The following is a 144,179-nucleotide window of genomic DNA, read 5'->3' on the forward strand; positions in this document are numbered from 1 at the left end:
CTCACTGTGCTAATCCTCCTGAAGACCCTGCATGGAATGTGCTTCTAGAACCCTTTAAGAGACTGCTTCATTGTCTCCGTTTGCAGATGAAGAAGCTGAGACCAAGAGGAGTCATCCCCTAAAGTCACAAGAAGACAAAGAGCAGAGCTGGGATTCTTTCATTTCATCTGTGTTTTCTATCCAACCTGATTTTCACCGTTGCTTCTCTCTTTGCTTTCTTTTTGACTCATTTTCTTCTGTCCATAGTGTTGATCAGATATCCTTCATTACCTTCCTGCTTCTATTGCTTTTGAAGCACCCTTCTCCTCTCCATATATTCGCTGACTTAAAATGAAAGAGGTGTTCTCATCTAGACTTAACACAGCCTAAAACTACTCAGCACCTCTCCCTCCCTCAGAACGACACCGAGTCCTTTGACTGCTTCAATTCATCTTGAGGTTGGTTTCATCCAGTGCCAATTCCATTGTCTTTTTCTACCTCCCCCAACTTAGTTCTTAGTATTGCTGTTGTTGGTTCTGCTCTCACTTCATATAGTCAGTGAGCAACTAGACTGACCCCCAACACAGATATCACTGCATTCTTTTCCTGCCTTCCTGCTAAGCCTTTGTAACCCCCAGGTTCAACATCCTCCTCTCTGACGTGACCCATTATTCATTCTCTTAGCGAGATCTGGTGAGTGGGAAACCCTCTCAATTTTTATCTAAAGATATCTTTTTTCTCTCCCTCAATTTTGAGTGATGGTATAGCTAGAACTAGAATTCTACTTTAGCAGTTATTCCTCTTGGCACCAAAAATATTGTTCCAGTGTTTTCTGGTCTCAATTGTTGCTGTGGAGTAGTCTGCTGTCAATCTGTCTTTCTTTAGCTGATCCGACCTTTCCCTGGTTGCCTTTTATTTTTTCTAATGTGAGCTATTTTTAATGTATATTCAGAAGTCCTTCCTGCTCCCTTTCATTCACTACCACGCCACCAGTTCTAACCAACGCTAACACTATGGATTAGTTTTGCCTGTTTTAGAACTTTTTATAAATAGAATTATATAGTATGTTCTCATCTGTGTCTATTTTTTTTCTTCTCAATATTATGTTTGGAGTTGTAGTTCATCAATTCCCATTGATACAGATACAGGTATAGATAATCCAAAAGTAAATCTAGGTCTCTATATACATATAGATTTTTAAAAAGCCTTCTTAGGATTCAGAGGACTTCCTGAATCTGAAAATCATCTTTCACAAATTCTCAGAAATGCTGGGTCCTTATCAGTTTGATCATTTCCTCTTTCATTCCTTCTTTTCTTATATTCTAGAACCCCTATTTCATGTATGGTGGACCATCTTATTCTAATCTAATGTCTCTTAATTTCATTTTCATATTTTCCTCCAGGTTGCTTTTTTGATCTGTATTCTAGAAGGTTTCCTTTTGTCTACATTCCTATTCACTTATTTTCTTCCTAGCTTTGCCTAATCTGCTATTTTATTCATTTCCTGAGTTTTTATTTCAAAAAATTATATACTTCATTTAAAAATAATTTATTTCCCAATATTGCCTGCTTTTGCTTTTTTTTTTTTTTTTTTACAATATCTGGTCCTGTTATGATGATTTTTTAAAAGGACTTCATTTTTTAGAGAAATTTTAAGTTCACAGCAAAATTAAGAGGAAGGTGAAGATACTTCCTATATCTGCCCCCTCCCACAAGCATAGCTTCTCCCATTAACAACACCACTCACCAGAAAGGTAAATTTGTGGTGCACCTGGGTGGCTCAGTTGGTTAAGTGTTTGCCTTCAGCTCAGGTCATGATCCCAGAGTCCTGGGATTAAGCCCTGCCTTGGGCTCCCTTCTCCCTTGCCCTCTGCCACTCCCCCTGCTTTTGCACTTGATCTCTCTCAAATAAATAAATAAAATCTTAAAAAAAGAAAAGAAAGTTACATTTGTAATAACTGATGAAACTACGTTGACAAATAACAATCACCCGAAGTCCATAGTCTACATTAAGATTCAGTCTGTTGTTGTACATTCTATGGGTTTGGACAAATGTATAATGACACGTATCTACGATTATGACCACATACCAATATTTTCACTGCCCTAAAAACCCTCTGTGTTCCACCTACTCATTCCTCCCCCACAATTCTTATGATTTAGATGATCTCTCTCATGTCTTTATTTTAAGCATGCTTGTATTAGATTTCCCCTAGAATCATTCTATTACTTGAGGTTCTTTGAATTATCTTCCTATTCCTGTTTGTCTGCCACCTCTCATAATATATCCATTCATTTCTTTTGGAATTTTGGTTTTCAAGCTCCTCTTCATTGGGGCCTTCTCTGTGGGAATCTTGTACAGCCTGAGTGGAGGATGTGGTCCTAGTGAATTATTCTGGATTGGATTCTTCAGATGTTCCAGAAGTACCAACAGCCTGGGTCCAATTATGGATTAGTTCCTTGGTGTCTCTGTTCAGAAATCAAATTCATGAGGTAAATTAAAACTATAAACCCAAGGAAGGTACTGGCCTGTGTTTACAAATTCCAAAGATAACTCTTTGTTGTTCTAGCTCTACCCAGAGTCCAGAGACGGACAAGATTCCCTGTAATCTCCTACTTCTTCCCAATAGAATATATGTTTCTAATACACTCTTTCACTGAAGACGTAACCACTTCAAAAACCCCAGCTCTGTGTGGGGACCAAATACCCAAGTTTTGGGCTCCCCTGAGCACAAGACCTCATTTGTTCCTGAGAGTGTTAAGCCCAAGCCCTAGAGTCACCGAAATTCATAATCTCCCTCCCACCCCCAGTGTGGTACTTGCCACCCAGATTGTCATTTCTTCTCCACTCCCTGGGGATGTCCCTGTCCTTTTCTCTAGAGTTTGCAGGGAAAACGTTTTCAGAAGCAGGAGTCAGAACCCAGTTTCTAAGTTGGATCTGTTTCCTGCCCCACCCACCCCAGACCCATCTGGGCTCACTGAGCCTGAGGATCCCATGAAGTATCCAGGGGCAAGGGTCCAGGAGGCAGCTGGATATATGGCTCAGGGCTCAGCACATGGGACTGGGATGTGGACACAGACGTGGGGTTCAGTGGATGTGCTCACTAGCACCTCTGGGAGCATGCAAGTGTCCACACGGGTGTGTTTGAGTTGTTTGTTCCTATATCCACATATGCCTGGGCTTGTGGCCAAGCTGTGAACTTTTGTGCTCAGGGCCAAGATCAAAGACAAATGTAAGTGCGAACTCATGGGCACCATACCCTGCTGCTTTTAGGGGAAGAACGATCTGGATGCATATCGTCCAAAAATGGAAAGGAGGCAGCCTGGGGCTGTATTGGTGGCCCAGGATTTAGGGTTGGCCAGACATGGGTCTCCACCTGGGCGCTGCCACTTTCTAGATGTGTAACTTTGAACAAGTCAATTCTCCTCCCTGAGCCTTAGCTGGAAAATAGAGACAATAGAGCCCACCTTGAGGGTTTTGTGAAGACATCACACAGGTCAGTGTGATAAGCAGGGCACATGGTACTGCCTTAGGAGATGAATCCAGAGCCTCTGCCCTGTGCTCAGTCAGGGCAGACAGAGCTGGGCTCAAGGTGGGCCTCGGAACATCAAATTTCCCCAGGTGGGAAATGGAGGGCAGGGGAGCCAGTATATGCAAAAGTCAGAGGTGCAAAACGGTATGGAATGTTCTGGGAGTGGTTCTGTGTAGCTGGTGTGATGGGGAAGCCTAGAAGCAGTATAAATTCTGAGGGATAGCAAGGAAGACCTAGAGGATAGAAATAGGGATGAAAATGTCCCAACAGGTCATGCTCTGGCACAGCCAAGGAAGGTCAGCGAAGTGGGGCTTTATGACGGCAACCGGCAGAAAACGAGCATGTCTGTCCTCGGAGGACTTGGACCTTCAAGACCCAGGAAGCAACTCCTCCCCTACACTCAGCATCACAGTTCCTCTCAGTTTGCCTCATAAATGGATGCTGGGGGTCTGGACAGAGTCCCGCAGGGATACAAAGACCATGAAAGGGGCAGAGCCAATGGCCTGTGGTTGGAGGCAAGAAGCTAGCCTAGTATATCCCAACGCAGCTGATGTTATGCTTAATATTAATTATTTATATAATAATGGACTGATAATAATCAGCAGTATTTTGTTGATGTGATTTCATATGACAATTAACAATAATCAATACACATTATAGGTAACACATGTTAAGGGCCAGGCAATATTCTAAGAGCTGTGTGTATATATACATCATATATATCAGCTTATTTCCTCCTCACACGACCTCCTAAGGAGAGTGCTAGGATTACCCTCAACTTACAGATGAGGAAATGAAAGCACAGAATGGTTGGGGTTCACTAGAGAAAAGGAGTCGGGGACAGGGTGGGGGCGGCACGGACTCAGGAGTCAGGCAGCTCAGAGTTCACATCTGGCCACTCACCAACTGTGTGGCCTTGAGCAAGTGACTCCACCTCTCTAAGCCTCAGTTTCCTCTCTGTCAAATGGAGGATGGGCCGGGTGCTCTGCAGGACTGAGATATGGCAGGGGCTACAGAGACAGGGGGGCCCCTTCCCTCCCTGAAGCTGTGGTCCAGGCACATTTGGGGCTAGGTCTCCTAGTGAGAGAGGAGCTGGCTGACCCATCTTCTGGAATTTTCCCGGGAATCTGTGGGGTCCAGCAAGCCCAGGGTCTGAGATATCAATGTCACGTTGGGGGTACAGGTCCCACCTGGCAGGGAGCGGGGACCCTCCAGGCCAGCTCCGCAGCTCTGGGCAGAGGGGCTGAGCTCTGTGCAGGAGACCGGACTCACCACACACGGCTGTCTTTGATTACCTTTTAATGAAAAACATGCTGAAATTATATTGTCAGTGGTTAATTATCACTTGTTAAACCAGTGTGTGCCCAGATTGCAGGTTTTATTTCCATAAAGGTTTGCAAAAACTTCCTTTCTGTTATTTATGAGGGCTCTCCGAGACACACGCATTGTTAGAAATGAGTTTTTTTTTTTTCTAAATGCAGATTTTAAAAAATAAACAGGTTTCCTTGGCATTGAGTCAGGGTTCCTTGTAAATAACGAGAAAACTGTCCATCCAGTTTAAGCAAAGACTAATGGGGGAAGGGACAAGCTCCAGGGGGTCCTCCTGACCGTAGGGAACTTGGATCTGACCCAGGGCCAAGAGCGGGGACCTGGCAGCCCTGTCCATCCCTCCCTTTTTCGAGGTTCATCTTGGCTTCTCTGCTTTTCTGTGTCATGCTTCCTTCTGCAGCCAGATTTCTTAGCTTCTCTACTCACCTTGCACATATAGCCCTCCTGCCTTTCTTGAAATCACACATCCCTGTTTCTAAGGCTAGCAAAGGTGATGGGCCAGACCTGGGTTCGCATCCTGGGTCAGCCATGGGCTTGCTGGTGCCGCGGGCAAATCCTGAGCCTTGAGGATCCTTACCTTCACCCAGGACTGAGTCTTGCTTCGCAAGCTTACTATGTGTTAAAAGTCATCACAGGGGCAGATGCACAGTGCCTGTCACACGGCGGGCAATACTACTGTCCCCTGAGCAGAGTGAGAGCCCCACATGGGGGGACAGAGATGGATGAGAGTTGTCACTGTCTGATAGACCCTCACTGTGTGACCATGAGACCCAAAGCAGTTGCTGTGTGACCTCAGCCTGAACCATGAGCCCTGCTTTCTTGACTGTAAGAAGGGATAGTTGTAGGGATAAACTGAGATAATGGTGACTCAGTAAATACCAGGTTGCTTTCTGCCACAGCGTCTTGGCTACGGTAAGGTTCGGTAAATGTCCGACAAATAGAAGAAAGAAGGAGAATACATGAATGATCTTCAGGGTGAGTTAAAAAGGCACTAAGAATTTAAAGTTCTCAGCATCTAGAACTTGCTATGTTCTCAGTGGACATGACATTATGATTATCAACTTTCTAAGGCTCAGTGTGAGGCACAGTGTCAGGTCAGGGACGGGGCCTGCAGAATGCGAGGCCAGCGAGAATGGGTGAAGGAGATAGCTGGGGAGAGGCGAGGCGAGTCCCCTCTCTGGGCCTCTCCCCGCCCCAGGCCCCCTTCCTCCATCCCCAGCTGTAATGACATTAATGGTGTTCTAGTTTCTACTCAGGTTTTGTAATTTGCAACATGGTTTCTTTGGTTCCTGTGAATGAAGCCACGGCTGTCAGCCCTGTTAGGTTTCTCCCTCCGTTTCCCTGGAAATCTTCATGAAGATGATGTTGCACTAACTGCTGTCTCCTAGTTAAGCAAAAAGAAGAATAAGAAAGAGGAAAAGCAGCAGCGTGAAGGGTGTAAAACTGGAGAGGAGAGATGTGCATGAGGGTGAGTACAGGGAGATGAGGTGCAGGTCATTTAGCCAAATTATTTTTTAGTTAACAGTTCCATTTACTTCCCAATGGACCATTTTCATTATCTCTCTGATGAGAGGTTTTTCTTATTATTTTACCATCCAGCCTTGGGGCCCGAGGCCCTTACTAAGACTCCTATCTGGGAAAAAGGAGCCAGTACCAGCAAAAACTCAGAGACCATTTAGTGGAAAACCAGAGATGCTCAATGGAACCTTCCACCGGGGTTTTAGCAGAGATGCAAGTCTTGGCCATGCTGGGGGTGGAACCAGATTTGTCCCAAATGCTCTGGGGAGGGGAAGGAGACTGAGGTCAGAGTGACCCCCACCTTAGCCAACAGAGCACTTGTGAGGGACGTTCCTGGTGTTCTGGTGGCCCTGAAGGTTAGGAGGGCTTATGACTTGATTATTCACAATTGCACACACCGGACCAGCAGAGGTCTGGGGCTTCTGGCTCCATCCTGATGGTCCAGGCAGCTGTGAGCAGAGCAGGGAGCCCTGTTCGCATCTCTCAGCACACGCGGTCCCATGTCCCCGGTCCTCGTCCTTCCTGTCCTTGGCCCACAGGCTCCTCCTCCCTCCCAGGGCCCTGGACAGGCTGGGTCCCCAGGAAGGTGAAGCACCCGCCGTGTACCAAGCCCAGAGCTAGATCCCGGAGTGTGCCGTGACTAAGGCAGATGCAGTCTGTACCCTGCGGGGTTTCCAGGCGTAAGACAGGCTGACGTGAACACAATAACTGTCATCAGCTGCAAGGTGATGAGGGCCACGGGGCCCCACCTTGTGGAGGGAGCTTCCCAGAGGAAGTGACACTTCTTGCAGAGTCAGCCGGGTCAGCTGGCCTGGACAGAGGGAACAACATGTGCAAAGACTCAGAGGTCCAGGTGTGACTGGACCACCTTGAATGCGGGGAAGGTGGCAGGTGCTGAGGCTGCAGAGGTGGGTGGAGCCAGACCTTCCTGGGCTTTAAGGCCACAGGACGCCACCGGAGGCAAGGACACAGCCCTGAGTTATGCTTTTAGAGCTCCCTCTCGCGGCCGTGTGGAGAACGGGCGGCCGACGGGGAGAGCGTGGAAGAGGCGGGCCAGCAAGGAGGCACCGCGAGGTGCAGGGGAGCAGGATGGGGCCTGGCCGGGATGTGGCAGACAAGCACTGGGTAGGGCAGAAATGCTGACATGACGTTCGTCCCAGTGATATCAGTGATATTTGGGAGGTAGAAGGGTTGGGAGACCAAACGCTTACCAGTGGCAGCCCTTGCCCCACCAGCCCAGGACCAGACGCCTTCTAGTAACTGCACCAGCAGGGGGCGCCCTCCGGGTCCTCCCCAGACGCACCTGCTAGCTCCGCCCCGACAGCAGCACCTCCCCCGCCCCCGCGCAGCAGCCAGACACTTCTTAGCCCCCCACCCCCTTTCGTGGGTGCAGGGGCTGCACCCCGGGGTAAGCACACAGGCCCGGGGGTCCCTGGTGGGTGGTGAAGAGGAAGCTGCGGGGTCGAAGAGCTGACCTGGAGGGGAGGACTAGCCCCGGGCTGTCACAGGGTGTCCTGGTCTCCCCGTCTGTGCAGCGCCAGGGTGGACCCGCTCGGAGCGCAGAGTCAGCAGAGGGGTGCAGATAACGGGAGATTCCATCTCCCCAGCAAATGAGCAAGAGTGTCCTCGCGGCCGTGGCTCCTCCACAGTCGCGGTCCTGGAACACTCCAGAACAGCATTCCACCCGCATGCCAGCCCAGCGCTGGACTCTGGTGGCGCCCGAGCCCCGACCAGACCCCTGGGCCGCCTGAAGCCCCGCCAGTTACCGAGCCAGGCCACGTGTGGAGACCGGTGCTTCCTCCCTGAAGAACAGCCGTGTCACCAGCAGCCGCTTCCCAGGCTGGGAGAGAAGCGGGGACAGCATCTCAGGCAGGACAGCCCCGCATGCGGGGCATGGTCACCGTCCCAGCGTCCACGTCCACGGGAGCCCACTGTGGGCAGCACGGCCCTCCGCATCAGGGAGAGGCCTGAGTCTAGAAAGAGGAGCCTCGAGCATGAAAGGCGAGCTGCAGAGTGTGAAAGCAGGGGCAAGAGCTGGAGGAAAAGCAGGTGGGGGAGGGTGCTAGAGGGTGTTGGGGAGGGAGGGGGGAGGTCACAGTTGTAAAGGGGGCTCAGGGAAGGCCAGTCAGAGCAGGTGACACTGGAGCAGAGACCTGAAGCAGGGGAGGCAGGGAGCGGGGCAGAAGGGGGCAGGAGGCTCCAGCTGGAGGGAAGGGCAAGGCGAGCCTGGAGGCTGAAGGTGCAGAGGGCTCCAGGGCCAGGAAGGAGCCTGAGGGTCTGCGGGGAAGGGGAGGGGCTGGGGGTCAGAGCCTGCAGAGCTGGAGAAGGTTCCAGATCTGGGGTCATATGAAAGCCAAGCAAACGGGACTTGAAATTTATTTACTCCATGAATACTCACTCAGTATTATTAGGTTTTTAAACTCCATACTATTTTGCTGAGCATCTCCTTATAGGAGGGAGGTTCAAGGGTGAAATCTGTAGCAATGTTATTTACGAGAGTTGATTCAAATGATCCAGATTTTTAAAAAGGAGTTTAGTTAAATAAATTATGGAACATTAATTAAATGGACTATTTCCAAGAATATAATAATCAACAGAACTAAAAGACAACCTACTTAATGAGAGAAGATATTTGCAAATGACATAACTGATAAAGGCTTAGTGTCCAACATATATAAAGAACTGATACAACTCAACACCCAAAAAACAAATAATCCAATTTAAAATGGGCAGAAGACATGAACAGACATTTCTCCAAAAAAGATATACAGATGGCCAACAGACACATGAAAAGATGCTCAACATGACTCATCAGAGAAATGCAAATCAAAACCACAATGAGATATCACCTCACCCCTGTCAGAATGGCTAAAATCAACAACACAAGAAACAACAGGTGTTGGTGAAGATGTGGAAAAAAAGGAACCCTTGTGCATTGTTGGTGCAGCCACTGCAGAAAACAGTATGGAGTTTCCTCAAAAATTAAAAATAGAACTACTCTATGATCCAGTAATTCCACTACTGAGCATTTACCCAAAAAATACAAAAACACTACATCGAAAGGATACATGCACCCCATTGTTTATGATAACATTATCTATAATAGTGAAATTATGGAAACAACCCAAGTATCCATCCATGGACGAGTGGATAAAGAAGACTTGGTATATATACACAATGGAATACTACTCAGCCACAAAAAAAGAATGAAATCTTGCCATTCGCAACGATGTGGATGGAGCTAGAGAGTATAATGCTGAGCAAACTAAGTCAGTCAGAGAAAGACAAATACTATATGATTTCGTTCATATGTGGGAGTTAAGAAACAAAACCAGTCAGCAAAGGAAAAAAAGAGAAGACAGACTCTTAACTAAAAAGAACAAACAGATGGTTATCAGAGGGGAGAGAGTGGTAGGGATGGGTTAAATAGGTGATGGGGATTAAGGAGGGCACTTATCATGATGAAAAAATTAAATTTTTTTCACGTGCGGGTGCAGCGTGCAGGACGTGGCTGGAGTTCGCTGAGACCCAGCTGTCGTTCTGGGCACCCCGGCGAGAGAACCGCACGTCCCCATCGCCTGCTAGTCAGGGTGCCCATGAGACCTCCTTTGGCTGAGAAATGTGAATAGAGGTGTGGAGTAAACCTCCCTGGAGGGAGCATCTAAGGGTCAGAGAGCTCAGTTCTCCCAGCCATTCTTCCCTGTCCCCGTGACTGAGAATCATGGGGACATACTGACCTGCTAGGACGGTGGCACCCCATCAGCCTGGTCGCCGGGTGTCTGAGGTGAGCGGAGCCCTCCCCGCTGACCCCAGCGGACCTGTAACAGGAGTGAGAAATGACTTTTGTTGGGGCGCCTGAGTGGCTCAGTCAGTTGAGCGGCCGGCTCTTGATTTCAGCTCAGGGCATGATCTTGGGGTGATGAGATCAAGCCCCGCTCCAGGCTCCACGCTCAACGGGGAGTCTGCTTGAGATTCTCTCCTTCTCTCTGCCCCTTCCCCCCTAAAATAAATAAATAAGTCTTAAAAGAAATGAAATGACTTTTGTTGTTTTAGGAGAGGAAGGAAGTTATCACATCACCAGCTCATCCTGACAATCTGTATGGTGAGCCCTAAAATTTCATATGAGGTTCAGTGCTATCAACTGAACCTCATAGGACCTCAAAGGCTGGACAGAGTTCCCCTGCTCCTGCCAGATGTGCCCCTCACCCAGTTACTTCCCTTGTCCACCAGGCCCTTACCTAAGGGGTTCCAGGTATCTGCCAGGAGGAATTATTCACACAAACAAATTACATCCTCCTACAGGAACCAGGGGGCACATCACCCTCTTATTCTTGCAAAATCTGCCTCCACAACCCCCGCTGGTCCCCTGTGCCCCTGGGTGCAAGCCTCCTGTGACCCTGCATGGCAGGCAGCATCCTCCTCCCCCAGGCTGTGAGTCTATGTGACAGTAAACCGGGTCAGTTGCCATCTGTCCAGGGACAGGTGTTATGGGTTTAGCACTTTCATTCTGTCTAGGACGGGAGGCCTCTCCCTCACCTGTGATGTGAGTGGTAAGTGATCAGAACACAGTCCCACCAATGGGAAATCAATTAGAAAAATATGCCCTTGTATATAAGTTAAAAATGAAGAAAGGCATCAGCTACTATCTTTGTTGGTGAGAGACACCAGTGTTTTATATATGTTTTGCACATTCCAAGGGTTTTACGATAAGTCTACATTACTTATATTAAAAGAAAACTCATTGTCATTAAGGAGGACACAGCGGAGGCCAGCCCTGCCCCGGGCAGCGGGCGCCTCTCCCTCACCTCTGGCTCCTACGCACGGAGCCTCTGTCCCGCCCAGTGGGCCCCTTATTATAGAGCCTCTCGTTCTCTAATTGTCCGCCCTGCATAATTTAGCACAGCCGTAGACGGTCTCATTCCCAAACGTTTAATCTAATGTCTCCAGGCCTGGGTCTCTCAGCTGTCAGCGCAGCGGTCTCGGGAAGGGAGATCTTCAGGGGCCGCTGAGCGCCCACACTCCCTCGGGGCCTGGAATGCTGAGAGCTAACACTGTGTACCAGGCACTCTGCTGAGCGCTTTATGTGCATTAATCCACTTAATTACTTCAACAGTCCTACAAAGGAGACACTGTTGCTATCGCCCATTTTACAGATGAAGATAGGGAAGCTCAGAGAGGTTTAGAAACTCATCCAAAGTCACACAGCTCAGAAGTGGCGGAGCTGAGCCTTGAATGTGGACTGTCAGCTCCCAAGTCCCTGTTCTTCCTGCTCATTGAGTGTCAATCTTTACTATGCCCGGGCCCTGTGCCAGGGGCTTTGTGCCCAAAGAGCACGGAGGCGTTTGCCTACCAGCTGAATAATGCTGATGATAATTGTGGTAACAATGCCAATTAATGTGCACAGACATTTAGTGCACGTTAAGGCATGGGGTCCCCACAGCATCCTGCATGCCGGGCTGTCATAGTCCCTGTGTTACAGATGAAGATCCGAAGCATGGAGAGCCCCTGGGTTCTCCCAGAGTGCCCCTAAATGCTGCCTGCAGGTGTCATGTGAGCCTAGGCATCTGCCTCCAGCTACTTTGTCAAATTCTTACAACAACCAGATATAATCAGTGTAACTGTGCCCATTTTACAGAGGGGAAAATGAAGGAAGGCTCAGAGAGGTTAAGTAACTTGCCTTCCATCTCACAGTGAGGTAGTGGCAGAGCCCAGAGCTGGTTAACCGGTGGGCCACACTGCCCCCCTCCACCCGTGCCTGGGGCTCAGGACCATTAACAGAGACTGAGCCTCCACTGTTGGGGTTTGGAATCTGAATGCGAGAGGCCCCAGAGACCATTACTGAGAGCAGGGAGGGGAGAGAGCAGGAGGCTGAGAGAAGGAAAGGGAGGGGGAGCCTGGAACCCAAACAGCCAGCAAACCCCAGCTCTGGGGTGGGGGGTGCTCCCTGCAGGGGACCCCGTGACACAGGGCAGCACTGCTCCAGGGGGACAGCGTCACTGTCACTGTGGAGGCCGTCAGGTGGATGGAGGCCACCCAGGCTCAAGAAACTCACTGTCAGTCCTAAATCCAGAGCTAGTTTATGGCCCGGCCTAATTGTTCTAATTGCCATTATCATGGCTAATAACATCTTGTGACAGCCATAAACTCAGAGCGTCTGAAGTGGGCCCTGGAGAAAGGAGCAGCTGAAGATGGTTTGGTTGTGAATCAAAGGGAAGCGGGAGGGGTCAGGTTCGGGGACTGGCCGTGCAGCCTGGGGACGGTGTCTTTTCACAGATTCGCTGAAAGCTGCACTCACAGCAGTCAGAATCAGAGCCTGTTAAGCAAAATTAGGTAATGAAATGTTAAAAACCTTGGAGATTATCAACGCAGAGCTTGAGATCATTGTCCCAGTCATAAGGGTTACAGAACAAGGCAGCCAGACGTCAGGATGGGACATGCCCGGTTCCTGGCACCTGGGGAGCCACGTGGCAGCATCTCAGGCCCTGAGAGCTGGAAGTGGTGAGAGACGGGGCACAGGGTAGAGGCCTGGACTTAGTCTTACTTTGCAGTTCGTCAGCTCTGGGATCACTCACTGACTTCATCTAAAAGTCGGGAGACTGGAGGCTTCCATCGTGGAGTAGGTGGGTCCTAAATATGACGAGTGAGCAGCACAGAGCATGATGCCACAATGTACCTGAGAGATGTGGATGCAGATAGAGATGGATAGGTGGGGGAGGGGGCTGACAGACAGACAGACAGGCAGACAGACAAAATGTCAGGCCAGAAGGAATCCTCTAAAATCTCCAGGCCTCTCTGTCTGCCTGTGGGAATCACCAAGGGCTTTGGAGTGACCCCCTTGGCGGGCCCCATGCCAGCAAGGAAGGTCTGTCCCCGCTGCTGCCTCAACACCCAGAGCTGGGCTGGGCTCGGAGTCAAGGCACAGTTAACACTGCTGAATGCATGAGCAGATGCATGAGCTATGAAGCTCGGGGCAGAGACAGAACAGCTGAAATCCTCACCCTGGGACCCCTGTGCCCCCGGTTCAATAGCCGTGACAGGGGTGGGGCCAGGGTGCTGCCAACCTCAGGGAGGACGGTGAATGTTGGGCCGGCCGGCACAGGCCTGGAGCGGAGTGGCTCTGAAGGGAACCTTCTGTTTCATCTCCACCGGTCCCTGCTCCATTGCGCCCAGGCAGGGGTGGCCTCAGGGAGTGGAGGAGATGGTGGGGTGAGTGGAGTTGGGGAGTTGAGGCCGGTCTGGGCCCCGCAGCAGCTGCATAGCTGTCAGGACTTGGGGTCCCCCCAGCAGGCTGCAGGGAGCCCTTGGGCATCTCTGAGCAGGATGGGCCTAGAGACCTGAGCCTGCTTCCAGACCTGAGCAAGCTGCAGCCCCTCGGGCAGGCGTGTTAGAGGTGCAGCTGGGGGACCTACCCCGGCCCGAGCTGGCCCAGGAAGGGAGCTCCCGGATGATTCTGGTGGAGACTGCCTGGGGCCAGTGTGCCAGAATTCTCTCCAGTGAAATGGAGCCACACCCCGCCCTGCTCCTCACTCCTACCTCCTTGGACCCCAGCACCCCAAAACAGTGCTCTCTGCGCAGAGATGGGAGCCGCCCCTCACTCCTCCCTAAAGCAGCTTATCTTTCCTGTCCTCATTCCCTGCCCGCATCTCTGTCCTCACTCAGCTAGTCTCAGGTGCTCCCTGTCACCAGCCCTCCTGCATCCTGCCTCTGGAGCAGTCAGAGCCCCGGACACTTACACAAGCACAGGTAGGAGTCCTGGGGAGGGGGCGCAGGGCAGGAATCGGGAGTCCCCTAGAGCCCCACTAAAGGGCTCATTTTGGGGCAGATAATGGGCCTTTGAACCTAAAGCCCTGGGTTCCAATTCTGATCTTGACCCGGCTGGATATGGGGCATTCCCTAAATCCGTGTCCCTCCCTGAGCTGTCCTTTCTTCATCCCTAAATAGAGCCACGGATTCCGCCCTACCTTCTTCAGGGCTCAAGGTGAAAGTTAAGAAAGCCAGCCCTGGGATGTGCCTCCCAAAGGACAGGGTGTCACCCAGTGTCCCAAAGCACTACCCACTTGCCCCCCGGCGGGCACACCCTTCGCCCATCTCTTGCCAGTCCAGCCCCTACCGTTAACCTCAGGACTCCATCTCTGTGGCTCCATCTCTGGGACCACGTGCCCCGCCCACCAGGCCTCCTAGCTGCGCCGCTTGCTCGCTGGATGGTTTGGTTGTGAATCAAAGGGAAGCGGGAGGGCTCCGGTGACAGTCAACAAGCTCTTACTAAGCCAACAAGCTCTTACTGAGCACCCGGCGCTCGCGGGGCCTTCAGCACGGGCCCTACGACCCACTCCCCGCTCCGGCACTAACAGACCGCCGTGACCTGGGGTGGGTACCACCTCCCTCTGCTTCCGTTTCCTCCTCGATGAAAGAGCAGAAGGACGACAGTGCCCGTGGTCTGCTGGGCTCAGACGGTGAAACACCGCCACCCGTGTCTGCAAGCAAGCAGGTGCCATGAATGGCTGCCGCTAAGACTCTGCGCCCATTTATTCACCGGGAATATTCTCTTCATCTATTTTGGCTGCAAAGGACGGAAGCTCGGAGGTAAGCAGGAGCCAGAATTTGTTGGTGCAGCTACCTGCGCAATGCAGGGGTGGCCGGGACCATCGGGCCTCCCTCCCTTCCCAGCTCTGATTCCAGGATTCTGCCCATGAGTCCACCTCCTTCTTCTAAAGAGCAGTGAGACTGGGTGCGTGCAAGGGGAGGACGACCCAGGCTTTTGGCGCCTCTGTTTTTTGCCACAGGAGGAAGGGAAAGCAGCCTTCTGTCTGTGCCTGAGCATCCAATCCCAGGAGGAAATCCAGCGGGGCCTGGACACCCAAGGTGCCCTCTCCAATCCGAGTCCCCCCGGGGGGGGGGGCACTACAATGAGTGACCCCGGGAGTCACAGTTCCTAAAAAGAAGGGGCTTCAGAGTAGGGAGGAACAGGAGACGCCCACCATGTGTGGCCCTTGCTGCTCATGGTCCATTGAGGGAGTCCACACTGCTGTGGGAAAGACATTAGGAACACCCTCACCCACCCATTGTATAGATGAGGAAACTGAGGCTGGGGAGCTAAAGAAGGAAGTGTCAGCGCCAGGACCGAACCCAGGCCAGCCGGGGTCCACCCTGCACTGCCTCTGCGTCTCTCGGCTCCTGGGACTCCCCCCCTTCGGTGCCCTGACCACCCCTGAAGAGGCCCTGGAGAGGGACCCTCCCTTGCTTTTCTGTGCTCCCCTCACCCTCAACATGGTACCCCGCACGGGACCATAAACGTTGGCTGAACCCAAGAGTGGGCACAAGGACGTCCTCCCTGGGCAGGCTCGGTCCCCCACCCCACAAGCCTCTGCACACATATCCCGGGGTGCCTGGCTCTGGCTCACCTCCTTCAGCGCTTCCCTCGATGTCACCTGCTTCCCGGACCCTCATATCCCCCTCCTGTCACACTCTCCCCCACCCACGTGAGGTCTCCTCATGGTGTTCATCACCCCCAGGCATTGTCCTCTGTGCCCCCCCCGGTGCTCATCCCCCCCGGCATTGTCCTCTGTGCCCCCCCACACACACAGCAGCTGAATCCCCTGCACCTAGAACAGAGCCTGGGGCCTGTTAGGCACCCTGCACACTGTTGGGTGGGACAATGACTAAGTGAATGGGCCTCAGTTTCCCCATCTGGAAAAGGGGGCAGTCACTCTCAGTGATCCTCAGGGTCTCTCCCAGGCCCATCCCCCACAGACTCTGTCTCTCTGGGAAGCTGGGAGGACCAGGAAGGCTGGAAGGGCGGCGATGGGTGCAGGCCTGAGTGGGGGCCAGCAGTGGGGACAGCGAGGCCCCCCAGCAGGGCTGGGCTGCATGTTTCGTCCCACACAAGGTGCCCCAGCTTACGCTGCGATGCCGGCCAAGAGCCTTCTGTGCGGTTATTAAATCGTGATGTGCCTGTAGGTGTGATTGTCAGAAGGGGTTTTACATATTTTGGTAAATCTATAAATATGGAGTATAATTACCCATCATTAGCATATGCTTATGTTCTGCATAAGTGCATATTGTTCCCCAAGAATGCAAGTTGCCAACTCGTGACCAAGATGTGGTGACACCAGCTTGATGATCATGTGTCCCCATCACCAATGACACAGAACTGTCCGTTCATTATCATGGGGAGAAGGGCAGCAAGATGGTGGGCAAATCTCCCCCTGGCAGGTTCTGGGGCCCTGAGCTCCCGAGGGACAGAGATTGGGGTAAGAAGATGGATCAGGTACAGCCACCAGCCTGGGATCAGGTGACGGACAGCAGGACCTGGAGGGGTCACCTGCGCGCCTGCCTGTGCCGGCCCCCACCAGGCCCTGCAGTGGCTCAGAGCACCGTGGCTGGCATCTGTTTGCCCGCACTTGACCTGGGGTCACCGTCCTGCGCCCCAGCTGTAAAATGGGGACGGGGCGGCTCGTCACCGGGTGGCTGGGAGGAGTCAGTGAGCGAGCACAAGTGAGGGGCGCCCAGCACACGGAGGAAGCGCTCACGCGTGGGAACGCCTCTTCTGCTCTGTCACCCCCAGGACGGTCACAGAGGAGGCACCACGGGCCCACTTCTCAGACGGGGCTCGTCGCGGCCACAGCTAACAGCCGTTAACACCCCCTCCCACCAGGTGCCCCCACATACGACCTTGGCCCCTGCACGACCCCCCCTCAGCAGGTGCTGTCGTGGTCCCCACTCCTCAGGGGAGGAGGCTGTGCCGTGGACCTGATCCCACGGCCCGTGGAGGACTGAGGCTCAGTGCAGGGCTTTCGGCCCCCAGGGCTGGGCTTGGCCACCAGCCCCGACCCCACCCCGCCCGGGACCCTCCGTCCCAGCGCTGAGGAGCAGGTGGTGGACACGGGCGGCCGCCCACCCCGCAGCCCGCCGCTCCTTCCTTCCCTCGCAGAGCCCTGGGGTCCTTCTGCAGCAACAGACCCTGTGGGCCTCCTCAGCCCAGGGGTGAAGCCATGCCCGGCACACCGACCCCCTAAAATCCAGACATGGCTTTAGGAGTGGGACTGTGACCCAGATCCGGTCATTGAGGTGTGAGGGAAAATCTGCTGGTGGAGGGAGAGCTCCTGGGAAATATTTTCCTGCCTCACTCTACTCCCCTCCTCTAGACTTGAATGCTGGCCTGTGAGATGATGTATGGAGCTGTGGCAGCCGTCTTGCTACCATGAGGCAAGAAGCTCAGGAAAAAGGCCAACATAGCTGAGGATGATAAACAGGAAGGAGGAAAAGACCCTGATTTGTTGACATCACTGAGCATGTGACCAACCCTGGAACTGCCTCTCTCCAGACAACTTTTTGCTCATGATCATTACATGTCTGAGTTGCTTGAACCATTGTTGTTGGATTTTCTATTACTTGATACCCAACACTTCCTATTGATGGAAGCTCCTACTATGTGCCCAGCTCATGTCTCTCCACAACCCACCCCCCACACTCAGAGTCACAGCTATTTGTCTATACTTCTGTCCCCCATATCAGACCCTGGATTTCTGAAGGTAAATGTTGTATCTTGTTGCATCTGAACCCGAGAGCTGTTCGTGGATCACAGCCCATAGTGAGTTCCAGTCGCCATGAGCTGAACACCATGAATGAATGAGGAAAGGAGTAAATTCAGTAATTTACTAAATGCATGTAAAGGATTTAAAAGTGCTTTGCAAACACAAAATAAGATTCTGGCAGTTACATGGAGACAGGGAATGGAAGACGGGCAGGGTGGAGAGCGGGGAGTAGAGGAAAAGCAGCAGTGTCCGGCTCCAGCAGGGGTGGGGCACGGCCATCCTCCCGGACGCCCCCTGCCTCTCCGCCCTGCTGCACAGACCACAGCCGCCAGGTCCGTGAATCCCCCCGCCGACCCCGCGCACAGGCCTCCCCTGGGCTGCTGACCTCTGACGGCGCGCGCCTCTCTCCCCAGGCAGACGCCGAGAGGCAGGCTTCGTGCTCTGTCATTGTCCCCCTAAACCTGTCCTGAGAAACCCATGGTTACCATGACGCCAGCCGCGCTTCTCTGCTGCGTTATTCTGTAAGAGGCCGAGGCCGAGGCACCGGAAGAGCAGGCCGCGGGAAAACGAGGAACCAACTTGCGGGGTGAACAGGCTTGAAAATTTCAGCTCCAGGTTTTGCAGGGAGACTGGATTAAAGAATCAAATCGAATGAATTTTGCCATCAGAGTAAGAGATATGTCTCCCCCCAAATGCTTTACTTTAACACTTGGCTTTAGGAGATTTGACAGAATTCATTTTTCTAGCACATAAATCAAGGTATGAAATAAGACTCGTTCTATCATGAGAATTCTGTTAACCGCTTGACATAATTGTGGGTTATCCAGGGAAGGTTTTTTTTTTTTTTCTTTTGCCAAAACTGATGAATCTTCTGTTGTTGTTCTTTTTCCTCCTGCTGCCTTGTATTTCTGGGGCCTGGGAAAGGTCCTATGGGGGAGGACTCAGCAGAACGTGGTGGGCGCAGGTGCAGAGGCCGGAGCCCCAGCCCAGCACAGCCCCCGTGCTCCTGCCTGCCTCGCAGTCACAGGGAGCGCTGGGAGGTCGAGGGGAAAGACATCTATCCTCCTTTGAGCCTATCTTTCAAGAGATTATCAGAGTAGACCAATATAAGAGTCAGCATTAGCCAATTACCTCCACTTCCTTATCTGTAGAAACAATGGACTTGCGGTCGACATTTGCCTGTGGTGGGAGCTGCAGGTGCCGTGAGCCCCACGCATGAGCCCGCGGGGCACAGCCTGGCATGCGGTAGGATCTCCAGAAGGCACCGTTTCCTCCCTACCTGCCTCACCCCACAGACCCCTGGGAGAGGGTCCGGGGCCCACACCTGATCCACAGTTTGCAGAAATGCCCCTGGGGCATTCCTCAGTGTTGGCTACCAGCCCCAAACCCAAACCCATACACTGTCATTTCTCTAGGTCTTCAGGAGTGACAAGATGACACATAGTGGCTCCATCTCTAAAACCAGCATGTTTGCAAATGCCTGATCGCCTGCCTCCCCACCACAGACGTGCGTGGGCACACGTGCGTGGCACACGTATATGAGTGTGCACGGCCCCATGGGGAAGGGCCAAACCCCCACATTCTTCAAGGTCCCCAATGTGACCTTCTGATGCTGCTCTAAAAGAAGCTCCGCAGAGCCACAGGGACACGGGGACAGATGCACAGAAGACGAGAGCTTCACTCATAGCCTCCAACGTGTGTCCCGGTCCCCGTCTGCTCAGCCTCACGGGTGGAAGGAATGTGTTTTTCATCAATCCTGTGATTATCTGGTGCATGACACGACTGTAGTGCACCATGTATTTGTTGTTCCCAAACCTACCTGTCTCCTCACCACCCCCCAACCTGCCCGACTCCTGCCTGGGCACCTCCCGGCAGCCAGCTCACCTCCGACCTACCCACCTACCTCCTACCTGTCCACTCACCCCCCACCAGCCCGCATAGCCCCTCCGGTGTCTGGCTATAGGCCTTCTGTGGGTTAAATGAGATACAGCAGAAGAAGAGCCTCGCTCAGAGCCTGGCACAATGTAAGTGTTCAATTCAGAGCAGCCTGTGTTCTTGGAAACAAATGGGGCCTTCAGGAAAGAGTCAGAAGGACCTGAGTTCGAATTCAACTTCACTGCCCACTTGCCTAGCCTCCCTGAGCCTCAGTTTCCTCATCAGTGAAATGGGGAAAACACAGCCTCACTTTGGCATGGGACTAGGGGAAGAAATGGACCTGGAGGGGATGAATCAGGCCCCACAGTGCCAAGCCCAGGCCTGCCCTGCCCTGGGGTCACCGCAAACTGCGGTTCCCTTCCCCTCTGCCTCTCGCCCTTCTCCCACCACTCCCTCTTTTCTCTCCACTTTGGACTCCTCGGGGTGGGCTGAAGGGCGGGTGGGGAGGGGCACAGAGCTGAGTCCTGGTCACGACCCCAGTCCCACGCTCCAAGCCTTGGTTCCCGCAAAGCGTTGCCCAGGTTCTGGGGACCTCTAGGGACGGGGAGCTCACCCCTGCCCCAACTGGAGGGCGAGTCCCAAGGCTGACTGCAGAGGGCGAGGCAAGGAGCCCCACGCTGCCGCAGCTCCCGGCACCAGCCCTGCAGGGCAGCCCGGGGACACCTCCGGACAGGTGCCCTCAGCCCTGCGGGAACGGTTTTCACGGAACCTCTGGCCGCCACAGGACACAGGGAATCTGTGTGTCAGAGAGACAGCCATAAAAGATGAATAAAAGTAATAAAGAAAAAGGCAATCTAAAATCTCCCAGGAAAGAACAGGATCCATTTATCAACTTCTTTTTGAACCATTTGAAAAACCAACTCCTTAAACACAGTGTGTCTTCAGCTATTCATTCAGGGGGTGATGGAGCCGTGGGCCGTGGCCTGCAGGGCAGAGTCTGGAGAGCGGGGACCTCGTCCGTGGCTGCGATGTCTGGGGTGCAGCGGGTGACAATGTGGAGGGAAGGACCCGCTCCGGGAGCTGCCTCCAGTTCTGCCCAAGCTCGCTGTGTGGCCTTGGGAAATCACACTCCCACACTCCCTCTCTGGTCCTCTCTCTTAGGGGTATATCCCTTAGGGGTTATCCCTTAGGGGCACATCCCTTAGGGGCAGGGGAGGGGTAGAGAAGACACTGGAAGAAAAGGCAAGAAGAAACCTCTTACATCTGAAAGGACAGAGGGAAAGACCACAGAGACATGACCTTAGTGGTCACGACCTTCTCCCCAAATCTGGCTCCCAGGTCATGACTGACTGCACTGGAGGCTTCACCTCTACCAGGAACCCTGAGGTCATCCTCAACCCCTCTCACCCCCTCCAGCTTCTTCCGCTCCCCTCAGTGTCCACCCAGCTTCAGGGACCACCGTTCAAGCCCTGAATGCACCACCACCCTCCCTCCCACCACAGGACCTTTGCACGTGCTGTCCCCACGGCCTGGAGCCCACCTCCTCCTCATCTCCCCAGAGCTTCCGCTCCTCATCCCTCAGATCTCAGTGCAGGTGTCCCCTCCTCAGGGAAGCCCTCCTTCACCTTCCTGACAAGGTGGAGACCTGGGAAGCTCGTCCTCAGCACACTGGTCACAGGGCAGCTTGCCGGGTGTTTGGTGAACCTCTGTGCCCCCCACGGGCTGTGAGCTCCGGGCCAGGGAGTGTCATCTGTGGGGTTCAAGGCTGGAGCCCCCAGAACAGCGCCTGGTCCCCAACCCACCACACACTTCCGGCTCTGCTGCCTGTGCCGTGCTGTCCCCTCTCCTCCCCTCCCCTGAAACTCAAGCCCCCTTCAAGGCTCAGCTCAAGGGTCACCTCCTCCAGGAGGCCCTCTCTGGTTCCCTTTGGTGCCCGCTCTCTCCGTCCCTCCTCCATCCCCGGAAAACCCAGCTTCTGTCCCCTGACAGGGGTTGTTTCAGTGTCACCGCCAGACCCTGAGCCACTGGAAGTGACTGGAGGTTTTCTTCTCTCCCCAATGCCTGGCATGCAGCCTGGCACACAGCAGCTCGCAAAGTGGGCTGGAAGGATGAGGGAGGGAGGGAAGGAAGTGGGGAGGGAGGGATGACCAGTATGAGCCCCCATTTATTCGGGGCCCACCGTGTGCCAGGCACTGTGCTGACCACTCCAGCATTGCTTCAGTAAATCCTCCTGCCACCTTGTCCAGTACAGTGACATGCACCCATATTCTAGATGCGGACGTGGGCCTTGGGAGGTTGGGACACTTGCCAAGGTCATGCAGCAAGTAAACTGAGGCAGGAGACCCCTTCCTGCTGCCTCCATCCGATGCCTCTCGCAGTCCTCCTGGGCGGAACTCACGCTTCACGGCCACGACCAGAGCGTCCCTGCTGATCCCGCCATCACTGGGGACCCACAACAGCTGCTTTGGCTAAAAGTTATGATCACAAACATCCAGGCTTAGTTCTAGGGCAACAAAGAAGGACCTACCTTTTTCCAGTTCGTGTGCAGGGACAGATATGTCTGCCCAGAAGGGTCCCTGCCTATGTGACAGGGGCATCCACAGGAGACCCCCCAGTCCTGCCCATGGACACTCTCCATGCTCATCATTGGCGGAGACTCGTCCTCTCCCTGCCTGGGGCTGGCAGCCCTCCCAGGTCCACGCAGCACCTGCAGGTCCCTCTCCTCTGCCCGGGGAGCATCATCTATTAATCACAGGGACTCGGGTTTAAAGTTAGGACCACCTGTGTCTCTCCAGTGAGCAGGGACCATGGGGTCATTCAAATCCTGGAGATTCTCGGAAGGGGTGGAAAAATCTCAGACAAAAAGCAGAGGGAGCGAAGAGGAAATAGGATGTGCCAGAGAATTAATCCGCTGCTCAGACATGAAAGAAACACGTTCGATTATTTTTTATTGCATTTCATTTGAATGTACACGTTGTACTTAGCTGCCTGCAAGCTTTGGATTACCAAGAGAGAAAGCACAATGAAAGATGAGAGAATAAAAACAAGATAAAAAAAAATCCTGCAATTGGAACCACTCAGAGAGAGAAATAAAAGCCAGACTCGAGACAAAAGCAGCCGCTTGGCACTGAGGACCTTTCAGCACCGACACCAGGTCCCTGTGGCCACGTGGCCCAGTGCCAGCAGCCCACCAGCCCAGCAGGCCCGATCACTGGCATCACAGAAAGTTCCGGGCCAGAGTCAGGAGGCCCAGGCTGTGATCTTGAGCCTGTTCCCACGTGCTGTGTGACTTCGGGCAGGTCATTGCCCTTCTCTGAGCCTCATTTCCCAGGGGAGCAATGAAATGCCTGGACGAGATGTCCTTCAAGAATATGGGGAGTACAGAGCAAGAAGGGATCACACAGGGGCCAGGGTGGGAGGAGGGAACCCGCTGGAGCTATCTCTGGGGGTCAGGAGCCCCTCCACAGAGCCCTTTGGTGAATCTGTGCAGAAGGGCACTGATGAACCAGGGCAGCCGTACTGGGGACCCCGTGGGAGGGTGCGGAGGACCCCTGGCGAGTCCTACTGCCCTTCTGGCACATTCTGCCTCCCCCAGCACTCCAGCCCCTGTGCTCTCTGTCTCCCCCCATCAAAACTGCACCCAGGAAAGGCCCTGAAACACCCTCTCGCTGCAGAGCGATTGGCTGAGGAGGGGGAGGGGAAGGGGCAGGTGCCTGGTCCCCCGGAGCAGCCTCTTCTTTTTTTTTTTTTCTGGCTTTGATCAGGTCTTTATTCAAAATCAGCTGTAACACCCAGTGCTCCATGCAGAACGTGCCCTCTTTAATACCCATCACCAGGCTGACCCATCCCCCCACCCCCCTCCCCTCTAGAACCCTCAGTTTGTTTTTCAGAGTCCATCGTCTCTCATGGTTCGTCTCCCCCTCCGACTTACTCCCCTTCATTCTTCCCCTCCTGCTATCTTCTTCCTTTTTTTCCTTGACATACATTGCATTATTTGTTTCAGAAGTACAGGTCTGTGATTCATCAGTCTTGCACAATTCACAGCGCTCACCATAGCACATACCCTCCCCAATGTCTATCACCCAGCCACCCCATCCCTCCCACCCCCCACCACTCCAGCAACCCTCAGTGTGTTTCCTGAGATTAAGAATTCCTCATATCAGTGAGGTCATATGATACATGTCTTTCTCTGATTGACTTATTTCACTCAGCATAACACCCTCCAGTTCCGTCCACATCATTGCAAATGGCAAGATCTCATTCCTTTTGATGGCTGCATAATATTCCATTGTGTATATATACCACTTCTTCTTTATCCATTCATCTGTCGATGGACATCTTGGCTCTTTCCCTAGTTTGGCTATTGTGGACATTGCTGCTATAAACATTGGGGTGCACGTACCCCTTCGGATCCCTACATTTGTATCTTTGGGGTAAATACCCAGTAGTGCAATTTGGAGCAGCCTCTTCTATTTTCCAAGAAATGAGCACTAAGAATCTCAGGCAGGGAAGAGAGAGGATCTTGGTAGAAGGGGGCCCTCCCACTTCCTGGCCGCTGGTTCTGCCCACACTCCAGCCCAGAAAACCGTGCAGATGCAAGGAACTCTGGACAGCCCATTAGTCTAATGTCCAGCTGGGGGTGGGGGTGCTGTGGGGGACAGAGAGAGGGGCCAGCACCTCAGTGATGGCGCCCAGGGGGAGGTGGCTCCGACCCAAGCTTTTAACCCTGACACCAGCAGTGAGGCTTCCTCAGCTGCCCAGAGTGGGCGTGAGGCTCCCTGGCAGGCTCTGGTGACGGTCACGAAGCAGGCCCAGCCCTGGGCTGGGGACGGGCCGGCAGCCAGGCTAAGGCTCCACCACGTCAGCCTTTGATAAAAACACACTGATATTCATTCATATAGTCGTTCATGTAGCCAATGTTTGTGTCCTCCCAAAATTCATATGTCAAAACTCAACCCCCTCCTGTGACGGTGTGAGGAGGTGGGGCCTTTGGGATCCCATCAATGGGATCAGTGCCCTCCTAAAAGCCACCCAGAGCTTTCTCACTCCAACAGGTGAGGAGCCAGAGGGAAGTCAACAGGCTGCAACCTGGAAGAGGTTCGTGGCCAGATTGTGCGGGGCCCTGATTCAGCCTCCAGAACCGGGAGCTACATTTCCGCCGTTTACAAACTACCCAGCCTGTGGTACCTTGTTACAGCAGTGCGCACAGACTGAGGCATTCAGCAAACACTGAGCACGTGCCCAGTGTCATGTGTTGAGCACAGTCTGTGTGCCTCGGCGCTGAGTTAGGCGTGATCCCTGTCTCGGGAGGGAGGGTATGTAGGTGTCTCTGCCCTCCCCCTGTCCTGCCTCTGCCTAGATGTGGCCCACCCGGCCCGGCCTCTCCAGGGGCCAACTCAAGCCGCACACACTTCTCCTGAGAGGACCAGCAGGGGCCCAGCAGGCCAACCAGACAAGAGCACCAAGGCCATGGGGGGATAGCCGGGGGCTCTCTGCTGATCTCCCCGATCACCATCCCCTGGGAAGGTGTCATGCCCTCCACTTTACAGGTGAGGCAGCAAGGCCTGATCTCAGCTTGGTCAGTATCTGAAGCCTGATTTCACCTTCCCCGCAGGAACCACAGCTGTGCCCAGTCTGGGGTCCATCTCCTTGCCTGCTCATTGTGGCTTTGCGACCCTGGGCGAGGAAATGGCACCTCAGTTTCCCCATCGGTGAAGCAGGGAGAATCATAGCCCCTCCCTCGCAGAGTGGGTGGAAGAACAAAGTGACTCAGCATTACAAAGGCCTGGCACAAGGGGAGGTTCACAGAAGTGCTGGAAGCATCCCGCCAGGCGCTCAGCCCCCGCTCCCACCAGAGGCCAGTGCTCCTTTCCTTTCCCTGGGCAGCCCCGCCAGCAAGTGCAGGTGCCACCTGCCGCTGACTCGCTCAGTGCCCCAGCAGAGCCCTGTCTGCCTGACTGGGGGCCCAGAGAATGGGGCGGGGAGGGGGCGCCTAAAGACCCCAGGCTCCTCTAACCCACCGCAGGGCGGGGTCTCCTAATAGTTACAAACAACACAGCATTTGAAATAAGAAAAACAACCAACCACGACATTTCAGAGAGGCACAGTTTCATCTAAAGGAAAAAGAAGACAACACTAAAATGTCATTTTTCAGAAATTAAATAATGTTTTCTTTGCATTCTCCAATTCTTCCAGCAATCTGTCAAATGCAGAGACATAAGCTTCCACACAGGACGGCCCATGCTGGGGAGCCTGTGGCCCAGCAGCTCAAGTCCAGAGTGTGCTTGCCTGGAGAGGGCTAGGGCAAGAGCAAGGAGCTCACCTGCACTCCAGGGGGACCCACTGCTGCTCTGGGGTCTCAGCTCTGCACCTGGGCATGCGCTGACCGAGGGGCCACACGGGCCAGTGTCTGGGTGCTTGGGCTTCAGGGGAACCCGACAGACCCAGGTTCTAGTCCTAGCTGTGTCACTTAGCAGCTGGGTGAGCGTGGGCACAAAACCCAACCACTCTGAGTCTCAGTTTACTCATCTGTAAAATGACCACCAAAACAGTGCCCACATCACAGTCCCCATGGGAGTCTTCAATGAGGTCATGCCTGCAAAGCCCTGAGCTGGGGCCTGGCATATATTGGACACTCCAAACACATTAGCTGTTAATTTTGCACTTCCTTCAAGTTGTTTATTATTATTATTATTATTATTTTTCTGAAAAGTGGAATGTGTCTGAGAGCAGAAAAGTATATTTAAAGTATTCATGTCTCTTTGTTTATAATAATAAAAAATTATTATTAGATTGGTGATAGACCTCTAAATCCACAGCCTCTGAGACTTGGGGAGATGTGCTATTAAGGATGAAATGCATTCCTTTGAACCGCATTCCTGTGAAGGGCCCAAGGTGGGCAGACTTGCAGGAACAGGCTCTCCGTGTTGCATTTACCCTCCTCAGGCAAACTCAGGTCTGGGCCAGAAACTAACTGAGGTTTGAGGTGTTTACTCTGCTCGGTCCTCAAGAGGAAGGAGCTGTCTGCCTTACCCATCTATGGCAGCAGGAAAACCCACATGCCAGACTTCCATGTCCAGCCAGGCTGCAGTAACAGGGTCTGGACCTAACCTTCCTGTCTGAAGTAACAGTGTCTAACCAAATAAACAAAAATATGAAATAAGAGCTTTCAAGACACTGAACTTCAGACAATGAGGAACAATGATCCCTGAGAGACAGGAAATGAATGAGGTGAGCCCATGTTTGCTCCAGCATATGTGGGAGAGTTTCCAGCACAGGGAGGGTGAACTCAGGTGGAGCTGTGAACACCCTGAATTGTGAGTCTGAGGAGAACAAAGCAACTAAAACTCACAGGACAGACTACTGTGGAGAGCTGCACAGAGCCCTGGAACATGCAGAGGGTCCTCCTCGAGTGTTCAGCCTAGTATAATCAGCATATATGTGTACAGAGAGCTCTTAAGTCTTGGGAAAGAATCATCCAAGAGGATTGGAGGGAACCATGCCCAGTACTCACACCGGGCTGGGAAGGGTGCTGCTCCCACCATCTAGAATGGAAAAGAGCCTGACTCACAGAGCACTGGCTAGAGAACTCAGACGAGTCTTGCCTCAGTGGTGGGGGAAATTAATCCTAAGCTCTGCTCTGCTCCCACCAAACAATGCTTAAAAGCAAGACCCAAAAGAATCAGATTGTTTCTAGGCAATTTAAGTATGTCCCAGAACAAAACTCAAGAATATGTATAAGGATACAAAAATATCCACTATCTTACAAAGGAAATTAAGAATGTCTGGTACCCAATTAAAGATTACCAGGCGTAAAAAGCAGGAGTATATGACCTATAATGAGGAGAAAATTGAGTAATTAAAACCAACCCTGAACTGACAGAAATTTTAGAATTTGCAGACAAGGGCATTAAAACAGTTATTATCACTGTATTCTATATGTTTAAAAAGTTATGTAAAGACATGGAAAAATATATTTTACAAGAGCCACATCAAAATTTACAGATGAAAACTATAATGTCTGAGATGAAAAGTTTACCAGATGGGATTAGTAGATTAAATTGCCAAAGAAAAGAGTGGTGGACTTGAAGGCATAGCAATGCAAACTATCCAAAAAGAAACACAAAGAAAAAATTTTATAAAAATAAAAAGAGCATCCGTGAACTGTGAGACAACTTCAAGGAAACTGATATTGATGTAATCTGAGTTCCCAGAAGAGGAAAAAGAAAGGGAGTGAGGTCAGAAAAATACTTGAAGAAATAATTTTTCTAAATTTGATAAAATCTTTAAATGCAGAGATACAAGAATCTCAGTGGATGCCAAACACAAGAAACAAGAAGAAAAACAGACTGAGACACACCAGAATCAAATTTCTCAAAGCCAGTGATAAAGAGGTCTTAAAAGCCAGCAGAAAAAAAAAAAGAAAGAAAGAAATTTAAGGACAAAGAAACAAAGATAACAATGACACTGGATTTCTCTTCAGAAATGATGAGAGCAAGACAGTGAGGAATATCCTTTAGGTATCAAAAGGCAAAAATAATCTGTGAACCTATAATTCTTTAACCAGTGAAAATGTCTTTCAAAATGAAGGTGAAATAAAAACTTTTTCAGACATAAAATCTTCAGTACAAGAAACATTAAAGATAGTCCTTCAGGCAGAAGGAAGATGATATCAGTTAGAAATATGGATCTACACAAAGAAATAAAGAGCACCAGAAATGTAAGATTTTTTTATTATTTAAGTTTCTTTAAGAGGTAATTGAAACACACACATACACACACAAATGGTAAATCTATCATTCTATATTCAGTGAAAATGTCTTTGAAAACACAGTACCATTTACAATAGCCCCAAGAAAACTGCAATACTTAAGTACAAATCTAATAAATGTACAGTATCTGTATGCCAAAAACAACAAAATGCTGTCGAAAGAAATTTTTAAAAGACCTAAATAAATGGAAAGATATACCATGTTCATGGATCGGAAAACTCAATAGAGTAAAGAGGTCAATATACCCCAACGTGATCTGTTAACTTAATCTACTACTAATCAAAATCCAAGCAGAATTTTCTAGTGTATATAGAGAAGTTGACTCTAAAATATATATGAAAAGGCAAATAAACTGAATAAACAACTTTGAAAATGAAGAACAAAGCTGAAGGAATCACACACCTTGATTTTAAGACTATAAAGCTACAGCAACCAAGACAATATGGTATGGCAAGAGACAGATATATAAATCAGTGGAACAAAATAGCTTAGAAATAAGCTTACACAAATACAACCATTTCATATTTGACAAAAATACAAAAGTACTTCAATGGAGGAAGGTGCCTTTTCAACAAATGGTGCTGTAACAATTGGTCATCCATATCCTCTCCCCAAATAAATAAGTAAATAACATCCTAACATAACGTAAAATAAAAAAAAAAAAACCACACACACAAAGAACACCTTGACGTAAACATCAAGATTAACTCAAAATGGGTATAGATCACAGATAAATATAGGAAACAAAATGTAAAACTAACATTTTTTTTTGGATAAAATATTCATGATCTGGGTTTAGATAAAGAGTTCTTACAAATGACACCAAAAGCACAATCCATAAAAGGCAAAACTGATAAATTGGACTTCATCAAAATTAAAACCTTTTGCTCTTTCAAATACTTCATTAAGAGGATGACAAGACCAGCTACAAAACAAGGGACGATATTTGCAAACCACTTATCCAACGGAGGATGGTGTCTAAAATATATAAAGAACTCTCTAAACTCAACAATGAAACACACAATCTAATTAAAAATGGACAGAAGACATGAAGACACATTTTATCAAAGGGCAGAGAGAGATGGCAAATAGGTGCATGGAGAGATGTTCAACATGATTAGCTATAGAAGCATGCAAATTAAAACTACAGTGAGACACCATCACATGCCCATTAGAATGGCTAAGATAAAAGACCAATGCTAGCGAGGAAGCAGATGAACCAGAACTTTTGTTCATTGCTAGTGAAAATGCAAAATAGGACAGCCACTCTGGAAAATCATTGGACGGGTTCTTATGAAGTTCCCAAATATTTGGAAATTAGATCACATACTTCTAAATAACCCATGGGTCAAAGAAGGAATTGTCAGGGAAATTTAAAAGCACGTTAAAGTGAATGAAAATGAAAACACAACATATTAAAAATTCGTGGGATGGATACTAACAAGAGGGAAACTGTAGCACCACACATCTTTATTTGAAAGAAAAGAGATTTCAAATTAATGACTTTAGTTTCTATATTAAGAAACTTTAAAAAAGCAATTAGACCCAAACTCAGCAGAAGAAAGGAAGTAATAAGAAACAGAGCAGAAATCTACAAAATAGAAATCAGAAAACCAAGACAGGAAATCAAAACCAAAAGCTGCTTCAAGAAAATTAATAAAATTGATTAACCTCAAGACAAATGGTCCAGGAAAAGAAAGAGAAGACAAAAAGTACTAATATCAGGTTGAGAACATGACATCATACAGATTCAGAACAAGTGAAAAGGATAGTGAACACCTTTATGTCAATAATTTGGACAGGTTAGAGGAAGTGAGCAAACTCCCTGAAAGACATCAGCTACCAAAGTCCAATCAAGAAGAAAAAGACATTCCAGGTACTTTAAAACTTGAATTTCTCATTAATACCTTTCCCCCTTCACACACACACACAGAAACTACAGTCCCAAATGGTTTCACTTAAGAACTTCCTGTTTGAGGAAGAAATGGTATCAATTTATACACAAACTCTTCGAGAAAATAGAAGAGGAGAGAGCCCTTCCCAGCTCATTCTGTAAAGTTGATATCACCCTGATAACAAAACCTGACAAAGACATTACAGGAAAGGAAAGTCCCTCGTGAGCATAGACGCAAAATTTTATAACAAAATTTTGACATATCAAATCCAACAATACAGAATAGTAGTAATAATAATGCATCATGATCAAGTGCGGTTTATCCTAGGAATGCAAGGTTAGTTTAGCATTGGAAAATCAGCCAACATAATTCACCATAAAATAACCAAAAAAGAAAAACCATATAATCATCACAATAGCTGCCAAAAATAAATTTGACAAAATCTGATATTAATTATATGAGTGACCAGCAAACTAGGAACATAAGGGAGCTTCATCAACCTGACCAAGAGCATTTATGATACACCTACAGTTAACATCATTCTTAATAGTGAAATATTATTAAGATCAGGAACAAGGCCAAAATACCTGTCCTCACCTCTTCTATACAAATTTTTATGGGAGGTTCTAGCTGGTACAATAAGGCAAGAGAAGAAATAAAGGCAAAGCGTGGAAAGGAAGAAGTAAAACTGTTTTTATTCATAGATGTCATGATTACCTTTGTAGAAAATATAATGGGATCTACAATAAAAGCTGCTAGAACCAAATAAGTGAATTTAGCAAGGTTGTAAAATAAAACGCCAATACATGTACATCAATTGCATTTCTATAGACCAGCAATGAAAACCAGAAATAAGAATTTTAAAACACCATTTACAATAGAATAGAAACCATGAAATACTTGGGGATAAGTCTGACAAGAGATGTGATGAACACAAACTCTGAAAACTCCCAAACACTGCTGACAGAAATTGAGGGGGACCTAGGTAAATGGGGAGGAGCTCCATATTTGTGGTTGGAAGATATCAATTCTCCTCAAACTGATTAATAGATTCAATGCAATCACCGGTGAAATCCCAACAGCCTTTTTAAATAGAAATTGGCAAATTGATTCTAAAAATCATATAGACATGCAAAGGACCTGGAAGAGCCAAAAGAAGAAAAAAATAGAGGACCAACACTACCTGACCTGAAGACTTACTGTCAAGTTTCAGAAAATAAGGTAATGTGTTGGTGGATAGACAAATTTTCCAGTGACAGAGACATCTAGACGTCGGCTCATAGATAAGGGACAACGGATTTTTGACACAAGGACAAAGGCAATTCAGTGGGAAGAGGATGATATTTTCAACAATGATGCTGAAACACTTGGATGTCCATAAGCAAAACAACAACAAACTCCTTGATTCATATGATAAGGAAAATCTGTGTCCTAAGATGGCCGACAGAGCCAGCGAGAGAGTCCCAGTCCTGGCCCCGGGGCTCTTCCGGGTTCTTCTCCCTGCTCTGCTTCGTGCACACGCCAAAAGTGCCAAGTATGCAGAAGTAGAAGTACAAATTGCCCCTTTGTTTGTGCTCAGGGCTCAGACATTTGGCGACCACTCTCCTCTGAGCCTGCCTTCATTAAATAAACCTCCTGTCCTCCAAAATGTCCAGATGCCGCTTGGTTCTTCCGTCGGGTGATCCAGTCCAGGTTCCGTAACATTTGGTTCCCTGACAGGGAAACCCAACCGCGCTGGCCCATTGTTGCCACCGGTTTGGGGCGGTGACAGAAGGAGGGATCATAATGGAGAAGGCGTGCCCTGGCTTATTTTCGGCAGTCTCCCGCCCCAGTTGCCTAGGGCCGGCCCCGCTCTGCTGTTCCCGCCGGACTCGAGGAGACTTGGCAGGTGAGGACCTGGTCCCGACGTCGGATTCCCGTAAGGCCTGGGGCCCCAGGACCCAGACACACCCACCCCCATTGGGGTGGAAGGGGAGCCTGATCACCTCCCAGAGACCTCTTAGCGGTCTCACAGGTAGGGATTCCCAGGGAGGGAATGTAATAACTTCTGGAGTGTGAATGTGTGAGTGAATGTGCAGTCCGGCCTGGCTTGCTCAAGTGGACTGATTCTGTGACTGCACGGGCGGGCAACCTGAAGATCCCCAGAAGCCTACAGAGTCTGAGTGGGCCCATCTGCGATTCCGTGGTGAACAGCATACGGTCTACAGCGGCATCGGAATAGTTTCCAGTCGTAAGTCACAATGCTGAGACCGCTACGGCTCAGCCTCATCTAAGCTCCTTCAGGACACGGCCAGACGGGCATCTGACAGGCCTGGGGGTCTGGAATTTGCAGAGGTCGGAGGACCTGGGAGTCAAGTTGGCCTTCTCTAACAAGACAAGATCTCCAGCTGTTTAGGTTCTTTAGCTTCACAAAGCACCTTTCCCTGTCGTCTCTGGGTGGTGGGAGGCTGGGGCGAGCTACCCCAGGGATGGGACAGGTCTCAGGTCTCTTCTGGAGAGGACCGGGGCAAGGAAGTCGGTGGAGAAACGCTACTAAAATGAAAACGGAGAAGAGGTCAGATCAAAAACCAAGCTACTACACTGTTCAAAGGCAGATTCCGGTTGTCTGTCTGGGGTAGGGCTGACATTGGCGATTTAAACAAGATACCCCAGGCGATACAGATCCTGCTCGTCCACTGGGCGCACTCTGAACAGCAAGGCTTAGACATTGTTTCCAAACCTCCTTTATAAGAGTCACCTGGGAGGACCTTGTAAAAAAGGCACTATTTGGGGGATGGGGTAGCCAGGTGATGGGTATTACGGAGGGCACGTGTTGTGATGAGCACTGGGTGTGATACTATCCGGCCGATGTAAACCCACTGAATCAAAATGGGTGGGATGGGGGAATATCCCAGAAGCTAGTATTTAAAAAGCAACCCCCGGGGACACCTAAGTGGCTCAGAAAAAAACTGTCAGTCTTGGGATACCGAGCCTCATGGGAGAAGGCACAAATCTGCTAACAGCAGGGCTGATTTTCTCTGCCAACAACAGGTCGGGTTTCCTCCTCACCCAGGGGAAAAGAGAACCAGGGCCAGAGAGGAAAAGGGTCATCATCTCCCTGCCACAGCCCCAGACGAAAAGGGGCCTATGAGAATTCCTGGGGGGCTGCAGGATTCTGCCGCATCTGGATCCCTGGGTTCTCGGCAACAGCAAGACCCCTTTATGCTCTCTTAGGGGGACCAGATCGAGAACCCCCTGCCTGGACTGAAAAGGAAAAAATAGCCCTCGGGGCACTCACCCAGACTGTTGGACCCTGGCAACGGCCAGTTGCTTACCTGTCAAAGAAGCTGCACCCCGTGGCAGCGGGATGGCCCCCGTGCCTCAGGGCGCTGGCAGCCACAGCCCTACTCATCGAGGAGGCAAACTTACCCTGGAGGAAGAACTTAAGTCAAGGTCCCTCATGCAGTTGTGTCCCTCATGAACACACAGGGACACTGCTTCCTTTCCAACTCTTGACTAGCACAATACCAAGGGCTCCTCTGCGAAAACCCGTGGGTCACCCTCAAAACAGTACCTACAAGAGGGTGCCTGGAAAGCGGGTTATGCAGTAACCACAACCACTGAAGTCCTAGAAGCTAAGGCATTACCAGCTGGATGGTCAGCTCAACGGGCTGAATTATATGCCTTAGTCTGAGCCCTCACCCTCGGTGAAGGCAAGCGAGTCAACATCTGTACTGACTCTCCATATGCCTTTGCTACTGTACATATACATGGAGCATCTACAAGGAAAGGGGCCTCCTAACTGCAGCAGGAAAAGTTATCAAGAACAAGGAGGAGATACTGAGACTCCTCGAAGCTGTCTGGCTTCCAAAGGAAGTAGCAATCCTTCACTATAAGGGACACCAGAAAGGAGACAACCCCATTGCACAGGGAAATCATCTGGCAGATGAGGCAGCCAAGACCACAGCCAGTGAGGACATGGACAGAGCCCCTTCCCTCACCATGGCCCTCACACCCCTGGAAGAAGTCCCTCCACCCAGTTACGCTAAAAAGGAAAAGGAATGGGCCATGGCCGAGGGAGCCACCCTGACTGAAAAGGGATGGTGGATGATGCCAGACAGGTGCATCTTTGTTCCAACAGCAACTGGAGGGCTGTTCCTAGTCAAGGAACACCACCGACTCACTCATCTGGGAGAAACTGCCTTAGAGCCCTTCTCAAGAAGCACGACTACATCAGTCAGCTGCCGGCACCATGCCGAGCAACGAGTGAATGAAAAATAATGCTCGGTCTGCACCACAGTCCCCGCCAGGTGTCTGGAGGATGGGAGCACCCCTCTTCGAAGATCTAGAGGTAGACTTCACAGATGTGCAGCTGAGCAGGGGGTTCAAATATCTCCTAGTAATAGTAAGCACATCCTCTGGGTGGGTCAAAGCCTTCCCAACCAGGATGGAGCAAAGCCGGGAAGTAGCTTAAGTCCTCTTGTGGGAGATCGTGCCCCATTTCCACGTGCCATTAACAGTCCATAGTGACAATGGACCCGCATTTGTGTACAGGTCTTGACCAAATCTCTCAACATCACCTGGAGACTCCATATCACTTACCGGCCCCAAAGTTAAAGGAAAGGGGTTTTTGGGAGACCATGGAGTCAGGATGAACCCCAGCAAGTTGAGAACCCTATGTGAATTGGAATGGCCCACCTTTGATGTCGGGTGGCCTTCAGAAGGGACACTGGATGTCCCAACGATTCATCGAGTATGGCGAGTCATAACAGGAGAACCAGGACACCCTGACCAGTTTCCATACATTGACTCCTGGCTAGGAATTGCTCAGACCCTTCCCCGCTGGGTGCAGTTTGCGTGAAATAGGCAGGGACAGGCCAGGGTCTTAATCGCCTCATCCAAGCGACCTAAAGAAAATCAGCAAAAGCCTCAGTCTCCACAAATCCTAGCCAGAGATCCCGAGGACAAACCAAACATGCCCCACCCTACCCACTCTGCCGCCATCGGTTTCACCGGCACCCCCAGGCCCAAAGGATCCACTTTCTCCAGGACCAGCAGCCAGGCTGCACCCCAGGCCAGGCGCAAGCGCCCTCCAAATGCAAGTACAAGAGACGCGGGAACCCAAGAGGTGCGATGAAGACGGGACGGTCCAACCCAGCCGCTCCATGAAACATAACATCCCATCCTACTCTGAGAAACCACAGGCCATGGTAGACCTCATAGAATCCTTCTTCCAGACTCATCGACCAACCCGGGAAGACTGCCAACAGTTACTCCGCACCCTGTTTAACACAGAGGAAAGGAGGAGAATAACGAAAGGAGCACGGCAGTACCTGGAAGAGCACGCACCAGCGGGAGGCTTCGACCCTGCTGCCTGGGCTAATACGGCCGCACCTGAAGAGCGCCCAGCATGGGGCTTCACCACAACCGAGGGACAGGCCCACATCCGCTGGTACCAGGAGGCCTCCTCCAGGGAATCCGGGCAAGAGCTAAGACCCCAAGGCACAAGAAAGCCAACAGATGGTAAACACCTCCTTCGTGGCTCGGGCTGCCCCAGACATCAGAAAAAAACTTCAGAGACTAGAGGGTTTTGCCGGGATGAACATCACCCAACTAATAAAGATTGCCAATAAGGTCTACATGAGCAGGGAGGTCGCAGCCGAACCAGAAGCTGACAAAAAGATGAAAAAGAAAGTCAGCTTCCTCGCTGCCGCCCTGAGAGAAAAGGACAACACAAAGACAGGGAGACCCCAACCACCAAAAGGGGGGAAGCCCAGAAGCCCCTCGGCAAGGGAGCAATGTGCCCACTGTAAAGAGAAAGGGCATTGGAAAAACGAATGCCCAGCCGTCACAAGGAAGAACTCCCAGAGGAGCACCTCATCGGCCTTGCGGGAACGGACTCAGACTGAGGGGGACGGGCTCTTTCCTGCTTGGCCCCCATGAGCCCACGGTCAGAATGAAGGTGGGGGACCAACCAGTGAATTTTGTGGTTGATACTGGGGCCAAGCACTCTGCTGTCACCTCCCCAGAAAGTGGCCCCTTTCAGCAAAAGGACGGCGACCGTCCTTGGGGCCACCAGGACACGGGTGATACAACAGCCCTCTTGCCAGGCTCGCCAGTGTGACCTCGGGGGCCACAGGGTCCGACATGAGTTCCTTTATCTGCCTGATGGCCCCATCCCTCTCCTGCCCTGACACACTAGCCTCCGAGGGAACCCAAGGCAAGAGGAGAAGGGGTCTCTGAACAGTAGAGCGAATGAACGGGAACCTTAGCAAAGTTTTGTCAGGAGACTAACTTCCATGGCTGGATCTGCTACCCCAGCTCTCCTGCGTGCTCGCTGCATGCCCGGGACATCAGGTTTCTCCCCATTCAAATTAATAAATGGACGGCCGACCCCACTTTTACTGGCCCTCTGCTGTCTACTCTTGAGCACTTTTCACCATGGTTTTCCTGACCCCAGTCAGTCCTGGTCTTCTGCTACCTGGCATGCTGTTAAGTTTATGATGAAGTCCGTGTTCGCCCCAAGCCTTGCAGTCAACCCTCAGAGTCAAACAGAATGATGCCCTCTAAACTAGGTGTTTAAAGGGGTATCAAAGGGGGTAATGGTAAGGAAAATCTGTGTCCTAACATGGCCAACCGAGCCAGCGAGAGAGCCCCAGTCCTTGCCCCCGGGCTCCTCAGGGTTCTCCCTGCTGTGCTTCCCACGCGCACCAATCTGGGTTCTCCCTGCCCCACTTCGCCCACACGCCAAAAGTGCCAAGTATGCCAAAGTAAAAGTGTATAAATTGCCTCCTTTGTTTGTGCTTGGGGCTCAGACCTTTGGAGGCCACTCTCCTCTGAGCCTGCCGGCATTAAATGAACCTCCTGCCCTCCAAGATCTCCGAGTGCCGCTTGGATCTTCTGTCAGGCTTTCCAGTCCAGGTTCCATAACACATACCTTGCATCATCTACAAAAACTAACTCAGTATTCATGATAGACCTAAATTCAAAACCTATAGCTATAAAAACTTTTGGCAAAAACATAGGAGAAAATTATGACCTTGAGTTTGGCAAAAAAAATCTCTTGGGTACACCAAAAGCACATCCTTAAGAAATTGGCAAGTTGGATTCCATCCAAATTTAAAACTGCTCTTCAAAAAAAAAAAAAAAAAGAATGAAAAGATGGGTCAGAAACTAGGAGAACATATACAAAAATTCACCTAATTAGGATGGTTAAAATTAAAAACACTGACCACAGCAAGGGTGGGTGAGGACCTGCAGGAAATGAAACTTACACAAGGATGCCACCTACTATGTGTAAGACAATGTGTTCAATTTCTTAAAAATTGAAACATACACCTACCATATTATCCAGCCATTCCACTCTTCTGTATCTGTCCCAAAGAAGAGAAAGCATGCGATCTATACAAAGGCTTGCACATGAATGCTCATAGCAATTTTATGTGTTAATAGCCGAAGCCCGAGACAACTCAAATATCTATCAACAGGTGAAGGAATAAATACATTTTTGTATATCCATACAACGGAATACTATTCAGCATTAAAATGAACTACTGAGACCCACAACATGGATGACTCTCAATATAACTATGCAGAGTACACGTACTATATGATTCCATTGATATGAAATTGTAGAAAATGAAATTTAATCTGTAGTTACAGTCAGGCAGTCAGTAGAGGGGGCATGGAGAGGGTGGGATGGTGGGCCAGCCAAGGGGCATGAGGAAATTGTTCACTACCTTGACTGTGGGGATGGCACCTGAACAAACTCACCACATGGCGCATTTTTGAAAGGGAAATTTATTTTATGTCTGTAATCCCTCAACACAGCTGTTAAAATATACTAGTAAGGGGCACCTGGGTGGCTCAGCTGGTTAAGCATCTGCTTTGGCTCAGGTCATGATCCCAGGGTCCTGGGATCGAGCCCCGCATTGGGCTCCCTGCTCAGTGGGGAGTCTGCTTCTCCCTCTCCCTCTGACTGCCACTCCCCCTGCTTGTACTCTCTATCTCTCTCTCTGTGTGTGTCAAATAAATAAAATCTTTTTTTAAAAATAAATAAAATAAAATATACTAATAAAATTGGAAAGGGGGACAATCAGTCCAGCCACCAGTTCGTTTCGGTGTGAGCCCATTCTGCTGTCCTCCATCCTGCTGCACCACCCTGGCAGGGGCCCCGGGACCCTGGCACACTGGCCCCAATGGCTACCGCTTGCAGGCAGGCAGACCCAGCCTCCTCCAGCTCTCACGCGGGGAAAAGCAGATTCCAGTGGTGTGATTATGGAGAGGGGCAGGGGAAGCAAGCAAGGCCCTCAGAGGACACGGAGTCAAGCCGAGATGGTCCCTCCCCACCAGGGGTGCGGGTGGGTGATAAGTGTGCTCTTACTACTCACTCGTGCCCTATGATTTAATATAGTTTTGACATTTCTCCAGCTGAGTGGCAGCCAAGAATCTGGCTGCGTGCAATCGGGTGGATAAAAGCCTGAGCAAAGGGCACAGAGATCTCGGCTGCCTGTCATTTTGCCACCCACTCTGCCAGAGCCCAGCTGGCACAAACATTGAGGGGGTGAGAGTGAGAAGACAAGAGAAAAAGAGATGGAGAATTCCAGAAACGGCGCCTTCTTGGAGAGTCACGTGGCTCTCCTGCTGTCCCTGTGACAGGTGGGGCGTTGGGGAGGTTGCATCCCACTGTGCAGAGGGGACCCTGCCACGGGCAGTGGCTTCTGAGCACCTGCTGTGTCTGGGCCAGCGCGGTCTCCAGGGACAGAACAGCGACAGGCCAGGTGAGGCCCCTGGACACCCATCATGAGGATGATAATGGCAAATGACAATCCTTCGTCCTCTCTGTGTGCCGGCTCTGTGCTAAGAGCTCCACTCCAGTGATTGTTCCCAGGGGACGTTTGATGAGGTCCAGAGACACTTTGGGTGTCATGTACGGTGAGAGGTGGGAAAGGCTCCCAGCATCTAGTGCGTAGAGAGCAGCGATGCTGGATACATCCTACAATGCCTAGGACAGCCCCCACGGCAGGGGATTATCTGGCCCAAATGGCCATAGTGCCAAAGTTGGGACACCTGCTCTATAGTCATTTCTCATTAACCCTCACAACCGCCCTGGGAAGTAGGATTATTATCATTCCCATTTTACAGAAGAGGAAACTGAGACCCAGAAAGGCAAAGCAAGTCCCCAGCCGTGATACACCTGTGGCAAGGCCAAATTCGGGCTCCAACCAGGTGTGTGCCCAGAGTCTACACTCTGCCCTACCGCATGGAGCAGTACATTTAGCATACCATACAGAATGGTCAGAACACTCCAGGAGCCCAGGCCCCAAGTCCAAGTCCCATGGAGCCCTGTGGAGCACTGGGTGAGTCATTAAACCTCCCCGCACCAGCACTTTATTTTGAAAATTGGGCTCCTCCTCCTGGCCTGGGGAGCCTGGGGTGAATGGAAACCCTCTCCATCTGTGAAAATATTGGAGAAATAGAAGGGATCTTACATTCATTCATTTATTTACCAAATATTTACCAGGCCCTGACCACATGCTTGACACAGTGCTAGGCACCAGGGATGAGCAGTAAAGGACACCCAGAGGTCCCTGCACTTGGATACTTATCCAAGCATGGACCTGGAGTCAGACAACCGGGCCCAGAGTCCGGGTTTTGTTTTTCACCAGCCAGGGGGCTCCGGGAGCCCCAACACTCTGCTTCTGAGGTCTCCTTCCCTCCTCTATAAGGCCTGAGAGTGTCACCGGCTCCTCCTGGAGAGCTGCGGGAGGTCAAATCAGACAATGCGTGGAGAGCTCCCAGCACCGGTCCTGCACAAAAGTGAGTGATGAATATTCATTTTTATTATTCACGATGATGATACTTAACCACAACTCTTTCAATAAAATATAAAACCAGGGGTTGTCACTGCGTCGTCTTGTGAGACTTCTCCCGTTAGCACCCATTGCTGGAATCAGTCCCCAGCTTTGACTTGAGCCAGCCCAGTGGGCTCTCCTGACCAGAGAGCCCCAACTCACTTCCCATCCGTGCCGGGGACGGCAGGAACCAGGAGTCCCTCCCTGCCCACCCCAATTCCAGAGGCACTGGATCCTCCCCCGTTACAGCTGGGAGTGGGGTTGGAGAGAAAAAGGAAAGGGCGAGAGGAGGGGCGGAAGCAGAAAGCAGAGAGAAGGATCGCTGTCCTCTGGATGCAGAGAGAGAACACAACGCTTGAACTGAGTGGGTATTTATTTCAAGATCTCTAGCAGCTCATCAACTTGAGAAATTTTTTAAACTATAATTTAAAACAATACTATGTGTCTAAATCTGACCTTTTCTGATGCTCAGATTTCAAACCCCGCATCACGCACCTGCCTCCTGTCCCCCAGCTTGGAGGCCCCGACTCTCCGGACTGGCCTGCAAAGATGACTGCCTGAGGCCCCATGGTCTCTGTCCTCTGACACCCCAGGGCCTGGGCACCAAGCTGGGAGGGAAGCAAGCTGGGTGCAGGAGAGTGTCTTGACCACCTCCTAGTTTGGAGCCATCGGCAGGTCCCTCCACCCCCATTAGGCCTAGGCGTCCTCCTCTATAAAATGGGTTGTGGCAGACGATGTGATCGTGTGGGAGGAACCACAGGGCCTGGCCCCGGGCAGTCACTCACTCGTGCCCGTAGCATCGCCCAGCAAAGACAGAGCAACGTGGAAAATCGATTGGAATAGCTGAATTGCAATGGTAGAAAAGCCAACCACCTAAATCAACCTAATCAGAAAGAGAACAGTTTGTGTCCAAGATAACTAAAAGTACGTGCAGGGCGCAGCTCAGACTTAGCCCCTGCCATTGCCCACAAGAGAGGAAAGGAAAGTGGAACCTCCCCGTGCTCCTCACTGTGGGACTAGAAGCCCAACACCCTTTATGCTGGGCGGGGGGTGGCCAGAGGGGCATTGAGCTGAAATAGGAACATGGGTTTCCGGGGGCAGGTGTGTGACTTGGGTGGGGAGGCAGGATGCGCGGGAGTGCTCACAGCAAGCCCTGGGGTGAGTGAGGTCCAGTAGCCCTTCCCAGGGGCTCTGGAGAGGCTGATACTGACCCCAAGGGGCAGAATGTGCTGACGGGGATTTCGGGCACCACAGGGAGGCCGTTCTGGTGCCAGGAGCCTTCACTCTGCTGGCAGGGGAGCTCAGCCTGTGGGGGGCTGACCCTGCCGCTCAGAGGGGCAGAGCCAGGAAGGGGCTCCGGGGGCAGCGGCCACCCTCGGGTTGTGCCTCTCCCTCGGCTGGGGACCAACGCTCTGCCTAGAAAGCCTGAGCGTGGCCACCTCTGCCCCTCGTCCTGCCTCAGTCCCTAATGGGGCCCCTGCCTGGGACCAGGCCTTGCTGGGCTGGGGCCTACACTGCCCCCACAGCCCCTCTCTCTGCCAAATCACGGCCCCTCCACCAACAGTAGGGTATTGCCACCCTCACTGGCCCAGCATCCATAGTACTTTGTCACTATGGTAACAGCATCAACAATCACAACAACAATAATCATAATGGAAACATTCAGTGAGTACCAACCATGAGCCAGCCCTATTCTAAATGACTTTCATGCACTATCTTATTTAACAGGCCTTTCAAAAAGTCCCAAGAAGAAGAGATTCTGGATTAATTTACTAAAAAATCCATTTTGTAAATAGTCAATTCATCCAATGACCAATTCACCAAAAATCTATTTGCCCAATGATCCGTGAGATGTCCAGTGACAGGTAGATACAGGAGCCCCGTCTGGCCCCAGACACCCGGCCACTGCTTTGCCCGGGGCAGTGCAGACAGAGGCAGGGCTAAGGCCCTAAAGGCCCAGGTACCAGTCTAAAACACCCAGACAGGCCGTGTTGAAAGGGAAGGAAGCCCGTCCATTTGCTGGATTGCTTTTCTGTGAAGGGGATTCTGGAGATGAAGAAACTGAGGTACAGAGGAGTCAGGTAACTGGCTCCAGGTCACCCAGGCCGGGATTCAGATCCAGCCTTGCGTTGCCAAATCCTCCTGCCACAGGGCACACCCAAGAAGTATGGCTCTGTGCTGCTCAGATACCCTGACCTCAGGGCAGCCTGTGAGCCATCCTCCCCTCTCCAGGCCTCCCTGGGCCTCATCTTTCTTGTTTGTGAAGACTAAGTTGGACTGAATTACCTCTAAGACTCTCCTGGGCTGACTTTCTATGACATGAAGCCTCAGAGACAGCTAGCAACCTGCCCAGGGCCACACAGCTGGTCCGCAGGAGAGCAGCACCTGCCCCAGACTTCCTGCCTCTCTCCTTCTCGCTGTTTCCTTCACACACCCTCCTGGGACACTTCTTGGGCATGAATCCCCTGGAAAGGCTGTTTTTGTCACTTTCACAAGGCAAAAAGTGACCATGTCAAGAGATGAGTGAAAAATCACAGAGGTGAAGAATTCGTTCCGGACACGAGTTGACTAACGGCACCGTCTACACACGCAGCTCTGACACTCGCCTCCAAGCCGGAAGCGGGTGGTGCCCCATGGGATCTGTCATCCGCGCAAGAGGGTCCTGGGTCGCCGCACCCCAGCCCTGCCCGTAGGCCCGGAACCCCCCCAATGCTCCCACCCCTGGAGATTTGCGTCAGGAAGGGTCTGGTGCTGCGGATGGAACTGGAGGTGAACAGACGCCAGGGGGCGCGACCAGGACCGAGGAGGGCTTAGTGGGGCCACGCCCACAGGGAGTGCTTCCGCGGGCCAAGCCCAGTCCTCCAAGGAGGGTGTGGGTGTGAGTGGTTTGTTTGGAAGTGACCCCAGGAAGCCCCAGCAAGGGGAGAAGAGGCATGTAGGGAAGGAGGGGAAGGAAGCCACACTGGCTAGATTTCCTGACCCCGACTTTCCCCAGAGCGGGAGATGCCCATCGTGCCCTCTCCCCGCCCTCCTCTCCCGGCGCTGCCCAGACCACCCCAAAGCCGAGTTCCCGCAGCAAGACCCCTGAGCAGCCGAGGCCCGCCTCTTCCGGCTCTGTCCGTTCAATGTCCGAGCTGACGTGGGGTTATAGGATAACCCGGCGGAGAGCCCCACTGAGTACTCACCGCCTGCAGCTCCGGGCCGAGCACCTCACATGGCGTAGTGCCTCACAACGAACCCATTTTCCAGAGATGGAAACTGAGGCAGAGAGCGGGGTGCCCGGCACCGTCCTTGTAACAGCAGGGCCGTCACGCAATAATTAACTCAGTAAATGCAATTCCTGTGGACCAGGGGTTGTCAAAATGGAGTTGCCAGGCCAGCAACATCAGCATCACCAGGATGCTTGTTAGAAATGCAAATTCTCTGTCTCACCCCAGCTCGCCTGACCTTTAAGGGCCTGGACTCTGAAACCAGAGTGCCCAGGTTCGAACCCCGGCTCTGACATTCACCGCTTCCATGGCTTCAGGCCACTTATCTCCCCGTGCCTCCGTTTCCCCAGATGTCAAATAGGAAGGCTAATGCAATAGATCTCATGGGGTTTTATGAGGATTAACTGAGTTCCTGCAGGTGAACTGCTTAGAGCAGAGCTGCCCAGGCCATGTCTGCTGTTATGTGCTGCATTTCCATCCACAGCCCAGCGAGATGGGGACATTCAGAAGCCATGGCCACCTAGCAGGGAGTGCTCTTCCCTCCAGACCCCCACATCTGTGCCCTGCCCCCATTAGGCTGCCCGACACAGGGTTGAGGTCTACGGTCAGGAAGAAAGCCTTGCTTGGCTGCCAGCATCTTATCTACGCTGGGGGGAGCTCAGCACTGCGGTGGGCATGGGGGGGTGCTGGGGGGCACGGAAGCACGGCCGTGTGCACCTGCCTGCTTTCGTACCTGGCACTCAGAGAGCTCGGCTGTACCTTTTATTTTCTTTGAACAAATCAGCTCTCCACACAGAAAGAGTGTGCTGTGTCCAGAGAGGGAGGTCTAGAGACCTCTGCCGAATCTCCCGATCTCCCGTTCTGCGGGTGTTATTGGTCTGACTCACAGTCAACCCCTGGCCCCTCCAGGGATCACCCAAGGCCTGGCTGTGTGTTCAAAGCCCCATGTGTTCCTCCCCCCGCTGGATGGCTGTTTTCTCTCTCCTGTTCCCCTCCCCTCTCTCTCTCTCCCTCCCTCCCTCCATCCCTCTCCCTTCCCTTCTCCTCCCCTCCATCTCTCCCTCAACTTCCCTTGCTCGTTCTAATCTCTGTGAACAGGAAAGCACACATTCAGAGTGGTGCTGTCTTTTATTCATTAGGATTTACTCCCTTTATTGAAGCGCTCCGAGATGGAGGTTTTCAAAAGGGACAAGGAATGCACTGGTGGTGATTAATATTCCCCTGCTCTCTAGAAAACAGGAATGATTCCAGGGTGTGGATTTCTTCTTAAGGAACTTCAGCATGGGAGATGCTGGGAGGCCAGCCCATGGATTAACAGATACCCCACCAGGCAAAACAAGAATTCAGAGGAAAAGACGGTTGCCAAGCTGAGAGACCAGAGGGTGAACCTTGGGGAAGATTTAGGGATACTCCAAGACAGGGGCTGGAGCCAGGGTGGCTCCCCTTTACCAGGACAGCTGGATGCTCTAGGCCTGGAGAGAGGGAAGGAGGAAGGCAGGGAGGGCGTGTTAAGGAGGGAGGGAGGGATCTGCCCAACAATGGGACAGGTACACTTGTCAGGGGGTGAGCTCCCCATCCCCCACAAGAGTCCCAGTTATTACTGGCAGGACAGGGAAGAGAGCACATCCTGATTACAGGAGGGGGCTGGACTAAGGTCACTTCTTGTGCTAAGATTCTTGTTCCATGATTTCTAATTCTGCTTCACATTTCTCCGAATCATTCTGTATTTCTAAGGTCCAGGCATGCTGTGAATGTGGTTACAAGTTTTTCTGAGCAATTCCTTAATTCTCAGATTCTTTGGGGCTGTGATTCTATGAATGCATCTGTGATCCTATAATTCTAGGATCTTGAGAAAAGGATAAGACTCTCAGATTCTGCAATTCAAAGACTCCATTAAGGTAGCTTTGAGTCTATGAAAGCCGCTCTAATTCCCAGATCCTGTGCATCACAGGTGCCACGAAAGGATGGGCAGATCTGAAGATCCAGGAAGCTTCCACGACCCTCCACCCGCTGGTGTCAGTATCTGCAGAGGGAGGACACTGGGCTGCTGAGCTGCAAGCTCCTCTCAGCGCTCGATGTGGGTCCCCGGGAGCCCCTGAGCCCACACACCCCATCGCCCCTGTCATCCTGGCTCACCCCAGTCTCCCCCATCAAGGGTCTCAGGGTCCTAAGAATGAACAAAGCATCCCAGAGAGCCCCCCTTCCCCGTCACCACCCCTACCTGAACCTGGTCAACCTGCCAGCAGAAATGGACACCTCCAGGAAGGCCCTGGTACTTGACACCAGTCTGTGTCAAAGTGCTTTTGGACTCCTCCACTCACAACTCCCTGGGAACACCCAAAAACAGGGCTGGGCCCACTCCTGGCTTCTCTCCTCCAGCCCCTCCAGCCCCTGGACAGGGCAGCCAGCGTGGACACACCAGCTGGGAGCTCCCTGGCAGCATTCTCTGCTCTAACTCCCGAATTTGATGGACCCACGCTCTCTTGAGCTCGCCCCCACAGGCTGAGTGGGCTGAATGGCCCCAAAGCCCCAGCTGACAGAGCCCATGAGGCCAACACTTTGGCAGACATGCTCCCAGCCCAACACATTTTTCCCTGAGATACTAATTACAAAGAGGATAGTAGGCACAGCCTTTGCTAAGTGGAATTTTCTGGTGCATCTCCCTCAGTACAAGCCGCCTGGGGAGGGGAAGATAGGAGCCCGCTTGCATTTCAGTTCTGTTTGTTGTTCCTGTTAACCTGGGGTGCTCTTGGTGGGCTCTGAGCAATGGGTTCGGCTGGGTTTCTCTGGAAAGGAACTGGATCTGGGGAGGGGAGAAGTAGAGACTAGGCTGGCAGGGCTGGAATTCTGGAGGAGGCTGGATTCGCACTCAGTCCTCCAGGACGGCCCGGGGGCCGCTCCCTACCCACCAGACCTCCGCAGGAAGGCTGGGGTCCCCGGGCACCTGCGGCACAGGGACCCCGGAGCTCAGAGCCTGGCAGACTTGGCCGTGGGGACAGGGACAAGCCACTCCCCTCCCTGGGTCCCAGGAGGCTCCCTGGAAATAGCCCCAGCTGGAGAGACCTGAGCCCCTGTGAGCGGGCAGGTGTGCTCTGATCCTCAATGGGGGGGGGGGGGGCAGAGGTCTCCAGGGGCTCTCAGCTCGGGTATTCCAGCCTTTTCCAGTCTGAGGCTCAGGGGCCTGGCAGGCCTGTGCACGGCTCATCCTCAGGGACCCATGGGTCACTGACCCCACCTTCTCCCCATGAAGTGTCAGTCTCATCTCAGGGACCTCAGTGGCCAGAGCTGTTCTCTGCTGAGTAGCCAAGGGCTGGCCCAGGGCCTCATGCTCCCTCCAGCATACTGGTACCTGAAAGGAAGCCACACTGGGCCCCAAGTGGGGTCTCAGGCAGCCCAGGGGAGCTGTTTGGGACATAAGGTCCTGCTTAGGGAGTTCTGCTCACTGCAGAGCCAGGCAGCAAGTGACACTCTCAGGAAACAGGTGGGGTCTGGTGCCAGTGACAGTATGGCTCACTGGGAGGAGCAAGGAGGGACCTCCTGAGCCTGAGCCACCGGACAGACCGTCCAAGCCACAGCTGGGCCCAGAGACAGCTGGCTCACCACCACCAGGGGCCCACTTGGCCAGGTGGGAGAATGGCAGGCAGGGGTCTCAGATGCTCACCCCCTTGGATATAGACACCCCTCATGTACAGCCTCATACCTTCTGTCAGAGCACTCAGCACCCACCCAGGCCTCCTGGTGGGCTGCTTCAAGGAGTGCAGACAAGTCCTGGGCTATGCCCTCCAGTGGGGAGGAGAGGAACAAGGCTGCTGGGGGATAAACCTCCCTTAGCCCAGGGACTGATTCCCACATGGGAGGAGAGACATTCGCTGGCGGCCAGGCAGCCAGGGTACCACCAACCTGCTTCCTGTGAACTTGGGGTCCAAGGGGCATCACTGGCTGCGGCTGCCTGGCCTCCCCTGGCCAGATAGGAACAGAGGGGAGACCTGCACCCACCCAGGCTAAGGCAGGACAGGCCTTTGGCTCAAGGACCCAGACACCAGGCCCCCTCGGGGTGGAAAGATGCTTATGAAGCCAGAGTCATTGGGGGCCGGCCCAGAACCGCGCAGCCACGTTCCCGCTCCGGCGCGTTTGCCACTTTGTGCCCAGGAGCTCGGGTGCCTGCTATAGTAACCGCACACACAGCCGGGGTGACACAGGTGGGTCCGGGGCAGGGCTGAAGGGAGAGACACAGGGCTGAGGACCTGAGGGAGGGGCTGGCCTGGGAGAGAAGGGGGAGGGGGAGGGCGGCAGGTTGTGTGTGGAGCCCCCACTCCTCTCCAGGCCCTGGGTGGGTGCATCGCATACTTTACCTTATGTAACCCTCACAACGCTTCACAGCAAAGATGCCGTTTCCATCTTGAGCACGGATGGGCACCTCACCCTTGCTCTCCCCATTTCCTAGGTGAGCAAACTGAGACCCAGAAATGCAGTCATGAGCCCGGAGTCACACAGCACGTCAGGGACAGTCCAGGACTCCCCAGCTCTTTGGATTGTGGATTGGCTGTTCTCCCCAGGGAGCCTGAGGGGCTTTCTCAGGGACCCTATGGGTCACACTTCCGTCTGGAGACCGAAACCAGGCAACGATTGGAATAGGGGATGCTTACTATAAAGAATGACTGAGCTGTGACAGGGGCTGACTCCGAGGATGTAAGGAGACATCTGAAGGGATTCCTGGGGCTGAGGAAGGACAGGCCAGGGTTCAAACCTCAGTGGCAGAGAAGTTGCTGGTTTCCGCCAGAGCAGGTGTCAGCCTGCAGGAGGCACCGTTAGCACCCGGCTCGGGTCAGCCAGGGCTCATGAGCATGCACAGAGGCGGCTGCTGGGCTGTGCAGGTCAGGCCTGGTGCACGTGGTCCCCTAGGGATCACCTGTGGCTGAGGGCCACAGGGAGGTGGTCCCCAGACCCGGGGTGGCTGTGAGCTGGCCAAGGGGCCATGCACTCGGAGTGTAGGGCTGGGGCAAAGCACCCCACTGGACGCCCCCCCCCCCGCCCCCACCTCCCACCACCAGGTGCCGCAGAAGCCAGAAAAAGCAAAATGAAATCAGGCTGACCAGGGAGAGGCCCCTTCCCTGGCAGCGTCCCTCCAGCGCCCTCTGCCGACAAAGCCTAACATGGTGGTCTCGCCCAGGAGAGGTGCTCAGAGTCAAGTCCTTCACGAAGGACCAGGGACTCAAGAGCGAGTTGGGGGCTGAGAGGCAATAAATCAGGGATCTGCAAACTACTCCCGAAGTTCACATCAGGCCTGTCACCTGTCTTGGTGTGGTTCATGAGTCAAGAACGGTTGTGACATTTTTAAATGATGGCAAAATAATCAAGAGAAGAATATTTTCTGACATGAAATTTGGTGTCATGAGTAAGTTTTGAATTGTGTCAGTTTAAAAATTGTGGGGATTTGTTTTTCCTGTCTGGTTGTATACATACCTACATCATATCCTCGATTTGTCTCTTGGACCACCAATCCGAAAATATTTAATATCTTGGCCTTTATGGGAAGTTTGACGACTCCTGGCAGTTGAATTGGTAACTCCTGGCAGTTGAATAGGGCTCCCTTGATCACCATGAATTGCCCCCATGCCACCTCCCATAACTGGGAGGGCTGTGACCCCCTGCCTGGCAAAGCTTCTGGACGGCTCATGGACATGGAGATGGAAAAGGAGCCCACTCGGAAACCCTCCACAAACACCTTGGGGTAAGGGATCCAGGAGAGGGGCCTGGCTGGAGGAGGCATTACAGTCTTCTCTGAAGGTACAGTCTTCCTTCATGGGAGAGAGGTCACTACCCTCCTTAGGAGCTGTGGGAGGAGATGTTAAAAGGATCAAGTGACAGGGACAGAACCAGCTCTGTGACGAGGCCTGAGCCCTACCTCCTGCCAGGGACTAGAGGACTCTTGTGTTTGGACCACAGAGACCCCAGCCCAGCCCCAAGCCTGCCATTCCAGGACACATTCTTCAAAACACACCACCCCGAAGCCTAAGGTGACCTTCACGCTCATCCTTTCGTATCTCTGGGGCCCATTTCACAGACAAAAGAAACCAAGGCCCAGAAAGAGCTACCAGATGGCAACAAAGAGGGAGAAGAAATAGAAACTTTTGAGACAACAGGCCTAGCTTCCAATTCCAGCTCCAGAACTCAAGTGCTGTGGGCCAATCCTGCTGTGTCTGAGCCTCCTTAAGACCTATGACGTGTTTCTCCCCTGCCCGCTCGGCACCTCTCCCAGCGCCCTGCACACATCTGTCTGCCTTACTTCTATCTGTAAGACGGGTCTGTAAAATGATCTCTGCGAAGTTTAAGTTAGAAAATCCATGTAGAGCCCCTAGCACATGGTAGATGCCCAGGAACTCCATAGAGGACCACGGCTGCCCTCCCCCACATCCCCAGGTCCTGTAACAGAGCAGCCCCTCCCCCGGCCAACACACCTGATGCTAACCAGGCAGAACCTCTCCCAACCACAGGCCTCTCCCAAGAGGTGGGAAAGCCCCCGAGGAGCTTCTCTCTCCTCCCATATTAATTGTATTCAGATATGGAAGCGATGGGGGTGGGTATTCCTCCCCCCCCCCCCCCCCCCCGTTTTCAAAGAGCTTTGGTCCTGGAGATAACAGTGTCATTAAATAAGAGGAATGCTAAGCAACCCTCTTAGACGGGCTTCACCATTCTACCGCCCTCTCTTATAAATCTATTAATGAATTGTAATTGCAGAGATTACACCGCTACTGAAACCTGGTGGCCAGTTCACCATAGGGTAAAAAGATTCCATCGTCATCCAAGACCGAAAGAGGGAAGGAAAAATATATTAATTGGCTTTGCTCTGTTTATCTACACAAAAATAAAAGAAATACCTCTCCGCATAGTAATGTGACATTTGCCGATAGGCTGCGGCTGCCCTGAGAGATGCTGGTTTCCCTCCTTTGTCGGGCTTGTTTATAGCCTTCTGTTAATCAAACCAAGAGCTGAGAGAGATTTGGAAGCTGGGTCTCTGATGGACGCAGAGCAGATGTGGGGAAAATTGAGATGAGCGCCTCGCAGGGGTTTGGGCGCGAGAGGGACCCTAAGAGGATGCCCGCTGCCCTCCTGGGGGGGGGGGGCCGGCGAGGCGGGACCAATCCCCAGGCAGGGAAGACCGTGGGCAGAGGGGACAGGCACAGGGGGGGCTCCCACCAGCCGTCAGCAGCCAACACCCATCGCAGGCGGACGATGGCTGCCCTGAGCTGGGGAAGGCCATCTGCATCCCTCCCCGCCCGGCTCTGCCCCCACCTGTCAGGGGAGGACGGCAGCTCTGCCCACCTGGGCTCATTGTCCTCGGGAACCCTACTCATGACAGCTACTCCCCTCTCATGATGAAATCAGCCCCCCACCCCGGATTCCAGGGTGCGCCGGGCCCAGACTGGGTGCATCCCGGCTCCAGCGCTCAGTTCAGGGAGGGATGGGTTGGGGATGGGGATGAGCAGCTGAGGTGCTGTCTCTTGTGTGAGTGATTTAGCAAGGGAGTAACTCAGGAGGAACCTGAAAAAAAGATGGGTGTTTGTTTCCAATTTCGGGTTCACACAAACAAAGCCGGTGTGGGCGCTTTCATAATAGGCTTTCTGTGGACATATGTTTACATTCCTCTAGGGAAATAGCTGAGGTGGGACCACTCCGCATAGAGGAGGTATACATGTAACTTTGTAAGAGGCTCCCAAATGGTCTTCCAAAGCTGGGTGGCGGCCGACACTCCCACCCACAGCGCAACAGCCCCTGTGTTCCCACAGCCTCACCCGCACTTGGTATGGTCGGTCTTCCTAATTTTAGCCATTTTAGTGGGAGTAGAGTATCTGTTGCGGTTTATTTTGCATTTCTCTACCGAGTAATATTGTCCATCTTTTCACGGGCTTATTGGCCATCCTAAATCTATTGTGAAATGCCCCTTGGAGTATTTTGACCATTTTTGTTACACTCTTAATAGAAGAGTCTGGTACTCTTTTTTTGGTTGAATCTCTTTGTATGTATTTTGGGGTTTTGTTGTGAGACTAAATAGTATTTTTATTTTATTGCCAACTTTTTGGTTGCTGGTACAGAGAATCACAACTGATGTGTAGGCAGCAAAGTTGCACGCCCTGGGGTTGGCATACAGGCCTTTAGGAAGAGCTCCCTGAGTCCATCAGGCTTGCTGGCACAGGGGAGGGGAGAAATGGAGGGAGAGGTAGGCTAAGGGAGGGTAAGGCTCAGAGTTGACGTTATATGGCACTTAGTATAGGCAAGGGGCTGTGTCCACTCCTTTAATCTTTAGAAACACCTCCACGAGGCAGGTGTTGTCACTACTGCCTCCATCTTACACAAGGAAACTGAGGCACAGAGAGCTGGTGTAACTTAAAGGTTTACCCAGCCAGCAAATGCAGAGCGGGATTCAAATCCAACAGGCCTGGCCTTCAAGTTTGTGCTTCCAGCCCTGATGCTGTCCTCTCTCCTACATGTCCTTGAGGATGACCTTGACGGTTAGTTGATGTAGACCTGTTAAGGGCTGGGCGGAGTCCCTGGCACACAGTCAGTGCTCAATAAATGCTGGCTAAGGTGTCAGGCAGGACCCCGCCTTCTGGGGAGTCAGGGGTGACTGAGCCGGACGCAGAGCGCTGAGGGGCTCCCAGTCCCGCGCTGGGGATGGAGGAGAGAACTGTCCTTATAGCAGAGAGCAGAGCCGGACTGGAGCAGCTCGGGGGGCAGCGGGAGCCCAGGGCGGGAAGTGGAGACAGAGGAACAGCGTGTGCAAAGGCCTGGCAGTGAGGAGGGCACGGCAGGCCCCAAGGGCCCCAAAAGGAAGAGCGGGGGCCATCGCAACAGGAGCCAGGCAGGGACACGGGGCTCATTTCGGGGAGTGCCAGGAATGGATGGAGGGGGTAAGCTGGCCGTCACTGGGGAGGCCAGTGGGCAGCGGCCGGGATGGGGCTGGGCTCACACCCTCACATCGCAGGAGCACGGGGACTTTCACAAGGAGCGCGGCAGGGATGTGGGAGAGCCCTCTCCTTTCTCTTACTGAGCCGTCCACGCTGGCGGTGATGGGGGGACCCCAGGGCTGCCAAACTGTGGGGGGACAGCACCCCCTCCCTCCCCTGTTCATCTCCTCTCCTATCCCATCCGCTCTCCCTCTGAGGCTGTTCTGGTACATTAAATGATGAAGCAGCCTCATTTTGGAAGCTTCCAGCTCATTAACCGGGAGGAGGGAACAAGTTTGGGAGGACTCAGGGGAGAGCCCTTGCCTGGATCCCTGCCTGCGGGTCTAGACCTGCCCTGTGAGGGCTGGGGAGGGTGCCCCCACCTGTGCCTGCAGGAGACCCCATGGAACCGTGGCACGAGGAAAGGTAGGCCCCCTGAGGCTTCCTGCCTTGGGTCCCTTTAGTCCTTCAAGGTGGGACCATGACATGCGGGCTCTAAGGAGGTGGACTCTGAGGACCCAGGGCTGTGGGAAGCGAAGAGGGTGGCCTGGGGTCCCGAAGGGTTTCCTGCTGCTCCCACAGGCCCCACCTTGTCAAGGGCTCCTTTTCCAGCTGGGCAGCAGGGCCCACCAGGTGCTCCCTGAGGGTGGATACGGAAGGGGCCTGGGTGGGGCCACGAGCGGGCCCGTGAAGGGTCCGTTGTGCTTGGGCCATGGGGTCATGGCAGCCAGATGCTGGCTCTGGGTTCCTCATCTCTTGCTCCCCCTTTCCCATTGTGGGACAGAAGGGTGGAGACAAGACAGCGGAGGCGGGGTGGGGGCGGGGAGAACTGTCCCTGGTCCCAGGCCAAGGACGTGCTGGATGGGCTCGGTCCCCCATCCTTGAGATGCCACACGGGAGCAGCATTCGCCCTCCCAGGAGGCCCAGCCGTCCTCCCCATCCCCCCCCCCACACTGGAAATGGGGAAGATTTGGAAAGGCAGGGAGGAGAGGGAAGGGATTTCCAGCAGGGGAACGGCATAAACGAAGGCTCAGAGGTGCGGATTCACGTGGCATCATAAGGGGACGGTGAGGAGATAAGCCTGATGGGAAGACAGGACACATGGCTGGGGACCAGGGAGAGGTCTGTGTGCGCAGGGGGAAGAGCTCAGAAGGTGGGTCCTATTGGGAAAGTGGGTGGTTCCCAATGCCTCTGACCCTTCCCCCACTTTTTACTCTCCACCCGCCTGCAAGGGCAGCCACAGACTCTGGAGACGGAGAGGGACCCTGGCCCCCAGGGTAGGGTGCGCTGACCCTGAGCCTCTGGTTGGCAGGGGGAGGGCTTTGCATCTTCATCCTCCTGGTTCATCACTGTTCTCCTCTGCGCGGGGTAAGTGAGGCCGGTGCCCTGTTCCGCCCTTGAGGCGGCCAGAGCGGCCAGGTGGGCACAGAGGCCGAGTGGCTGGAGCCGAGTGGGGCCGCTTCCTGCTGGGTCGGCGAGTCAGGGAGCAGGGGTCCTACAGGCTGCCGGCCCCTTCCCTGAGGGCCAGTTCCCGCCTGGGCGTCGGGCCTGTGGATGCGGCCTGTAGTGGGAAGCCAGAGACGGCAGAAGGCAGGGGGAGGCACGGGCCTGCCCCAGATCACCCAGGGAGCAGAGGCAGAGCCCGCTCCGCTGCCCCCGCCACCCCGCCCCGGGGGCTCTGCACAGCAGCTGCCCGACTGGGCCCACTGGCCAGTTAGCGCTGGGTCTCAGGGCTGCCAGGAGCAGATAAGCAGAATCCAGAGGGAGGAGAGAACAAGATTTCCCAGGGCTCCCTTCCTGAGCCTGGCCTGAGGCCGGGCAGCTGCAGGAGAGTGCCTAGGAGCATGGCCCCTGCGGAGGCAGGGGCAGTGGGGAAGGGGGTGGTCTGTCCAGGGCACTAGGCTTGACTCGTCTCTGCCCTTGCTGCACACCTTCCTGATGCAAACATTTAACACCATCATTTGTTGCGTGATTACCATGTGCCACCATCCATTAGAACATTAATTAGTGAGCACCTACTGTGTGCCAGGCACTGTCCCAGCACTTGGGATTCATCAGAGAACATTTGCTTCTCAGAGCTGGAAACAGGCCTAGGTTCCTTTTCACAGATGAGGAAACTGTAACTCATGGACTTGACCATGTCCCTCACCTGATAAGTGACAGGGTCTGGGTCAAACGCAGGCCAGGCCCATCATGGCCGGGGATGTGAAGGGCCTCATCAAGTAGCAAGTCCCTGTCCTTCTCGCCAGCTGGGGGCCTAGGAATTGCCTCTAGTGGGGGAGGGGAAGTGGGGCAGGAGCTGGGATTGGCCAAGTGGGGGCGGGGGAGAGGGAGGCTGCCATCCATGCCAGCAACCCGAGTGCTCGGGTCTTTCCACAGAATCCTCACGGCCATGCCAAGAAGCACGCACTGTCATCCCTCCCGTGTTGCTGAGGAGGAGACCGAGGCTCAGAGAGGTGAAGGGACTGGTCAGAGGTCACAGGAAGTGCCAGAGCTGGGGTTACCACCCAGGCCCCATCCGACTGCCTGGTCTCCTGATGGTCCTCCGTGTTCTGCCTCCATCTTCTCTGACTCTGCAAGCCTTCCAGAACAGTCCCTGCACCCGTGCCTGTTCTCCCTCCTAGCAGAGCAGGCTCAGGGGGCCCCAGGACAGCCCAGAGGACGGGGGTCTCTCACCTCCTCCTCCTGGACCCTCTCCTTGCATCCACATCACCCAGGGTCGCACCAGCTTTTCCAGCAACCACACCCCGTCGGCTCAGGGGGAGCCTCCAGCTGGGCTTTTCCAGAAATCGCGGACAAGACGGTTGTCCCGCCCTCTCTACTTGTGCAGTGCATGTTTGACCCTAGACGCAGAACCTTTCCAAGTGTCCGATGGCCCTCCCTCTGCTGACTCTCACCCTGATCAGCTGCGGCCGGCAGTGTTCGCCGTCCCTCTGGCTTCTGGCTTCTGTGGAGCTGGGTGCTTGGTGTGTGTAGTTCTTCCCCGTGAACCGAGAGGCCTGGGCAGGGAACAGAGCCCTGGGGCACACCACTGGAGACTGCCTTCTAGGCACAGCTTGACTGCCGTCCTCTGTCCACGGCCCTCTGTCTGTCCTCCCTCTGATGCTGGTGTCTGCCCGTCCCGCCCTCTCTCTCTGTCCCCTTCGCCATCTCCCTCCTTGTCAGGGTCCCTTCACTGTCTCTCCTCTCCACACCCGCTTAGCTCCCTGATTCCCTTGCCCCCTCCTCACCTCTCTCCCCTTCCCTCCTTCCCCCTCCACTTCTCTCTTGTGTTGATGGTCAAGATCACAGTCACAGAGGCTTCTCCTCACCTGCCCCCAAGGGGGTCCTCGGCTCTGCCCTGGGCCATGGTGAGGGTGATGTCCAGAGCCTGCGTGTGGGGCAGGGAGTGGGGGAGTGCTGCTGGGTGAACAGGGCATTAGGGCGGCCTCGCCATTTACTGAGCACCTGCTGGGTGAGCGGCAGGAAGACGATGACTGAGAGGGAGCGACCTAGAGTCTATCCCCGGGCTTGCTTCTCAGACCGCCTTGGCTGTGTGACCCAGGGCAAGTCCCTCACCCTCTCTGGGTGCCCGCGTCCTCACCTGTAAAACAGGTAAATATCGTAGCACTTCTGTGAAGACAAAATGAGACAGCGCACGTAAACCACTTGGTGCCACGCGGGACTCCAGAAAGTACGCGGGCCTTCCTAGCTGCCATCGTTGGCGCGCGCCGGGCCTGTGCTAGGAGCTTGTCACGTATTACTTTGCTAAGTCTCTTCTTTTTATGATGAAATGTTTTATCTGTGTAAAAATTCTATATAACAAGTGTATAAATGATGAAGCATAGTAATAAAATAAACTGCCACAACGTGGAGCTTGGGAAGCAGAAGGTTTCCAAGGTAGCCGAAGGCCCGCAGTGACCATCCCCGGGGCGCAGCCTCCACCGGCTCCCAGAGGCGACCACTGCCCCGTGTTTTGTGTTTATCCTGTCTGTCTTTTCTTTGTGGTTTGACGCCTGTGTCTGTGCCACCAAACAAGGGGCTGTCCCGTTGTGGCTGCTCGTGATCTTTCCAGAAATGACTTCGCTGTGTGTGGATTTTCTGTGCCTTGATTTTTCACTCAACATTGATTCTAGATATGCGCGTGGAGATGCGTATCCCTGTGGTTCATCATCTTGCTGCTGCGTGGCCTGCCACGTATGATATATGACAGTTGGTGTGTCCCTCCTCCTCTCTGGGGTTAGGAGTTGTTTCTAGATTGGTTTGGTTTGGGTGTTTGCTTGTTGGCTACTACAAACAGAGCTGCTGTCAACTTTCTTGCACACATGTCCTGACGCATCTGCACAGGAGGTTCTCGGGGGGTGTATTCTAGAAAGGGAATTGTTAACTTGGGTGGGGGGGCGGTGTGTCGGCTCAACTTTACAAGACAGCGCCCAACTGTTTTATAATGTGGCTGTGGCCACGTCCACCCCCAGCAGTGACCTGGCAAAGTTTCCACTGTTCCACATCCAGACCCAAACTTCTCAGGCTCCTAAAGTTTGCCAGAATTCGGTATCAAACGGTGACTCTCTGTGTTCCTAATTTTCATTTCCCTGCTTGCTAATAAAACTAAACATACTCTCAAAGGATGAATTGGCCTTTGGGTTTCTTCTGTGAAATGCCTACTGGTGTCTTTTTCTAATTTTTCTATTGTTTGTTGCTATCCTCGTGACTCTTTAGCAGTCTCTTATCCATTTAGGATACATACAATAGACATGTATGGACTCCATGCTGTAAATCTTCTCCCCGTCTGAGACTTGTCCTTTCACTTTCTCCATTGGCCCCGTGTGGCCCAGCCCCCACCTCCGTCTTTCTCTGACACCCCACCGTGTCGTGGCACAGGGTTTATGCGAGGCACAGGACCTCACCCTTGCTTTACTGCCCTGTTGTCACTGTTTTGAAATAATCATTTTCTCTTCGAACTTGCGTTTAGCAAGTGAAGCCCGCAGTGACAGGAAGGTGTGTGTGAGCCGAGCTGAGCCGGGCTTAGATGTGCGCCCCTGACCCTTCCCACCCCATCCGCGTGTAATGTCCATAGTGCCTCCTGTGCACAGAATCTCATGGACCCGCGATGGGTGGGCATTCAGCAACCTTCAGTGAGTACCAAGTACCACTTCACACCCATTAGGATGGTTATTATATATTTAAAAAAAAACGGAAAATAAACACAACAAATGTTGGCGAGGATGTGGAGAACTTGGAGCCCTTGTGTGTTCCTGGTAGGAAGGTAAAGCGGGGTGGCCACCGGGGAAAACAATGTGGCAATTCTTAGAAAAAATTAAAAAGAGAATTACCATATGATCCAGGAATTCTGGTTCTGTGAATGTACCCCAAAGAATTAAAAATAGGGACACCAGATATCTGCACACCCACGTTCACAGCAAAATTATTCACAGTGGCCCAAAGGGGGAGCAACCCGAGTGTCCATCCAAAGATGAATGGATAAACAGAATATGATATATCCACACAATGGAATATTATTCAGGCTTAAAAAGGAAGGAGATTCTGATCCATGCTACAATGTGGATGAATCTTGAAGACATATGCCCCATGAAAAAAGCCAGTCACAAAAGGACGAATACTATTTGATTCCACTTACAAGAGGTACTTGGAATGGTCCAATTCATAGAGACAGAAAGTGGAACGGAGGTTTCCAGGGGCTGAGGGATGCTCAGAATGGGGAGTTCATGTTTAATGCGTTTGGAGTTTCAGCTGGAAAGGATAAAAACCTTCTGGAGGTGGATGGTGGAGATGGCCGTGCAACAATGTGAATGTATTTCACATCAACAAACTGCACACTGAAAAATGGTTAAAATTGTAAATTTTATGTTATACATATTTATCATGATTTTTATCTTTTTATTTTATTTTTTTAAAGATTTTATTTATTTATTTGAGAGAAAGAGCATGAGAGGGAGAGCACAAGCAGGGGGGAGGGGCAGAGGGAGAAGCAGACTCCCCCCTAAGCAGGGAGCCCGACGCAGGACTTGATCCCGGGACCCTGGGATCATGACCTGAGCCAAAGGGCAGACATTTACTGAGCCACCCAGGCGCCTTTATTACAATTTTTAAAAGTGAGTACAGGTAAGTATGTTACATCTATGATGAAGTAGGGGTAGTCACAGGCCTGAAAAGCCATGCTTCTCTTCCAGAGAAGCAGAATCAATAAGATATATGGAGGGGTGCCTGGGTGGCTCAGTAGGTTAAAGTGTCTGACTCTTGATTTCAGTTCAGGTCATGATCTCAGGATCATGAGATCGAGCCTCGCATGGGGCTCTGTGCTGGGCGTGAAGCCTGCTTAAGATTCTCTCTCTCCCTCTCCCTCTCCCTCTGCCCCTCCTTCCACCTCCCCACCCCCCATGCACTCTCTCTCTCTCTAAAAATAAAAAATAAAAGAATTGAGATACATGAAGACATAAGAGGAGACTTATTATGGAAATTGGTTACACCATTATGGAGGCTGGGATACACCACCTGCAAGCTGGATAGCCAGTGATAAAATTCACTCCAAGTCCAAAGGCTTGAGAACCAGGGGGCTGCAGGTCCATGTTCTGGAGTCCCAGGCCCAAGAACCAGGAGCTCTGATGTTCAAAGGCAGGTGCATCCCAGCTTAAGACGAGAAAGAGAAAATTCACTCTCGTCCACATTTTTGTTCTATATGGGCTCTCAATGGATTGGAGGATGCCTGCCCACACCAGAGAGGGTGCATCTTCTTTACTATCTACTCATTCAAATGCTAATCTCTTCTAGAAACACCCTCACAGACACACACAGAAGTAATGTTTTACCAACTACCTGGGCGTCCCTTAGTTCAGTCAAATTGATACATAAAAATCATCACACATTAGAATCAAAACTTGATTCAGCTGCAAAAAGAGATCCATTCCCTTCTGAGAAACATGAAGGACCAAGAACGCCAGCAGGTCCGTCCTCACTTGCGTTACTTCCTTGCATTATGCTTGTGTTGAAAATGATGGCATGGAAGCAGAGGGAAAGATCCGGGACCTGCAATTCTTTTGCCTTTCAGACCTCCCTTATCATCACCAGCTGAAAGCAGAAAGTGTCAGTACCATGTGTATATTTCAAGAAGTGAAATAAGCATAGCTGAGTTAGTTGTGCGCACTATTTCCACCATGAAATGATACACATGTTTCTGATGAGCTACATAATACAGGCTGTCTAATTTTGAAGACCCTGCATATGAGTTAAATGCTCTTATATTTGCATCCAAACTGGCATTATACAATATAAAGGTGAATAGTAAAACTTATGCTAATGCCTTAAAATTTTAATTGTTTCTTTACCTAGTATGACATTAAGAATCAAATAAAAATATCATGATGAGGCCAGTGTTACTCTAATATCCAAATACAGTAAAGACATTGCAAAAGTGGAAAACTATGAGCCAATGTCTCACATGAACATAGCCACAAAAATCCTCAAAAAATTTATTAGAAATCAAATTCAACAATGTATAAAATGAATTCTACACCAGGACCAAGTAGGAATTATTCCAGGCACGCAAGGCTGGTTCAACATTCAAAAACTAACCAGTGTGATCTACCATATCTATAAGTTAAAGAAGAAAAATCAAATATCAGAAATGAAAAATCATATGATGCAGAAAAATCATTGGACAAAATCCAATACCCATTCATGATTGAAAAAAAAACCCATTCAGAAATCTAGGAGTAGAGGAGAATGTTTTCAACTTGGTAAAAAAAAACATCTGCCAAGGGGTGCCTGGTTGGTTCAGTGGGTTAAGTGCCTGCCTTCAGCTCAGGTCATGATCCCAGGGTCCTGGGATCGAGCCCCACATTGGGCTCCTTGCTCAGCGGGAAGCCTGCTTCTCCCTCTCCCTCTGCTGCTCCCCCTGCTTGTGCTCGATCTCTCTCTCTCTCTCTGTCAAATAAATAAATAAAATCTTGAAAAAACTCTGTCAAAACAAAATAAACAAAAAACCCAACAGAGAGTATCATATTTAATGGTGAGACACTAGACATTTTCCCCCTAAGACTGGGAACAAGGCAAGGATGTCCTCTCTCGCTACATTTTTAGGACTACTAGAAGTCCTAGCTAGTGCAATAAGACAAAATAATAATAATAATAATAATAGGTATACAGTTTGGAAAACAAATAAAACTGTCTTTATTTGCAAATGACATGATTGTCTACACAGAATATCTCACAGAATCTCAAATTAAAAAAAGAAACTCTTCAAACTAGGAAGTGAGTATAGAAGAGTTTCAGGAACAAGATCACTGTGTAAAAAGCAATTGCTTTCCTATACAGCAGGAATGAACAATTGAAATTTAAAATTAGAAAAACAATACCATTATAATAACACCAAAAAGAGAAATACTTAGGTATAAATTCAACAAAGTATGCACAAGATCTACATGCAGGAAACATATAAACACCGATGAAAGAAATTGAAGAAGCTCTACAGTTGAACAATACAGTATTTGATATAGAAATTTTACTGAATAATATTAGGATTAGATGTTACAGGAAAAAAGATGAGTGCACTTAATGACCTGTAATAAAAATTATCCAAATGGAAGCAAGAGAGAAAAAAAATGAATGCAAAGTAATGGCAGAGTCTCAGTGATCCATGGGACAATATCAAGAGATCTAACATGAAATGGAAGTCTCAAGTGGGGCAGGTGGGGGGCGGTAAAGGGAGGTATTTAAAGAAGCAACCATATTTGGGGCAAAAGGTCTCTAAGAATGCCCTGGGGTTAGAATACACAGGAGTGAGGGGAGTCTCCAGGACATGGAGAAAACTTAAAATACGCCCCGAAGTCCATGTTCTACAACTGGGGAGGTGGGGCTTAGAGGTGTATTCTATGGATTGCTTTTTATAACCCGACTTACTTTAGTGCAGAAAAATAAACAGAAGAAGCAGAAACCACCTGTCATTTTACCTGCAGAGATACCTCCATGGGGAGCATGTGGTGCAGGTTTCATTTTCATGTCACTAAATATGCTTCATAGTTGTGATTGTTACTGGCTGCATGGTATTCCAACCTCTGGATCCTGGGTAGTTCACCTGTCTATTCCGCTCTTGGACATTTGGGTTGTTCCCAACTGTTGGCCATCATCATCAACACCGCAGTGAACATGCTTGATTGTAAACCTGGAAATTAAGCTTTCATTGTGCTTTCTGATGGTAGAATGTTTGGGTAAAAAATGTAAGCATTTTTAAGGCTATGATACATACTGTGGGATTTACATACTCCTAAATTCGGTATCAGGGCAGTTTCACATTTGAGATGTTGCATTTACCCAAGGATAGTGGGTAAATAGTTAAGTCTTTGTGACTTAGAAAACCCTCTGAGTTTGAGACCTCCTTCCTAGATTGTAATCAACTAACAACAGGTACCTGACTGGTCGAACTTCTGCCTGTGAGCATGTGTGGTGTGTGTGTGTGTGTGTGTGTGTGTGTGTGTCCAATACCCTTCCCATGTACATGGTGCATTTCTCATCCACACTATCCAACCCTCTGAGGTATATGAGGCGCGTATGGCCCTCCCATTGTTCAGGTGAAAAAACTCAAGCACAGAGGTCGTGCACTGTACAATAGAAAGAAGCATGAGCTTTGGGGCAGACACACCTGGGCTTGACTCCATTCTGCCGCTGGGTGAGCTTGGCCTGTGTCTTCCTTGTATCTCTGAGCCTGTTCTCTTGTATACAAATACAAAATGGACACAAAAACACCTGCCCACTGTGAAGATTAAGTGAGGGATTGGATGGAAGCTTTTGGCACAAGCTGGGCACATAGTAGGTGCTCACGCACTGGGGGTTCTGATTCATTGTTCGGAAAGCTAATTTTCCAAAGTTCCAGAGGCAAGACATGGATGCTGACCTCCTATCCCAAGTACAGAGGAGGAGAAAACTTGGTGAACTCTGCATATGGGGTTATCCGTGGTTGGCTCCCAAAGGTTCCCCAGCTGAAGATGAAAGGAGACAGCTTCCCTGCCCAAGCCAACCTTTAACACAGTACAGCCCAATGAGGCCAATGGTAGTCACCTGGTGGCCCACTAGGACTAGAAGATTTTTTTCATGTTGAACTGAACCTCAGCCTGTCTCAGTGTCCTCCCAGCCCCGTACATGACATCCCCAGATCCTAGACCCAGAGAACCAGGCAGGATTTGAGGCCAGCAGAGAAGAGAGGACCACTCCTCCACCCAGATCTCTGGGAAAATTATTCCGGCTGCCAGACCAGACCATCCCGGGTAATGGATGGCGTCTCTTTAATGCTCTCTGGGAGATGGGCCCCTCTTTAATCTGTTGTAGTATCATTAAGACAGAAAACATTTGCTCCATGGGGCTCCTGATGGCCTTTAGAAACTGCCTTCCCCTCCTCTAACCAAATCCTACACAGCCCAAGGCCTGCCTCCTCCAGGAAGTCTTCCCTGATGTCTCCTAGCCAAACGCTTCATGGCTCCACCCAGCTGGCCTTCTAGTTGTTTTACTGCCCAACACAGTTTTAGATTTTGTGCTGTGAGGCCCAGACCCAAATATCAGCTCTTCTCATTATCTCCTCGGGTTAATCGATATTTACGGGGTGCTGGCTTGGAGCCAGGCACTGTGGGGGCCACAGAGGGGATGAGAATAAACACCCACCAGACACCTGCAGATGTCCCCGACCCGGTCAGCCCACGTGGGGTCCAGGCAGGTTCCTCGCCCTGTTGGGAGGATGAGGACCCAGGCCCAGAGACAGGAGAGGTGGCTCAGGTCCCACAGTGAGTCAGTGGCTGAGACGCAAACCCAGGCCAGACTCCACCCCCACCCCCATTACCTGCCCTGGAACTCTCTAGCCCCCTCGGCTGGGGCAGGACTGGTGCTCCCGCCTGAGCTGTCTGGTCATACAAGGGGGGCTGGGGTGGCCACAGCTACGCAGAGCAGGGGGCAGGACAGAGCGCGGCAAGGCATGGCCCCTAGTGACATGTGGGGCCCTTAGGTCACCCCTCAGGGATGGGAGGGGCCCTGCCACCCTCAGTGACATGCTCACCACCTCTGTGGACTCCCAGCCTGGCCTCCAGGCTGCGCTCCTACCTGGGCCTCCGAGCCCCTCTCTGACTACGGCTTTCCCGGGACTGTCCCCAGGGCCCAGCTGGCCCAGGAGCCGCGGGCTGTAAATTACTGCACATTAGGCCCGGGCTCCAGCTGCGCTATCCTCGGCCTTCCCTCGCCCGCCGAACGCTCGAGAAGTCTCAGGAACGGAGGGTGCTGCGGGTCCGGGCCAGGGGCGGGCGAGGCCGGGCTCCGGGCCTGGCGCTGGTGACAGATCCCACCCCTCGTCGCTGGGAGCCCCGCGTCCCCGGGTGAGACGTGGGTGCGCGGTGGCTGCGCGTGGGGACAGCGAAGCCCTCCTGCCTCCGGGCCCTGGACGCGCAGCGCTGCCAGGGCGCTGATGGAGGCCTCACGGGAGACGGGGCGTCACCTCCTGGACTCTGCGGGGCTGCCCCCCAAACCTCGTGTTCTGTCAGCCTGGCTTTGGAAAAGGAGAGGCTGAGACAGAGGAAAGCGAACCCCAAGCTTCCGCAGCCGGAAGGAGCCCCCAGGTCATAGCTCTCACTGCTGTGGGCGGAACACAGGCCCCTTAGCGCCGGAGCCAGAACTAACCCGGGGCTCCTGTGGCTCGCCCGCCGGGCCCCGTGAGATGGTGTGCGCGCGTGCCCGCGAGCTGGTGTGCGCGTGCCCGATTGTCCGTGAACTGGTGCGCGCGTGCCCGAGCGCCCGTGAGATGGTGTGCGCGTGCCCGCGTCTGCGTGAGATGTGTGTGCGCGTGCCCGCGGCCCCGTGAGATGGTGTGCGCGCGTGCCCGCGGCCCCGTGAGATGGTGGTGTGCGCGTGCGTGTCAGGTGAGCACACGGCTGTCCCGAGTGGTACGTAACTGTCACCGTGCGGGGGGAGCCCGGCCCCGGGTCTGAACTGGTGCCCCTTCTCGGGGAACTCTCTGGTCCTCAGCTGGCGGCAGGCGGGGCCCGGCCCGGAGCAGAGGGCAGAAAGCCCACTCTCCTTTATTTGGCTTTTAGATTAGGGAACGAAAATTACATTTAAACTCTCTGCAGGGAGGTAATTCTTCCTAATCACCGCCCCCCCCAACACACACACACACACACACACACATCTCTACAACGTGGTGACTTCTAATCAGGTTAATTGGGTGGAGAGTGATTTCTTTTCTCTGAGAATAGGAACCCCAGAGGAGGGGCCACTGGAGGCCTGGTGACCCCCTGGCCCCCCAAGCCCTCCCTGGCCTCCCTCCGGCCTCCCCTTTCTCTGCCTCTCTCCTTGTCACCTGCTCTTTCTGTCCCCGAGTCCCTCCCATGTCTCTGTCGGCCGCTGTCCCCAGCTCTCTCCTGCTTTGGGCTTCTGCGGCCCCAGGTGTGAGTCCTGACTGTGCCAGGGTCCCCCTCCTGCACCGCTTCTCTCAGCCAGGAGCTGAGCTGGGGGCTTCCCCACACTCCCTGCAGTGATGCTCCCTCTGCATGAAGAGGAGGAAGAGGCACAGCGGGACTCGCCCAAGGGCACCTCCCCTGGCAGCGGGGGCGGGGCTCACTGGACCCACAGGCGGCCTGAGCGCGCGCAGAGGGCGGCCTGCGGGGCCGGGCTGGGCCGCACCAGCTGCGAGAACGGGGTCTGGGCAGTTCCGAGGGCGGCCGGGCCCCCTGTGCTGGGGCGCAGGGCGGCTGAAGGCCCGGCTGCCCTGTCCTCCCGTGGCCCAGGCTGGGCACCTCCACCCGCACGGGCCTGCGGCTGAGCTTCCCTGGCCCCAGACACTGCGCCTTCCCGCGGTCCCGGCGAGCTCAGCACCTCCTTCCCTTCCGCCGCCCCAGCCAGAAAGCCGGGCCTCCCTGCAGCCCCCACCTCCTTGCTGTCTCTCCCCCACCTCTGTCCCCAGTCCCCACGGTCCCCACCTAGCCCAGAGCATCACCCTCTCTCTTCGGACATGGCACAGCCACCTGGTGTCCTGCACCCCCTTCCAGCGCCCAGTCCACAGCTCAGGTGAACGTTCCAGGCCCCCTCTCAAACACCTTCCGTGGCTCCCCTGCTCTGAGGACAAAAATCCCCACAATTCACGAGAACTACCGGCCCCCGTGGGCTTGCTTCCCGGACCTCCCCAGCCCCATCTCTCCCTACCCCCGGCTCACACGCTGACCCCCCAGCCCCAGCGGCGTGCAGGCCTCTGCATGTGCGGTCCTCCCTCCTGGAGCCGCCTTTCCAGGCCTGCCCCCCGCCCCGGCCGCCCCACACCAGCTTTCCCCACAGCTTGGCTCAGCTGTCGGTACTACCAGTTGGCGTGCCCAGAGCAGTGACCATGCTCCAGGCGATGGGCCTTGTATGACTGTCTCATTTAATACCCCAACAGCCCTGGGGGAAATTATTATCCGCATTTTACAGAAGAGGAAATGGAGGTTCACAGACATGAAGCTCCTGGCCGAGGTCACTAGGCTGGGAAGTGGTCGAGCTGGGATTTGAACCCAGGTCCTTTGTGTGATGTCAACTCTCCCCGTCCCGCCCACCCCTCACAGGTTAGGGGCCCCTCCTGCACGCTCTTGTGTGTCCCCCAAGCATCTGCCTGACCGTTTCTCCATCTCCCCATCGGGCCTGGGCTGTGAGACCCCCACGGCCACCCTGGGTCACACCTGCCTCTGATCCCCAGGCCCTGCGTAGGGCCAGGCCTGGGGAGGACGCTTGGCCAGGGTCAGCTGAGTAAGGAATTCCAGTGGCAGGCCTGCTGACTTCCAGGCCCCTCCTGCTCCTAACCCTCAGCCCCGCCTGCCGCCAATATCCTCATCTGCAAGACCTTTAAACCAAATAGAGTTTTACAGTTCATTTGAGTTCATTGCAGCTGCCCTTTCTGGAAACCTCTTCCACAAATTGTCTGCAGAGAGGTAGCCTGCTGGCAGTTCTCCCTCCCCAGACCTGGCTCCATCCTAATGCCCCGGACCCCCAGAAGGGGGCAGAGGGGCACCAGAGGGACTGCCTGGGCAGTATGGTCACATCAGGCCCAGGACTCCACCAGATCAGGAGGTTGTGACCCTTGTGGCCTCATGGGGTCTCTGAGGCAGAGAGGATTGTTTCATCCCTGAGCAGAGCAGGAGCCTTGGGATGAGCGTGGTAAAGTCTCACTTGCCTCTCAAGCCTCACCTCCCACCAGCATCCCCAGGCCCAGACCCTTGGGCTGCTTGCAGTGCCCCTCCCACACCCAGCCCTTCTCCCCAAATCCCCTTCCTCCACCTGTCACTTGTCTAATTCCAACTCAGCCTTGAAGCCTCTGCTCCGTAGCACCTCCTCCAGGAAGCCTTTCCTGACCCTCAGGCGAGGCTAGGGGCCCCTCCTCGGGATCCTCACAACCTCTGGCCTTACCCTGCCCTTAGCACGTCACCACTGGGTTGTGATGGCTGATCTAGCTCTTGTCCTGCTCACCACTCCCCTACTCCTCTAGCCCAGGAGGCTCCTCAAGGGCAGGGATAGCCTGAGATAGCCCAGAGCCCGGCGTGGAGGCTCCCACAGGAGGCACCCAGGTGCGGGATCCTGGCTGCACCACCCCTGGCAGCATGGTGGTGGGTCAGGATCCAGAGAGGTGGGGGAGCCCAAATCCGGCATGCTGAGACATGAGCTGGCTTCCCAGATGACCTCTTACTCATCTCTCTTTCTGACAGTATGTCCTAAATCACTAGCTTTTACACCGCAAAAGGGATGGTGGAGGGGGGAACAATTCCAGGAAACCTAAACTCTGGCTAAGGAATTCAGAGGCTCGGGAGGGACTGGCGCCTGGCCCTCTGCCCCAACTCATCCTGGGCATCTTAATGGATGTAGGTCACCATCAGGGCCCATCAGACACTGTCCAAATAGCTTCAGCAAGCTGTCCCTCACCCTCCCAACTGCTGAGGCCACTTGGACGCACTGGCAGGCTCACTGCCCAAGCCCTGGATCAGCCCTGACCTGTAGCAGCAGAGTCTGATGGCTCTAGCCCAACCCCTGGGACTCTTCACCAATTCCTGCACCCTAAGCTTCATCTGCTGTGCCAGTTATCTTGTATTTGCTATCTCCAGTCTCCCTGCCCCACCCCAGCCCTCCCTGCATTCACCAGGGGCTCAGTGAGCTGGGGCCCTGTATCAGGCAGTGCTCAGGTGTCAGAGATACAGTGATAAACAAGGCAGACAAAGTCCCTGGCTTCTCCTTGCTGGCGTTTCCTTGAAAGAGACAGACAAGCAATCACAGTGCGGGTGGGGGGATGAGGAAAGTTGGAGCGTGGTTGGTACTGGGAGGGAGCAATGTGTCCTGTGTCCAGAGAGCTGTGGGAACACAGCTGAATGTGAGGGGCAACGGATGACATTAGAATAGGTTCTGCAGGACCATGTACACTGTGCTAAGACTTCCAGGCCCTACTTAGTATGTCCCTTAACTGTCTTATCTCTCCACATTGACTATAGCTCCTTGGGGACAGGGACTGTGTTTTCTCTTCTTTTAAATTCAGGGATGAGAAGATTTGGTTACGAGAAAAGGCCAATAGAGATGTAGCCTCACAACAGAACTGCTGGGCCAGGGCTCAGCTGGGACAGCTCATGGGAAAAAGGATGACCTGACATCAGGTTGGAACATGAGGTGTTATTAAGAGTAGGCAGAACCAAGGGGCCAGGCTCAAGGAAGACACACACTGAGATGAGCCAGCGGGAGATAGGGCTGCATTTCAGCACCACGGAGAACTCTGGGGCCTAATGAAGGCTTTTATCTTCAGAGTTGTAGGGCCATTCACTGGTTTCTGTCTTTAGGTGGAAGTATCTGGCTGCTCAAGGAAGTTTGCTCTTGCAAAGAATACTTTGTGATCAGACACGGGGACACAGATTCCAGAGTCAGACTACCTACCCTTCACGAGTTGTGCAAACTTGGCCTCTTCTCTTCTATGCTTTGCCTGCTGTCTGGCAAATGATGATAACAAGAGTACTTACAGGAGCAAGATGGCGGAGGAGTAGGAGACCTGGGTTTTGTCTGGTCTCAGGAATTCAGCTGAATAGGGATCAAACCATTCTGAACACCTACGAATTCAACAGGGGATCAAAGAGGAGAGTAGCAACAACTCTCTGAACAGAAAAGCGACCACTTTCTGGAAGGTAGGACGTGTGGAGAAGTGAATCCGAGGCGATATTCGGGAGAATAGACGGCGGGCGAGGGGGCCTCCATCGGCCACTTCTGGTAAGTGCTAGAGCCGCGGAGCACAAAATCGGAACTTTTAGAAGCCGGCTCCGCGGAGGGACGTCGCTCCAGTGGCTAAGCGGGGGGTGGAACCCTCGCGGGACAGTGTGGTCTCAGGACCCTTGGGGTCACAGAAAGACCGGGGGTGCCTGAGTGTGGCAGAGCTCCCAGGTATCAGAGCAGGGAAGCCGGCTGCAGAGACGGAGCCGAGGCGTGGGCTCTCAGCTCGAGGTTGCCATAAACTGTGATCCACAGCCCAGTTGGGCCACTGCTCCTCCAGCAGGGACCCAACAAGTGGCAGAGCCGGGGTGACTCCCCTTCCTCCCCCGGGAGGAGCGGCACTGACGTGCACCGCAGGGATCTGCTGGGTTTGGAGACTCCACTCGGGGTCAGGTGCCAGAGATAGGAACGATCGGTCACAGGCCGGGTGAGCACGGAGTGCGGCCGGAGACCGGGGACACGGAGTGACTGACTGCTTTTCTCTGGGGGCGCACTGAGGAGCGGAGCCCCGAGTTCTTGCCTCCTCTGGGGCAGAGATTGGGAGGCCACCATTTTCACTGTCCTCCTCCAAAGCCATATGGAAAGCTTGCAGGGAACAAAAGCTCCTGAGAGCAAACCCAAGCAGCTTGCTTAGCTGGGACCGACAAGGGCGGGGCAATTCCGCCTCCGGCAAAGACATTTGGGAACCACGGCAACAGGCCCCTCCCCCAGAAGATCAGCATGAACAGCGAGCAAGGCAAGACCAAGTTTACCAATCAAGGAGAACAGGAGAACTCCAGCGCTAGGGGAATACTGCACATAGAATTCATGGATTTTTTTACCATGATTCATTAGTTTTTCAAAGTTAATTTTTTAACTGTTTTTTTTAATTTCTCTTTTTCCCTTTGTCAACCAACATCTTATCAATCCCTTTTAAAAAAAAACATTATTTTTCATTTTTAGAGTCATATTTTATCGCTTCATAGTAGTTACCCTTATTTTTGGCATATACATATAAGTTGTTCTCTCTTTAAAATTTTGGGATACAGTTTCTTCTAACAGATCAAAATATACCCTAAATCACTAGTGTATGGCTTTGTTCTAGTCTCTTGCCTGATCACAATCTCTCCCTTTTTTTTGAAATCTTCTTTCTTTTTTCAAACTTCCTATCGTATCAATTCCTTTTATAAAATCTTTTATAATTTTCATCTTTACACTCGTCTTCCATACCTTCATTGTATCAACCCTTATTTTGTACATATATAAGTCTTTCTTCCTTTAAAATTTTAGGAGGCACTTTTTTCTAACAGACCAAAATACGCCCAAAATTGTGTCTGTGGCACTGATCTATGCACTAGCCTGATCATATTTGATCATATTAGGGTTTTTTTGTATTGTTCTGTTTTTGTTTTTAATGTTTTTCTTTTTGGTTTTCTTTTTCTTTCTTTCTTTTCTGTTTCTTTTTTCTTTCTTTCGCTTTCTTTTCCCCTGGTTTCAGGTCTTTTCTGATTTGTATAGAGTATATTTGCTGGGGACGTTCTTAACCTGTTGGCATTTTGTTCTGTCATTCATCTATTCTCCTCTGGACAAAATGACAAGACGAAAAAAATCACCTCAGCAAAAAGAAAAAGAGATAGTACTGTCAGCCAGGGACCTACTCAACGGACATTAGTACAATGTCGGACCTAGCGTTCAGAATCATGACTTTAAAGATACTAGCTGGGCTTAAAAAAAGCGTGGCAGTTATTAGAGAAACCCTTTCTGGAGAAATAAAAGAACTAAAATCTAACCAAGTCGAAATCAAAAAGGCTATTAATGAGGTACAATCAAAAAGGGGGGCACTAACTGCTAGGATAAATGAGGCAGAAGACAGAATCAGCAATATAGAAAACCAAATGATGGAAAATAAAGAGGCTGAGAAAAAGAGAGAGAATCAACTAGAGGATCACGAGGGCAGAATTTGAGAGATAAGTGATACGATAAGACGAAACAACATTAGAATAATTGGGATCCCAGAAGAAGAAGAAAGAGAGAGAGGGGCAGAAGGTATATTGGAGCAAATTATGGCAGAGAACTTCCCTAATGTGGGGAAGGAAACAGGCATCAAAATCCAGGAGGCACAGAGAACCCCTCTCAAAATCAATAAAAATAGGTCAACACCCCAACATCTAATAGTAAAACTTATGAGTCTCGGAGACAAAGAAAAAATCCTGAAAGCACTTCGGGAGAAGAGATATGGAACCTACAATGGTAGAAACATTAGATTGGCAACAGACCTATCCACAGAGACCTGGCAGGCCAGAAAGGACTGGCATGAGATCTTCAGAGCACTAAACGAGAAAAATATGCAGCCAAGAATACTATATCCAGCTAGGCTATCACTGAAAATTGAAGGAGAGATAAAAAGCTTCCAGGACAAACAAAAACTAAAGGAATTTGCAAACACAAAACCAGCCCTCCAAGAAATATTGAAAGGGGTTCTCTAAGCAAAGAGAGAGACTAAAAGCAGCATAGATCAGAAAGGAACACAGACAATATACAGTAATAGTCACCTTACAGGCAATACAATGGCACTAAATTCATACCTTTCAATAGTTACCCTGAATGTAAATGGGCTAAATGCCCCAATCAAAAGACACAGGCTATCAGATTGGATTAAAAAACAAGACCCATCAATATGCTGTCTGCAAGAGACTCATTTTAGACCCAAAGACATCCCCAGATTGAAAGTGAGGGGGTGGAAAACGATTTACCAATGTAATAGACACCAAAAGAAAGCTGGGGTGGCAATCCTTATATCAGACAAATTAGATTTTAAAACAAAGACTGTAATATGAAGAAGGACACTATATCCTACTTAAAGGGTCTATCCAACAAGAAGATCTAACAATTGTAAATATCTATGCCCCTAACGTGGGAGCAGCCAATTATATAAGGCAATTAGCAACAAAAGCAAAGAAACACATTGACAACAACACAATAATAATGGGGGACTTTAACACCCCCCTGACTGAAATGGACAGATCATCTAAGCAAAAGATCAACAAGGAAATAAAGACTTTAAATGACACACTGGACCAAATGGACTTCACAGACATATTCAGAACATTCCATCCCAAAGCAACGGAATAAACATTCTTCTCTAGTGCCCATGGAATATTCTCCAGAATTGATCACATCCTAGGTCACAAATCAGGTCTCAACCGGTACCAAAAGATTGAGATTATTCCCTGCATGTTTTCAGACCACAATGCTTTGAAACTAGAACTCAATCACAAGAGGAAAGTCGGAAAGAACTCAAATACATGGAGGCTAAAGAGCATCCTACTAAGGAATGAATGGGTCAACCAGGAAATTAAAGAAGAATTAAAAAAATTCATGGAAACAAATGAAAATGAAAACACAACTGTTCAAAATCTTTGGGATACAGCAAAGGCAGTCCTGAGAGGAAAGTATAGAGCAATACAAGCCTTTCTCAAGAAACAAGAAAGGTCTCAAATACACAACCTAACCCTACACCTAAAGGAGCTGGAGAAAGAACAGCAAAGAAAGCCTAAACCCAGCAGGAGAAGCGAAATAATAAAGATCAGAGCAGAAATCAATGAACTAGAAACCAAAAGAACAGTAGAACAGATCAACGAAACTAGGAGCTGGTTCTTTCAAAGAATTAACAAGATTGATAAACCCCTGGCCAGACTTATCCAAAAGAAAAGCGAAATGACCCAAATCAATAAAATCATGAATGAAAGAGGAGAGATCACAACCAACACCAAAGAAATACAAACAATTATAAGAACATACTATGAGCAACTCTATGCCAGCAAATTAGATAACCTGGAAGAAATGGGTGCATTCCTAGAGATGTATCAACTACCAAAACTGAACCAGGAAGAAATAGAAAGCCTGAACAGACCTATAACCACTAAGGAAATTGAAGCAGTCATCAAAAATCTCCCAACAAACAAAAGCCCAGGGCCAGATGGCTTCCCAGGGGAATTCTATCAGACATTTAAAGAAGAATTAATACCTATTCTCCTGAAACTCTTCCAAAAAATAGAAATAGAAGGAAAACTTCCAAACTCATTTTATGAGGCCACCATTACCTTGATCCCCAAACCAGACAAAGACCTCATCAAAAAGGAGAACTACAGACCAATATCCTTGATGAACATGGATGCAAAAATTCTCACCCAAATACTAGCCAATAGGATCCAACAGTACATTAAAAGGATTATTCACCATGACCAAGTGGGATTTATCCCTGGGCTGCAAGGCTGGTTCAACATCCGCAAATCAATCAACGTGATACAATACATTAACAAAAGAAAGAACAAGAATCATATGATCCTCTCAATAGATGCAGAAAAAGCATTTGACAAAGTACAGCATCCTTTCTTGATCAAAACTCTTCAGAGTATAGGGATAGAGGGTACATACCTCAATATCATAAAAGCCATCTATGAAAAACCTACAGCGAATATCATTCTCAATGGGGAAAGGCTGAGAGCTTTTCCCCTAAGGCCAGGAACGCGGCAGGGATGTCCACTCTCACCACTGCTATTCAACATAGTATTAGAAGTCCTAGCCACAGCCATCAGACAATAAAAAGAAATCAAAGGCATCCAAATCGGCAAAGAGGAAGTCAAACTCTCACTCTTTGCAGATGATATGATACTGTATGTGGAAAACCCAAAAGACTCCACCCCAAAACTGCTAGAACTCATACAGGAATTCAGTAAAGTAGCAGGATATAAAATCAATGCACAGAAATCAGTGGCATTCCTATACACCAACAACAAGACAGAAGAGAGACAACTCAAGGAGTCGATCCCATTTACAATTGCACCCAAAACCATAAGATACCTAGGAATAAATCTAACCAAAGAGGCAAAGGATCTGTACTCAGAAAACTATAAAATACTCATGAAAGAAATTGAAGAAGGCACAGGGAAACGGAAAAATGTTCCATGCTCATGGATTGGAAGAACAAACATTGTGAAGATTCAATGCTATGTAGAGCAATCTACACATTCAATGCAATCCCCATCAAAATACCATCCACTTTTTTCAAAAAAATGGAAAAAATAATCCTAAAATTTGTATGGAACAGAAAAGAACACCAAATAGCCAGAGGAATGTTGAAAAGGAAAAGCAAAGCCGGCGGCATCACAATTCCGGACCTCCAGCTCTATTACAAAGCTGTCATCATCAGGACAGTATGGTACTGGCACAAAAACAGACACATCGATCAATGGAACAGAATAGAGAGCCCAGAAATGGACCCTCAACTCTATGGTCAACTCATCTTTGACAAAGCAGGAAAGAATGTCCAATGGAAAAAAGACAGTCTCTTCAACAAATGGTGTTGGGAAAATTGGACAGCCACATGCAGAAGAATGAAACTGGACCATTTCCTTATACCACACACAAAAATAGATTCAAAATGGTTGAAAGACCTAAACGTGAGTCAGGAGTCCATCAAAATCCTAAAGGAGAACACAGGCAGCAACCTCTTTGACCTCAGCCGCAGCAACTTCTTCCTAGAAACATCGCCAAAGGCAAGGGAAGCCAGGGCAAAAATGAACTATTGGGATTTCATCAAGATAAAAAGCTTTTGCACAGCAAAAGAAACAGTCCACAAAACCAAAAGACAACCGACAGAATGGGAGAAGATATTTGCAAATGACATATCAGATAAAGGGCTAGTATCCAAAATCTATAAAGAACTTACCAAACTCAACACCCAAAGAACAAATGATCCAATCAAGAAATGGGCAGAAGACATGAACAGACATTTTTCCAAAGAAGACATCCAAATGGCCAACAGACACATGAAAAAGTGCTCAACATCGCTCAGCATCAGGGAAATCCAAATCAAGACCTCCATGAGATACCACCTCACACCCGTCAGAATGGCTAAAATTAACAAGTCGGGAAACGACAGATGTTCATGGTGATGCGGAGAAAGGGGAACCCTCCTACACTGTTGGTGGGAATGCAAGCTGGTGCAGCCACTCTGGAAAACAGTATGGAGGTTCCTCAAAAAGTTGAAAATAGAGCTACCCTACAACACAGCAATTGCACTACCTGGTATTTATTCCAAAGATACAAATGTAGGGATCCAAAGGGGTACGTGCACCCCGATATTTATAGCAGCAATGTCCACAATAACCAAACTGTGGAAAGAGCCAAGATGTCCATCGACAGATGAATGGATAAAGAAGAGGTGGTATATATACACAATGGAATATTATGCAGCCATCAAAAGGAATGAGATCTTGCCATTTGCAACGATGTGGATGGAACTGGAGGGTGTTATGCTGAGTGAAATAAACCAATCAGAGAAAGACATGTATCATATGACCTCACTGATATGAGGAATTCTTAATCTCAGGAAACAAACTGAGGGTCGCTGGAGTGGTGGGGGGTGGGAGGGATGGGGTGGCTGGGTGATAGACATTGGGGAGGGTATGTGCTATGGTGAATGCTGTGAATTGTGCAAGACTGTTGAATCACAGATCTGTACCTCTGAAACAAATAATGCAATATATGTTAAGAAAAAAAAGAAGAAGATGGCAGGAGGGGAAGAATGAAGGGGAGTAAGTCGGAGGGGGAGACGAACCATGAGAGACGATGGACTAAGAAAAACAAACTGAGGTTTCTAGAGGGGAGGGGGTTGGGGGGATGGATTAGCCTGGTGATGGGTATTAAAGAGGGCATGTTCTGCGTGGAGCACTGGGTGTTATGCACAAACAGTGACTCATGGAACACTACATCAAAAACTAATGATGTAATGTATGCTGATTAACATAACACCAAAAAACTTAAAGAGAAAAAAAAAGAAACATTTATTTCTCACAATCCTGGAGGCTGGACAAGCCAAGATCAAGGCGCTGGGAGATCTGGTGTCTGGTAAGAACCCACTTTGCAGCTTGTAGTGGCCATCTTCTCCTTAGGATCCTCATATGACAGAGAGAGGAAGCAAGTTCTCCCCTGTATCTTCTTGTAAGGGCACTAATCCCATTGTGAAGCTCCACCCTCATGGTTGAATCACCTCACCAACACCTCATCTCCAAGTGCCATCACATGAGGATCTGGGTCTCAACATTATGAGTTTGAGGGGTGCAGGGTGGGGGAGGGTGGTTGGGACAGAAGCATTCAGCCCATAGCAGGATATTTGATGGAATAAGAGATGCTAAGCCAGGATCCTGATACCAGCTACTTTCAATGAGCTATATTACTTGAGATGAGTCATAAACTTTCCAGACTCCGTTCCCCTGTGAAAACGAGACTTCTTGTTCAATACAGGTTAGAATTCCTTTCTTCCTTTTCTTTTTCTTTCTTCCCCCTCTCCTTCTCTCAGTTCCCTCCTTCCTTCTTTTCTTCTCAAAGTATATCATGTATTGTTTGATCAATTAGAAAAAAATATGTTTCTATTCATATGCTTCCATTCATATTCATATTTTTCATATGTTGAAACTCTAACCCCCAATGGGATGACATCAGGAGGTGGGACCTTTGGAGGTAATTAGGTTTTGGTGACGTCATGAAGGTGGAAGCCCATGATGGCATTAGTGTCCCTATAAGAAGAGAAAGAGCCCAGAGCTCACTCTCAGCCAAGTGAGGACGTGACACAGCAGCCATCTGCAAATCAGGAGGAGGGTTCTCACCAGAACCCAACCATGCTGACACCGTGATATTGGACTTCCAGCCTCCAGATTGGTGAAAAATAAATTTCTGTTCTTTAAGCCACCCAGTCAATGGTATTTTTGTCACAGCAGCTGAACTGAGACAATGGAGATATTAGACTATGTGGTACAAAATGTACTTTCTAGTCCTAACCAACCCTGGGTCTTTGCTTCTGCCTTTCCAAGAGCACACAAAGTACTGGGCTAGATGAGAAGGAAGGCCTTTAGGAAGGCCAGGAAAGGCACCTGCTGGAAGGAGTGAGATGTCTTTGCTTTGTGCATGCCCAGTCATGTAATCCAACATTGAACCTCCCCTCATTTTCCAGATTATGTTCAAGCCCCTTGGACCCTCTGAACTCACATACACAGACAGTCATCACTTTCTACTTGCTCACCATGTTTCAGCCACATTGGCGTTCTTTCATAGACCATGATTTTCCCTGTAGGCCTTGTCATGCGTTTCCCTTTGACAGGAATATGCACTATCACACAAGATTCTTTTAGTTGCAAAGGACAGAAACTCAACTCAATATGATTTAAACAAAATAATGAAATATAGGCAGGGGGTGGCGGGGCAGTTCAACTGGATCCTTCGCCTGAAGATCCTGATTCAGGTACAGCTGGAACCAGGGAGTCAAATGATATTGTCAGGACCTTTCCTTTCCATCTCTTAACTAGGTTTTCTATTGCGTTGGCTTTATTTTTCAGCAGGGTTCTACCCTCCAGGTGGGAGATGGCCACAGGTAGCTCTGAAGTTCTCTCATGATTTATCACACTTCTTCACTGATAGCTTAAGCAAAAGCTTCTGGTATTTTCTCTCATTGGTCTGGCTTGGATCATCTGCCCACCTCGGAACCAGGAGTGACCACGAGTGGAATTCACTAGTTGGCCAGGCCTGAATGGTGTGTTCACTCTGGAGCAAGAACTTGGGGTCAGCCCCCACCCATGGACTGAAAGCAAAGGGGTGCATTGTTGCCCCCCCAAATTAGGGGTATGTTAACTGAGGAAGAGATAAAGGATGCTGAGCAAGTAAAATAAAAAAGTAAAAAACTAGATGCCCATGGCTTTTATTTTGTGTCCCTGTGACTGATTTCTGCATATCGCTTGAGGTTTCAGCTTATATGACACTTATTCAGGGAGGACCTCTCTGACTTACTGATCAAAACCAGGACTCTTCAATCTTTTTCTTTTCCATATTAGGTCTTATTATATTAATAGCTAACATTTATTGAGCACTTGCTATATACCAGATACGGTTCTGAGTGTTTTACATGTATTAACAAGTTTAATTCTCATGAAAACCCTAACAGGGAGTTACTTTATGATTTCAATTTTCTAGATGAGGAATTAAGGGCTAGTAAGATCAAGCAACTTGCTAGAGGTCTCACAGCCAGGACCTGGCAGGGCCAGGATTTGAAGCCAGGAAGGCACACTTCAGAGCCCATCCTCTAAGGAGGCTGTCTGACTTTCTTACAATAACATGCAATCATCAGACAACAATCCCACAGCTTGCTTATACTTACAGGTATTGTTGACGTGATTATTTGCTCAATGCCTGCCTCCGTCACCAGACTATGAACACCATGGAGGCAGGTACCTTGTCTGTCTCACCCGTTGTTTTGGTTTTTTTAAAGATTTTTTTTTATTTATTTATTGAGAGCGAGAGTGATAGAGAGAGAGCATGAGAGGGGGAGAGTCAGAGGGAGAAGCAGACTCCCTGCCGAGCAAGGAGCCCAATGCGGGACTCGATCCTGGGACTCCAGGATCATGACCTGAGCTGAAGGCAGTCGCTTAACCAACTGAGCCACCCAGGCACCCTGTCTCACCCGTTGTGAGCTCTCCGTACCCATCACCATGCACTTGGTATCCTCACTTTTCCAATAGGAAGAATAAGGCTGCCCGACCCTGTCTTCCATAGGTGGGGGATTTGGAGAGACAGATATAAAACATGGTCCCATGTCCACGCCCCCCATTCTGCTGCTTCCTTGTTCATCCCCCTCTGTCCTCCGCGCCTCTCTCTCTCTATCCCTCCCTGACATCGTCTCTCTCACCATCTCCTGCTTTTCTGCCTGTATCCTATACTATCTCCTCTCTCCCCACCCCCCACCCTCAGCTAATTAAATGATACCGTGGAACATGTTTCATTTGCATTTGGCTCAGAGGCCTTGGTGCCGTTGGCTGCATGTTCATTAAACGACTCTTTGTAGAGGGATGTAATGAACTGGTTTTATTACGATCATCATCTGCCCATCCGGGGAGGCAGTTATGTATTCATGGGGAAAAAAGAGAACTACAAACCTCAGCTGCTAGCGCCTGGGGTTTAGGGGTGAGAATGGGAGTCGGGGGGAGAGCCTGGTTCTGGCGTGGGGAAGGTGGTAGGGGAAGGGGAAGGAGAGGCGGGGGCTGGTGTTGCCCCATTACCACAGCATCCCCATAACCATGAGTGGCAGAAATTCCACTGGCTTTGACCAGGGTCCAAAACTTCTCAGGGTGGTTATTGCAAAGGGTCCTCACATTCATTTCCGTGCCCAGCGCCACCTGCTGACGAGATCCCTGGCTTGGCCCACGGGGACCACTATTCCCTCACCTGTGTGCATTATGGTGGTTGTGATAAAAAAAGGAATCCTTTGACAAGCATCATGGGAAAGCATTCCAATGCGCATTTTCCCACCGTATCTCTCCTCACTGCATCACAGATGAGCAGGGCCAAGCTGAGCCGGGCCCTGGACTTGGTGCTTTACCTGGCTTATTTCATTCAGCCCTCACAACAAGCGGACCAGTTAGGTGTTGTCATTATCCCCATTTTATGTATGAGAAAACTGAGGCCCAGAAAACGGGTATTTCCGAGGCCACGTAGCCAGGACACAGTGGATTCCGAGTTTGAACCCAGGTCTGTCCACACCAGAGCCTGCTCTCTACCACCCACAGCTTATAAGGACAGCCCGTATAACATAGGAGTGCTACATCTTATTTTATTAATGCTAAACAAGGCTCCTAAAGCTCAAATACCACAGTGATCATGGAGCAGAAGCTTCATCTTCCTCTCCAGGTTAACTTGGGTTGGGCCTTAAGAGCATCTGGGTAGAGGCAATGAGTATGTGCCCATATGTAAGGGACACGTGGGGCCCGGAGGCCACACACAGACAGCGGGGAGGGAGGAGCCAGTCTTGGGCTCCGATCATCTGAGGGGAAGAGCAGCTGGAATCACTTTAAGCCCTGTCTCTGCCTAAAACTTGCTGAGGGACATTCAGGAATTTTAACACGTAGCAAATAGTTAGTGAGCCCCTGCTACACGCTAGCCACTGCTCTGGGCTCAGGGGGACAGCAGTGCATAGAACAGACCAATGATCCCTCCCTCAAGCAGCTGACAGTCAGGGTAGGGTGGACTCATGACACACCATTCCTCCTCAGGCTGTTTACCCATCTGTGCAGAGGGCAGGCTGCGGTCTCTGCAGCGAGGTCACAAGCTCAGATCCTAGCCAGGGGCCAAGTAAGGGACACAGTGATGGATGTCAGCTGGTGGGGATGATGCAGGGCCAGGGCCGTCACCAGGGCCTGCTGCCCCTCAGCACCAGTGACGGTCACCGGGGGAAGTGCAGGCCCAGTGTGTTGGCTTCTCTGATGCTATTGTATGTGAAATCCTTAGATTTTTTAATTTTATAAAACGAACCAGAAAATACAACCCATTTTGTAGGCAAAAATCCCTCGTGTCTGTGAGGGGTCTGGCCTGCAGGCTTCTATTTTGCAATGGTCCTCCATCAGTGACAGACCTGGAGGGTCCTGCAGTGAAGCTGGAACATAGTCGGGGGTGACAATCAGCCTCCCTCCCTTTTTTTTTTTTTAAAGATTTTATTTATTCATTTGAGAGAGAGAGAGAATGAGAGACAGAAAGCACGAGAGGGAAGAGGGTCAGAGGGAGAAGCAGACTCCCCGCCGAGCAGGGAGCCCGATGCGGGACCCAATCCCGGGACTCCAGGATCATGACCTGAGCCGAAGGCAGTCGCTTAACCAACTGAGCCACCCAGGCGCCCCATAAGCCTCCCTCCCTTTAAGCAGCGGCAGACTGGACTGCTAGAGTCCAAGCTGCAGAAGAGATGGGGCAGCTTGGGGCAGGGAGGGGTGACACAGACTGAAAGCCCCCGCCCTGCGCCCACGCTGCTGTGAGAACGGGCCGCCCTGGGCAGGGAGAGGCCTCCGTGTGCTTTGTCAACAGGAAAGAGCCTGAGGTGGCCCTGCGCCCCCTGAGTCAGGGGCCGGGAGAGAGGGGCGTGTGTGCATGTGAGTGTGTGCGTGTGTGTGTGCGTGCGTGCATGTGTGTGTGCATGCGTGTGAGTGTGTGAGAGATGGTGGTGGTGGGCCAGGAGTTGGAGCAGAAGGAGTGCAGGGCAGACCCAGAGGAAACCATGAGGCCTCTAACAGATCCCGGGGACACGACCCAACATTCTGTGGGTCCCTGACCCCGTGTCGGGGGCAGCTGGAGCAAAGGGTCTGGGCTCAGGGATGAGGCTGGGCAGGGGCCTTGGGGTCGGCAGCATCTCTAAGCTAAGCCCTGGGTGGGGGCGATTGGGAAGAGGGGGCTGGTGGCCGCTGCGGACAGGCCCAGAGGTCGGTGTGCCCAGCGGGGGTCCTGGGCCAGGGCAGTAGAAAGGAAGCCAGAGGGGCAGGACTCCACACCCTGGGCTGGGAGTCAGAGCCTGGGTGGGTTCTGGTTCCGGGGCTGACCCGCTGTGTGACCTTGGGCAAGTCACATGGCCTCTCTGGGCCTCAGCTGTCTCATCCACACAGTGGGGATGACTATTCCTGCCCTGGATGTGGGGCTGCTGGGAGGACTGACGGAGGTCCAGGAGGAAAGCGCGCGTCAGGAAGGGCCCTCAGGAGCATAGGGGGCCAGGCCTGGCCCTGCCCCACCTGCCTCTGCTCCCAGCCTCCTGGTGATTGGCCAGGCCCTGGCGTCCCCGCCCCTGAGAGTCCAGCTGACTGGAGGAGGCGGAGCCTTTGTGCAAAAGAGGCTGCTCCCTCCCTGCCCCCCCTGCTCCCCCTGCCCCAAAGCCACTAGCCCTGGGACCTCACACGTGCTGGCTTGTCTCTCCAGGAATGGCTGGACCCTGGTAAAACATTGGCTTTATTGCCTAGATGCAGGACCTCTCTGGCTGTGTCTCCCCAGGACCCATGCTGCTCCCCCCGCCCCACCAGGACCCTCCCCTCCTCTCCCTACCTCCCCACCTGCCCTGTGACGCTGGGCAAGTCCTTCACATCTCTGAGCCTCAGTCTCCGCTGTTGAATGGGGATACGCATGCCCACCTCACGGATTTGTCCTGCTCACGGACACAGCCCTGTGGTCCTTAAACACGCATTTCTGGGGGGAACTCCTGGGTGCCAGGCCCTGTTCTGGGAGCTGAGGACAGGGAGGTGGGCAGTCGAGACCAGGCTCTGCTTTCTCAGAGTTCCCTTGGGTGGGTCAAGTTGTACTGCACTGGGGACCTGGCTGGAAAGTAGTCCGTGAAGTAGCTGAGAGCCATGACAACGCAGAGTGGACAAGTGATTCACTCAGGGGCACATGGAAGCACTGAGCCAGGGTGGTCCTGAGCATGCAGGTGCCTCCATGCTGCAATGGTACCTACCATGAAGCCCCGCTGACTTCCCCACCCCACGGCCTGGTGAGCTCTCCTCCTTCTCTGGGAACATCCAGCTCCGGTGCCAAGCATCTCCTGGTCACCAGAGGTCCGGCCCTGCTGGCTCCTTTTGTCTCCATGGGGCTGGCCAGGGGATCTTAGACCAGCCAGATCAGCGTCGCCTGTCAGGTCCCCCGTGTTCCTGTCTCCCTCCACTCTCTCCCAGCCTCAGAACAAGTCAGACACTCTCTCAGCTCCTTGTCCTGTAGCCAGCAGTGAGTGCCTACCCCTTGCCATTCTGATAAGCAAATTTGTAATTATTATAATTATCACCTGAAGAGTCGGGTTCCTGCCATAGACAATTAAAATGAGATTCAGCGCTGCTTTGTCTCTCTCCTTTCAGCTGGAATCAGATGGTGAATTACGTAGCACACTTGGAAACAAGAGTTAGAGGAGACCAGTGAGGGGCAAAAGGAGTCTGGTGGGTGGGGCATGAATGTGGATGTGACGGCATGTCAGGGACGAGGACCCCCCCCGTGTGTGTTTGTGTGTGTGTGTGTGTGTGTGTGTGTGTGTTCATGCAGGCGCCGGTGCATATGAATGCATGAATGCACCTGAGCGTGTGCATAGGAGCATATGCTTCTGAGCATGCTCAGTGAGGGAAAGGGGGGGTGGGGTGACAAGATGCAGGCAGGACACGGGAGGTAGGGTCTGGTGACTGATAATGGTGTAAGGCTACTTGGGGAGTAGGTAATGGGGTGCAGGTGCAGGTCTGTCCCTGGAGGTGTCAGCAGAGGCCCTGGAGGCCAGGGGTCCCCTACTTCCTGGTTGTCAATTTCCCCTTTCCGAGCGTCATTTTACTCACCTGCAAACCAGGCACAGTGACAGTTCTTCCGCATAGGACCATTAGCTGTCAGAATTAAGTGCAATGGGCCACGAATTCAGCGCGCACAGGATGAGTGTTCGGGGAGGGTTAGTTATTAGTACTCACCCAGGGTGGCAGCAAGGGGGACAGGGTGGTGACCACACAGGTGACAGGGCATGACCATGGGTGATGAGGTCCTGAGGTGGCAGGGCCCAGCCCTCAGGCCTCTGGTACTTGGCTTGGTTGGGGACCTGCTGTGCTCCTCAGAGACCTGCCCATCCCCCAAGGGGTGGACAGGGTCTGCATCTGGCCCCAGGTACCATCACGGGACCAACTTGTGGAGTGGGAATTCACTGGGGAGTGTGCACAGGGCTGCTTGGCCCCAGGCAAGTGAATGCCTCCCCCTTGCCATTCTGATAAGCAAATTTGTAATTGAGCCAGTCCTGAGCTGAGCCACCCTCTCAAGTGATGGGTGGGCAGTACTGGAGGAGGCCACAGGGAAGCCTGAGGACCCTTACTTATGGGCTGAGTGAAGAGAAACTTCTGGAACAGATCTGAGGTAGAAGGTAAGAGGAGAAAATGTACCCTGAGACCTGTCAAGCTCTCATTCTACACCCCACTCAGATCTAGCCAGGGACCTCTAGGCTCCAGTGTCCCCCAGTGGGAGCTTAAGACCCCACAGGCCTGCCAGATCACACCTAGGCCCTGGAGGGGAGCCTTCATGCCCCTCTTCTTCTCTAAGGGGTTGGAGCTGAGGAGAGAGTGCGAGCAGGGCAGGCAGCCCCTCCTCCCACCATGTGATGCTGGGAATTCAATTTGCATTTTAGGTCAACCACTTGCAAGATGAGATTCTGGGTTTGTTTCTCAGCAATCTCAGCCCTGTGGCTATAGGAGGTAACAGTCTCTTCGGGCAGACCAGAAGATTTCATGTCATTTATAAGGCACTTGTGCTGGGAATTAGAATCCCTGAGCTCATCCTTTTCTTTTCCCACTTTGTCCAGTGACATTAGGTGTAACCATCCAATCTCATTATATTTGTTACTTTAACAAGACTGTTCAAATGTATCTTATACGTGGTCACTCAGATCCTTGCTTTTTATGAGTGCTCGATTAGGATTATCCAGTGGTGATATTTTGCATATTTCTATTGCCAGATCACACCACGGACTATCAGTGCTCTCTTTACTAGTGACTAGAGTCATTAGTGTCTTCAGTCAGATTAGAAAGCCAATTCCAGAAACCCCAAAATTAACTCAAAATAATTTGTCCTTAAGATTCTGCTCCTCTAGAACCACTCTCAATACCAAAACATGCATTAGTCAGGGTTCTCTAGAGAAACAGAACCAATGGGATGTGTTTATGTAGCAAGAAAGAGAATTGTTAGCAGGAATTATGGGGACTGCAAATCCAGCTCTGCAGTGTGGGCCAGGCAGAGACGCAGGATAGCCCATGGTGCCGGTGGAGTCTGAAAGTATTATCTGGGGTAGATGTAAGAATGTAAGCCTATAGCAATAAACAAAGTTAAAAAAAAAAAAGCTTCAGGATTTTGTTTTGTTTTAGCAAATCCCAGGCACTCATAGGAAAAATCAAGGAGATTTCTCCTGAGAGAGCATCCTTGAGGTGCAGGCTAGGGAAGGGGTGCTTCCTACTACAAAAATCCACCCAGACCAATTTTCTCTAAGGACCATAAACCTTAATCTGCAGGGCAAAGAGAAACAAAAACTGTTGCCTTAGGGCACTGGTGGAAATCCACTGCAATTGAAGAAAGGAAACAGGATAAAAATAAGTATTAGCTGTGGGGAGGGGCAGCAATGTATGCTTAATATAGGCAGCTGGAGGCAGAAACACTTGTGAAGTCCACACCTGGAGACACAAGGCCCTAGTACTTAACTAAGACTGAAAATTAATCACATCATCAGAAATATACCCTCTCACACTCCTCCCACACTGGCTAACAAGCACTGAGTAAAAATAACAATGGAATATGTCTGGGAGAGCTTTAAAAGACAGATCATCTGTATAGTGCAGCACAAAGGAAAGACCCAAATTCAGGGACATGGGGAGCAGACACTGGAAACTAACCTCTGAAAAACCGGCCCAAACCCTAAATACAAGGTGTCACTAGATGAATTTGAAGGCTGTGGTATACTGAGAATAACCATAGCAACCACGGACTTCAAACTAAGCCCCACTCCTGACTAGATTAACACCTACTCCCACACAAAAGTCTAGCAGAAGAAAAGGTGTGCATATCTCCAACCATGAAAAAAACATTTACCTCAGAATTTATCATCCTAAAAAAGATGTCCAGCTTTCAATAAAAAATTATGAGGCAGATAAAAAGGCAAGGAAAAAACTACCCAAAAAAAAAGACACAAAGCAATCATCAACGCCAAACTTAGCTCTGACACAGATGTTGGAACTATCAGACAGGGAATTTTAAATTACTGTGATTAATATATTAAAGGTTCTAATGAAAAGGCTGACAATATGCAAGATCAAATGACTAGTTTCAGCAGAGAAGGAAACTCTAAGAAAACATCAAGTGGAAATGCTAAAAAGCAAAAACACAGTAAAAAGATGAGACATATCTCCCATGGGCTCATTGGTAGACTTAAAATAGCTGAGAAAAAATGAGTGAACTTATAGATAAGTCAATGAATTACCCAACTGAAACAAAAAAGGAAGGAAGGAAGGAAGGAAGGAAGGAAGGAAGGAAGGAAGGAAGGAAGGAAGGGGAGACAAAAAACAGAACAGAACATCCAAGAATTGTGGGGCAATATCAAATAGTATAATATACAAGCAATTGCAATCCCAGAATGACAACAGAGGAAAACAAGCAAAAGAGATATTTGAAGAAATAATATCCAAAAATTATCCAAAGTGAATGACATACACCAAACTACAGGTCCAAGAAGCTCAGAGAACATCAAACAGAATCAAATCCAAAAATTAAAAAATAAAAGAATATATAAATAAAACAAAAAATATAGGCAAATAAATTCAAATCCAAATAGCTGAAAACCAAAAACAAAGAGAAACTCCTAAAGAGAGCCAGCCAAAGAAATAAGACATATATACAGAGGCAACAGGATAAGAATGACAGCAGACCTCTTGTCACAAAACATGCAAACAAGAAGACAATGGAATAGTAACTTAAAGGTGCTGGAAAAATAACATATAGAAAGGTGTCAACTTCAAATTCTTCTTCAAATTCTATACCCAGTGAAAATATGTTTGGAAATAAATATTTTCTAAGACAAACAAAATTTTAAGAATTTTATTGCTAGTAGACCTACTCTGATTAAAAAATATTTAAGTAAGTTCCTCAGGCAAAAGGAATGTATCAGTATAATCTCAGAACTACACAAACAAAGAGTATCATAAATGAAATAAATGAAGACATAATTTTCTTTGTTATTTCAATTGTTCTAAAACATAAATGTCTAAAGAGAAATAGTAACCATGTACCATGTGGTTGTAGCATATGTGACATCGAAAAATATGACAAAAATAGTACAAAGGGTAAGAGGTAGGAATTGGGAATATATTGTTTTCATGTCATACTATTCATGAAGTGGTATGTTATTTTAAGATAGTCTCAGATTAATTGAAATGTATGTTATAAACACTATGGTAACCACTAAAATTTTTTTGGAAAGAAGGTAATAGAATAGATAAAATGGAATCATCAAAAATGTCACTCAACTCAAGAGAAGGCAGGAGAGGAAAAAAGAAACAACAAATGGAACAAATTAGGAAACAGCTAACAAGATGCTAGATTTCAAACCAACCCACATCAATCATCATCATAAATGTGAAGAAACTAAGCCCACAAGTTAAAATGTAGTTTCAGGTTGAATTAAAAAACCAAGACTGAACCATATGTTGTCCACAATAAACTCTCTCTAAACATAAAAGCATCAGGTGCTCCACAGTAAGAGGATGTAGAAAGAAATATCTTGCAAACACTAACTAAAAGAAAGCTGGAGTGGCTATATTAATATCAGAAAAAAATAGACTTCAGAACAAGAAATATCATCGGATATAAAGAGGAACATTACATAATGATATGTGGGACAATTCTCCAAGAAGATCTAGCAATCCTAAGTGTATGCACCTAACAAAAGAATCTTAAAATATTTAAGGAAAAATCAGATAGAACTGACAGTTGAAATAGACGAGTTCACAGTTACAGTTGGAAATGTCAACACACCTCTGTCTATCATTGATAGATTGAAAAAGCAGAAATCTGTAAGGATATAACCTGAAGAACATTATCAACTAAATTGACCTTGCTTACCTATATAGACCCCTCTGCCCAGCAACAGCAGAATACATTCTTAAGTGCACATGGACACTTCATCAATATAAATCATATTCTGGACCATAAAACACACTTGAAAGAATAGTAAAATAATATAAATTATATTCTCAAATGAGAATAGAATTAAACTAGAAACCAAGCATGGAAATGCAATTGGGAAATGACCAAATATTTGGAAATTAAAAAATATATGGGTCAGAAAGGAAATCTTAAAGGAAATAGAAAAAAAAATTTTGAATAAAGAGAATATAAAAATAAGGCAGGTCAAAATTTGGAGGACATAGCTGTATTTAGAGAGAAATTTATAGCACTAAATGTATGTATTCATCTGCTCAGGCCATCATAACAAAATGCCACAGACTGTGTGGTATCAACAACAGAAACTTATTTTCTTACAGTTCTGGAGGCTGGAAGTCCAAGATCAGGATGTTGGCAGAGTTAGTTTCTCATGAGACTCTTATTCCTGACTTGCAGACGGCCACCTTCTTGCTGTGTCCTTATGTGGCCTTTCCTTTGTGCACACACACATTTGGTTTATCTTCCTCTCCTTAAAAGGACACCAGTTCTGGGACACCTAGGTGGCTTAGTTGGTTAGCGTCCAACTCTTGATTTCAGCTCAGGTCATGATCTCAGGGTCATGAGATCAAGCCCCGCATCGAGTCCCGTGTCATTATGATTCTGCCCCTCCTCCCACTCCCACTCCCACTCTCTCTCTGTGTGTCAAAAAATAAATAAATAAAATAAGGACACCAGTTCTATCGGAGAAGGACCTCATCCTTATGACTTCATTCCCAATCTTAACTACCTTCTTAAAGACCCTATCTCCAAATATAGTCAGTTTGGGGGTTAGAGCAAAAACATACAGACTTGGGGGGGGCATATAATTCAGTATACAACATTTCAGTGCAAAACTAGAGAAAAACCAGCAAATTAAACTCAAAACACACAGGAGGAAACAAATGATAGAGATAAATGATAGAGATTCATTGTCTGCATATCAAAATCAAAGACATGGGAAAGAAGATCATAGACTAATATCCCATATGAACATAGATGCAAAAATTTTAAACAAAATTTTAGCAATTATAACTCAATGATATAAAAAAGATAATACCTCATGACCAAATGGGGTTAATCTGAGGACTAAAAGGTTGGTTTTAAAAAATAGAGGCTATTGGGTATGAAGTATATGGGAATTCTCCATACTATTTTCACAAATTTTCTGTAAATCTAAAACTATTCTAAAATGAAAAGTTTAGGGGCGCCTGGGTGGCTCAGTCATTAAGCATCTGCCTTTGGCTCAGGTCATGATCCCAGGGTCCTGGGATTGAGCCCCGCATCAGGCTCCCTGCTCGGCGGGAGGCCTGCTTCTCCCTCTCCCACTCCCCCTGCTTGTGTTCCTTCTCTGTGTCTCTCTCTGTCAAATAGATAAAATCTCTAAAAAAATAAATAAAATGAAAAATTTATTTTTTTAAAATGAGCTGAAACTTTAAAAACTGAATGAATTATTGATGCACACTATAATATGGATATATCACATAATAATTATGCAGATTGAAAGAAGCCAGACCAAAAAGAGGACATTCTGAATGATTCCATTTACATATAATTCTATATAATCTATAGTAACAACGAGCAGAAGAGTGGTTGGCAAAAGGGAGAGATTACCAAGAGGTAAAAGGAACCCGGTTGGGGAGTGATGGTTACATTCATGATCTTGATTGTGGTGATTATTTTATAGGTGTATAAGTTTGTCAAAACTTATCCAATTGTATGCTTTTTATATGTGTAGTTTTTTGTAAGTCAATTACACTTCAATAAAAATGTTTTTTTTAAAAAAGCTTATCAATTTGTATGCTCTAAATATGACTGGTTTATCATAAGTCAATTATACTTCAGTAAGGCAGTTAAAAATCAGTAAATAAAGCCTACTCTGCAGTTTGTGCTTTCCCTCAGTAAGTCCCACTCTCTGCCCACATCAGGTAATCTTGAACAGGTGTGGTATACTGTCCTCTCCCTGAGGATGTTAGGATTGGATTTTTATGGAGATTGTACTTTCAGTAATTTTCCAGTAAAGGCAGGTGTTTCCTGTGAGATGCATATATCTGCAGGGTTGCTGTTGGGCCCTTTGCAGGTAAACTCTGACTTCACCTGTTCCAAGGACTCTGGATAGGTTCAAGGCATGGTTGCCTTGGTGACCATGGACCCTGCCCTCTGCTGAACTCTTGCAAATGTTAATCACATTTCATCCCCAGCACAACCCTGCAACATTACTCCCATTTTACAGACAATGAAACTAAGGATGGAAGAGGTGACGGAACACATCTGAGGTTCACAGCTAGGTCAAGGTAGAGGTAGGACTCCAACCCTGATTCCATCGGGGAGGGACTGCTGGAGCTTAGCACACCCTACCTCCATGCCCACCCCCACCACCTTACATAGATGCCTTATCTAAGGTAGAGCAGTATGTTTGCTATTACAAGAGCGAGCCCTGGCTTCCCCCCAAGATGTGCCTCACTCAAAGCCTTCCCCAGTGATTGATTTCAAGGGTGCCTTGCTCCAAAGCCTGGGCTCCTCTCCAAGTTGTCTGGGGCTTGGACTTCACAGGTGGACCTCCAAAGACCTGGTTCATGGAGGCTTGCTCTTGTGGCATCCCTGGATGACTTGAGTGTGGAGCTTAGGGAGGAGTGATGGCCCCCTTGTTTCCCAGGTGCATTGAGAACCCAACCTAAGAACCAATGATTTAAAGTTATCAGTTGGAGGCCATCTCTGAGGACAGGTGGTTGCTCAACAAGCCTAGAGCATATTCCGCTCAAGATCTCTCTGAACTGTTTTCTCTTTGACCTCCTTAGGACCACCTTGGGGAAACCAAGGCAGCCACCCCATTCGTCTCTCCTTTCCAACCCAGAGGGCATATATAGGGTCCTGGCACTTTTAATGAACTCTGTCCCCATCCCTTTTCCATGGGCCAGTGAGCAGGAAATGTGGGGGCACAGACTACCAGGCTCCCAGCCTGCTTGAGTCGGGGGGAGGAAGCAGGACAGAGTTTGCACCTTCAATTTACTGTAGGACACAGGTTACAATGAGGTAAATTGCAGCTCGTCAGACACTGAACGACCTTAATTCTGTTCAGCTGTGGGTTCTGCATTGGCTGCACCTGGACCGTTATTTCAACTCTTCATCTTGTTCTCCTTGAACTGAGAAAAAAGAGAGATCTACATCCCACTGATTGGATTCTAGCATCAGTGGAAACTCTGAAGTGAGCGTCACTGGTGGGAGCTGGATGTTCCTGGAAGTCATGTAAACTAGAGCAGCTAAAAAGCATAATCATTCCTATTTATGGAACTTCACGTCACCCTGTACACCCACACCAGCTACCTCATTTCACCAGTGCCCCACAGTCACGCTTCTGGGACTTGTGTCCTGCTCCACGGCTGCCTGGCTGTGGGACCTTCCCTTCCCTGAGCCTCAGTTTCCTCATCTGCAAAACGGGACTCATAAGTGCACCTCCCTCCAAGTCATGCTGAGGATTCAGTGAGATAACCCTCGTAGAGTGCCTGGCACAGGGCTCTTCACCAAAGGTGGCAGGTGTCACCCAGGACTGGGGCATCTGAAGGGACCTTTTAGGCCATGAAGTTCTGGATCCACGGGAGGGTTGTGATTGCCACAACTATCGTTCACCCTGGGTGGTCTTTCCAGAATCCCACATAGGAGCCCACAGCTGCCCCACCCCTGATCCCCTACCATCTTTGTCTCTCTGTCCAGCACTGATGAGGGCAGGTCTGGCCTGAACTCAGTCTGCAGAAATGGATTCTCTGTGCTCATAAAAGCTGACGATTCACCCTGAGGATCATAGAACACAATTTTCTTTTCCACTTCATGATGGGAGCATAGACCTGGCAGGGTCCTGCTTTGTGCCTCTTATGAACAATTCAGGCCGCACACACCCTCCCCCACTCCCTCCTCACCAGTGAGGGGCTCATCGCTGCCAATTTGGGAAAATGAAGCCAAGACTTTAAGACACATTATATAGAAAGCAGTTCCCACTGTACAACCCCTTCCCTTTTCTTCTTCCTTTTCTTGAAATGACAAAATCTGTTGTTCACTCTTCTTCTGTCTGGGAAAGACCCGGAAAGGAGATGAATCTCTAAAATTCATGAATGCCTGGAAGGTGTGGCTCTTAAAATTGTACTCATTTGCAACATGAAATACTACCAAGTGTGAGTGTGCAAACTCAGGCAATTTTATGGTGCAGGTTAAATTGTTTTGCTGTAGATCTGTCTGTAAGTACCTGCTCCTAACTGGTGCCCATGGCTTCCATTGCAAGCTGTGATGCTCAGGATGGTGAGGCAGGTCTGGCTGGATCTGCCAGTCCTCCCTCAGCCCTGTCAGGAAGCCCAGAAAGGTGCCACCTGTACCTTCTCCCCTGGTTAGGTGGACTCAGGAGGAGGCAGGGGTGAAGGGGGTGTGGTTTTGTTTTGAACACTCATCCCCACGCCCAGACCCCTTTCCTTGCCAACTCTATCTTTGAGGCTCCATGGTCCAGCTATGGTCCCATTTCTTGACCTTTGTACGTGGCCTTGGCATTGAGCCTGTGAGTCTTACTTTCCTAACGGTTTGCTCCAGCCTCTTGGGTCCTTCCCACAGCAGAACCGGGTAGATGGCCCAGCAAGTGGAGTAGGGGGCTACATGGGCTAGATGTCATACCGTACTCAAACCTGAGCAAGACAGACTCCTGGCCTCGGCCCTATCCTTTAAAGGACTCCATTCTGGCCCTCTCTGGCTATGCCTCTCCCCATGGAACATGGAATCTGCATGGCTGTCTGACCCGGGTCCCTCTCCCATATTTGCTCGCAGTTTGTGTACCTAGGACCCCAGAAGTCCCTGCCCAGATGGACTGGACTCCACTTTCTGAGCCAAGTGAGCCTCTTCCGTGGATCTGTCCTCTTGAGGGTGGATTGTGGTGTGGGGTAAGCACCCCAGGCCTGAGGGGTACCAAGGGGTGGCTGCTTGCAGAGGCTGGGGGAGGCACTCGGATACACCCACGTTGCATGTATGAGGCTTCTGGTGGTGCTGGGTGAATCCGGGGGTGGGAAGACGAGGAACAACAAAGAGCCAATTTCCCCTATGCCTCTGAGACTGAGGTTCCCCGAGCTGGTGGCTCAGTTCAAAGAGCTCAGGGACGGGCCTTGTGGAAAAAGTAGAACTTTCCAGTGAGTTTCTCCGGCTCTCTGCTTTTTATGGTGGGAAGAGAAAGAAATTCTGGAAGCACTTGAGTCTGGGACCCAACCCCCACCACAGTGCCGCTGGACTCTGGAAGAGCTACATGCCCCAGGCACTGGGTCTGTGCTAAGGCTGTGGTCTGTGCTAGTTTACCTAGTGGGCTCCCGGTGACACCAATAAGCAGTACAAGGGCTGATGCTTTAAAATATCCTGGGGCTGGGGAGACCGGTATTCATCACACAAGCAAACCACAGCAGGAACCAATCAGTAACCGCTTCCGGTTAGCTGGACCAATCAGATGAATTCATCTGTTCGGCCAATCACATGTTGAGCGCCACCATGAGTTCCTATTAAGAGACAGGTGGGCTGGCATTGGCGGTGCCAATGCCGGAGGACCTAGGACCTCCGGGGGGAGGGTCTCCCCACCTCCCCCAGCAGGGGGCACGTCCTACCCAACAGAGGACAAAAGGGCCTCGTGTTGGGTGGCCCACTTTAGAGGCATGCAGGGGAAGGGCTCTTGGCTGACACTCAGTGGCACTTTGATACCCTGGCATCTCCAGGCCCCTGATGATGTCAAAACGTTAGGATCTTCCTGGAGGAAGTAATGAGTGGAGCCAAGTAGAATTAAGTATAGGCCTGAAATGGGACGTGGGTTCCTGAATGAGTCGCTGGGATGCCGGCATCCCTGCCGACTTTCCCACTCACTAGAGGGGACATGGGTATTTGGGGGAGAAAGTACCTGTCATGTCTTCCCGGGAATGCTGCCTCCGGGTGTCTGTCTCACTCAGCAACCCTGAGGACCTTCAACTTTGTTTATTCATTCCCTCACTCATGCATTCCCTTTGCTTTGGTTCTATTTTGTACTAGGCACCGTGCACAGGAGGCTTCCTGCCCTCACTGAGCTCATATTCTAAGGAGGTGGCAGAGAGAACTCGACAATCAAACAGAGGAATACATAAATGGAAACTGGGATGTGCACGAATAAGGGAAGGAATGAGACAATACTCAAGAGAGAACAACAGGATCTGATTTGTCAAGAAAGCCTTCCCTGAGGAAACATCGGAACTGAGACCAGACCCGTCAGAAGGAGCCAGCAGGCTAAAGGGAAGGGGAAGAGCTTTCTCAGTGGCAGGAACTGCCTGTGCAGAGGCCCTGAGGCAGGGAGGAGCCTGGGCATCCCAGGAATAGGCTGCCACCATGCCCAGGAAGAGTGTGGGAACACGCAAGGACCAAGTCAGGTGGAACCACGTGGGCTGTCCCAAAGTCCAGTGGCTTAATCCGAGGGCAGTAGGGGCCCTGGGAGCCGTGGAAGCTGGGTTGTCATGCCACGGATTTGTGTTGTGAAAAGCTCTGTGATGGGGCGCCTGGGTGGCTCAGTCCGCTAAGCGTCTGCCTTCGGCTCAGGTCGTGATCCCAGGGTCCTGGGATCGAGTCCCGCATCAGGCTCCCCGCTCAGCGGGAAGTCTGCTCCTCCCTCTGCCCCTCTTCCCCTCCCTGGCTTGTGTTCTTTCTCTCACTCACTCTCACTCTCTCTCAATCTTTGGGGAAGAAAAAAACGTTCTGTGATCTGTACCATGAAGAGTGAGAGGGTAGGGGCAGGAAAGGAGAAGCCTGTTCTAGGAAGAAGGAGCACGCAGGTCAGGCCTGAGGGGCAGGACTTGTTCCAGGAACTTCCGGGAGCAGCCAGGGAGGGGGAGATGCCGAGGTCTGAGCATGGGGGATTTGGGCGGGGCCAGGCTCCTTTCTAGACTGGCAGGAGGCAGTAAGTGTGGGAGGGAGGGGCTAGGGTGGGGATTAAGTGGCCTTGGGGGGGTGAAAATGCTGGGAAGACCCACGCGTGGATACTCAATCACCCACTCATGCCTTCACAGCCCAGCTGGCTCAGGGCAGCCGTAGCTGATGTAGGAAAGACATTCAGGTTCAAAGCCGGTGGCCAAGAAAGAATTCTGGAGACATCTTTGGTGCAAAAAGGTGGTTTTATTTAAGCCCGGGGACAGGACCCGTAGGCAGAAGGAGCTGCACCGGGGTCATGAGGAGGGGCCCATTACATACTTCAAGTTGGGAGGGGGTTAGGGATAACAAAGTCTCCCGGGTATTTTGGAAACAAGGTTTCCAGGATCCTGAGGGGGCTAGCTATGGTCTGGGAAAGGTCATTTATTGCTGTTTAGTAAAAACTCAGGCATGAGACTCTTCAGATGTCTATCGGTGGGTCATATGCTTGGGGGATGTTTGCTAACATATATCTTGGGGGGGTAAAGATAAAGGAAGTTTTCAAAGGAGTTTTTATATGTTAAAGTAGACGTACAGGATCCTGGGGTGGGGGTCCGGGAATGGGGGGATGTCAGGCTAGGGTTGCCTCTTGCCCCTTTAGCAAAGTACTATTTGGAGGCAGCTGAGTCCCTAGAGGAATGTCACTCTGCCTCTTTCAAGGACTTGTCAGGGGGCTAAGTAGGGTAAGTAGTAAGGAAATTTAATAATTTTTCTTCTGCCTTCGTTTCCCACATCAGTACAATGGGAGTCGATTTAGAAGGAGTAAAAGTTGGAGAACACGTAGCTGGACCTGGGGAAATTGTCTGCCTTGGCCTCAGTTCAGAATCTTGCCTACAGGGACATGGAGGATGGGAGCTGAGCCCACACAGAGTGGGACCCGCATGTGAGTGGGCAGGGGAAGGCAGCTCCCCGGTCTCCCAGATGAGGAAAGAGGGGAAAGAGGGATCCAGCAGGGGTGAGGTTTGTCCTCAGTGCTTGGCCCAGAGGCTCAGGTCCTCGGGACTGAGGAGCCAGGCCCTCCTGGGGATCCTGAGGCAGAGGCCCAGAGTATAGGGCCGCATACTAGGGAGTGGGACCGGCCCACAGAGCATCACACCCAGCACAGAGCCCCTTTTCATCCTCCACCTACACAAGAGGTTCAGGCAGCCAGGGTGCTCTCTACCCTGAGCTGGAGACTCAGCCTCCAGGTCAAGTGTCTGAATGACGTCAGGTGGGGCTCATGGGCAGGAGACTGGGCTGAAATCCTGACAGATTGCCCTGAGGAAGGGGCCTCTGAGTACGATCAGAGGTTAAGCAGGAAGTTTTCAGAGGTGGGAGAATGTTCTCTTTAGAAGTCATGCCAGAAGCAGGAGGGGCCACAGGGAAGACACGTTACGGCATTGTTTTGGTTGCGGGTAGGCAATAAGCAGCGCATGTCCTGCTTGGGACTAGGGTCTTTAGTTCTTACTACAGAACATTTATATTTATTATATCCAGCCTTTCTGGTTTCGGGGGACAGCAGCCCACTCTGACTGACATAAATAAAATGCAGGTTCGTTGAAGAGGTACTGGGTATCCACGGGCAGAGATGAAGGCTGGGAACGGGCTAGCAGAGGCAAACCCAGAAAATGTTCTCCTGGTCTGTGTCCCTGTTTCCGTCTGAGAAGCTTTTTTTTTTTTTCTTGCTTTGTCTCCCAGATAAGTGCTCTCTGTCCCTCAGCCCACCTGGAAGAACAAGGCTGCACTTAGCCCCCAAGCATACAAAAGACAAAGAGGGGTCTTACTTTTTCACGTCCACCTCTCAAATCCCAGGACGGTGCTGTTGGCCCAGCTTGGAACAGAACCTCTTTCCAGAGCGTGGGTCCCTATGCACGCATATGGCAGATTCTGAAATGACCAGGTGAACGGGTGGGAGAGAGAGAGAGAGAGAGGTTTCAGAAAGCTGCTTAGGGGCTGAGCTTTGCTGGTGCTGCAATTCATCTTCCACAACCTTATTTCAAGGACAAGAGAGGTTAGGTCACCTGCCGGACAGCGAACAGGTAGTCAAATCAGCACTAAACCCCAGACCTAACCGAGTGGACAGGGATAAGGCACCTGTCGTCCCTGTTACTGGTTTCCTTTGACTGTTTTGATGATGCTGGACTTGGGGTAGGATTTCGTTTCTAGAGGAATCTTCCCAACTCAGCAGTCCCAAAATTCCAGGGAAGAGTATAGACAAGTCAGGGTGGGCTCTTCTTTGTGGCTCCTGGGGGTCCTGCTGCTCACTCAATGACCTAGTTACATGGAGGTAGGAAGGGCAGGGGCCCTGAGGCCCAAGGAGCACGATGTGTGTCTTCTAGGACCAAATCGCAGCGAGCTTTTCAGGGAAGGGAAGCTGGGGATAAGTTTGTGTGCTGTGGGCACGTATGAGCTGTGTGGCCTCAGGCAAGTGGCCCAGCTTCTCTGAATCTGTTCCTTCATTTGTGAAATGGGCTTCATCATATATAATAACATATGAACACCATCTACCATATCACCTGGCGCATAACTCAATATGTGTGGTTCCCTTCTCTCATTATCAGACCCCATTAATTCTGATGTCTGCCCTTCCCTGGAACGTACTATCTAAGTCCCCACTCTTGATTCACCAAGGTTCAGGAACCAGGTCCATGCTAGAGTGAAACTAACTGGGAGTGGCAAAGGGTGCCATGGCAACGAGCCTTTCACAGTTGCTCTGGGAACCCTCACTGATGCTCTTGGTGAGAGGGTGGCGGCGGCCGGAGCCTCACAAAAATAGGAGGCACAGTCCCATTGTATGAGCCAGAGGCCCCAAACAGCAACGTTTTGGGCTGCGACAGGTATGGGGGTGGGGAGCAGTAGGTAGTTCAAGAGAAGGCTGGAGATGGGCAGGAGGCCATCACTCTTTTTTTTTTTTTTCAATAGACAGATCCCAGTTCGGCACCATGAACAGAACCTGCCTTCTTGGAGAAGCCTCTCAGGGAAGCAGCCTGAGGAGGAGCAGAAAAAGGGGACCTGGTAGCTTTCACACTAATGGCACCAAGGTAAACCCCAGGTCAGAAAGAATACACTTCACCCAGCCTGCAGCATCTAGACAATACTTTATCAAGACCACTCCATACTTACAAACATGCAGAAAAGCCCATTAGGCTGTCGTGGAGAAAGAACCAGGAAGGAGTCAGGAAGGCAGATTCTCGTCCCGGTCTGAGACCACCGGCTCCCCCCCTCCAAGCCCTTGGGCAAGTCACTCCCTCCAGCGTCAGTGTCTCATCTTTAAAATAAAGATGCTACACCACATAATCCCTGGAGGCTTTTCCAATCAAGACGTTCCATGCTATCTAAGGGTCTTACTATGGAAATATGGTTTTTTTCCCCTTTCAGCTTTCTGGCCTTATAGACAGGGCCGCTGGTTGTATTACTTTCCAACCCATCAGGACAGCATGGAAGGTCCCCTTGCCCCAGCTGCCTATACCCCTCATTCCCAGCTGCTCTGGCCCCCAGTCTCCTGTTGGTGTTGGCCAACTTCTGATGAGTGGTCAGAATTCACACCCTCCCCTCTCCCCTTCCCTCTCTCCCTCATCCTCCCTTCCCCTCCCGCATTGCTCCTTGCTCACAGTCCAACACGGCCAAGGCCCTTGGACTTAAAGGCTGAGATATGAGACTCCATCTCACAGGTGGAAATAGGGTGCCCTGGCCTCAGGGACCCACCTCCAGGGACCTACATCCCACCCTGAGGCCCCCTCCCCATATTAGATCTGCCAGCCTGGAGGGGAGTGACACACTTGTTTCTCCTTTACTCTGCCCAGTGCTCATACGGGGACCCAGCTCTCCCGTCAATACTCTCCCCCACCTTTCCAGGGTCTGCCTCCAGGCAGCGGCGCCCAGGGAGCTTCTTCAGGAACCCCCTTGATCGTCACAGCAGCCGAGGAGGTAGAGCGTCATGCCCAAGATGTGGAAACAGACTGTTCTAGATTTTTGGAGCTGGAAGGTCCCTTAGAAATCATATATCATGTCATTTTATAAATAATGAAACTGAAGCCCAGAGAGAGGAAGAGACTTGCCCAAAGTCACACAGCAAGTGAGGGGCGGAGCAAGCACCAGACCCCAGGTTCCCTGATTCCTGGGCCAGTGCCTCTCACTCGGTGTCAGGCAGGACCCCACGAACCAGTCCAGGAAAGTTCTTAGTATTCAGCAGGATTCCCACCCTGCCTGCCCTTCACAAAAATCAGGGGGCAGAGTTGTCCAGGTGCAGACTCATCCCCAGCTCCACCACCAGCGTGTGGCCTAAACTTGGGTCACCCCATCCCTCCTGCAGCCTTTTTCTCCCTGGAAAATGACCATTGGTGGAACAAGGGTGCTGCGTCCGTGTGCCCCAGGCCTCCTGGCTGTGCTCAGAGGGTCTGAAGCAGCCACTTCCGTCCCTTCTAATTGTTCCTCTTGGAATCCTCCATGGATCCGTTTGAGACAAATACACTGATTTGTGGAAATGATCATTCCTCAGTGTTCCTCTCGTTGGCTGCAAATAGGTGGTTCTTCTGGGTGCTTCTGGATGAGACCTGAAGTCCAGCTGAGACAAATCCATCCCCCTACAGTGACACCGGCTGGAAGGCAGCATGGTGGTATGGCAGATGGTCGCGGTGTTTCATTGTGTTCCTCTCACTCTTGGTCACCGGCGTTGGAAGCTCCCACTGGGGGGCTCGAGGCTCCGAGGATCTCCCAGCAGGAGGGTGCCCTGGGCTGTGTGGAGCAGCTTGTCCTGCAGGGAAGGGGGGAGGGGGTTGGAGAGCAGAGTGAAGGGCCCCCAGGACTGGGCGGGCCCGTGGCAGTCGATCAGCGGCTGGAGGACAGCCTTGAGAGGACCAGACTGCCCTCCGGGTCGGCCAGAGGGCCCAGATTGCTTTGAGACTCATTTCTCGTTCATTCAACGGTTCACATTCTCACTCTCTCTATAAACCCTTAATAACCCTCTATCTTCCCCGGGCACTGTGCCCGGTGGCGGGAACGCAGGGAGATAAGAACCTGACTTTACCAAGATGCTCACAGTCTTCACGGGGCATAGCAGGACCTGGTGGGCTCCAGAGAGCACAAGGAGGGAGCACCTTGGAGGTCAGGTGGGGAGGTCCTCCGTCTTGGGGTGTGTACCCCCAAGGCAGACCCTGGGAAAAGAGCTGGGGTTCTGGTAGTTCATCTGGGGCTACTTCAGGGAGGCCAGCGAGGAAGTGCAAAGCCTGACACAGGGCAGGGAGACAAGCCACAGGGGGAGCTGAGTGGTTGCCTCTGTGGGTCATGGGGCTTAGTCCCCCTGGGCCCTCTGAGGGGCTTCGGAGAGACACCTCAGGACCATCGTCCTTGGTGGCTGGGGGGCCGGGGCCAATGTTGGTGCTGGCAAGAAGAGATTGGACAACAGAAGGAGCAAAGATGCTGTGGCAGCTTTATCTGTGGTGGTTGTGCAGATTTTTCATGAGAGGATCAATAAACACCCACCCTCACCGCCCACAGTGCGAAGGGTTCAGGGCCCTCCACTTGGACGCTGTACCTGCCCACAGGGGAGCGGGCTTCCGTGCTGCTGGAGAAAGCACGCAGGCAGAGAAGAAGAAGGAAGGGGACATTTCACTCCCTGGAGGAGTGCCGGGACGGGCTGCTACCACAGGACAACCCAGATGCGCCAAGGGGACACGGCTGAAGGAGCAGCAACCTCTGCTGTGGTGCTTTTTAAAGAGGAGACATCGGAGCAGGGTCTGGAAGCATCAGTAGGCACTGGCCAGCAGGGAAGAGCTTGGGGAACAGTTTCTCCGGGCAGCTGGAACAGGGAAGAAGCCCAAGCCAGGCAAGTGTTCACTGGGTGGACGTGAAGGGGGAGTTGGGGTGTGTGTCAGGGGACTCATAGATTGTCCCCGAGAGCGAGGGATGTGCAGAGAGGAGCCCCAAACCCCGTCCCTCACAGCCACAGGGCAGGCCGGGGCCCGTCTGTGATTGGCCAACAGAATTTGTCCCCTCGCCCTTGGAACGCCAGTGTGGAGACCATCAAGTGCGAGGGAAGAGCGGAGCTACCCTGCTGACCTGGGCCCCACACCTGCCTCTGCACTGGGCTGATTTACTCGGGTCCCTCGTCAGTGCAGACCTGGCCCCCAGAGATTTGTGACCACACTGCGGCGTGAGCAGCAGGTTCCCACTAGCAGGTGTCTCTCCTCTGCTCACACATGGCCCTTACACACCTGGACTCAGTCATCCCCGCTGCCCCCACCGGGTCCCCCACCCACACGCTCTGCAGGAGCCCCCATGCTCCGCAGGACCCACACCTGCCTGTACCCACCTGCCTCTGCTGGGGAGCTGCTTATTTTTCAAAATTCTCTTGCACAATCTAGTCCCACAAAAAGCAGCTGGCTTCGATATTCACCACATCCTGCCATGCAGGTCTCTGCATATCCTCTCTCCCTGTCTCTCCCTCTGTTTCTCTGTACCTCCCTCTCTCCTCTCTCTCTCTCTCCTTTCCACCCCACCTCCCACCAACAATACGTCAGGACGATCAGTCCCCTCGAGCAAGGACAGTCATTCAAGCTGCCTGCGGCCGCACCTTGCACAACTCAACACTTGTCCAAATCTCTGCATTCGTTCTGCTAAAAACAAGGTCCCTCCAGACGGGCCTTTTGTCTTTGCAGGAGGCCGGAGCTGAGGGCAGGGGGTGCCCAGGCGGGGCTGCAGGAGGCTTGGCTCTGGGTGTCGTGGCCTTTCTGCCCATAACTGTGGACTTGAGGGGTGTTACTGACCTTGCAGAGCCTCGGCTTCCTCGTCAGCAAAGGGGGGCGATCACAGCACCTGCCTTGTCTGGAGGATTCAGGGAAAGGGACAAGGAGCATCAGCACCGTGTCAAGAAATGATGGTTCTGGATGGAGGAGAGGATGCCTTCTCGTTGGTCCTCAGGGCAGCCTGGGAGGCAGGTGTCCTGAACGCATCTGGCAAACAGGAACCTGAGGGTCAGCAAGATGAGCGAGGGAACCCGGGGCACACTTCCTGGTGACAGGAGGCACTGGGAATTAAACATGCTGTGTTCACCTCCAAAGCCCATCCCAATGGCTCAGGTGTGTCCATGGATGGGACACCTGGCCTCCCGGGATGCTCAGCTGCTGGGGATCCCCGGCCACCATGATGTGAGGTTGGCTGTTCTTCCTCACCTGAGCCCAGGCGGAGGCTACAGACCACAGCAAGGACAGCTCTCCATCCAAGGGGACAGATTAGGAACCTTGTGAGCCACCAGGGCACTAGGCTCCTGGTCCTGGAGCTGCTCCCTACTCCCAGGGGGACCTTGGGTGAGAGCAGCCCGATTCTGGAGCCCCCTGCATTCCTGGATGAACTGGCGTCCCGGTCACACGTGGTGTGCTCGCCTCCGAAGGTGAGTCTTCCCAGTCAGGGATTCCCCGAGTTACTGGTGTCGGGGGGTTGGGGGGGGCTGTGTCTCTGCCATCTGCTTCGGACCAGGCCTTGACTCTTGGGTCCGGGCCCTCGAGTAGGACCCCCGATGGCATCCTGACCTCCCTGCCATCTGCTGGACATTTCTCTATCAAATGAATCTCATGGTGCGCCTGGAGCCAGGATTAACTAACCTTATGAGGGGTCACCTCTGGATATAGTAAAGTTCCCTGAGTTTTACCTGTTACGGGATTCCCCACTGGACGTGGACACAGAGCTGGACAGGACCACAGGGATTATCTGTTCAACCACTTTGTTTTAAAGCTGGGGAAACAGGGGGGCCTCTGCCTCAGCCCCAGGCCTGGTCTCTGCGTCTCCTGCAGCTGCCGGGCTCCCCCTTGCTGCCCGGGGGCTCCCCTGCCCCACCCAGACCCCCACAGCATCACCTGCTCTCGGTTTTCCGACCGGTCTCAGAGAGCGCTGATTCTGAGTCTTCACCTTTGGGCGTGAATCATCCTGGAAGCACTGCAAGCACTTTCCGGGGCCCCGCGTCTGTTCTCTCGTCCTCATGAGAAACAGGTTCCAAGTCGTTAGTCTCTGTTCACAAGAAAACTGAGGCCCAGCGGGGCGGACCCTGCTCAAGGCCACACAGGGCTCTGGGCCCACTTGTCACCGCAGCCTGATTCACCTGCCAAGCCTCAGTGAGCCTTTGAGACTCCGTTTCCCAGTGGGGGTCATGAGGTCAAGCTCACCGGTTCCCCACCCACATTCTGGCCCCGAGTACAGAGGCATTACGGGGTTTCTGTAGGGCTCCCCAGCTTCCTCTTCTGATCACTTAAAATAACAAACTTCATTGTTTTCAAACTTCATTGTGGTTCATTCTTGCTGCAAAAAAGTAACACCAAAAGACAAAGAATCTAAAATCCCTAAAATGCACCCCAAGTAACACTTAACATGTCAGGAAGACTCTCTGCCTGGCCCTCGCCTTCACCACTTGCCGCCCCTCATTCATTTCCACCTGCTCTGCCCTGCTGGGCGCGGGGAGGAGGCCTGGACCCACCGTAGTGGGGGTTCCCGGCGGACTGGCTTTCTTGTTCTTGGACCAGCGGGAGGCCCCCCGGGAGTCCAGATGGTGGGAGGAGAGGGGGTCAGGGTCTCTCTTCCCTGCTCTGTCCCCACCTCAACCCACCGCCTGCACCCTCCCTGAGACCCCCGCTCCCGGGGCGGCCCCTCCACAGCTCCCGCTCCCACGGGGCTCCGGAAGCCCTGCTCGCTGTCCCCGTCCCGTCAGCTGCGGGGGCTCATGGCTGCCTGGTGCCGCTGCCCTGGGGGGTGCCTCCCCTCCCTGTCTGCGCCCTTAGCCCCACCGTCCCCTCTACAAGCAGCCCCTGCGTCAAAGCCTCTGTGTTTGAACCACCCAGGGTGAATGTGCTTCCTGCGGGGGCTCTGACTGATACGTCAGCCCTCCACGTAAATATCCATCACTGTGGCTTATCCAAATGAGATCTTGCTGCACCTCTTTCCGTGGTAATAAATATTGATGTTCACCATCATTTTTTATGATAATTAAATGTGCTGACTCATATAAAGCATTTAAAGAGAGCCTGAAGATGCTGAGTAGCCCCTCTGGGACCACAAGGACTGAGTTTCCACAGGAAAAGCCAAGATTCTGTTACCACAGGAAGGAGAATGGATGCCACGGGCACAAGCAGTAAATACCATTAAAGAGCAGGACAGCTGCATTGGGTTTTGAAGGATGAATACAAGTTCACCAGATGGAGAAGCATTTGGTCATTCCCAGCAAAGGGAGGAGAATGGTCCAAAGCCAGACAGCACAAATGGGCTCAGAGCAAACTGCTTGGGATCATCCTCAGGTCAAGCCCAGGAGATAAGTTGAATTATTACCCCCATGTTTCGGATGGGGAATCTGAGCTTCATGGAGGTGAAATTTTGTGTCCACCTTGTTACACAAAAAGTGGCCAAGCCAGGATGTGAAGCCTAGTCTGTGTCCCTCCCAAGCCTTGCTCTTTCTCCTGCCCCATTTCCCCTGCCATTGTCACCAGTGGGGCTGATGGCTCTCCGCCTGACTGAGTCCACGTGATGGACTCAGGCCTGTCTGCAACCTGACCGTGTGTGTTCCCAAGGGGAGCCTGATCAGCGGGGTGGCAGTGCCAACACGCCCTGCAATGTAACTCGTTAATAAATTTTCCTACAACAGACCGTCAGGCCCACTGGCTGTCACCTGGGCTTGCAGGGCTGTGCTGTAAGGACTCACCCAGGTCCCCAAATCTCATATTCCGTGGCAGGGCCTGGGGGATGAGAGGGACCTGGAGCTTCGAGCAGCACAGGACCTGGTGGGAACTGGGACCTGGGTCTCTTCCTGCTGCAGGGCCAGACCAAGTCCCCACCAACCCCCAGGGGAACCCTTCTCTTGCTCCACCCCTCCCCCTGCTCACCACCCTCTGCCTGGATCCCTCAGACCTCAGGAAAGGGGGTCATAATTGTACCCTCCTTAGTTCTGTGTCCCAGTGCCTGCAGCATATGGCCCAGAGAATGATGGAATCATTGCATGAACATCCCTTCCGGGGCCCTGATATCTGGGCTTTTTGCCTCAGCCTGGATTTGCAGGCATCCGGGCCCCCCAGCGGGACTCCTGCATCCTGGATGCAGGTGCTAGCACAACGTGATGTCCTGAGAAGGCTGCCCTCCAAGGGCCAGAACTGACCCCCAACTGCCAGCCCACCCTCTCTCCCCATCACTTCCTCCCCAACCACCCTCTCTCCCCACCACCTCCTCCCAGCCACCCTCTCTCCCCATCACCTTCCCTGCAGCCCACCCTCTCTCCCCATCACCTCCTCCCAGCCACCCTCTCTCCCCATCACCTGCCCTGCAGCCCACCCTCTCTCCCCACCACCTACTCCCAGCCCACCCTCTCTCCCCAGCACTTCCCCCCGACCCACCCTCCACATAGCACAATTATGATTTTTTAAAATGCACATCCCACCAAATCTGTTCCGGGCTTCCTGCCCCCCAGGGCTCCCACTGGACTCAGGGCCAGGGTCAAATCCTCCTACATGGGCTCCTCAGATCCCTTAGGATACAGTCCTACTGCCTCCTCTGTCTTCTCAATCAGGGTCACCCCCACCCCCCACCTCCTGCCTGGGCCACATGGACCCACTTACCGTCTTGTTGACCTGTGTGTGTCTCTCTCTCACTTGCCCTCTCCAGGCCTCTTGTACCCGCTGAACCCTCTGCCCTGAGAGCCCTTCCCCCTCCACTGACCATCTCCCCCTGGGCCTCCAGGTGTCTGCGGGATGTCCTTCCTCAGGGAGGCCTGCCCTGATTGTCCAAGCTCCACAGCCCCATGTGCCCATCTCCACCATACAAATGACTACCCAGAACGAAATGGCCCATTTGTCCTTCTCCCTCCCCACCGAAGACAGAGGTATACCTCACCCCCCTCTGCAGCCCCAGAACTTGGCTTCAGGCCTGTCCCAGTCAGGAGCTTCAGTGCACAGGGGGTAGAGAACATCGGGCTGTCGGAGGACAGAGGGCCAATGTGCTCTGGTGGTTAGACTGTGTCTGACACTATCCATCACTCATCAATACCTTCATCTGTTCAGACTGTGGCAAGCAGTAGCTGGGACCCCCTGTTACTTACCTCTGGAGACTGGTTTTGTTTGGCCTAAATCAGCCATGGAATCTCATCTCCTTGGCCAGTGATTGGTCCAGGAGTTGCTATGTTTCACTCAATGAAGCAGAAGCAAGGCCCTCTTACATGAGTGTTCTAGGAAAGATTTCTTTCTCTGAATAAGAGAGACAGACTCAGTTGGTACAATTCTCTTAGCCTTCCCCCAAACCCTTCCTCCTGCCTGCTATCCAGATATGATATCTGGAGCTACAGCAACCATTTTGTCACCATGAGGCTACAGACCCAAGGACAAGAAGTCACATGTACTAAAGATGGTAGAGCAGAAAGAACCTGAGTCCTATGTGGCATCATGGAACGCTGAACCAGGGCCAGCAGTCACCCACATCTGGACCTTTGTTCAGGTGAAAAAAAAAACAGACTTATCCAGAATCTCTTTTACTTGCAGTTAAAAACAGTTGTAACTGATATAGACAGGTCTGAACTCGGGTCTCTTCTCTGCCACTGACTAGCCAGGTGACCTGAGTAAGACAGTTAGCCTGGCCAACCTTTCCAATTTTCTCAAAATGCAGTATCTTCACTTGTTAAAATAGAATTTACAATCCCTGCCTTAAAGGTACATTCCATGAGAGGAGGGGCTGAGTCTGTCTTGTTCCATGCAGGGTCTCGTACAAAAGGAAAATTGCTAAATTTATCAAGAACTTACCATGGAACAGGCATCAGTTTCAGCAGTTGGTATGAATTATCTCCCTCAATTCTTCTCACATTCCTATAAGATAGACATTAGCATGCCTCTCTGTGTGAATGGAAAAACTGACGCACAGAGAAGTTAAACCACCTGCCCTGGGACACACAGCTGGTAAATGGCAGAGATGAAATGTTAACCTGACAGCCAGATACCAGAGCTCACACTCATAATCCATTGTACTATGTTGGCCTAGCATACAGTAGGTGCTCAATAAATGCCTGCTGAATGATGCATGACAGATTGAGAGAGGTGCTCGAGGACATGGGCTCATAGTCCAGTTCCTTCTATCGCTGCCTTGGCTTGTGAGTGCCCCTGAGGAGACCCTGGAACAAGTGGGCAGTGAGTGGAGCTCCTGAGCCTACTCCCCCCCTGCTCCTTACCCCAAAGCTGCATCTTCCCGGGGCTCCTGGGACCTCAGGTGCATCTCTGGGCTAGGTCCATTTGACAACTCAGATACCTTCTTGGTTCTTTCTGTGATTGAGATAACACATTTACTTCCATGTTAACTGTTATCACTTATTGATTTTATCTGTCCTGTCTCAGCCATATCCATTTTTATCTGCTTAAAGTAGAAGCCATTCAGTAGGAGAGTAGAGTATAAAATATTGTGACCACAGACAAGGACCCATATTAATGGTGCCATTGCTTATGAAGGGTGCAGGAGAACAGGCCCACCCATTACTCTGGCCATAAGTGCTGGCCTGAGAGAGCCTGAGAAGGGGGCTGTCATCTGAGCTCCCATCAAAGGGGTGAGGGACTCCTGGGAGGAAGCCACTCGGTGAAGTCCCAGGTCTGGGTCTGGGATGGGAGTATCATCTAGGATAACCAGAGGCAGATGATGGCCCTGAGGGTAACTGCATCCCTGCAAGGTAGGTCTGATCCCCCCTTACAGATGGGAAACTGGGGCCCAGAGAGGGGGACTAGAGCCAGGGTCAGGGTCACTCCCATCTGGGCTCAGATCGTGCACCATCCCTATACCTGCTGTCGTCCTACCCACTGCCTCTGGGCTCTGTGACCCTGGATCACTAATGTCACCAAGCACTGCCTCTGGGTACCTCTCAAAATGTGCCCTATGGGCTAAGTCCCTCAGTCCCCACAGCACCCTCCGGGAGGGGCCATCAGGATCCACAGAATGAGGTGTCACCCAGCACTGACCACCAGGTGCCACCTCGGCTGCGTCGCTCTGACGCCTGAGCTCCTGACCCCGAGCTTCAATGATGCACCTGCTGTGTCTCTCAGTGTAGCCTCCACCAGCCCCACTGCATTTCCATCAGGAAAAATACACTCTTGGTTCAAGGGCCAAACCAAGTGCCACCTGCTCTGGGAAGCCTTCCCTGATCTCCATTCCAAGAGCACCCCATCCCAGGGCAGAGTCTCTGTGAAAGCATCCACCTCCCCCTTGCTTAGGGTGCATCCATGTGTCCTTCTCCCCCTCTAGACCATGGGTCCCCAGAGTGTGGCCATGGTGGCCTCTATCAGCCCTGATGGGAGATCTCGTTGTGTAATAGGAACTGCACGGCTCTGGAGAGGGGGCTGGTTGGGGGTCTGTGGAAAGTGGGGAGAGTAAACCCTGAGCTGCCCCCAGGCTGGGTTGATGGCAGGGGTTGGGGGATGTAAGGGATCTCCTGGGATCTCTTCCATCGTGGGGTTTACACTCTGTTCTTTCTGCAAAGTGCCCATCTGAGAAGAGCTGCAGGGGGATACGGTAGGAGGTGGGGGGTAGAGGAGAGGTGGCTGCAGGGGTAGCAGGGCCAGACCTTGGAGGAACATACATGTCAGGCTGCACAGCCAAGCCAGGCCAGGCCGGTTCTGGAGCGGGGCAGGCACACTGCCACCCACCTGACTGCACCAGGGAAGCTGGGGATGAGAGCGGCACCTCCATGCCCTGCGACGGGCCCAGTGCCCCGGTCACACAGCTGGGGGGCGGCTGCTAAATGGGAACAGCCGATGGGACCTGGCACGGAGGCCCCGAGTGGAATCGAGCCTGAAGGTGCAGACCCCGGTCCCGACTTGCTAACTTGCATCTGTAGAGCCCTTTGCTGTGTCCCCCTTTGGCCCTTGCCACAGCGTGGTCACAGGGGAGGGGACGGGCCCCGTGAGGTCATGCCAGTGACAACTGGAAGGCCGTGTGTCAGGAGGGGTGACCCATCCAAGTGTCAGGCAGTAACATTTAGGTCACACACTGCTTCTTCCCCTCCTGCTTCTCTGTTCTCCATCCAAGCACGAATCCGACTTTCCCACCACCTCCTGTTTGCAGCCGCCTGCATCTTCCCTTTGCCTTCCCCAGGACAGAAGACCCACGTCCTTTGGAAAGAGGAGGGAAAAGCAAGAGCCAATACCTGGAAAACTCCACCTGCCTCTGGACCAGAGCAGCTGAGGAGGATTAGCCAGCTGGGCTGCAGAACCAGACTGAGCTGGGGGCGACAGGCCCTCCCGCTACCGACACCCTGGCGCCCGGCCGATGCCAGGCATGCCACACACTCTCAGTGACAGACGCATCCTGGGGCCTCAGTGCGGTGCTCACCCACAGCTGCAGGGTCCACACATGCCCAGGGCCTCCTCGGGGCTGTGTGGTTGCTGTCCTCCTGCTGGCCTGCACTGTTCTTGGCCCTGGGGACACAGCTCCTCATGTAGGAGACCCCCAAGGCCACTCTTCCTGGCCAGCGCTGTCCTGTTCACTCCTCCTGATGTACAGCCTTCCAGTTAGATGGCAAGTCAGCAAGTCGGGACCGGGGTCTGCACCCTCAGGCTCGATTCCACTCGGGGCCTCCGTGCCAGGTCCCATCGACTGTTCCCATTTAGCAGCCGCCCCCCAGCTGTGTGACCGGGGCACTGGACCCGTCGCAGGGCATGGAGGTGCCGCTCTCATCCCCAGCTTCCCTGGTGCAGTCAGGTGGGTGGCAGTGTGCCTGCCCCGCTCCAGAACCGGCCTGGCCTGGCTTGGCTGTGCAGCCTGACATGTATGTTCCTCCAAGGTCTGGCCCTGCTACCCCTGCAGCCACCTCTCCTCTACCCCCCACCTCCTACCGTATCCCCCTGCAGCTCTTCTCGGATGGGCACTTTGCAGAAAGAACAGAGTGTAAACCCCACATTGGAAGAGATCCCAGGAGATCCCTTACATCCCCCAACCCCTGCCATCAACCCAGCCTGGGGGCAGCTCAGGGTTTACTCTCCCCACTTTCCACAGACCCCCAACCAGCCCCCTCCCCGGGGCCGTGCAGTTCCTATTACACAACGAGATTCCCCATCAGGGCTGATGGAGGCCACCTTGGCCACACTCTGGGGACCCATGGTCTAGAGGGGGAGAAGGACACATGGATGCACCCTAAGCAAGGGGGAGGTGGATGCTTTCACAGAGACTCTGCCCTGGGATGGGGTGCTCTTGGAATGGAGATCAGGGAAGGCTTCCCAGAGCAGGTGGCACTTGGTTTGGCCCTTGAACCAAGAGTGTATTTTTCCTGATGGAAATGCAGTGGGGCTGGTGGAGGCTACACTGAGAGACACAGCAGGTGCATCATTGAAACTCAGGGTTAGGAGCTCAGGCGTCAGAGTGACGCAGCCAAGGTAGGACCTGGTGGTCAGTGCTGGGTGACACCTCATTCTGTGGACCCTGATGGCCCCTCCCAGAGGCTGCTGTGGGGACTGAGGGACTTAGCCCATAGGGCACATTTTGAGAGGTACCCAGAGGCAGTGCTTGGTGACATTAGTGATCCAGGGTCACAGAGCCCAGAGGCAGTGGGTAGGACGACAGCAGGTATAGGGATGGTGCACGATCTGAGCCCAGATGGGAGTGACCCTGACCCTGGCTCTACTTTCTCTGGGCCCCAGTTTTCCATGTGTACATGGGGTGTGGGGGTCAGACCCACTTTGCAGCGATGCTAGGCACATCAAAAACAAAATAGCAAAGCACTGGAGCTCAGAGTTCCTTACCGTTGTTTGAGGGCCTTGAAGCAGGCAGAGCCCCTTGGGGTACAAAGGGTTTGGGAATTAGTAACAGGAAGGTGATAACTGAAATCTCAGGAGTGCAAGAATCCTGTAGGAGAGAGTGTGGGAGGAGAAGAGATGAAGGGAAAGTTTCGCCAAGGGGAGCCCTGGAAGGCCGAGCTGGATTCTGCCCATGGACTCCCCTGAAGTCAAAAACAGCAAGTGGACTATGGCTGCAGCAGGGGAGTAAGCAGTTAGACACAGAGAAGAACTTTCTCACCATGAAGACAGAGAGTGCATCGGTTAAGAAAGTGGGTGTGAAGCCCAGCTCCCCCTCTTACTCACCATATGATCCTGGGCAGGTGACTTGTTCTCTCTATGACTCAGTTCCCTCATCTCTAAAATGAGGATGAAAGCTGAACCCATCACATGGGGCTGCCATGAGAAATAAATGAGATAATCCATGGAAAGTGCTGTGCTCAGCACAAACCACTAAGTTAAACCATAGTGATAATGATGATGAAGGTGGTGATGATGTTCATCATTGTCTCATGATTGTCCCATAGACGGTAGGATCAAGTGCATGTGCACGCGTGCACACACACACACACACACACACACACACACACACACACACAACTGGTTTGGATGTTGAATCTAAGGATGTCATAAACACACCAACTGAAATATTTTTCACTCACATAATGAGGCTTTCTGGGGAGAGCAGGGCATGTACCCAAGCTGTCCATTTTGTTTGTATAAAGAGAACGGTGAATGGCTCTGGTTTCTATCGTGGTTAAGGGTGTGGCCAGGGTGAGGGTTCCCATGCATGGGATATGGTTTGCTTTGTTTGAACTTCTTGCCAGGGTCAAGGGAGGGAGCATGGGTCTTCCTATCAGTTTGTCCAGATGAGAGACAAGAAGGGTTAAGAGGAGTGTGACCCTCAAACTGTCAGAGATCCAACATAAAAATTGGAGTCAAACTCTATTACTATGGATATGATGGTAATGATGGAGATGATGATGGTGATGATGATGATGATGATGGTTATGATGGTGGTGATTGTGGTGATGATGGTGATGATGGTGATTGATGGTGGTAGTGATGATAGTGATAGTGATGGTGATTATGATGATGGTGATGGTGGTGGGGATGCTGATGGTGGCGATGGTGGTGGTGGTGATGATGGAGATGATGATGGTGATGATGATGATGATGGTGGTGGTGGTGGTGGTGATGAAGACAGATCCTGTATCCAGGAACTTCCCAGCACCCTCCTCTGTTTTGGCAAGATATGCCCTCATGGTCCACCCTCCTGTCTGTCTCCAGGATTTGAGGAACAAACCTTGTCTCCCTCACAAAATGTGAAGAGGGAGGAGACAGATTTGTTCCTCAAATCTCAGAGACTAAAATTTGGGGAATGGGGAGGTTGAAGCTCAAGAGAGGCTGAAGACAACACAAATGTCAATCTCCTTGACCCTGAGGGGAGAAACCATGTGGATGGTCTGCATAAACCTAGACTGTCGCAGGCCATTGAAGGTATAGGAGTGTGAAAAGAAAGCTTGACCTCTTGAAGGAAGTGGCCAGTTTCTCCCAGCGTCCCCAAAGCTTCTGTCCTGTAGCTGGCTACAAACACAAACTGCAAGGCCCATGGGGCCCAGATACTGAGTTTTCACACATGGGTCAGCTCCCCCAAGGGGGGAGCTATTTCCATGTTTCAGATGAGCAACCTGGGGCTCAGTGTTGGACTACAACCTGCCTAAATTTGCCCCAGTCTGATCTGAAGCCACAGCTGACACTGTTCTCTGAAGTGCACTGATGCTCCACAAACAGAACAGGTTTTAGATTTTTATCTCATGGAATCTAGTCCCTTCCCTGCAGGAGAACCATGAGTGGAGGGGCTGGTGAAAAATGGTGTGTGGAGTTCTGCATCAGGCAGAATTATTTGGAATTTGATTATTGCCACTTGGCGCCTCTGAGCAGCCTCAAAAACATAGCAAGATACATCAAAGTTTAAAATTTCTGTGCATCAAAAGACAATTAACAGAGCAACAAGGCAATCCATGAACTGGGAAAAGTATTTGCAAATCATATATTCAATAAAGGGTTAACATCCAAAATATATAAATATATAAAGAGTTAATATCCAAAACATATATCCAACCAGATTTTAAAATGGGCAAGGAACTCGAATAGACATTTCTCCAAAAAAGATCTACAAATGGCCAATAAGAATTTGCAAAGATAGGGGTGCCTGGGGGGCTCAGTCATTAAACATCTGCCTTCGGCTCCAGTCATGATCCCGGGGTCCTGGGATCGAGCCCCGCATCGGGCTCCCTGCTCCGCGGGGAAGCCTGCTTCTCCCTCTGCCACTCCCCCTGCTTGTGTTCCCTCTCTCGCTGTGTCTCTCTCTCTCTCTCGTAAATAAATAAAATCTTTTAAAAAAAAGAATTTGCAAAGATAATCGACGTAACTAAACAGGGAAATGCCAATCAGAGCCACAGTGAGACACCACTCACACAAGTTAGGGTGGCTGCTATTAAAGAAGGAGGAGGAGGAGGAGAGAAGCCACAACAAGAAGGGGAAGAAGAGGTCTTGGGGAGATCGCGGAAAAATTGGAACCCTGCGCACTGTTTGTGGGAATGTACGATGGTGCTGCTGCTGCAGAAAACAGGGTGATGATTCCTCAAAACAATAGAAATAGAATAAACATCCAATCTGGCAATTCCAGGTCTGGGCACACCCGAAAGAATTGAAAGCAAGGTCTTGAGGAGAGATATCTGTACACCCACGTTCAGAGCAGCATTATTCACAGAGGCTAAAAGGTGGAAACAACCCAAGTGCCCATCCATGGGGGAAAGGATGGACACAACGTAGCGTACACCTACAATGCAATAGGAAAGAAACTGATACTTGCTACAACATGAAGGTCCCTGGAAGGCGTTATGCTAATCAGCCAGTCACAAAAGGACAAACACTGTATGATTCCCCTTACAAGAGGAACCTGAAACCATGGGACTTATAGAGATGGAAGTAGAATGGTGGTTGCCAGGGGTTGGGGCGGGGGGTCGGGGTGTTAGTGTTTAACGGGAACAGAGAGTCAGTTTGGCAAGACGGATGGTGTTCTGGAGATGGATGGTGGTGACAGTTGCACAGCATCAATGTATTTGACGCCACAGAACTGCACACTTTGTAGAGGTTAAGATGGTAATTTCTGAGGCATTTGTATTTTACCACAATTAATAATTTTAAAAAAGCAACAATAACATGGCAGCAGATCCCACAGTCATAAAGCCCCTAGAACCACAAGCCCGAGTGGGACGCAGCTCTGGGCCATGCAGGCTTGCCAAAGCCTCAGACAGCCCAGCCCAACCTTCACTCAGGTAAGAAAACTGAAGCTCAGAGAGGCTGAGTGAGCCCCCTGAGGTGGCACAGCAGGTTGGAAGCAGACACCTTGCCTGTTCTGATTCTACACCAGTACCCCCGCTATTGTTCCAAGCGGCTTCTAAAAAACATTTACCAAGATCCACGTTTATGTTGATGTTCATGACTCCTGAACCAACACCCAGAGGTCTCCAGGACCAGTTGTCCCTGCTGGGCATTTGAGGCCACTTTCCCATAGTCCTCTGCGCACTCCCAGCATCTCTCCCTGCAGCCAGCCCCCGACAATGTGGGCCCCTCATCTCCCCTCTACTTCCTGCCCAGGCCTTGTTCTACATCCTGGGGCTTCCTCCCCGTCTGTCACATGTTATACCTCATTCAGCACACCCTGTGTCCCCACAGCCACCTATGGGGAGGCAAGGGACTGTGGGCTCCCAGCCAAGACCCTGTGGTGCTATCAGTCAGGAACAGCAGACTGCAAGCAAACACTCAGGAATGACCTCCTGGCCACTCAGGAGCTGCCAGGCTCCCTGGAGGAGGGAGCATCTTGCAAGCAATACTACGTCTTTCCTGGTGGTTGTCTTCCCATTCACCAGCCCCTTCTCCCCAGCACAGATAGCAGCCTCCACGCTGATGACCCTGACCCAACAAGGGGACCCTTTCCCAGGGTCTTCCTTTCCCCCCAAAATGTTGCGAAAGAATGCTGACGTTGGGGGTCAAAGTTTGAGTCCCCACTCTGAAACGCCAGTGTCCTCCTCTACAACGGAGACAGAAGTAATGACTGCATAGTGCGTGTGGATCGTATTAGAATAGAAACATGAAGGCAAAGTCCTCCGACTCTTAGGAAGGGCTCAGTAAATGTTCACAGTAAGTGTGCCTTCCCTCCCTTCCATTTCAGGGATGGAAAGAGCATGGGTTTTGCCATCAGAGAGCCCCAGGCTTGCCTCTTTGCTCCACCACCCACCAGCTGTGAGATCATGAACAAGTCGCTGAACTTCTCTGAACCTCTGTTAAATGAACAAATAAACATGCGTGCCCCATCATTGTGTCGTTTCAGTGGAAATCAGACGACTAGCTCAACACACAGCCTTGACCCCTTCCCCCAAAGCCCCGGCTCCCTGCTTGCTCTGCCCGGGGCCAGCTGGGTCTACACCAAGTAAAATGCCTCCTGGATCCCCCTTGGCCTTTTCCTTCTGTGTCTGTGTTCCTGGCCACTCAGTGGCTTTCACAGCAGAAATGACTGTTTTTGTAGAAATGGATTGTGACGATGTCTGAAAACAGCGATCCAGAGACCAAAGGTGGCAGATGCCACCCAGGCGCACATGGCAATGGTCTTTCTCCAGGGGAGCCACTTGGGACCTCAAGTGGAAAGGGGTCTTCCCTGTCATTGGGCCCCATGCCCTGAGGTCCTATGGGCCCCTGAAGCAGTGACCCTGTCCAGGGGTAATCCCCTGGGGCTTGATTCCCCCAGAGATGTGGGGACTCAGACAGACCCAGACCCCAGTTCCAGCTTCTTCGCCTGCTTCCTATTGACCCATCACCTCAGTCCCCTGCCCTCGGGCATGCAGCTTCCCTCCTTTCCAAATGGTTATGTCAACCATAGCCTCCCGCCCTGGTGGCAGGGGTGAGAAACAAGGTGGCTCAGCTCATAGAAAATGCTCAGCCCAGTAGACGCTGGATAAAGGGTAGTAGGTATTATTGGTATCATTATATAAATCCAGCTTACCCCCCGCCCAGTATGTGGTGATCATGGATTGTCCCTTACACATTCCGAGCCTCTGTTTCCCAGTCTGTAAAATGAGGATGAAAATCTTAGCCCTCAAGAATGAGACCAAATGCACATGAGTAGGTGCTCAACGTACACGCAGTCCCTCTTCCTCCTTCGTTCCCTTTCCCTCCAGAGGCAGCCTATTATACCCCTGGACACCTTGGCTTACAGAAAGTTCTAGAACTTTTCCTCCTTTGTTCTTGGCCTGTGAAGTAGGAAGGAAACCAGGCAAGTGGCCCCAAGTCACAGAAGCCCAGGTGACATGGCTTTCCCTGAGGAGAGAGCGATCTCTTGAGTCAATGTGACGGAGAAGCCAAAGGCCACAAGGGAGCAATGTCCACGTGATGTAGGGATGTGAAGTTTATCTATAACCTTGACAGAGACAGACCAGGCTGTAGTGGGCAAGAAATGATGGAAGGGGGGCGCCTGGGTGGCTCAGATGGTTAAGCATCTGCCTTCGGCTCGGGTGTGATCCTGGCGTCCTGGGATCAAGCCCCACATTGGGCTCCTGGCTCGGCGGGGAGTCTGCTTCTCCCTCTGCCTCTGCCTCTCTCCCTGCTCATGCTCTCTCTCTGTATCTCTCTCTCTCTCTGTGTCTCTGTGTCTCAAATGAATAAATAAAATCTTAAAAAAAAAAAAGATATGATGGAAGAGGGAGGAGGCGCCAGCCCATGCAGACAATTTGTTCAAGCGGAAGGGGGCAGAGAAAGTGGGAGGCAGTTGGAGGGGATGTGGGCCTTTATGTTCCCTTTTGAATGAAATATGGGAGATGTTCCCTGCATTAGCTTCATGGTGATGCTATGGGGCTGAGGAAAAGGGGGGCGTGCCAGGGCGTGGTTGGGGTCCAGAGTGAAAGCAGAGGGCTTGGCCTCTGAAAGAGCAGAAATATGTGCTCTGGGGTGTCTGAGAACTGATGAGACCCGAGTGGGTATAACTCAGAGGCCGGCTGGGGTCGGCCGCTCACAGGGAGCACGGGGGTAACTGGCTCAAGTCCAGCCTTTGACACTGCCCTGTCCCAGGCCTAGATCTAGGCCTTTCTCCCCAGATCAGGCCCTGTGCAAAGCTTAGCCCTTTGTCTCCTCCCTAACACCCGCGCCCACCAAGAAATTCTGAATTTACTGCTGTTGGAGATTGGTGGGGTCAGAGGGAGGGACACCGACTGGCCAGCTCGCGGGCTTTGTTCTCTCTGAGCCGCCCCCCCCCCGCCCCCCGCCTTCTCAGGAGGAAGCTGATCCTGGTTTGCACAGAGCAATTTTACCTGCATCCCTCCAGACACCTTCATGTCAGCTGCCTCTGTGTCCTCAGACTGTCAGCTTCTGATCCGCATGGGCATCTGCCAGACAAATGCTTCACTCTCCCAAAGAATTGTGATGATCAAAAATGTCTTCATCGTGTTTCAAGAGGTATTATCGTCACTACTTTACAAATAAAAGACTGGAGGCTCGGAGAGATTAAGTGATTTGGCCTCTGGCATACAGCCAGGGAGAGATTTGGGGGCAGAAGCTCCATCTGGGGTGTGGCAGACGAGCCTTCGGGCTCTGCGAACAGGCACACCTGGGTCTGATCCCGACTCCACCATGGACCAGCTAGGATAGCGGCGACATCCCAGGCCATCTGAGTAAACGAGATGACACATCCCAGGTGCTAGCAAAGTCCAGGCGCGTAGTAGGTGCTCGAGTAAATGCAGCTGCTGTTGTTCGCCCTGACAAGCTGACCGCACCTGCAGAGCCTCCCTGCCCCAGGTCCTACACCCCACCTTCCCTTCCCATCCCACGTCTGTTCCTTCTCTTCTTCCAGAAGCACTCAAAAGCTCCCTCCTTGAGGATGTCTTCCCTGATCTACGCCGCCCCCTCCCCTCCCGTGAATCTTGCCTGGCGACCGGCCACCATGTGGGGCTGGAGGAAGAATGAGACCTTGAATGAGTCCTGCCCCAAACCTCTCTTCTTTCCCCAGTCCCAGGGCCTTAGGCGGGTCCCCTGACAAGCCTCTGCTTCCTCATTTCTGCAGTGGGGCGGCTCTCTGCACTTCCCAGACTTGTCATAAAGCTCAAATGAAACAGCAGGTGCGAAGGAGCTCTGCAAACGCTGACTGGCAAACCCAGTGCATGGAGGCTGGCTTGTCATTTCCACCTGTCTTCCTTCGCTCTGTGTCCCCTCAGCAACCTGGAGTTTGATTTATGTTTTCCTTCCACATTTCGTGATCTCCTTCCATGCAGAAACAGTGCACTAAGAACCGATCAGACAGCTGGGGGTGATGGGCTGAGCCCACCCTGTGGAAGTAAGTGCCCAGGCCAGCCTGCTGGTTGGGGTGCAGACCCCAGACTCCCCTGAGAGTCAGAGGGGCCATATTTCATTCAAAAGGGAACATAAAGGCCCACATCCCCTCCAACTGCCTCCCACTTTCTCTTGCTGTGGCCACCCAGGTGGGATATACCAGAGACAGGAAGAACTCGAACCTAAGCCTTTTGATACCAGTGCTCTGTGTGCTGATAGGGAAACTGAGGCACGGTTGGGGGGATGGTGGAATTTTAGGTATCAGGGCAGCCAATGGGGCAAGCTGTTTCCTGGCACCAACTCAGCCCCGTCCACCAGGTCCATCAAAGTTACCCAACGATCCGATATATTTTTAGTTAAGATTCTGAGCCCAGGAGGGAAGCAGGAAATGATTCATTCTCTTTCTCAGCCAATGTACACAATGGCACATTATTAATATTTACTCAGGGGCTTCTCCAAGGACCCCAAATAGCAAATCATGGCAAGAGAAGGGAATGGAAGATGAGCTTTGCCAAGTTTGCTGGCTGCCTACAGATGGAGTGAAGGCGTCTGCTAAACATTTTGCACAGCACGGCACCCGGGCTCCCAGGGGCAGGGGCTCCTCATGGTGACCTAGCAAGAGGAAGCAATAGAATCTGGGAAACCAGAAGGATGGGAAGAGCCTGGGGCTGTGAGCCTTAGGGTCTCCATCAGTAAAATGGAGACGTGAACACTGCCCAGGCAGGTTTGCCAGCAGGGTAAAAGGACTACGCACTGCACTGGCCAAGAGCAGGTGCCCCAGAAATAGGGTCAAGGGTGAGCAGTGATGAGGACTGGAGGTCCACGCCAGTCCCTGCCCCCCTTGCCCAGGGTGCTTTGCAATGGCCTCAGGCACCCCTTTCAGTGGGAGAGGTCTGGCTCCCCAAGCTGGGCTGAGTGAAGGCAAACCAGGAAATGGCCCCTCTGCAATTCCCTTCAGGGCCTCCCTGCCCCGGAGCCAGGCAGCAGCACTCTGGACCCTGCCTGCCCCGCCCCCACCCCCCAGAAACCCTGCCCCGGCCCCTTCCCAGCCTCAACAAACAACGCTGACCCTTCTGTATGACCCCCCTCTATGTCACTGCCATGAGAAATGAGGTCCAGATGTCATTTTCTAAATGGCAGGCACCTGCTGACAGCTTCTGGCTCTTGGGGCTATAACTGCAGTTCCCTCTCTCCCCTTTATGCCCTGTTCTGCACAAACTCCCTTCTGTCTCTGCCAGGGAGGTTATTAAATAGTTTATTAAATTTCTCTGCCTTTGCTTGCAAACTGTCTCTTTTAGAGATTAAAAAAAAAAAAAAATACTAAGACCCAAATAGGAAAGGTGAACTTCCTGAAGGCCACACAGCTAGACAATGATGGATCTGGGACTTTGTGAGTTTGGAACTCCAGGGTCTCCTGGACCTTTTGTGACTTCCCTGGGCAAGGAAGGGGATGGGACAGAGGACAGACGCATGGGACCAAAAGCAGAGGGTCAGAACAGGGATCCAGGCTGGTGTAGGAGCAAAAAGGAGGTTCAGAGGTAGGTGGGGACATTGGGGTCCCTAGACTTATTCCTTGCTTCGACAAATGCTGATTGAACACACCTGTAAGAGGCCCTGGCGATTCAACTATGATTCACAGTCCCTGCCCTCAGAGAACCCGTGGTCCAACAGGAAGAGCAGACAAGTAAATACCAATGTGTGCCATGGTAGGTGAAGTATAGGAGACTATGGACATTCATAGAGGAGATACTTAATCTGGGCTTGGCAATCCACGGAGGCTTCCTGGAGGAAGTGGTGCCTCCTGTGAGACCTGAAATAAGTAGGATACAGTTGTGACACCTTGCCTCTTTAGAGAGAAGAGCTTTGCTGGTGATTAAAGTTGTTACCAGAGACCAAGGCCAGGCTGGTATTCGTGCCAGCATCAAGCCAGGGCAGCCAGCTCTCCTAGAGCTGGATTTGAGCTGTGTTGCCGGTTTCTGTGTTGCTCTATGATTGCCATTCAGGAAAATTCTTAAGATTTTGGCCCCTCTTCTCATAAAAAGTGTGAGTGTGTTTGTGTGTGTTTATAGACACACATACTTTAGGGACTGAAAGGTGTTTGAGGCTGTGTAAGCCGTGGGCGGTGGGTGATGCTGCGCATAGACAGGAAACCGTGATGGGAGAGAAGCAGAAAGGGAGGGGGCAGAGCCTGGGTTCTCAGGTCCCTCCCGGAGCCCCCTGCTCCCCCTCCAGTTGGCACAGGAGAGACCAGGGTCCTCACACTAAACTCTCCTTTCCCTGCAACTAACTAGATTTTGCTCCTCACGACAGAAGGAGCCCTGATTCCAGCCAGGAGGAGGGACTTCCCGATGGTCACAGGGGTCCAGAGCCAGGCGGCCAGCTGACCCTGATCAGGAGGGAGATCACTGCCGGGCAGGCAGCGTTGAGGCCCCGAGGGTCCCTGCACCGCTGGGGCCTGGGTTCCTCGGTGCCTCTCTCTCTCAATCCCTCTCCTCCCTGCTTTGTGCTCTTCCCCCTACTCCCCGTCCCTCTTCCTTTGCTCCCACACTTGGCCCCTCATCGGATCATTCACGCATCCCACAGGCACCCTCTGCAGCCCACCTTGTCTGTTCAGCCCCTGGGCTGGCCCGGAGGATGCCGAGGGGGATGAGGTGAGGCCCTGCCGCTCAGGGAGCCCCCCGCCCCGTCTGGCTGCGGAAACAGTGGAACCCATCACAACCCGGAGCCATCAGTGCCCAGATGGGGGAGATGCACGAGGGCCGGGGAGCCCAGGGGAAAACCATACCCTGGACAGCGGTGTCAGGGAGGACCTCTGGGAGGAGGCGATCATGCTGAGACCAAAGGAGAAGGCCGGGGAGCCAGGAGGAGGGTAAATGGGGGACAAGACTAGTACTGGCAGCAGCAACCTGGCACCCGCAAAGGTCCCACATGGAGGGAGAGGGGGGTCCCCTTGGAAGTGGCAGGCAGCTCTGCCTGGCTGGAGCCTGGGGTGCAAGGGTACAAGTGGGGGGTGGAAGGTGGAGAAAGAGGAAGCTGAGGGTGCACTGGGGTCAGGTCACAGAGGATGCGTGAGCTGGGCTGTGCAGTCTGGGCTTCATCCTGAGGGCCCTGGGGAGCCCTGGACAGATGGAGGGAGTTAAGGGACACAGTGACTGCTCTGTAGGCATGGGGGCCTGTGGGGGGCGGAGTTCCAGGAGGATCTGGCTCCTCCAGCCCCTGACCTGGAAGAAGCCCCTTCTCCCCTCCCCTTCCCTCCCCTCCCTAGCATTTTCTCTCCTTCCCTCCTCTGGACTCCCCGCCTCTCTCAGTGCTCTCTTCCATTCCTTCAGCTCCCCCCTCCCCCCCTCCCCCGCCCCTCTGCTCCGTCCGGACCCCTCCCCTGCCCAGGCGCCCACGGGCTCCGGGCGGAGCGGCACTTGCGAGAGCCTGCAGCGCCACCTTGGGGCCGGAGCCGGCATCGCCGCGGGGTCGCCACACCCGGAGGAGGGCGCGGGTCCTTCTTGGCCCCGGGAGCAGGTGCCCACCCGCCCACCCCGTCCCAGGGTCCCTCCGCCGCCCGCAGCCCGGGTCCGCTGCTCTGGGGCGGCGCTGGCGTGGACTGCGGCCCCCTCTCCGTCTCCCCGGACAACCCTCATTACCCGCCCGGCTCCTCTCCCCAAAGACCGGGCGCCAGAACTGATGAGCCTAATTAATGAGAGAATCCCTTCCCTTGCACACCGGTGCCGGGCCCGGGCCTAAGGACACCAGCGTTTCCTCCGCTCCCGGGGTGGGGGGGGGGGGGTAGGCCACAGGGTAGCACACCCATATCACAGATGGGGACACTGAGGCTCAGACAAGGGCAGTCGGGGCGGATCACGCAGAACCTAGACCCTGGCACCGTGCCTTGTTTATCTGTTCCGTAGTCACTCGTGATCACCCACGCAGTGCCACATGCAGCTCTGGGACCAGGGACACAGGGAAGGAAAGACAGTGGCGGAAGTCCCTGCCGGGGCGGGGGGATATGTAAGTGATGGTTCTAGTGCTGGGTGATCAGAGATTTGACAGGAATGTATCAGTTACTGTGGGAGCCCAGAGAGGGTGCTGCAACCCGGCGGGGGTGGGGGGGCTTCCGGGAGGGGTGGGGGAGGGGAGGTCTGAACCGGCTTCAAGGAGGAGGTGGTGTCTGAGCTGATTCATCGGGGCAGAGTCTGAGTGTGCCAGGGGAAGATGATGGGAGGGCCTTCCAGGCAGGGGGAACAGCGTGCCCGATGGCATGGGGGCCCGAAAAAGCAGGAGGAGGGGTGTTCTGCGCTACTCCAGAGACGGCAGGAGCCCTGAGGCTGCAGAGAAGGGCCAGACCGGGAAGGGGTTTGGGCCTCTTCCTGTAGGCTTTAGGGAGATGAAGTATAATAGTAATCGTGATCACAGTGTATATTAATAGTCACAGCTAACACTTACTGAGGGCTTCCTGTTTGCCAGGAATATTCTGAATACCTTAGACATTTATTTCTTTCACTAATCTTAAGAGGATTATTACCACCTCTATTTTATAGAGAGAAGGAGACACAGAGAGGTTAAGTCACTGCCCCGGGTCATTCAGCTGGTAGGTGGCAGATGTGAGCCCAGCATCTGGCCTGTGCCCTCACTGAGGACATTACAAAAGGGGGTGCAGGGCTGCGCGGGGAGCGGACCCCAGAGCTCTTTAGGTGATAGGGCCATCTGGCTGGGGCCACTGATCAGATGTGGGGGGAGGGCAGGAGGAGGCCGGGCTGACTCCCAGTCTTGCTCTGATGGTGCCATTCAGATGTCTCTCATTCAGAGAACAAATACTTGCATCACATCTGCCCAGGCTTGGTCTCTGCCCTCAGAGAGCTGACATTTCGGCAGCCAGAGGAGCAATGAACCTAAACACAGGCCTGAGGAAGGTAGCCTCAGACAGTGACCCTGACTCTGAGGACAATTGGACAGAGGGATCCAGTCTGGGAGGTGGGGGGGCAGCAGAGGACCACTCACCCAGGACCAACCACCAGGGACACACATTGTAGCTCTTCCCTTCCAAGGACCTGCCCCCACCCCCACCCACAGGTCCTGTGAAGGCTGCAAGGGGGAGGGGTCCCTGATGGCTCACATCCAGGAAAATGCCCCTGAAGACCCCCTCTCTGCTTTCTGGGCCAGTCCCTTCCTTCCCCATGCATTGGCTCCCAACCATCTCCCTTGGGAACATCTCACATTAATGGGCCTAAAATAGCAAAGTTTTTGGCTTCCCCTGCCTGCCTCCAGGGCCAGGGGCCAGGAGGGATAGCTGAGACCTTTGGAAACAGAGATCACCTCTCTTTTCCACAGGAAGTTAAGGACAAACAATTCCCTGCCACACGCTGTTTGGTTTTGAATAACCCCCAAGGTTCCCTATAAAATATGAGACACAGAGAATCTTAGAACAGCAGAGTCTTAGATCCTTAGACTTAGCATCACATCATAGACTCGAAGGCTCTTAAAATTATGGAATGTTGGAAATAGAACACCTTAGATTTATGGCATCATTAAATTATGGATTTTTAGGGGCGCCTGGGTGGCTCAGTTGGTTAAGTGACTGCCTTCGGCTCAGGTCATGATCCCGGAGTCCCGGGGTCGAGTCCCACATCGGGCTCCCTGCTGAGCAGGGAGTCTGCTTCTCCCTCTGACCCTCTTCCCTCTCGTGCTCTCTATCTCTCATTCTCTCTCTCTCAAATAAATAAAATCTTTTAAAAAAATAAATAAATTATGGATTTTTAGAATTAAAACACAAGATCTGAAAAATCTCAGAAGCCTTGAATGTCATGGCTCCAACTTTTACTGGCTGATGTCTTTGGGCATTCACTTCACTTCTCTGTGCCTCAGTTTCCTTTCTTTTTGTTAAAAGTTTGTACTTTTGTACCTTTTTAACAAACTTTTTGTTAAAAGTTTGTACTAGCGGTTTGTACCTGCTAGTGTTCTTGTGAGGATTCAATGAGTTGCTACTGCAGAGAGCTTGGCCCAGTGCCAGACATCCGTAAACTGTGAGCTCTACTAAATAGTCTTACAACTAATCCAGTTCACCTGCCCTGTAACGCAGGTGAGCCAGCTGCTGTGTAGGAGGCCAGCCAGCCTAGACTAGATTCCCTCCTGATCTGAGATGGCCACCTTCACAGGTTTTTTTGTCTGGCTACATGGGACTGGGTCCCAAGCCTGCTGCCCCACAGTTCTCCCTGCCTTGCATGTGCCAATCCTGTCCCCTAGTGATGGAGACAGCCCCCTCCCCCCAAAGACGAGAGGGGGAGCTTGGCTCGCTCAGCACCTTCCCCTAGACAGCCTGGGGAGGTGGTGCAATTTGTCCGGAGCCCTCCTCAGTCCAGCTCCCCTTTGCAGCCTTTCTCAGCAGCCCCTTCAATCTCCAGGTTTCTCAGGTGCTCATTTAACCTGCCTTCCGGGGAGAAAAGCATCCATTCATTCTCCTGAGGTCGGAAAAAACGTGTGCTTTATAAAGGCAACCTGGATTAGTAACATTTAAGGTAAAACTACAACTTGCAGATGTTGGGAGCTCAAGCATCACCTGGGGTACTACGGGACCAGTGGGTTGGATCTGGAAGGAGCACAGAGCCCCGCCTACCGGACCACAGCACCAAGGGGCTGGTGGCTGGGCCGGGCGCTCTGCCTTCCTGCCTGCATCTGAGTGCAGGACCACAGCCTGGCCTTGCCCAGGTGAGGACCCACATTCCGATCTGCACTCTTGCTGGGATGCAGGTCCCTGATCCCTCTGCATTGATTCAATATCCAGCACCAATAAATCCCCAGCTTCACCTCTAGGGGCTCCAGGAACGCGCTGCAGCCAGGGAGCTGGGTGTTTGCAGGGCTCCCATCACCAGCCTGAAGGCTTTTTCTGGCTGGGCAGAAGAATGGGTGTAACTCCCAAATTAGGCTGTCAACTGCTTGTCTTTCCCTAAAGGAGACATGGGGGCTGTTTCAGCTGAAACATTGAGGAGAGGGAGAAGGGGAAGTAGAAATTGGTTCCTTTCTAGAAATTCGGTGAAAACAGTCTGGGCTGGTTTTGTATTTCTACATTTTTTAATCTTTGCCCTGCCCCCCACCTTTGCCTCTGATGCCAAGTTCCCATGAGCAGATGTGGGTTCCCAGGACCAGGCAGCCGGAGCCAGGCCTGAGTGGTCAGTGGGGAGACCCAGCCGGGCTTGGGGCCACCACCTGGCCCAGCTCTGTGAGAATGGGTGGAGCCGGGCCTCAGTGATGGGGAAGAAGGTGCCAGGAATGGAGAGAGGCTCAAGAAGGGAAGAACGCCTGTGCTTCCCCTCCCCGCCCGCACCCCACTTTCTGCGCCCGAAGAGTGAGTGGTCCGGGTTCCTCAGGCCCTGCCAGGTGATGGTCCTTCCCACATGCTGTTCCCCTGCCAGGAATGCCCTTCCCTCTGCTGGAGAAGCCTCTGCAGCCTTCCAGCCCTATGCCCCTCCTCCGAGAAGTCTCTGCTCTCCCAGCCCCTGCCCCTGCTCGCCCCACCCTCCCCCACCATTGTTCTTTTAAGACCTTTCCAGCCCCAGACCTTCATGATTTTGGAAGCTCCTTCTTCCATGGGAGCACACGGGTTAGATCGGCTCCCATATTAACTCCTTGCACAGATAACCATGTGAGAGCCGAGCCGAGCCGAGGGTCACTCTTCGACACATATCAGTGTCAGTGTGCAACTTCCTGTTGTATTTTGATCCCATGACTTTTTCCAGACCTTATACATTTTCACAGGGCCCTCAAGAGCCCAGAGGTCCCAGCACTGTGGCTGCAGTGGAGCATCTGCTGGAGAAAAGGACCCCCTTTCAGCCTGTCCCAACCCACTCAGAACGGGAGCCTCGTTCACAGTCTCAAGGGTGATGGGATCATCACGGTCTTCACTGGACAAGGCGCACCTTTGTCATTTCCAGATGCCACGTGGCCAGCACAGGGCCAGCTACAGAAGGATCGGTAAAGTTGCTGAAAAACAGTAAGTAAGCAGATAAGGTCTCCAGGCGATGCAGGCCTGCAGGGGCAGCAGACCGGAGGGTCTGGGTTTTGTGAGTTCAGGAACGCAGGACTGGCCTTCGTAGACCCCACCTCTCAGTGCTTGCCACACCAGGGAGCAGATTCCTCTCCCAGGGGGCCAGGGTTTTTTTCCCCCGGAGATGTTGCAGGGATGGAGTGTCACTGAGGCCCCGCTAGGAGCCAGGTGGGTGGGACCGACAGTCTCTCCCAGTGAGACTCCCTTTGCCCCCTCTCCCAGTGGGCTGGGATGGTACGGAGGGGAGAGGGTCGGAGCAAATGGGGGGGACTCTGCAGGGCATGGACATTCCAGCAGCAGCTGGGCTGGTTGGACCTGGGTTTGGATGTCCACATTCACATTCTATCTGACCCCTAAGGGAGTGACACCCCCTACCATCGCGTCTCTGCATCTCTCAAAGCTAATATCCCCAGACTCACCAGACCCTTGCACCCCCATTTCATGCCACGCTCCCCCTCGCTCACTCCACCAGCCACACCGGCCTCCCCAGTTCCCCGTGAACACTCCAAGCCCACGCTGACCGCAGGGCCTTTGCACTAGCTGCTCCCTTTGCCTGGAAGGCTCTTCCTGCAGATATCCACGCACTTCCCTCCCTGACTTTATACCTCCGCAGAAGGGTCTCCTCCTCCCCTGACCGCCCCATCGAACAGGACTCCCTCCCTTCCTCCGGGGACCCAGAGGGATTGGTGGAAAGTTCAGTGAAGGACTGTCAGTTTGGGAATCTCCCAGGAAGAAAAGAGACGAGCCTGTGCTGAGCACTTCCTGTGTGCCAGGCCTTCAGTCAGAGCCACATCTGTGACCTCATTTGATTACAGGGGTCCTTTCAGAGAGGACCATATCATCTCCCCCTGTTTACAGGTGAGGAAACAGGCTCAGGGAAGGGAAGCGACCTGCCCGAGGCCTCACAGTTTGTAAGTGACAGAGCTGTCCCCAACCGTCCATCCACGGCCCTGGACATGGAGGTGCGGGGCCCTCGGCACCGGAGGTGGTAGCTGATGCTGTGCGTGCAGACGAGACTGTCCCGAGGGACGGCAATGAGGGGCACAATGATAGATGTGGTGCACGTGAGGATGAGTTGAGAAGCCAGCAAAATGGGCTGAGAACGATCCATCAGAGGTGAGAGGGGAACTAAGAAAGGGGAAGAGTGATGTGCAAAGAGGGGAGGAGAACAGAAAATCAAGATGTGGGTGCCGGACATGGTCAGTGGCAACAGTGACAGCAGTGACCCATGGCAGTCAAAGGCAATCCATGGTGGTCAGCAGTCAAAGGCAATCCATGGTGGTCAGCAGTGACCAGCATGACAGCATGAGCACCGGCAGCCAATGACGGTCGGTGTTCAGTGGTGATCAACCATTGAATGGGAATCTGGGGTGGCCCATTGTGGTCACCAGCAGGTGATGACCTGGGAGAGATCCCTACAGGGCCAAGAGAGGGGACTGGGGGAGAGCGGGAGGGGAGGCAGGGCAGAGCCCCATGATGACACACAGCATGAGGACTGAACTAGAGAGAGGAAGCTCATGTTGGGGGGGGCTCCCTATTTCCTATTGTCACCTGCCAAGAGGGTGACTACTTGGGACAGCCATGGGGGTGGGGCAGGAGAAAGAGAAGAGGAGGGAGAAGCCCAATGACTGTGAAAGAGCTAAGGGGACCCCCACCGCACCTCCCCCCAGCTCTGGCTTTATCAGGTGGCTTACAGTAAGGGAGGCAGAGGACCCTGGTGGGAAGGATTTGGAATTAGGAGTCCAGGCAACATGGTCAGAGTCAGGTTTCACCCCTCACTAGCTGGGTGACCTTGCTTAGCCTCCCCAGGCCTCATTCTTCTCATCCTAAAACTAGGATCCAGAATGCCCGCGCTCACAGCAAAGTTCTAAGTTCTTAGCACAGCGCTCATGGTGACATGGTCAAGAACACGGGCTTTGGAATCAATGTCACTTCCTGGATTAGGTGACCTTGGGCATGAGGCCTCAGTTTCCCCATAGGCAAAATGGAGATGTTAACTGTGCCTACCCCGTGGCATTGCTCTGAACAAGGCAAGGCCTGTACGGAGCCTGTACGGAGCTCAGCACGGCACCCAGCGCAGAGGAAGCGCTCACTCGAGACATAGAGCAGCAACAGAAGTGTGTGGGGTTCCCTGCCCCCTCTCTTTTGGGGGGATTTTTTTCTCTCTGCTCCTTCATCTTCCTCTGTGGGTGGGGGCTCAGACGGATCTTGGTACAGTGGGGTCTTAGAGGTGTCAGGGAGCCTGGAGATCATCTCTCGAGTCCAGCTTTCTCGTGGAAGGATGGAGAGTCAGGTTCAGAGAGAGATGAACGTGCCCAAGGTCACACGGAGAATTCTGGTGGAGCCCTGTGGGCACTTATTTGATCATCACGGCTGTCCTGGATGTGGCAGCCTGACTCCAAGACCAAGGCCCCATCCCCCAAGTTCACTGGGCGGGAACTGGGGCCAAGGACTCGGGGACTCGCCTAATCCTCCACAGTGGACCTCAGAAACCAAACCAAATGCAGATAATGAAGTAGCTGTTGTGCTCTGAAGGGTCATGTTTCTGGAACACTGGGCTGAGCACGTGTCCCATCCCTGTCCATGGCCCAGCCACACACAGCACAGGCTGGGTCCATGGCTGAGCCAGGAGTCTATCCCAGGCAGTTTGGCACCAGAACCCACAAAGCCACTCCCATTCTGTGTGCCTTGGCAGAGGGAAAGCAGGGAAGTTGTGGGGGGCGGGGGCGTGTCAGGGAGAAGCTCCAGCCCCTGGATGTCTGGGGAAGAACCAGGCCATGTCTGTCACATGGCAGCACATTATATGAGCTCATGTGTGTGGATGACCCGACCCTCTGTGTTTGACTTGAGGGTGTGCCCTGTCTCTGAGCAAACCCATCTGTCCCAGGGAGCTCCTGGGGAGGGCGTTGGCTGCTTCCCTAACGGAGTGGGCACAGCTCGGGCAGAGGGGCCGAGGGGAGAGCAGCGCCAGACAGACCTGACCGGGTCCCTGCGCCACTAAGTCTGACCTGCTCAGAGATGAACAAAGCTCCCCCCTCCCCGGCCTCGGCCTAGGTTTCTGCATCTGCAAAACTGGACACAATATAACCACCAGACTGGGGCATTGTTGGGGGATGCAGATGAAGTAAGAGAGGGATGGAAGTTGGTGCTCAGATATGGTAATGTGCCCCATGCTCCCCCAGCTGGTAAGCTCCGCAGACTGGACAGGAGGCTTTGAGGCCGCCCTATGTTCCAGTCCTCTGTCCCCCACTTCCCGGCCGTGGGCCAGCGATTTTATCTTCTAAGCCTCTATTTTCTCATCTGAGGAATGGAGATAATGATACCCTCTTGCAGGTTTTCCTCCAAGGCTTGCAATCTTGTGTTTAAATTGCCTGGTGCCTGGTAGCATCTGTGACCTGGCGGCCGAGATGATGAGAGTGGCAGTGGAAACAGGGGGAATAGAGCAGAATGAGGAGGAAGAGAGCTGGTTAGGGAAAGACCCAACCTCACCAGGAGAAGGGATGGGGCTGACTCTCTGTTGATAGCCCCACCTGTCCCTCAGCCCCTGCCAGGCAGGAGAGTCTCTAGAAGCTTCTGAGGAGGACTCTAGCAGAGGTGGCTGACTCCCCCTCTGAACATCGGCTGCAGCTCTTCCTCCCAGGGACTGGGCAGTCATGGAAAACATGAGAAGGACATCTGGGTCTGCGCTCCCCTGGGGGCAGGGGCTGGAGACCAGAGGATGGGGGGAGCGGGGGGCGGGGCGGGGGCAGGGGGATGCAGGAAGGGCTCCACCTCTCTGCTTGTTTAGTGGGTGACCCCACAGCAGCCCTGTCTGAGCCCAGGCTCTTTTCCTGATCTAATTAGCCTCACTGAGAATTAAACTGCACAGCCCTGAAGTGAGCCCGCTCCCCTGAGAGCATTCCAGAACTAATACTGATTAAATATGAAACAGTTCCTTCTTCAGGCCCTGAGTCGAGGAGGCAAGAGCCAGAGATGGGAGCTGTAATTACTAGTTCTGGTGATGTACCGTGCATGTTTAAGAAGAGAAGAGAGGAGAAGGGAAGGGAGGGGAAGAGAGGAGAGGTGAGGAGGGGAGGAGAGGAGAAGGGGGTAGAGGGGAAGGGAGGGGAGGGAGGGGATGGGAGGGGAGGGAGGAGAAGGGAGGAGAAGGGAGGGGAGGGAGGGGATGGGAGGGGAGGGAGGGGAGGGAGGGGAAGGGAGGGGAGGGAGGGGATGGGAGGGAAGGGAGGGGAGGGAGGGGATGGGAGGGGAAGGGAGGGGATGGGAGGGGAGGGAGGGGAAGGGAGGGGAGGGAGGGGAAGGGAGGGGAGGGAGGGGATGGGAGGGGAGGGAGGGAAGGGAGGGGAAGAGAGGAGAGGTGAGGAGGGGAGGAGAGGAGAAGGGGGTAGAGGGGAAGGGAGGGGAGGGAGGGGAAGGGAGGGGAGGGAGGGGAAGGGAGGGGAGGGAGGGAGGGGAGGGGAGGGGAGGGAGGGGAAGGGAGGGGAGGGAGGGAGGGAGGGAGGGGAAGGGAGGGGAGGGGAGGGGAGGGAGGGGAAGGACTAACTCAGGGGAACCCGGAGCCTACGTTTATGTGGAGCCTCTGAGGGCGTTCGTACTTAGTGTTTCCTCGGCCTGTTTCCTGCCCTTCCTCAGCTACCCACCTGGCTCCCTCCTTCATCTCCTGCAAGGCTTTGGGAAAACATCAGCTTCTCAGACCTTTCTCGACCACCCTCATTTTAACCGCAGCCCCCTGGCTTCCGTACGCACCTTTCTCCTTTGCACTTGGCACCGTGTTACTTAGGAACTACATTAGATCTCCATGTGTCTTGTCCGTCTTTCCCAGTAGAAGATAAGCTTCCCGAGGCCAGCGACTCTTCTAGCTGCCGCTTTTCACTGCTGTGGCCCCGGCCCCCGGCACAGGGCCGCGCTCCTGGCACATGCAGTCACGGAACGAGCATCCATGTGAGTTGTGCGAGGGAGCGCGGGCCTTATCCTTGGGGCCAGGAGCCATACTGGGCTCTGAAGGAGGTGAGCGGCTGGGTCGGATTCAGGAAGATCTTGTCCCACGAATGGAAGGAGCCTGGCGGCCGCAGGGACACAAACCACTGGGCAGGAACGTGGGGTGGGGGACAGCAGGTAAAAGCCCGAGTTCCTGATGATGGCGACCATCTGGGAAGCAAGGTGGCAGAGCGGTCTCCAGGCACAGTGGGCTTCAGACTTCGGCAGGCTGCAGGGGAGGGGCCTGTGGTCAAGTCCAGGCTAGCCAACAGGGTGAGGACAGAACCAGAAAGGGGGAGCCAAGAGAGGTGAATGGTGTGTTAGGGTTTGTAGGCTGCAAAAGCACATGAGGACCCATCTCCCTGCTCTAAAACCTCCCTGATTTGTACCAGCAACAAGCAGGGGCAGAGGATGTCTGGGTTTGTAATCACCCCAACACATCACTGGTTATGGACGCCAAGTCCAAGTCGAGGCCTAGCGGTAATGATCACCTCCTCCTACCTGCTCCTCTGTGACAAGGGTACATTCCCTGGATGGGAAAGCTGGCCTTGAGGCTGTCCCTTCCCACTGGCAAGAGTAGAGCAAGGGGGGGGGGGGGCAGGCTGGCCTGAGGGCTCTGGTTGCCACGGAAACGGGGTGGCTGGGGAGGCTGGCCCGGAGGCAGAGGCCCAGAGTCAGGCTCCAGCCTCCAGAGTCAGGTGTCCCTGAGCCCAGGCAGGGTCAGGGTCAGGCCCTCCTTCCCCCTCCCCACGTCAGAACCCCCAGGGCAGATGAGGTCACCCCGGCTCCTTCTGGAACAGCTTCATCTGTCCGCCCAGGTCCTGCCAGCGGAGATGAGAGCAAAGCTGTGCTCGGTGCCTTTGGGCTGAGACCAGAGCAGCTGGGGCTGCCAACGGACTGCTGGGGGTGGGCTGGGGGGCCAGAGACTTGGGCCTGGTCTGCTTCTTTCCTGGATGGGAGAGCTGAGGCCCTGAGGGGTACAGCGTTCCCACAGTACCCAGCACGGGCCCCAGCTTCCTTCAGATACTTCTTCCCGATATAGCCAAAGTCCTCAAAGCCTTTTGAGGCCTTGGCCATATCCCGCTTTCCTCCCTAGCAGGTGGGCTCTGGGTTGGCCATGTTGGTGTGGATGCAGGGGCTGCTGGCTTCCGAGTGGCAGCCCAGACTCCATTACTCACAGGGTACAATGAACTCCAAACCACGCCAGCCCCGCACTGGGCCCGCTCCCAGCCCTCCCTCCGGGCAGTGAGGTCTGTGAGCTCCAAGCCTGCTGTACCCCAAGCTCAAGAGCCCAGTTTGGGGGTGGTGGGAAACGGGCAGCATTTGTGCGTAGCCTGAGGTTTTCACGGTGTGTTTCTGGTGCCCAGATGAAGGTAGTGATGGAGATGCAGGGAGGGCCACAGCACCCAGTTCTGTGAGCCAGGCTCAGCATGTGGAAGCCATCCCAAGGCCTGGGGAGGCATGAAGGGTGCTGGGCAGGGATCATGGGACTGTCCTGTGTTTGGACGATCATTATCTTGTGGCCAGGGTATCAGTGCAGGCTAGCCCCAACGTGTGTGCAGCCCAGGGCCAGAGAAACAGTGAGGCCCACAGACCGGTGAACTAAATATCTAAGTTATAAATCAGGTAACTGTCAAATAGAATTAGTTTACCCTCCTATCTTGACAAATTCTTGATTCTCTGCATAGAATGTGGGGAGCAGAGAAAGCTGGCCCCTGACCCCTGACCCAGCCTGGAGCGAGCCCTTCCTCCCTGCCTTCCCTGGGCTCAGCCCCACCACAGCTTCACACACAGCACGCAGACACCCCAGTCCCCAGGGCCGGGCTCTGGACCCCCACAGACAGTTGCATGTTGTGGTTCTGAGTGCATGCACGCGGGATGTGCGCTTCACCCTCAGGAGAGCAGACCCAGGGACGGGGCCCACGCGGGCCCTGGAAGCAGGTTCTGGTCAATCAGGAAGGGGATTGTGGGGTTGGGGCACCAGAGCTTGTCCCCTCGTGTCCCAGTGGGAGAGGCACCACTGGAAGAGGGTAGAGCCGGGCCCCCTTGCTCAGGTCTCGGGGTCACAAGGTGGATGGACGAAGGGGCAGCAGTGGGGCTGAGGGACCAGGCGAGAGGGCGTGGGGACTTCTGGGCCAGAGATGACCCGGGCCTGACATGGACTGCAGAGGGGATGGGGGGGAGTGCGGAGGTTTGAAGATGTAAAAATGGGCAGGACTGGATGGGCCCTGGGGTGTAAGGAGGGCAGGGTCATAGATGACCCCCTTGTCTCTGACCTGGGTGAGCAGGTGCTGCGGGGGAACCCCAAGACGGGAATGGCGGAGAGGAGCAGGGCTGACAGGAAGCTGAAGGGTTTGGCTTTGAACCCGAGGAGCAGGAGGTGGGGCCCCCCAGAGGGCAGAGGCTACAGCAGCCCCCAGACGGGAAGGGCCGGGAGGTGGGCAGCCTGTCCAGCTCGGCACTGTGTGTCTAGGCCTCAGGACTTGCCGGACACATCAGAGCCCCTCGCTGTGGATCACAGCTCAGGGAGCTGGCAGGACACAGAGCCCTGGGGCTGTAAGCCCATGGACAGGGATGCACCCTCGGGCTCAGGTTAGCTCATGCAGGGGGAGGGAGAAGACAGGAGGGGCAAGGGGGAAAACCTGGGGTACCCACCCTGGCTTCACCCGGCTGGGTCCACAGAGCTTACTGGCCTCCAGGCTGAGGGCAGCAGGAGAGGAGGGGGAAGGAGGAAGCGGGTCCAGCACCTTCGCCTTCCATGCGCTGACCCTGCCCGCCAGTGAGCGTGGCCCATCAGCGTCCCGCCTCTGAGCAGTCAGCTCCACGCAGCTGCCTTCCTTGGGGAGTGTGGAGGGTCTTGGATGGACACCCGAGGTGGGTCAGCCATGGGATGAAGGGCAGTTGTTTCTCTCCAATAATGAGTTAAAACTCTGATAAGTGCTATAATCATGATTTAAACAAAATTTGCACAAAACACAGAGGCAGAGGGTGTTCATTTCAACTGGGAGGTGAGGAAAGCCTCGTGGAAGGTCTGCCCCTGACTTTGGCCTCGAAGGTGGGGGAAGATTCCAAAGGGGGGGTTTGGTGGGGAGGGTGGAAATGCAGGAGACAGTATGCTGGGGGGGGCGGTGTACAAGTCAGCGGCAGTGGAGAAGCCTGGAATTAGCAAAAGGGGTCCCCAGAGAAGTGACGATGGGCCAGGGGGTGGATACAAATGGAAGACGTGAAGATGAGGGACAGAGATAAATGCTCCCAAAGCAGCAGACCGCCCGAGGCAGGGACAAGCCCCACTGACGGCGCGATGGGTCTAGAATGCGGATCTGAGAATCACTCAGCTCTGTGATTCCTAAGGAGCCTTAAATGAGGAGAATCATAAAATCATAATATCATAAAGCCCTAGAATCCTAGGGAATCTTGGGATAATTGAATGAGTGGATCTCGGAGCCTCAGATGTGTCAAAACTACAGCAACTTGGAATCTTAGATCGTTGGAGGTGTCACAACCCAGCCCCTCCATCCCGGCTAATGACAACACGCCTCTCCCCCTTCTTCCGCCCTGCCCCCTCCCCCCATGCTTTGCACACATCATGTCCTTTTGTCTCCATGACAACCCTGGGGATTGGGAACTATTACTTTGCCTGATTTTTCCAAATGAAGAAATGGAGGTTTGGTGAATATAAGTTGTTGCGGAAGGTTGAAGATGGTCAGGACTCGGCCCACAGCTCTCAGCCTCTTGGCTAGTTTGCCTCCTTGGAGGTCTCTCTGCTGAGTGCTCACCTGTCCTCCTTGCACACCTCCAGCGATGGGGAGTTCATTACCCCTCCCCAGGGCCATCATGCATCCCAACTGTGGATGCATCTCTCCTTCACACGGCATCCACCTGTGTCCCCACATCTGCCTTGGGAGACCCCAGAAGTAGACAAACCTTCACCTGGGACTCCTGGCGGGGGGCGGGGAGCATGAGCAGCTTACCTGAGGTGCAGCAGGGACCCCACAGGAAGGAAGAGGCTCAGAGAGGAAAGCCCCAGCTGCAGCCCCTCCCTGGTGAGAGAGAACGGGGTTCACCTGAGGGAGGGAATCAGCAGAGCCGGTGGGAGCAGGCCCACTAAGGACTAGAGAGAACAGAGCCCCGTGCACCCGGCGGAGAGGGTGAGGGATGAATGTACAATACGGAAACAACCCTCCAGCGGTCAGAGTTATGTGGCTTTGGAAGAGTAGCATCCTAAGTGCTGTGCCTTTAATTTCTTGGCGCTTCTCCCTGAAAACTTACTCTACAAAATCTGCCTGCACCATCCATCCTCCCAGATGGCTTTTTAAGTGAAGCTGTTCGTTAAGTGGGAGAAGACGAGGGAGGAGCGGGGAGGAGCAGGTGGAGTCTCCTCAGGCCCCAGGAGAAGACCAAATGGAAACCGGGAGTGGGGACAGAAGGAGGGCCCCCATGGTCCGGGAAAGGTGCAGAGCACGGCCTCCCAGTGTGGGAGCTCAGGCACAGCCCAGTGCACGTGACCAGAGTTCCAATCACAGTGGCCAACAGTGGCCAGCCCCACCAATTCGTCCTCACACAACCTGTGCAGTGGGTCCCGTGAACATCCTAATCCCACAGAGGAGTAGCTCAGAGAGGTGCCGGCACTTGCCCAATGTCACCCAGCTGATGAGAGGCAGACTCGGGATTTGAGCTTGGGACTATGGTAGTCCAGAACCCCAGCTCTTAACCAGGATATCACACAGTCCCTCCCAGGCTCTTAGCTGGAAAGACCATGGAGATCAGACCCACAGTGGTACTCAGACCCCCCAGGGCCTGTTTCTCCATTTGTACTGTGGGGCGGTTGGTGTAGCTCCGTAGTTCTCAAGCCTCACTGCACATCAGAATCTCCCAGGGCTTTTCAGCAATGCTGAGGTCCGGGCCCCACCTCAGGCAGGTGGAGTCAGAATCTCTGGGAATGGGGCCCATGTGTCTAGATGTGTTTTTCAATCCCACCCAGACAACACTAACTGCTGGAAAGGAAGCAGAGCGACAGGAATTCTCACCCACTGCTGGTGGGAATGCAAAGTGGTAGAGCCACTTTGGAAGACAGTTTGGTAGTTTCGTACAAGGCTAAACATAGTCTCACCATACGATCCAGCAGCCACGTTTCCAGGTATTCATTCAAACTGCTCCGAACACTTATGAACACACAAAAACCTGTATCTGAACGCTGATAGCAGCTTTATTCATAATTGCCAAGCATGGAAAGCAACCAAGCTGTCCTTCAATAGGTGAACGGATAAGTAAACCGTGGTACATCCCTACAATGGAAAAGTACTCAGTGGTAAAAAGAAAGGAGCAATGGAGCTATATGTGGAGACATGGATGAATCCTAAATGCTTATTGCTAAGGGGAAGAAGGCCATCTGAAAAGGTCACATGGATATGACAATCTGGAAAAGGCAAAATTACAGAGATAGGAAACCTATCAGTGGTTGCAAGGGTCTCAGGAAAAGGGAGAATTGAAGAGGTAAAGTACCGAAGATGTTTTTTATCGGGGCAGTAAAACTTTATGTATACTACCGTAATGGTGGATAAATGACACCACGCATCTGTCAAAATCCATAGAACTTGACCGTAGAAAGAGCGGCTCTTAGTTACTGTATGCAGGTTTCAAAGACACTGTCTAGGAGGCTAGGCGATTCCAGGAGGGGATTCAGACTAGGACCAAAGAATCTCACTGTGTTACAAATGTAGAGAACAACCTCAGGGAAGCAGGTGGAGGTGAACGGTGCTGATCTACGCAGCTCTGGAAATGAGTGGAGCCCGTAAGACAAAGAGCAGAAGGAGGTGCGCAGAAGAAGGTGCGCAGAAGAACTGGACTCTAGTGGATAGACTTGTTTCCCACGCAGTAGGGGCTAACACATCTGAAATCCCTATGTGTATACACTGGGAATGAACATTCTTAGTGTTTGGAGGGCAGACGGTGGGAGCCAGGTTTCTCACTGCTGTGAGAAAAGTTTGGAGCTGGCAGGAGTTTCCAGACAAACAAACGGACAAGGCTAGAATGATCCACGTGGTCATGGATTAGAATCGGAAACCTCAGCAGCAACTCACACTTAGCTGAATGCGATACAGATGTTCACATATATTAATATTTATACATCCGCGTATAGGCGTGAGTTAGTATGGCTGTGTTTCCTCGCTCTGTGAGCTGACAGGGCCTCGAGGCAACGACACCCCAGTAGCTACAAGCATACCTAGCACCCAAATCTTGGTTTGTCGTACGATTCTCCAGTAACAGAATCTACGGCTCCTTGGAGAAAAGGCTGATTCTAGAACAAGGGCAGGAAATGGACAAGATGAGCCTGGCATACATTTTAGTGCCCGAAAGTAAGGAAGTGCTAAAAAATAAAAAAACCTCACCATGATGGGCAAATATCAAAGGGACGCAAGAGTCAAGTGAAAGTGCTTTCAATCGCCAAAGCTGGAACAATTTGAGCAACAGAATAAATAAATTAGTATTGGATTATAACCCAAAGCATAAAATAAATACCTGTGAGTCCAAACTGATAGGAACGAATGAATAAAAAAGATCTCACTTGCAGGAGAATTCCAGAAAATTTATGTTGAATCTGTGATGTCACCTCTCTCATTCCTGATATTGGTAACTTGTGTCTTCCCCTTTTTGTTTCCTGATCAGTATGGCTAGAAATTTATCAATTTTATTGATCTTCTGAAAGAACCAGGTTTGGTTTCATTAATTTTCTCTATTGCTTTTCTCCCCTGATTTCTGCCCTGATACTTATGTCCCCTCTGTTATCTACACTGCATTTAATTCACTTTTCTGCTCCCAGTTTCTTAAAGTGGAAGCTGAGGTCACTGATTGAAGACGTTTCTCCTTTTCAAATGCAGGCGTTTCGTGTGATAAATTTCCCCTAAGAACTGCTTTAGCAACGTCCCACAGATTTTGATATGTCGTGTTTTCATTTTTCTTTTGGTGAAAAATACTTTCTATTTCCCCTCTGGTTAGTTCTTTAACACTATGGGTTATTTGAAGGTATGCTATTTAGTTTCAATATATTTGGAGATTTTTAAGAGATCTTTATGTTACGTTGCCGATTTCCAATTGATTTCTGTTGTGGTCGGAGAGCATGCTCTCGAGCCCCTTAAATTTATGAAGACTCGTTTCATGACACAGAATATTGTCTCTGTAGCATATTCAGATATGCACGGGGGAAAGAATGTGCACTCCATTGTTGCCTGGTGGAATATTCTATGTCACGCAGGTCAAATTGGTTCATGGTGTTCATCAAGTTCTCTGCATGGTTTATGTCAGTTTCTGTCTGCTTGCTCTGTCAATTATTGAGAAGGGGATGTTAAAGCCTCTGACTGTCACTGTGCTTCATCCACTTTTTGTTTCACATATTTTGAAGTGCTGTTAGGTACATAAACATTGAGGACCGGTAGGCCTCTGGATGAATTCACAATGTGATCTTTACCTCCAGTAAAAATCATTTGCTCTGAAACCTCCTTGTTAGACATTACCATAGCCGCCCACCCCATGTGTCTTTCCAGACACTGTGAATGTTACCTTGTTGGGTACTGGGTATTTTTGTTTTGCTCTAAATATTCTCGAGCTTTGTTCTATAACTCGAAAATAGTGTGGTATCTTCAGGATCTTGCTTTAAGACTTCTTAGGTGGGACCAGAGTGGCTCCCAGTTTAGGGCTAAATTTTCCCCACACCCAAGGCAAGCCCCTTCTGCACACTCTCCAGAGAATTCTCTCTCCATGCCGCTCTCCTCCTGGCACTGGGTCCTGCCAACTCCAACCACCCTGGTCTTCTGGAATCTCAGCTCCGCCGCCTCGACTCTGGGACCCCCAGGCTCTGCCAGGGTCCCTCCTCCCTGTCCCAGGGCCTGGCAACTCTCCCAGGGCTGGAAGTCAGGGCATTTGTGGGTCTCCCTTCATCTGTCTCTCATCTCTCATCTCTCCTTCGTTGCCTGATGTCCAGGGTCTTGTAAACCATTGTTTCATAATTTCGTTTTTTGGTCACTTCAGGTTGGCAGGTAAATCCAACCCCTGTCACTCCCTCTTGCCTGGAAGAGGAAATCTCCACAGCTGGAGTTGAGAACCCCTGAGCTACACCAATCACCTCATTGTTCAGACAGGCAAACAGGCCATGGGTCACGTCGCAGGTTGGAGGGTCCAGAACGTGCATCCCTATTGTGAACCCCAAGGTGATTTCTGTTGTTGGAGACGATCTGTTTCCTGGGCAAAAAAAAAAAAAAGGCTTTGGCTTTTGCTCCTCCCCCAGAGAGAGCAGATCTTTGTCCCAGGGCCCTGAGGGTGACAGGTTCCTAAAGTGGAACTGAAGTGTTTTAAGGCTTAGCTTCACAGGGGAGAAGGGTGCGGGGAGTGGGAGGGTTTGCACCCCTGCGTGCTGTGCTGCAGGCTGGTGACTCCCGCAGACCCACGTCCCGCCCGCAGTCTCCGCCGGGCACCATGGGAAATAGCTTCTGAATAAACGTGAACTCTCCTTGCGTCTGGGGCTCACAGGAACACTAAGCTGTCATGCTGGTCCACATTCAGCCTTTAAGAATTCATCAAAATGTTAGCCGTTTGTTCCTTACTGGCCTTGATGGCAGCCGCCGTCTCCCTCCGGGGCTCTACCGAGGGGTAACGGGTTCTGTGTCCTGCCTCTCTTCTGAGGGTCTCGTTATCCCGTGGATTTCTGTTCACTTGGGTGCCTTGCAGCCCCAGCTCCCTGGTGGGCTTAAGAAAAGTTATGATTTTGTAGACTATCTGGCTTTTTCTCATTTTCTCTCTTGTGTCTTTTCATATCCTAAGGAGAAGCAGAAATTCATGAGAAGACCAAATAGGTCAATAAAATGCTAGGGCGCTTGTGTGAAGGTTAGAGGCTGCATAACGAGGCAGCAAAGATTTCCCTTTAGAAAGGTCACCGCGGCAGCTCGGTCTTTGACCAATATTTTTTGTATGCACATCATGTGCCAGGCACTGTTCTAGACACTAGACAGATTGGAGGGAGGGGCACCAGCAGGAAGGCTAGTCTAGTAGATTGATAAACAAAGGCCCAGAGAGAGCAATATAAAATCCCCGGGTCACACAGTGAGTGAGCAGAGCTGGGGAACCCAGCTCTTTGACTCCCTGCCTGGGGTTACCCTGTCACAGGCTGCCTTTCATCACGAGGCTTGCTGAAAGCCCCTGAATGTAATTCGACGATCACCCAGCCGAGAAATAGAAGCCACAGGCCAGGGCTCTGTGTCTCCAAAAGACAATGAAATATAATTTGGGGTCCACGGAATTAGTAAAGACTAAATAAAAAGAGAATAATCGATGCTGGTAAATGCCTGGTGCGACAGACTCTCCTGCTCCTGCTGGAAACCTTTCTGGAAGGCAATTAAGTAACAAAGGTCTTGAGCCAAAGAAACACCAGCTCCAGGAAGTAGTCAGGGATCTGAGCAAGGATTATGTCTAGAGATGTTTATTGCAGCTCCATGGTAAGATTGAGAAACTGTAACAGGCTGTTTACCCAGCCATAAAGGGCAACAAATTAAATGATGGTGCATCTGGATGAGGGACTATTATGAAGCTGTTAACATCTTGCTCCTGAGGAACTTCTAATGATGTGAGAAAATACTCACGATACACTGTGATAAGCAAAGAAAGGAAACTGGATGTACAGTAAGATCTCAAGTATATGAACTATACTGTATAGAAACACCTACAATCCCTGCCTACGGAAAGGCTAGGTGATAGTACTGATAATTCCAAGAAGAAAAGCTTTTATTGGAGCCCTTAGTCTGTGCCAGGTACCATGCTAAAGGCTTTCACACCAAATGGACCTAGGTGGATGGAAGAGAGGCACAGAGAGGGTAAGCGGCAGGTCCAGGGTCACAAAGCTGAGAGTCCTTACTGGGACGTGGACTTTGGTTTGGAAGACTCCCACCTCTACTGTGAACTCCCGAGGCTTAGGGGTGGAGGGGGCACAGTCTTGTGTGCCTATCTCTATCCCAAGCCCCTGGAGAATCCATGCGCTCTGTCGGGGAGGCTGTGGAGGCTGCGTGGACCGCCCTGATGACCCGAGGTCCAGGGCCCACCCTGACTGCTACCCAACCCCCAAGCTGGTGCAGGCCCTTGCTCTCGGTCTGGCTGCATCTGCCTGTCCCCCAAGCCCCAGTCCTTGCAGAGAATGAGTGTGATTCCCCGATGGGCCATGCTGACTGCTGGGAGATGGTGGAGATGGACAGCCTTGCGGATATCTCCGGGGCCAGGTCGCCACTCGTTCGAGCTGCTTCACACCCATCACCTTCAGTGAGAAGCAAAACCCAGGGCAGGCGGATCCGGGAACCATCAGTCAAAGTCTCCCCTAACAGGGAGGGGGGTTGGTTCCTGCCCTGGTTTGTTGATAGATATTTTCTTTAATGCATTGGTTTCTGGAGCCCCAGCCAGGCTGGGCCGCCGCGTCTCTCCCCACCTAGCCCAGGGCTCTCGGGAGATAGATGGACTGTCTTGGCCTGCCTGCTCACTCACACGGAGTGGGCTCTCGTGAGGCGCCCCCAGACTCAGCCTCCCCTCCCCCGCATGTGCAGCTAGCACATCCATGGATCTAGACGTTCTGATCTGAAAGGTGGCGCAGCAGCCCGAGCAGGGGAGGCTTCCTGGAAAGAGGGGACAGAATGGAATAGTCCCCCCACTGCCCCCTCTCATCCTGCCCCACCCCGCCCTGCGCCTCTGCCACCCGGCCCTCTCTTCTGCAGGGTCTTGGAAAGGCGGCCTGAGCAGGACATGCTGGTGTGTTGGCCTCGGGAGACAGGCTGCTGACACCGCCTTCCCAGCAGGATTCTCCCACCAGGCCCCCTCCTGTAGCTCTCAGCATGTACCATAGACACGGGGGCAAGCAGAGAAGTTGTTAATGAACTGTGTGTGTGTGTGTGTGTGTGTGTGTGTGCGTGTGCACGTGCATATTTTTCTTTACAAAGCAGTCTCCTATCCAGTCTCTACATCCCTGCAGGGCCAGAGGATTTATTAGCCCCATTTCATAGATGAGAAAACCGAGGCACAGAGAGACAAGGTGTTCACCACCCAGTTACCCGGCTGGTTAAATGATGGGCATTGGACTCAAACTCCAGTTTGATAGATGCAAAGTCACCAGTTTCCCCTGCATCACAACATGGATCCTGGAGATGGATTTGGGGGTGAGAGACATTTATTAGGGATCAACCGGGCAAAGGCAGGGGGAGGAAGCAGGGCTGGAGGGAAGGAAGCCAAACTGCAGGGCGGTTCTGACCACCTCTGCCAACCGGGTCTGAAGTGGGGAGCTGACCGCACGGGGCAGAACTGGCCAGGTCCCTCCACCTCACTCTGCCCCGAGTGGGCCCCCAAGAAGGGAGCTTTCTGCAGAGGAGTCCAGCCTGGAGGAGCTAACAGAGGGAGGCCTTCGGTTGACAGTATTCCCCAGAGCTAGATGGCCAGTCCCTCCGTGATGGAGCAGCAGAGGTACCCACCAGATCATCAGGGGCCACACATATCCCTCCGCACCCCAGGGCCCAGCAGCAGCCCTCCCCTCTGCGAGCAAGTCATTGATCTGCATCAATGACTCTTCTCAAGACAGTGCCCGTCCGCCCGCCACCTTCTTGCCATCTAGTCCCTGGGTACGAAGGGCCCAAATCTCCTAGGCAGCCACCGTAGTAAACCAACCAGACTCTTTCTGTGTTCCTGGGCCCATGTGGGTTCTCTGGGGAGCAGGACATCTAACCATGCAGATCTCAGCGTTGCAGGGATGGGAGTCACCAGGTCCCCCGGTGGCTCACTAAGTGGTAAGTGGAGCTACTTTCACTTCCACCTACTGTTTCTTAACCCCTTGTATTATTCTCATTGGGATGCAGCCCCTTATAAAAGGCTTTGATTCAGTGCACATACTGCCTCCTGCAGGATGGACCCTGGTCCTCACAGCATTTCTCCCAAATGGCATTTTAGCGGGGCCCGCGGGAGACCATTCCAACACCCCATGTGGTTGGCAGATTCTGGGTGGATCACGTGTGATACAAAGTGGCCCCTTGGCCGTGAGCCTGTTCCTGCCCCTCCGTCACACAAGCAAGCCATCCCTGGGACTGACGCACTGTTATGTGAGGTCCCAGGCCAGCGGATCAAACGCTCTGTAAACCCCCGGATGGTGGTGCCGGTTGAGACCCCACAGGCAGGACAGGCGGACCCCTGCCAGGAAGCTATGGCTACTCCTAGGAGAACAAACTGGGCCTTTCCACACACAAGGGACCCAATGTGGCCAACTTGCCGGTTGCTCTCCTCGAGGAATGGCGCCATTTCTGGGGCTCAGCCATGGTCTGTGTTGCTGGCAGGATGGTTTGCAGAAGCAGCAATGCTAGATCATTCTTGGGTAGTGGGGTCGGAGCCATTGTGCCCATGCGTGGCCTCCAACTCTGTCATACCAACACTGGAGTGGCCAATGGCTGGTGTTAGCTGTTGGGTCACTGTATCTACTTGGTCCTTTACTGCCTCTTCCTTGGGAGAGGCTCTCTGGTGAACATAACCTATGTGATACAAAGACTTGGGCACCTATTGAGCCTCTACTGTATACTAGGTGCTGAGCTATGAGCTTTACAGCTAGTATCTCATTCAGTATAAGAACTCTCACCATCCTCAGTTTACCTTTGGGGAAACTGAGGCACAGAAGGGTCAAAGAACTTGTCCAAGGCTACTCAGCTAGGGAGTGGAAGAGCCAGGTTTAAATGCGGGCATCTGGTTCTGCAGCTGGGGTGCTGACCCACGGGGTCACGTGGCTTTTCTGAACACCCACACGGATCCTGGTCCTGCCTTCTCCCCCTAAAGCGCCCCTGACCCAGGGACCCCCAGTAGAGGAAAGTAGACACAGTCTGCACACCCTCCCCCTGGTGGGCTCAGCCAGGGCCCAGTCACCTAGAGGTAATTGGCCACGGATCCCACCTTAAAGAGCAGTTCCACTGTGGTTGGAGGAGCCGTGTAGCCCTGTGGGGTAGAGTCACTGAGCATCTACTAGATGCCAGCCTCTAGATGCTGGGGATTCATGAACAAACAACAGCAGATCCTCTCTTATCCTCCAGAGTTCCCAGTAGGGGTAGCGATCAAGTTTAAAATGACACTCCTGGAGGGTCTCATAGGGCAAAGCTGATGGAGCCATAAGGGCCTGTGATGGGGGCTCTGAACCAGTCTGGGTAGTCAAGGAGGGCTTCCTGGAGGAGGCGATGCTGGGACAAGATGGATTCACTGCAATATTGTGGAGGGGACTAGGATGCCAGCTGGGTGTCTGGGCAACATGATGGGGAAGATCCCGAAATCCTAAAACCCTGTGATTCTGACTGAATATTTTACAGTTTTAAGATTCTATTCACTGAAGATTCTAAGACTTTGGAATTAAAGATTCTGGGAGTCAAGGACTATTGGGTTCTATGGAGCTGGGATTCCCACATGTGAGTCTTTGCTGCGAGAGAAGCACCAGTCCAATCTTCCATGGGCCAGAAGCTCCCTTTCCCCCTTCCTAGGCCCCAGCCAGGCTCATAACATGGATATAAATGTGGCTCTTGCAGTTCTGAGAATGTAAATTTATTCTGCATTTCCAACATCAGGCACTCACCTTATCTGCATGTTCCAGTCGCCAGAATAAATATTAGGAGACAAGTGTGTGGAGATTTTCTGTGTGTACACGAGTTAAATCCTCTAGCCAGTGGTTAATCCAGACAGGGATTTCAACAGAAATGCTTTGCTTATATTAATTCAAGGAGGGGCTGGTAACTGGGCCTCTGTTACCATCTGAAGAGGGCCCCTGTCTCCTGCGGAAGGGACTGAGAGGGCCTTTGTGTGCGGGCTTCAGGCCAAAGTCGGACGAAGCAAGGGAGAGAGCATCCCCCAGTGGGTCTGGGCCATGTGTGCGCAGATAGGGCCATTCTC

Source organism: Eumetopias jubatus, unplaced genomic scaffold (assembly GCF_037043125.1).
Source record: "Eumetopias jubatus isolate StellerSeaLion01/CBP00866 unplaced genomic scaffold, mEumJub1_p1.0 scaffold_4, whole genome shotgun sequence".
Classification (NCBI taxonomy): domain Eukaryota; kingdom Metazoa; phylum Chordata; class Mammalia; order Carnivora; family Otariidae; genus Eumetopias; species Eumetopias jubatus.